A 138655-nucleotide genomic window follows, 5' to 3' on the forward strand; every position below is an offset into this window, starting at 1 on the left:
AGGGCAACGATAACGATGAAGAGTAAAGAGACGACGGTGATGAGTCCGATCTCCAACGATGTCCAGCGAGGCTTCTTCTCTTTAGTTTGAGTCATGGTCAGGTTTCCTCCTTCAGCTGTCGTCAGGATCGACTCACCTGAACCACAACAACCACAACAACCACAACAACCAACACAATATTAGCTGGCAGCAGATTTCACAATAAAAGCGTCATACTTCAGACCATACATGATGGTCTGAAACCATGTAAAAGAACAGTCTGGTTACATTAGTGCAGTGACAAGGTATTTGAATACGTCGTGTGATAAACTTGTAATAAACAAACACAATGTCAAATTTCTTATTTAGAAAACAGTTTTTCAGTAAACAATGAGCTTCTTACCCTGAAGTGAACGACAAAAACAAACTGAGTCTCTGCTCTTCACTCTTGTTTTCTTTCTCCTCCGACATCAAGTGACAACTTTACAAAGTTCATGTTACAAACACTTCAGTCTATCTCTGAAGGCAATTAATCCCTAATCCCTCACTGACGCTGCACACACACACACACACACACACACACACTCACACACACACACACTTGTATGATCATGAGTGTGTGTGTTGGGTGGGGGTGGTGTTGGGGGGGGGGGTCTCATGAGGCACAACCAGGTACAAAGTATCTTCACCTTTTAAACCAAAACACACACATTATTGTACACACTTGTTGAAGACATAATGCATTCTTGAGCCCCTAATCTAATCTAATCTAATCTAATCTAATCTAATCTAATCTAATCTAATCTAATCTAACCTAATCTAATCTAATCTAACCCTAACATGAATCTAATCTAAACATTAACCTAATCTAACCCTAACTTTAACCTAACCCTCAAATCAAGTCTGAACCCACAAAACCCTTTGACTGTGAGGACAAAACACACAATGTCCACGTCCTCACAGATTACTACACCCATGTACAGCAGCCCAGGGACAAGTAGAGTTTAAAGTCCCTCTGACTTTAAACGTAAACTCAGTTTCCAGGACTCAGAGGTTCATACTCATCATAATCACATCACTGAAACACACATGACTTCATGTTGGATCAGAACCAGATCAGAACCAGATCAAAACCAGATCAGAATCAGATCAGAATCAGATCAGAATCAGATCAGGGTTATGAATGTGACAAAGACAAATGAGTGACATCATAAAATAGTTCATATCAAAACAAACATGTAATATGAAGTTTTCTATTTTTTCACTTGACTGCGACAGTAAAACCATGTGTGCATAACTCATAACTCATAACTCAGTTGGAGAAACCACATCATAAATCCATCCTCTCAATCCTGACATGGTACATTCCAAAGAGTTAAACTGCTGGCAAACGTATTCAAAAGTAAACAAGACATGAAGACAGATGAAGGTTTACGTTAGTTTGAGTGATCGACTAAAGAAAGACATGAAAACGTTGTGTTTCTACCAACATTTAACTGTGATTCTGCTCTTTATGGATAATGTTTAGAACATGAATAATGTGAGAACATGAATAATGTTTAGAACATGAATAATGTTAGAACATGAATAATGTTAGAACATGAATAATGTGAGAACATGAATAATGTGAGAACATGAATAATGTTAGAACATGAATAATGTGAGAACATGAATAATGTTTAGAACATGAATAATGTTTAGAGCATGAATAATGTGAGAACATGAATAATGTTTAGAACATGAATAATGTTTAGAACATGAATAATGTGAGAACATGAATATTGTGAGAACATGAATAATGTTTAGAACATGAATATTGTGAGAACATGAATAATGTGAGAACATGAATATTGTTTAGAACATGAATAATGTTTAGCACATGAATAATGTGAGAACATGAATAATGTTAAGAACATGAATAATGTTTAGAACATGAATAATGTTAGAACATGAATAATGTGAGAACATGAATAATGTGAGAACATGAATAATGTTAGAACATGAATAATGTGAGAACATGAATAATGTTTAGAACATGAATAATGTTTAGAGCATGAATAATGTGAGAACATGAATAATGTTTAGAACATGAATAATGTGAGAACATGAATAATGTTTAGAACATGAATAATGTTTAGAACATGAATAATGTTTAGAACATGAATATTGTGAGAACATGAATAATGTGAGAACATGAATATTGTTTAGAACATGAATAATGTTTAGAACATGAATATTGTGAGAACATGAATAATGTTTAGAACATGAATAATGTGAGAACATGAATAATGTTTAGAACATGAATAATGTGAGAACATGAATAATGTGAGAACATGAATAATGTTTAGAACATGAATAATGTGAGAACATGAATAATGTTTAGAACATGAATAATGTTTAGAACATGAATAATGTTTAGAACATGAATAATGTGAGAACATGAATAATGTTTAGAACATGAATAATGTGAGAACATGAATAATGTTTAGAACATGAATAATGTTTAGAACATGAATATTGTGAGAACATGAATAATGTTTAGAACATGAATAATGTGAGAACATGAATATTGTGAGAACATGAATAATGTTTAGAACATGAATAATGTGAGAACATGAATATTGTGAGAACATTCATCTTCTGTTGGGGGGGGGGGGGAGACACACACTCGAAAATAAAATACGCACGCACACAAACACGCAATCTATAGAGAGAGAGAGAGAGACACTGACCTGACTCCTCCCCGGAGGAGCGCGAGCTGCTGATCAATAGATCTGATTCAGTCTGATCGATCTGCTCCTCATCATCATCATCCTCATCCTCCTCCTTCTTCTTCTTCTTCTCCTGCTGCTGATCTTCTTCTTCTTCTTTTGCCTCTCTCTTCTCGGAGTGCAACTCCCCCGTCTCTCTCTCTCTCTCGCTCGCTCTCTCTCTCTCTCTCTCTCTCTCTCTCACACACACACGCACGCGCACGGACGCGCACACCTCCAGCTCAGCGTATGTTTCTGTAACATCTTCACAAACAGGAAGTAGCTGAATTATCATCATCATCATCGTCATCGTTATAAACAACAGTAACACAATGATCACACACACACACACACACACACACACACACACACACACACACACACACACACACACACACACACACACACACACACACACACACACACACACACACACACACATAAAGTAAAGTGAATGTTTCTAATGTTAGAACCTGAAACAAATGAATGAATGAATGAAACATTGACTCAGATTGAGTTTGAGTGATGTTTTAACAAAGTCTGCCACCTGCTGGTCACATCTTCCTACTGCACTTTCTCTGATTCTCTCACATTGAAACATTGTCGCTGTGTGACACTGTGTGTGTGCGCGCGCTGTGTGGCTCCGCCCCCTCTGCTTGTTGCACAGGTGACTCCGCCCCTCTGCTTGTTACACAGGTGACTCCGCCCCCTCCGCTTGTTGCAGAGCTGAACATCCTCAGTGTGTGTGTTCTCTGTGTTTACGTCCTTCAAAGTGTTTTTCTTATTCATGTGATCATTTCTCCGATGAACACAGGCTGTTAATCTTTAATCTGGCTCTTGTTAAGCTCATGTCTTCCTTTTTTACTTTTGGAGCAGCTCAGTTTAGCGTTGCTTGTTTATTTATTTTGAATAGATTTTTTTTATACACCACAGATTTTTCCTGCTCCACCATGTAATCAGCACACACTTGTCCAGGTGCTGATTGAAATGACACATTATTACAGTTACATTGTTCTTGTTAAGTTGTTAAAGGTGCCATATGTAAGAATGTGGCCAAAAACAGTTACTACACTCAAAATTCAAAATACTGAGGTCTTTTAGGTTTCGTTTTCTGACATAACTGGTTCAACCCGTGGTTGCTCTGCAGCTGAGACTCTACTGACTGCAATGATTGGTAGACGGCAGTAGGTGGCACCACATGACGCCAAAGCATGATTTCAAAACATAAACATGATTTGAAGTCTGCAAAATATTTTTTTAATGCAAATATTTTGTCTGTTCTGTTGTTGTTGGTGAGTTCAGTTTGTTATATGAACATTATTCCTGAGTCTCTGTGACATATTAGGAGGATTTTATGATTTATTACATAATGCACCTTTAAGGATGCAGCGATAATTCGATGGTCGAAACACAGCTACAACACAGTGGAACAGCAACTATTGAAAAGTGCGCTCTGCTCTTCAGAGTCTGTCACCACGTTTTACTCAGATCTACTCGGATCACCTGCACTTCATCGTGACTGTACTCCATCCTCGTCATAAAGATCATTATTTTAATGTGGGGATAAAACACGTAGAGAAATGATCCAGTCTGCTTTGGATACAAAGAGAGGAGAGGGTGAAGAGAACAGGGGCGGTGAGCAGAAATAAAAGGGCCGTTTGTCTGCACAGATGAGGCAGATGAGGGGCCTCTACCACTTTTAATTATGTTGATTTATTTTACTTTTAAATGTGACCATTGCATGACTTGTTTTAAGATTCATTTGTCAATTACTTAATTATTATTTAACTTAAGTGAACATTTTTATTTATTTATTCATTATTTATTTAATTTCAAGAGTGTCTTTTTGTAAGACTACTAAAAGTATTGTTAATAAATGTCTTACAATAACACATAATAGTCATAATTTAACATTTCTGATTTCTGCCTTTCTTCTTTTAGAATATCCTGAGGTTTTGTTTTTACGTTGTTAATCCCCGAATCCCCTGGACTTTACGGGGACGTAACATTTGTAAATGCGCAGATTACAGATGCAGATTACAGATGCATAGATGAACTGCAGTTTATGATTGCAGAAGACGAAATTAGTTTTTAATCTGCGTTCAAAGATTACGGTGATGACAATTCCTATTTTAACCCTCAATCTTAATCCTCAAGCTCAACCCTTAATCTTAACTGGCCTAAGCAAGGAATTGGAGTTCACCCCAAATCTTTCATTCAGCTGCTTTTAATGCAGGTAACATCTCTTTGGTCACTGTATGTAGAAAACACTATAGCACCTCCTACTGGCCATACACTGCAATAACACAAATGCTCTCCTTGGCATGGGGAATGTTCATGCAATACCGGAAGCTGAGAAAGGTCGTCACTGAGCAGCTCAATGCAAGAGTGGACATCACCACAACTCGGAGTGCTGTGATGGGGTTGCGCTCTGACATCTCCACAACCCGTGACCGCCTGGTGCAGATCGGAGTGGACGCAGCTAAACGAGAAGAGCTGGTGAAGCTAAGCGTCGTGAGAGCTATGCAGGAGAGGGATGAATGAATCTGCAGAACCAGGCTCTCGCATCATCCAAATTTATATTCACACTACTGAAAGGAACTCTGTTGATTGGACCACCTTGGGACGTTGTTACATCCTAGGCAACAAGTCGAGACTGTGATCGCTCGTGACGGTTTGATAAGGTCACATGTACGGACGTGCACGTAGACTGTTGACTGTTTTGAGATGAACTGCAGCCTTATGATACTGCTGCTGTTACGTCAATACTGTCTAAAATTAAGAAAAGAAGAAAAAATAAAATACTCTGAGGTAATGGGGGCGGGACTAGATAAGCTTTGCTTCTTCCGCTTTCCCTTTCGGTCATGTGTATGAATTTAAATGATGATGTGTGCAGATGTTGATAAACTGTCGTGCCCGAAATAAACACATCATTCATTCATTCATTCATATTATATTATAATGATAATAATTATAATAATATATCCATGGACAATTTGAGAAATCACGTTCTTGTTCAGTCACATGACAGAAAACTGTGTTACACTTTTCTTTCATGTGACTGAACACAGATCCACATCAAACGTCCTCCAGGACAAACGCAGAGGACATCAAACGTCCTCCAGGACAAACGCAGAGGACATTTTTTCCCACTTGTTGCGCAGTACTGTTACACCAGCCCAGGTGGCGCTCTGCAGTATTGGCGGGTTAGTGTGGGCCTTTCCCACAGTGTATTATTGTAGTATTATTAGTATAGTATTACAGTAGTGTATTTCATTTAAAAAATGAACAGAAAATAAAAACAAAAACAAAAACATGACACAATCAATTCAGTTTTAACACAAAAGGTTTATTTTTAGTGCAATTTAGAACAAACTTAAAGAATACATTTTTTTGATGACAATTGCTAATAAAAAACATTTAAGATCCCATAAAATTTTGCCTTTGAAGTATGTTTTAGTTTCACTGGCTCATTGAAGATATTCAAACACCTTTTTTTCTCACTGCGATTACGTTTTTGTTTAATTATTAGTATTATTATTATTATTATTGTTATTATTACTGTCATTATTTCACATTCTTAAATACAGTAAGAAACAAAAAGTAAATCTTAATTAAATACTCATTAAATAGTTTGTATACTAATACAAAGACAACAGTGCTCACCACTGCGCCACCGTGTGGCCCAGAAGAATTAAACACAGGTTTAAAAACAGTGGATTGACATGAAGTGAAAAAAAACTTCATGGAACATTTCTGGAGTTCACTTTATAATTCAATAAAGTGTGTGTGTGTGTGTGTGTGTGTGTGTGTGAATGACGTGTTATAACCTTACATATGTTGGATGTTGTTTTGATTTGATTATGAATAACAACAAAAAGTGAGGTGTAACACACTCGGGAAACACTTCACACTTGTTATTGTGTCATGGTCACATCACCTCCTTAAACCTGACAATTAGCTGTTTTCCCAGAAGGCCGAGGGTGGAACAAAGAGCCGAGGCCGGGCAAGAAAAGACAAGTGTTTGTAATAAGACTGATGACATGTTTGTGCCTGAGGCCTCAGCAGCTGTTGTTCAATCAATTAGAGTCAAGTCTTCACTGCAGCACAGTCCATATTCAAACACACAATAATAACACAATATTAATGCACACAATAGGACAGGACAGGACAGGACAGGACAGGACAGGACAGGACAGGACAGGTCAGGTCAGGACAGATCAGTATAGGACAGGACAGGACAGGACAGGACAGGACAGGACAGGACAGGACAGGACAGGACAGGACAGGACACGACAGGACAGGACAGGACAGGTCAGGTCAGGACAGGACAGGACAGGACAGGACAGATCAGTATAGGACAGGACAGGACAGGACAGGACAGGACAGGACAGGACAGGACAAGGACAGGACAGGACAGGACAGGACAGGACAGGACAGGACAGGTCAGGTCAGGACAGGACAGGACAGGACAGGACAGATCAGTATAGGACAGGACAGGACAGGACAGGACAGGACAGGACAGGACAGGACAGGACAGGACAGGACAGGTCAGGTCAGGACAGATCAGTATAGGACAGGACAGGACAGGACAGGACAGGACAGGACAGGACAGGACAGGACAGGACAGATCAGTATAGGACAGGACAGGACAGGACAGGACAGGACAGGACAGGTCAGGTCAGGACAGATCAGTATAGGACAGGACAGGACAGGACAGGACAGGACAGGACAGGACAGGACACGACAGGACAGGACAAGGACAGGACAGGACAGGACAGGACAGGTCAGGACAGGACAGGACAGGACAGGACAGGACAGGACAGGACAGGTCAGGACAGGACAGGACAGGACAGGACAGGACAGGACAGATCAGTATAGGACAGGACAGGACAGGACAGGACACGACAGGACACGACAGGACAGGACAGGACAGGACAGATCAGTATAGGACAGGACAGGACAGGACAGGACACGACAGGACAGGACAAGGACAGGACAAGGACAGGACAGGACAGGACAGGAAAGGACACATTTGAAGTGTTAATTGTGTTTCGTGCTTTCAATCTTTTCATTTCTTAATCATCATCAGTCATGTCTTATCATGATGGAAACCTTTGATATAATCTTTGCCAGGAGATGGCAGTGTTGTCCATGGTACATTTGCACCTAAAGTCACAAAGACATTTCTGTGGTTGTGTATAAATAATAATAATAATAATAATGATAATATTTAATGTGTATGTTTGGATTCACAGGGTCACTTATAAACAGCACAGAGACACATCCCATAAACCACCATCAATCATTACATCTCTCATAATATGATAAGCATTTTTTAACAGCTCTCACTGTCTGGATTTTAGACAGCGACGGCGTTTTTGGGCTTAAAAACGCCAAAAAATGTTACCCACCCTCCAGAGTGGAAATCTTAAAAACATTCCGCTGTCAACCCTTTAGACGGGAACGCGACAGCGCTGCTCACGCTGACACGACGCTGAAGTTGGCACCACCCAGGTTCAGCGTCGTGTCAGCGTGAGCAGCGCTGTCGCGTTCCCGTCTAAAGGGTTGACAGCGGAGCGTTTTTAAGATTTCCACTCTGGAGGGTGAGTGATACCGATCCAGGAGTCATTTCAGTAATTACGCCGAGTCAATGTTTTGGTTTTCGACTGTGGGCGACTGAGCGCTACTAGAAAGAAGTAGAAGGAAGTTTCAGAGCATGCGCGCGCTCCTGATGTTGTTGTATGGCAGTGCTTCACAGCGCCACCTAGCCACCTGGCATGCATACTACATCAAATTTCACACACTTTAGGACCCGAGAGAGAGAGGGAGAGAGAGAGAGACGGGGAAAATAAAAAAGCATGCAAATGGCATTTATCGCGGCCAGAAAAATTATCGAGCTAATTTTAATTATCGTGCGATTAATTGATTTATTGAATATCGCGACAGGCCTACATACTGTGTATATTCTGCAGACCGGTTGTAATGTACATTCTACATTCTATTTTTAAACCTATTTTTATAGTCAGTATATTGTACTTTATATATTCTATTTCTTTTTGGTAATGCATGTTTATTATTTATTATCCTTATCTATATTGTCTTGCTGCTGTAACACTGGAAATTTCCCCACTGCGGGACGAATAAAGGACTATCTTATCTTATCTTATTACAAAAGTAACAGTGTTGAAAGTCAACAACACTGCCCTCTGGTGTCCATGAAGAAAACTGCAACTCCAGCACAGGAGCTCAACATTTATTCAGTGAAATCTATAAAACATTTCATCTATACAACATATATACATTATACCAGTGGTTCTTAACAATAGGGCCGCGGCTTAAACATGGGACGCCAGCGCCCCCCAGAGGGCTGCAAATAACTTTCAGTTTTCCACCTGTGGGCCGTGGGACTGCCTAGATTATCACAAGAACACAGACGCATGAGACGCTCAGTTACAATGCAGCCTCCGACCACGTGGTGGCGGTAATGCATCACTTAGTTGTTTAACAGGCACCAATACACAGAGAAGAAGACTGTTTTGATTCATCGATTTATATATATATAATTTATTTCTGATTAATTTAAAGCAAAATCCTAATATTGTTTTTTTTTAATTATTAGCATCCCCCGCGACCCTCTGGTGGAGGATAGATAATGCGAACCTAGATAGATAAAGCGGTAGATAATGGATGGATGGATAATAATAATAATAATAATAATAATAATAGTAATAATAAAAAACCTGACTTGATCCTTGAAATGTCTTCTTGTCACAGCTTTTGTCACATGTTTTTTCTTTGTGGATACAGTATTAGTGTGTTTTAGTGTGTATTAGTGATTATTGGTGAGTATTAGTGAGTATTAGTGTGTATTAGTGAGTATTAATGTGCAGGTTTACATACACATGTTTAATAAACGTCTTTGTGATGATCCCATTTCATCATGTCATTTTATTCGACAAGGTTTTTGCTTGTTGAACAATGAGTGGATTTGGTTTATTATTGAATTCAAATCAAACCGAGAGTGAGGTCAATTAAACCTAAACACTGTTAATATTGAACTTTGTACGATAAAAACTGGACCTCAAGGTCAAAAAGGTGAAGAATCCCGATCTATACAATATATGATCATCTGGAATTAATTGTGGATCTCAGGAAGTAACTAGAGTTAAGTTCATTATAGTTATTGTTGTTATTATTATTATTATTATTGACTAATGGTGACTTTAAATAAGCAGAAGTAAAGTTAAGTGAAGGTAAAGTGATGAAATCCTGAAGGTTGACTCAGACACAGTGACTTGTTTAGTTCTTCTTGTTATTATGTAGCTGGAAAAGCCTGAGGTGTTAATCATTGTTCTTTCAAATGAAAGCAGGTCCCAGAAGACAAATCCCTCCAGAGACGAGTGAACAAACACACAAACAGCTTTTTAATTAAATATTAATATTCCCTTTGGCTGAATAACATCAAATTAAAGATCACACAGTCCACTGCCTTAGTTGTCAAAAGTTGAACTTGAATCTAAATACAGAGCTCCATAAAAAAAGATGCTATCCTGAGGATTGGTCAAGTTATTTCAAATAAATCATAAACAGGAGAAAATCATTTGACATATTGATATAATGATAATACACACGTGTGTTTATGTGTGTTTGACCTTTTCATTTATCTCACAAATCAATTCTATATTTCATTCTATTGTTGAAAATAAACTTGACAGCATTAATTATAGTCACTTATCTTTGGCTCATAATGATGATACGATGATACGTGTCGTGATAATCCCATAGAACAACAGCATATACATAATCCTTATAAAGATAATCTCAGCTCAGGTTTCTTTTCATTCAAAAGTCTGTTCATGGAACAATCTGAAAACTTCAACAGTTTAAGAGAAGAATGGAACTGTGAGAACCTTCTGGTCCGCTCTCCATCAAAGAAGGAATTATTAGCAATGTTTGGGTGAAAGGTCAAATTAAAACTGATCAAACTAATTCATTTCATCTGATTGGTCAATGAGTGTTCAGCTAAGATTATAACACTTCTGTGGTTGTTAGTGTTTGCAGCAGCAGAGGATGAAGCTGCTTCCTGTTTCATTCTGTAGGCGGCTCACATTCTCCAGGTCATCGTAGGCTTTGTTTAACCAAATGTTTAAAACAACTGTGTCTCAACACTGTGGGGATGTTCATGTGATCATTGGACAGTCTGAATCTTCTTCTATTGTTACGTACACAGGACCATTCAAAACACCAGTGCTCAGTAAGAAGTCAATGGTGTGTATTTATACACTCTTGATGACCACTCAAAGCTGCCCTACTCCACAGATTTACCGTTCACTCATCTTTCACACCCACTCACACACTGCTGCTGGTGAGTGTTTACACAGCAGGACGGCATTTCCTTTGCTGGTCAAACACTTTGGTTGGATGAGGGTCAGGGCAGTCAATAGTGACAGGAAGTACACCGAGACATTAACAGAGCAGAAAGTGGTGGAAGTGATGGGTTAAAGGTTTCCTGAATAACCTTCTGGAGCAGCTGAGAGATGAAATCTCATGGTCTATGAGATAGAATATGACATGAACCCCCCCCCCCTCAATATAAGATCACAGTGCAACAAAAAGTGTATGTCTTTATCAAACTAGAACATTCTGAAGGTGCACGACACAGAATGAAAGAATGAATAGCATCATTATGTCCTTGGTGTTTAATCTCATTAATGTGCTGATGGCATCAACATTCAGGTCATTCAGTTGGGCCTGTTCAAGCTCTGTAACACTGTAATATCTTATCTTTTCATTTCTTCTATTGTATGAACTGTTCATGTACATAATCTTCAATATATCCTGTATACAGAATCATTAATAAATAAACTATGACATGACTCAGATTTACACTGAGGTTCATGTGATGCCTCCATGTGGTTTAATTATCTTTGACACATTGATGTCCATACAGAGGTCCAGAACAGTCGTGGACACTTTTACAGCATTAAGTTTGAATTTCAGGGGGTCCCAGTTTGCCCAGACTCAGAGGTTAATAAGAACACACCATGTATCAGACCTTATGGCACAAACATCCTCTTCTCCTTGTATGGCTGTAGCTGCTGTCATCAGGGTTAGAAAAGAAAAGAAAAGAAACACAATAACAGATATGATAGTGTGACTATTCATCATTTTTAAAGTTTTCATTCATGTTTTCCACCTGTGCTTTTCTCACTGACAAAATCAAGTCCTTCCACAGAACGATACCCAGTACAACAGTGACCACAAGCCGAGCCGAGCAGGTTCTTTTAAGCTCCTTTAAGTTCTTTTAAGCTCTTTCAGGCTCTTTTAGTCAAGCTCTTTGCTTCTTTTTGCCAAAGCAGAACAGGACGGGGAAGACGACATCAAACTCATTCTGAATGTAACTAAACTGTTGTGCTCCTCTAAAATGTCAATCGAAACACGATCAGTACATTTAGGTGACATCTATGAGTGATATGTGAAAGAAGAGTCATATAAGCCTTTCCAAACAATGAAGTAAATGCAGAAACGCTCGATTTCTTATTCTAAAACCTACAATCTCACAGATTTGAGTTTCATGTCCTGAGGCTGGACTCTAGCTCCTCCTTGTTTTTAAATGTGTATAAAGCTCTGCGGTGAGATGTGGAGCTGGTTGACCTGCAGCAGAGCACAGCTATGCGTTTGTTCATTCTGCTGCTCGTGCTTCTGCTCATTGTAGATGGAGAGTGTGTTTGTCGACTCCAGGGCTCAACACAACCACCTGAACTGACTCAGGATGGTGACCTCATTATAGGAGGCATTTTTTCATTTCGCACGGGTCAGGATTATGTGTCCAACACATTTCAGATCATTCCAGGAGAACGAAAGTGTAAAAAGTAGGTGTCGTATTTGTCATATTGTTGTAAAGATGAACATGTTTTTAACATGCTGAGATATGATCTTCACTTTTTTCACCATGTCAGCTTTAATTTGAGAGAATTCAAATTTGCTCAAGCAATGATCTTTGCTATCAACGAGATCAACAACAATCCTGAAATGATGCCTAATGTTCAACTTGGCTACAAGATCTATGATAACTGTGGGACCATGGACATCCTGAGAGCAGCCCTGGCTCTGCTCAGTGGAATAAAGGGAGAGTTCAGTGATGATGGCTGCACTGATGCTAACACAGTGCTAGCTATCCTTGGACATTCAGGATCAGTGCCAACGATTGCATTTGAAAGAGTTGTTGGAAGGTTTCATATTCCTGTGGTAAGTATGACAAATATAGAATAGTAAATATGTGTAATATTGTGTTAACAGATATTTATATATATATATATATATATATATATATATATATATATATATATATATATATATATATATATGATTACATCTATTATGTCATTGCAGATAAGTCATTTTGCCACATGCTCCTGTCTGAGCAACAGGAAAGAGTATCCCACCTTCTTCAGAACAATTCCCAGTGACTACTATCAGAGCAGAGCACTGGCAAAGCTGGTCAAATTCTTCAGTTGGACTTGGATTGGAACAATAGCTGTCGATAATGAATATGGCCGCAGTGGCATCGCTGCATTTATCCAAGCTGCGCAAGAATATGGAATTTGCATCGAGTATTCAGAATCCTTCTCGTCGTCAGATCCACCCGATCGTCTCCAAAGAATAATAGACATCATTAAACGAGCTGACTCCAGAGTCATTGTGGCTTTTATGTCTCACAGAGAAGTCAAGTTGCTGGCAACAGCATTGCACAGAGAGAATATGACAGGACTGCAGTGGGTTGGCAGTGATGCCTGGATCACAGATCATTCTCTGACTGACATCGAGGGACACGACATCCTGCTGGGTTCACTCGGCTTCACCGTCAGCCAAGCTGAGATCCCAGGGCTGGAGAGGCACCTGAGGCAGCTCCACCCCTCACACCATCCTGACAGTCAGTTTGTCAGAGATTTCTGGGAAGATGTGTTTGACTGCTCACTAAATACAAGTGCAAACACACACAGAAGACCATGCAGCGGCTCTGAGAGCTTAGAAAATGTAGAATCAAAATTCACTGATGTGTCTGAGCTGAGATTTACTAACAATGTGTACAAGTCAGTCTACGCAGTGGCTCATGCTCTTGACAACCTGATGAAATGTGAATATGGTAAAGGGCCCTTTGCATCTGGGATGTGTGCAGATATAAGACACATTCAGCCTTGGCAGGTGAGGAACCGACAGTAAAGAATGACAGGGAACTCATTCAAAAACGTGTAGGTCATGTAATTGCTGTATAATGTGTCAAATGCAGGTGGTGCAGTATCTCAGCACTGTGAATTTTACCACTGTGGAAGGGGAACGAGTTTATTTTGACAACAATGGAGACTCACCAGCAAGATATGAACTCATTAATTTACAAGTGAGAAACAAGGGGACCATGGCAGGAGTAACAGTTGGCCTTTATGATGCTTCTCTTCCAGAGAGTCATCAGTTTATCATGAATAACATCCCAGTTGTCTGGGGAAATGGACAGACCGAGGTAAAATGGAGAATGGTTTCCTGAATATTGCTCAGAAAAACTTGAAATGAATGTTGACGTCTTTGTTTCTGATGTGCAGAAGGCGCCCAAGTCTGTCTGCTCAGAGAGTTGTGTTCAAGGAACCTATAAAGTCCTTCAGAAAGGAAGAGCAGTGTGTTGTTATGACTGTGTGCTCTGTCCAGCAGGTCAAATCACTAATACAACAGGTTAGTGTGTGTGTGTGTGTGTGTGTGTGTGTGTGTGTGTGTGTGTCCTCACAGCCTCACACTAATATTACATATAACATACATCACAGAATATGTATTTATGGAGGGATTTAAAGTTAATAAAAAATGTAAATAATATTTAATCCTAAACTCCACATTAAGAATTATGGCCAAAACGGTCACAAATATTTTGATCAAGATTCAGGTTATGAGAAGTTATTATTTGTCATTGGCATCAACCACCAATATTTTCATTTCAATGTTATCTGTTAACTGTGTTTATTGTGTCCAGCTTTGAACCTTGATGATTGATGGTTTTGGAGAATTTTTATTTTTGGGAACCTCTGTTGTTCTCTACTGCAGAAAATATGACAGTATTTATATTTGCTGTATATATGATGATATTTATATACAATGTTGAGCTCTGAAATGACGAGTATTGTTGTTTATTTTGCAGATTCAGTGGACTGTATCAAATGCTCACTGGAGTACTGGTCCAATGAGAAAAGAGATGTCTGCATCCCCAAAACCAAAGAATTCCTGTCGTATCATGAAATCCTTGGAACTCTCTTAGTTATATTTTCTCTGCTGGGTGTTTTTTTAACTTTGATAACGATACTTGTTTTCTACTGTCACAAAGAAACTCCTCTAGTACGAGCCAACAACTCTGAGCTGAGCTTCCTGCTGCTCTTCTCCTTGACTCTGTGTTTCCTGTGTTCTCTGACCTTCATCGGCCGGCCGTCTCACTGGTCCTGCATGCTGCGACACACTGCGTTTGGCATCACTTTTGTCCTCTGCATCTCTTGTGTTCTGGGGAAAACCATTGTTGTTTTAATGGCCTTTAAAGCAACACTTCCAGGCAGTAATGTGATGAAATGGTTTGGACCCGCACAGCAGAGACTCAGTGTTCTGGCGTTCACTCTCATACAGGTTTTCCTTTGTATTCTGTGGCTGACGATCAAACCTCCTTATCCTTTCAAAAACCTGCTGCTGTATGAGGACAGAATCATCTTAGAGTGTGCTCTGGGTTCACCCGTGGGCTTCTGGGCTGTGTTAGCATACATAGGACTCTTAGCTTTGTTATGTTTTGTTCTGGCCTTCTTGGCTCGAAAGTTACCCGATCATTTTAACGAAGCTAAGTTCATCACGTTCAGCATGTTAATATTCTGTGCAGTCTGGATCACATTTATTCCAGCTTATGTCAGCTCACCTGGAAAATTCACTGTGGCTGTGGAGATATTTGCAATTTTAGCCTCGAGTTATGGACTTCTTTTCTGCATATTTGCCCCAAAATGTTTTGTGATATTGTTTCGGCCTGAACACAACACCAAGAAACACGTCATGGGGAAAACATCTCATCATGATATACAATATTAAGCACTGTCCTTATTTAGTCATTTTAGTTTTTCTTTACCTGACTATACTGCATAAACGGTTTAATAATGAACACATATTTAATGTTTCCAGTAATTCTGTAATTATCCCATTAAATGTATTCATACTTTTTCATGCATATAGAGTATCAGAGAAGAGACTTTATTCTCCAAAGATTAAATATTTATTTTCTCTTCAGTTTTTCAGTCACTACCCCTAATAGAAAAAACTAAGACCCATCCCCCAAAAATATTCTGAAAAAGCAAAAGTGAGTTGTTGAGTTACATTCAGTGTGTCCTTATTTCTTTGAGATTTCAGCCGTCACTTTTCTAAAAGAAATATTTCAGGAGTCCGCTGAGGGTTAGCGTTAGGCAGCACCTTGAATCATTGTGACCACAATTACAGTACAAGTATCTCTGGTTCTTGTCTAATATCCATAATATTTCTCCCCAGTTTATGATCAACACCAATGTTTGTTAACCTACAGCCATTTGAGGAGTTAAAATCAACAATGATCAACATAAGGAGGGCGTCATGTTTAAGTGATTAACTGAAGAAGAACAGCTGATTATGAGGTCATATGATGTGTTTAACAATGATCTTGATATGTGGAAAACGTTGTTTTTGTACCACATACGAGGCAAGATGTATCAGGACTGACGAATCATGTCATGTCATCAACGTCATTCTGTGAAGTGACATAAGATGGGATTTATACCTAAAAAGGAGAAAGCAATTCAAAAACAAGGGTAGAATTTCAACTAAACTATGAGGCAACAAACTGTAAATAAGTTCTAGATAAACACAAAAAAACAACACTGAAGGAAAAACAAAATGAAGTAAAGGAGTTCCCATGTGTTTAAAACTCCTGGTGGAAAACGTTCCCACGTTACATTTAGCTTCAGTGAGAACAACAGATTTGTTCAAGCATAAAAAACAGGATCTTTACTAATGAAGTCCTCTTTCATAACATGAACGTGTTAAACTTAAATTGATTAAGGATTTGTTTTGATCCCTCTTGACCTTCCCTGTTATTTTGTTCTCATCAATCACCTCCTGTAAACGGTGCCATGTCATTGCTTCAAACAAAACAACATATTTCTTCTGATTATTATATATATATATATGTATATACATAATTCTATAAGTTAGATAACCTAAAACACCAGTCCGTTTTACTTTAATGTACATTAGTATATAGTTCAATCAGGAGAGACGAGTGGATCATGGAGTCATGGATCAGATCTCAGACCAGGTCTCATCTGTGTTGCTGAGTCAGATCAGGATCATTAGATAATTCTGCATTTATCCAAACCTGATTAGACATATATGCTGAGTGGGTGACATACGTATGTTCACATGTTGATGCTACTCATGATGAATGAGTGAATGAATGAATGAGGAAGTAGATTTTCAGATTGCTTTGCTCTCACATTTCTGGATTGCCGGTCATAATGTCTTACTCCATATTTGATAATCCAATGGAGTATTGTTGTTGAAGTGAACACAACTGCACCAGGTGCAGTGACTTTGCTGTTATGACTGTATACCATGTCCAGATGGAGAAATTAGCAGGTTATAACTGGTTTGCTTGAATAAGCTTAGCTTATAATCTAACCAACCTCATTATCTCCTTGAAAAACAGACTGTGTGAAATGCATCAAATGTCCCATTGAATATGAGGAGTTTCTGTCCTATTCATGGGAATTATTTTAACAATGTTTTGTTTGGTGGGAGAAGTTCTGACTATTTTAGGAAGCTGTATAAATAAAGATTGATCGATTGATTGTTTCTGGAAAACAAACAGAAAAGTTATATATCTGCTCAATGCTGCTCATACATCAGAAAACTTTCTCTCTCACATGGACTAGGATTTTGTAAATATGAATATGATTTTATTTTGAATACTTCCTGTCAGTCATTATTTGAACTGTGTCACAAACACTAACCCTAACCCAGACGCCCAGTGAGTTCCCTGCTACACTTGATAATAAGCAGAGATGAAGCCTTATGTCACGAAGTGGTTAGTTTAGTTGGTGTTTTTAGTTTTTGTTATGTCACTTCCTGTTTTACTTTGGTGATGGATTTCCACACTCTCTGTCTTCACTGCGCCCCGTTGATGAGTGACCACTTACACCTGGTGATGATTACCACTGTTTCCTTTAAAAGCCTCACTCTTGTCAGTGCGTCACACATATTCAGAGAAGATCAAGTCATCGATTCAAGTGTTTGTATCTCGTCGTTCATAGTGATATTGCAGCAAGGCTGTAGTGTTATTTTCTGTATTTTGTGGAGATTTTGAGTCTGTTTGCGCCCTCCCTGAGTTTTTTTAATTGCTTATTCAAACAAGCTTCAGTTCTCATGCAATTGAGTTCACGATCCTGACTCCAATCCTGACTCTATGTAACTGGTCCTTCCAACAAATGAGCCAGTGCCAAAGGTGAGGCTGTGAGATCAGTCACAGCCTGAACCAGTCAGTCTGTCCAGCCATGATGACGAGACAAAGCGCTTCATATAAAAACACATTACAGCTGACAGGCGAGTTACCCACGGATTTACCAGGAATTAACTTGTAACTGAATGATTCCTCAGTGAGGAGGCTTTGTCATTGGCTTTGTTACCAACGCTAAACCGGCAGATCTGCATTTGGGACACGGCTATAGATTATCCTGTATCTGTGCTCGATTGTTCGTCCTTCATCCTTGAACTACCCGGATGAATTTGAATTGTTGAACTGAATGCGAAGATATCTGGCATGTTGAATTTGAAAAATTCAATTTCAAATTATACTATTCAGTTTTTCAATGCAATAATTCAAATTAAACTATACAATTTCAAATTGTGTGATTCACATTAATTTTTTCCAATACAATAATTCAAGTTTAGTAATTTATTTGGTTTCCTTTCTGTCCAGTGATTCCTGATTCACCTGGTTTTTTTTTGTTGTCTTTGGACTTTGATTGCAAAAATCATGGTCTGAATCCAGCACAAGAGACAAAACGGTTCCAGACCATCGTGACAGCGCGGCGTTACATTGGCTCAGCCCGATCATGCCCCATCCAGTGGGTCAGGGACATGTCCCTGGTTGTGCTGGACAGTGAGTGGCTGTAAATTATTTCTTCCAGGGTCAACCTGGAGCCAAGCCAAAACAGCACCTTATGGGCAAAGAAATTAGATGATGAAACACAAATAAAGGCCAGAGTGACCCTTCTCCCAGTAATGGTGATATTTACCAGACTGTTTAATGGTTTGTGTAACATAGTTTGTTTTTCTTTTAATATGTTTCCATGCCTTGTCACTCATTCTCCTGTCATTTCAGACCCCGCCTTTTTCTCCATGCCCTGAAATCAGCTCATGACCCGCACCTGGTTTTCCCCGCCCATCTCCTCACCTGCAGTCCATTTACTTATTAGTTCCTCTGTTTATGTAGCAGCCCATTTTCATTCAACTCCTGCCAGATTGTCTTGTGTAGTTTTGTTTACCAAGCGTTGCCAGCATGATCTTGTTAGCCTTGTTCTGACCCTGTTTTGCCTGTCTTGAACTTCTGATGCCTGCCTGTCCCTTGTCACATTTGTTGACTGTCTCATTGTCATGCTTTTGGGTTCTTTCTCTTGTCAGTGATGGCGAGCATGACAGTTTGGACATGAACATGGTGAACTTAAAGCATTTGGACAGCATGCATGTGTCTAAACACAAATGCTTGGTGCAGATTCGACCATGTGCATCCACGTTGCAGCAAATTCCAGTGTCATGGTGAAATGTCATTCCCTGCACCATGGCCTTCACCATTCCACAAACATTTAATTTTTCATAACTTCAACTTTTCTTCAAATTACTAATCTAAAATGACCAACTACCTCTTGAGTGTATGTAATGACAACCAGAGTTTTTTTTTGTAGATCTTAACACAATATCACTTGTTTTACTCAGGAAATTCAAGTTTTGTGTTTCATAGTGATCATGCAAATTCAATGCTGCGCCACAGCCACACCCTGTAAGGAAGCTGGGAACTTTTATTAACTTCATGTTTAAAGATCACACATATGTTCTGTACAGGTCAACTCAGTAGGTCACTTGATCTTTGTCTAGTTCTTGGTCCGATCACCCTGCCAAGTTTCGTGCATGTACTGTAAATGAAAACTTGCACCATTCAGTTTGTGCAGAGCACCGTGGAATCATATTAGCACGTAATGACTGACAAATATTAAGTACTTGAAAGTATGTCAGAAATACTGAACAGAGACCCAAACACTTTAATATGAAATGTTGAATGTCATTTAAGATCAGGAGAAAAGTTCCTGGGGTCATGACAACAGTACAGGATTTTTTACTTTCATCTTCATGACGGTAACCAAACAGAAACCATGAGACACAAATGTCTGTTGCCTCTTTACGTACAAAAACAAATATGTACATTATCACATGAGACAGTATTTGTTTGTGCATTTGTCTTTGTATTTTCTTTATTTAGGGCCTTATCTTTTTCCCCACAGTTTGCATTAACCCACTTGAGCCACCTGATTGTGGACGTCTGTCCAATCCAAAGCCACTCTGTGACTGAGAAGGTGTGATAGACTTTATAAAGTGCCTTATCTTTGGCTCTGTCCCTCTCATTCTATCCTCAGCCCAGTGAAACATTATGACTTCACTTGCTTTATTTTCTCTGCTTTATTCTGTCAGTGTCCTCACTTTAACTGATCGCTCACTTTCCTCAAAGTGCACTCTTCTTAACAGCTTCCAGCCAGGCTTTGTGGTCCAGGGTGACTATGTCATCGGTGGGATTTTCCCCCTGCATTTTAATCTGAAAATGCCAGACCTTAACAGTTCCTACAGACCACCACCAATAAACTGCAATGGGTGAGTTTCAAAGATGATAGTGGGAGGATTTGATACTTGATACTTTATCCTGTGAATTATGTCTAATATTGAACCCTTAATTTAAAATGGAGAAGACTGAATGTGTTTATAATCATTAGAGTTTTTAATTAAACAGACAACATTCATCTGTATCAGCCACAGATTTGATCCCAGGGCTTTCCGGTGGGCTCAGACTATGAGACTGGCAGTGGAGGAGATAAACCAGAATCCAGGGCTGTTGCCGAATCACACTCTGGGCTACAATATATTTGATTCATGTGGATATCCACTGACTGTACAGAGAGCTGTTTTATCGATGCTGAATGGGGTGAGTGAGGAAAACTCTTCTATGTGCACAAATGCCTCGTCACTCCTCGCTGTGATTGGGGCTTCTGGATCTGCTCAGTCTATTGTTGTGTCAAGAATCCTGCAGCCATTCAGGATCCCCATGGTAACAGTGACTTTATTTATGTCAATCTTCACAAAATTATTCTTCTTGTCTCAGTAACACTGCACTCTGTTTTTACACAGATCAGCTACTTTTCTTCATGTGCATGTTTGTCAGACAGACAAACATATCCAACCTTCTTCAGAGTCATTCCTAGTGATGACTACCAGGTAAAATGTAGAACATGTGGTCAGTTGTTGTTTTCAGTCAAAGCTCAACACATTTTCTACTCTGTCATCAGATATAATTATTACAACTACCCTTAAAGCTTTAAACTGTACAATTAAAACTTGAATAAAAAAGAGGCAAATCTTCAAACACCAATTAATGGATTTAAACATATACGTTTTTTTCTTTCTTATATTATGTTAAAGTTCTCTTCAGGTTTGGTCGTTATAATAATCACAGTTGATAATCCTTTATTGTTCTAATCCTTATTATTGATGTTTGTTGATGTTTTTCTGCTGGTCGATTGTCTTGTTCTGTTGAGCCCAGGTCAAAGCCATTGCACAGCTGCTGGTGCACTTTAAGTGGACTTGGGTGGGGCTGCTGCGAGGAGACCATGAATATGGTCGCTCTGCTGCAAAAGGTTTACTGAGAGAATTGCAGGACACCAAAGTATGTGTAGCGTACCAAGAAATTATTCCTCTGCTCTACGCTCACGAGGCAGGACTAAGGATCATGAAGGTATGAAAACACTGAGGGCGATGTTGACTTCGACACAGACCTTTCATACACACTAAGAAATCAAAGAGACTGTACCTAAAAAGGTACAAATGCTTTGTTGCTCCAGTGGTACTCCAAGCAGTGTACCTTTAAAATTAGTACATTTTTGTACCTCTAAAGAAACATTTCTGCACCCCTAGTGACAAGAATGTACCTTTATGTCCTGGTACAAAAAAAGTACTGATTGGTACACACTGAGAAAGGTACAGTGCTTGTACCCTGATAGGGTACCACCGGAGCAACAAAGCATTTGTTGCCTTGTTAGGTACAGTCTCGTACTTTGATTTCTTAGTGTTGACCCATTCACACACTGCTGGCACAGCCATCAAGTCCACAATAGGTCAGTACACATGCTTTTCAATCAAGGATCAGAATCACAAAACACGAGACAATGTCCATAAAATGAAGAGCTCATAACACGAGGAAAATGAATTATGTCACAGGTGAAACTATTGGGGCAGAGCAGACAATGTTCGTACCAAAATACAACAGGAAGAGATGAATCATGTAAACAAAAACATGACCTGGTAAAAGCACCAGCTTTGCATCAGCTCAAAGTGTTTTTCATTTTCTGAAAAATTATCACCTGAAATATTGATCTACACTAAGGTCTATAGAAATACTAGTTGTTTTTCACTCTGTACATCTGAGTTTTTCTTATTGTCACAGTTTTGTTTTTGCCTCCTTCTGTCATCTACATTATCTGACCCTCTGTAAAGGTGATGCGCAGCTCTAATGCAAAAGTGGTGGTGGTATTTGCAGCTGAAGGGGAGATGACACCTTTCTTGAGAGACTACATGACTCTGAACATTACTGGAATCCAGTGGGTGGCGAGTGAAGCCTTGGTCACAGCATCAGTCTTTTCAGGGAGAGAGTATTACCCTTACTTGGGAGGAACCATTGGGTTTGGCATCAGAAAAGGTCATATCTCCAGACTGGGTGACTTTCTGCAGACAGTAAACCCTCAGAGATATCCTGACAATGTGCTGGTGCATGAGCTGTGGGAGTCTCTGTATGGTTGCAGTCCTTTTCCATCCTCTGTCACCAAGATGCCGCCCTGCTCTGGGCAGGAGTCTCTGCTGGAACAGCACTCAGCCTACATGAATACATCCAGCCCTAGAGTCGCCTATAATGTCTATAAGGCTGTTTATGCCATTGCTCATTCCCTGCACAACCTCCTCCTCTGTCAGCCAGGGAGAGGGCCTTTCCTGAACAACTCATGTGCTCAGAGCAACAACATAAACCCTTGGCAGGTACTGTATCATCCACTGTTTCTTTACCATTACAAACTGTGGGTCAAAGGTGGTCGGCCCAATGGTGGGCCTTGAAAGTATTGTAGGTGGGATTCAGACCGATTATTTTCCATTTAACAAATGTATTTAACATACTATACAGGTCTGGAATAAATTAAGAGACCACTGCAAAATTAGTTTGTGTTTTTTTGTATTTTCCCAAAATTCTAATTTAAAATATTGTCATTTAGAGCATGTATTTGCAGAAAATTATTAAATTAAATTGAATTGAATTTCACAACCATAAGTCGAGCCAACATGGGCCTCATTACTGCAGACCACGTGTAACCACACTAACCCAGGATTCCACATCAGGTGTCCTGAGAGATCATCTGAAATCGTCAGGAGTGCTCACTAATACAGATTTTAACACATTTGAGTAATAATAATACAACATAAGCCTTTGTGTTGCATGTAGAAATCATTTTGCCTTTCTAATTTTCAAGCTGCAACACTACCTCCAGGAAGTGAACTTTCAGATTGGTGGTGAGGAGGTGGACTTTGATGCCAAGGGCGACTCTGTACCCTATTATGATATCATCAACTGGCAGAGAGGCACAGACGGAAACATTGAATTTGTCAATGTGGGTTTGTTTGATGGAACCAAGGCTGTTGGAGAGGAGCTGCTGATTCAGGAGGACGGGATAATGTGGGCAGGACATCAGAGTGAGGCAAGCTGCTCACACTGTGTTTTCACCTTCATCAGATGCCAACTGTTGAAGTTCTGTAGGTTGAGATGGAGGTAAGTCAGGTGGTCAGAACAGACTGGATCTGATACAGGCCGGGGGCCCGTTTCACAAAAGTAAGATAAGGGATTAAGCCGGGCTATGTTGCTTATCCCGGCTTAATTTATCCGTGATCCGGTTTCTCAAAAGCAGGATAGGGGAAGGCAGGATATGTTATGACATAAGTTACCATGGAGATTTATCCTGTGGCGTTAGCTTCAACTATACCCATGGTCATGATCTTAACATTTGTAATCATTGATTACAATAATTGATTTATTTATTGAAAATTATTAATAATAATTGTATATTCATACACACAATAGAAATACAAAAACACATCAAAAAGTAACACAATGCTGCTTTATTGAATTAGGATAAATCAAAGCAAGTAAATCAGCTACTTTCAAAATTGAAGAAAGCACTTATTCAAAGATCATATTATAGAACATAAGAATAAATGCACATTCAAAGGTCTGAATATATATAATACAGAGCCCACATGTCTGCACATTGAAATGAATGCAGGACAAATCCATACACAAATGAAAAGACAAATGAATGGATGCCTCCCAGCAGCTTGTATGCATACACTATACAACACAAACATCATTAGAGGACAAATATTAATGCATATTGCATATTAACTGAACTAGATGGCAGGATTGTCCCAGTCCATGTGTGATGGCACTCTGAAGCCCTCTCCTTCCTCAGGCAGGACACACTGAAGGACAGCACAGATAATGTGTTTGTAGACATCCTGTAGGTAAAATAATGTATGCTTGTGCATTGTTGAGTATTAGTCAGGGCACTTGAAATGTGCTACAACACTCAAATGCATCTGCACTATGATGTGTTTGGTGACCTACTATCCACTGCTGTTTTCCTCATGGATCTTTCTTTGTGGAACTTCAGAATGAGTTTGTCTCTGTATGCTGGTCTGGTGACCCCTCCTGGGTCTGACCTCGCCTTTTGTCTCACGTCAGCTGGGATTGGTTCCAGCTCCACGTGACTCTCATGTGCAGGATAAAGCGGTAGACAATGAATGAATCATTCTTGATTACATTAATTGCTTCTGAAAGAGCTCTCAGAGATCTACAGCTAAATATATTTAACAGAACCCAGTCCTCAGTGTACAGCTTGTAAACATGTGACCATCTAAAGGTGGTTTGAAGACTACCAGCATACCTGTAGTGTAGACTGACATCTGCAGACCAAACATATCTAGCCAATATAAAACTCAACACACTTGAGAACCTAGAAGTAACAAATATTTTATTGACAAGTGGTTTTGAGGAATTTTCCACCTGTCAATAGATTAACCAATAAAATTAACCAATATCACCACTCTAGGTGCCAGTGTCTGTGTGCAGTGCCAGTTGTCTTCCAGGCTCCCGGAAGGCTGTCCGTCGTGGGGAGCCTATCTGCTGCTTTGACTGTGTACCATGTGACAGCGGCAAAATTAGCAATCAGACAAGTGAGTTTGAGCTGAACAATAACAAGTCAAAGCAAATCCCTTCTTACAATTGTAGTACAGAAGTATTGCAATAGTGACAATTGTTCATACTTACTTCCCTTTAGATTCAGTAGACTGTACAATTTGTCCTGAGGATTTCTGGTCAAACAACGACAGAACAGCCTGCATCTCCAAGAAAGTGGAGTACTTGAGCCTGGATTTATTGGGAATAGCCCTGACAGTGATGTCTGTGGTGGGCGCCTGCTTCACTCTGGCTGTCTGTGGAGTTTTCTTCTGTCACAGACACACAGCCATCGTCCGTGTGAATAACTCTGAGCTCAGTTTCTTCATACTGTTTGCACTGACTCTGTGTTTCCTGTGTTCTCTGCTTTTCATTGGAAAGCCAACACATTGGTCCTGCATGCTGCGCCACACTGCCTTTAGCATCACATTTTCACTGTGTATTTCCTGCATCCTGGGGAAGACCCTGGTGGTACTGGCTGCGTTCACTGCCACCAGGCCAGGGCACAACATCATGAAGTGGCTGGGGCCGAAGCAGCAGAGGACCATTATCTCCAGCTGCACTCTGGTTCAGATGGTTATCTGTGCTGCTTGGCTCATTGATGCTCCCCCATTTCCATCCAGAAATACACAATATGAACATTCAAAGATCATACTGGAGTGTAGTGTGGGCTCTAGCCTGGCATTCTGGTGTGTTCTTGGATATATTGGTCTACAGGCCTGTCTGTGCTTTGTATTGGCTTTTCTGGCTCGAAAGTTGCCGGGAAACTTCAATGAGGCCAAGTTCATCACATTCAGCATGCTGATCTTCTGTGCTGTGTGGCTAGCATTCATCCCTGCTTATATCAGCTCCCCTGGAAATTATGCAGATGCAGTTGAGTCGTTTGCCATCTTGGCCTCCAGCTTTGGCTTATTGTTCTGCCTGTTTGCTCCAAAGAGTTACATTATTTTACTGAAGCCTGAAAAGAATACAAAACAGCACCTGATGGGCAAAGAACAGAAATGATGAAACACCAATTACATGCGAAATAGCATTTTTATTGTTAAATGTTGTTTTAGCCTGCAGTCACAGGTGTACAAAAATTAATGTATTGTCTAAGAAATGTAAGATTACATTGATCTGAGTTTCCATCCGTCAGTGCCTGTTTCCTCCGGTTTCCTCCCACAGTCCTGCAGATCAGGTGAAATGGACAATCGCCTGATTTGAGCCATGTCCAGGCTGTGAACCTGCCTCCTCGTTACTCTCATGTGGTGGATAAAGTGGTATTGAAGGGTTAGATTAGGTTTGTCTGAAACCTTCTGAGCAGATCATCATGCCCTGGAAATTCTATCAGGCTAGAAATGTTTAATAAAAGGATCATGGTGGTCATTTAGAATACTTTTTTCTTTATGTGTAATGTATCACACTGGTAATTTGGTGTTTGGTAGAAAAATGATGCTAGCTTACATCAAAGGCAGTACACTTGTCTTTGTGTTTCCCATCGCTGACTGAATCTTACGTCTGTGTTGCATTCAAATATGCAGATATATGTTCAGGTGTGTTTGATGTCAGTGTGACGTGCTGAGAGAAAGAGTTCTGAGGAGCTGTGTGAATCAAAGCACTACTCACACTGGTGTAACCTGATTTGTTTTAATATTGTGTGATAATCGGTGTTAATATTGTGGCAGAGACTATGAACGAAACTTCAGTGGGTCAGAGAATATTCTTTATTCCATTATGAAGACAATTAGCGCTCATGCCTGTTCAGTAATGTGGCCACATATGTCCCCAAACCACCTCTGGATGTGGTATGTGTCACTAGTCCAGGGTTCAGACCTGTACTTAGTGCAGAACAGATGGATCCCTCTGGAAGGATGTTTACACCAGGTCTAAGCAGGTTTTTCTGTGAATGCATCAAACATCAGTCAAATGAGCATCTGTGACTGAAACTCCTAGTGCAGAATCATGGTAGATGAGCTTTCCCCAGCAGCTTACACACAATCTCTGTGAGCCCAGACCTTTGTTTCAGAACCAACCTGAAAACCACTGAGGATAAGAGGTGAGTTCAGTTCAAACAAACCCAGAGCTAATCTCAGGCCAATAAAGAGAGCTGAGATCACCCAAGTGTCTGCATGTATAAGGGTGTTATCACTGCTTTATATCACGTTTCCTTTTTTATAGAACTCTTTAGTTGTTTGGGCTGCACATATGTATAAGCACAAACCTCAACAATTTAAGTTAATCCAAACTGCCAAAAGGAAAATGTATAATTTGAATTATGACAAATTAATTCCACTATATAAACTTTTTTATTTTTTTACTGTTTTCAACTCATCCTGAAATTAAAGACCCCACCAAAAGGATTGGTTCACTGCTACCATCTAGTGGTCATCTCGTAGCCACTTCACATTCTGTCCATTTGAGGTGTTTCACTGCTGTGAACCATATGCCAATAATAATCTGTGTTAAAAATGTTAATGCCTTCCTAAACTTACATGTACTTGATTTGACCTTTGTTAATTTTTGTCCTTTGGCGTGAACTTTATGATGAAACACTCTGGCACACTCCCTAAAGACCTGTGTGTGTGTGTGTGTGACAGATGATGTCACTTCATGTAGTGTGTCATCAACACTCTTTTACATGCCAACTGGCAATGCCCTCAAACCCTTACATCACCAACCAGATCACATGGGAGTTGGCCTCATGATCAGATACCATCAGGGCCAATGTTCCCTAAAAACTGGATACACCCTACAATGTAACAATGTAACAATTAGAATTAATGACAAACTTTTTTTCAAAATTGTGATTTGTTGTCACTCAAACTTTATAAGTGAACATGTTTTGTTATGTGTTTATTTCCACACCAAGCAAAACAGGTCAAAATGTTTAGCAATTTGGGGAAAAAACATTGAAACATTCACACAATTATCATATGAAGAAGTTATATAAATATAAATATGCCGATAGTCTATTTAAGGGACTTTTTCTTTCACTATTCCCTAACCTTACATGCACTAGGATTGATTTTTGTTCATTCATTGTTTCTTGGTGTTCATCACTGGCCGAAACAATATGATGAAACACTTTGGAGCAAAAATACACATAAATAGTCCAACACTGGAGGCCAGGAAACACAGTACATTTAGCAGGTGAGCTAAAAGTAAGCTGGGATAAATGTGATCCAGGGTGCACAGAATTTCAGCATGCTGAAGGTGATGAGCTTGGCTTAGGCCCCTTTAGCCAAGAACTGCCCAGAAGCCCAGAACCAGACCTGGGCTCTGTGGGCCCAGACCTTATGTTTCAGACCAACCTAAAAACCATTAGAGACACCATTGTTCAAACAAACCCAGAGCTAATCTCAGGCCAATAAGGAGTGCTGAGATCTTTCTTTTCACAAATTGAGCTTGCAGCCAATGTGAGCTGTCTCAATAATCTGTGTGACGAAATGAAAAGACAGACCCACAAGAGGCGTTTTCAGTGTGAAACCAAACTGGATGCACGTGCATGCATTCTCACACAGCTCTAACCCTAACCCGTTTAGAACATCTGGTTTAAAGAATTAAAAAGGTTGATAATGTCATCAGCACTGAAGCGAGAAGAGTTGACCAGACTAAGCACAGATGGTCAGAACAAGGGCCTTTCCTCATGGAGTTCACATAATCTCCCCATGTTCTCCTCCGGGTTCTCCGGTTTCCTCGCACAGCTTTGGGGATTAGATTGACTGTGAGTGTAAACGGTTGTTTGTCTCTATGTGGACTGTGATGGACTGGCGACCTGTCCAGGGTATACCGTGACTTTAGCCCCGTCAGCTGAGATCAGCACCAGCAACCTTCAAGTGGAGGATAAAGTGGTAGAAGATGAGTGAGTGAGTGAGTGAGTGAGTGAGGATGACACAAGATCTAAAGTGTGACTCTTTTCATGTGTGGGGAAAACATAGATTGTGTGAGATGAAACACACAGGTTTGGACCCTGCACTGACGGCCTAAACAAAACCTCCTGAAACATCTGACCATAACCAGTTAAAGCTTAACCTTAACCTTAACCTAATATTGAAATCTTACTCCTAAAGTCAAACAGTTGGCAGAAATTAGATTCTGCCTTATTAGGAACAGATGTTGGTCTGCATGAAGTCTACTGTTCCTGACAAGGTCAGTGCTTATGGCACACACACACACACACACACACACACACACACACACACACACACACACACACACACACACACACACACACACACACACACACACACACACACACACACACACACACACACACACAAAAACAAAGACCTGCCCCAACAGCTTCTCATTCTGCCTTAATAAGTAGTGAGCAAGATTAACAATTGCAAGTCAATAAAATGCACTATGTAGAGATGAGCAAAGTCATGAGGGTATTTTTAAACAGTAAATGCCTCTGGTTAATGTTGTACTGCTGCTTCTCCTCTGCTGTGTTCTCCTCTCTTTCCTCCTCTTGTCACTCACAGGGACAGTTTAATCTAAACGGGATGAACAAACCTGGAGATGTGATTCTTGGAGGGATTTTCCAAATCCATTTCTTCTCTGTTGATCCTGATGTGTCTTTTACCTCAGAGCTAGAGCTGCCGACCTGTTATGGGTGAGTCTGTAAAATATTAGTGTTATTTTTCTAGTTATCATCTTAATACAGTGAAATAATTACACTATATGTGACCTGTGTGAAAGGTTTAGTGCTGGTGTTGATACTGATGATCATTAACTGGAGAAACTGTATTTGTGGAACATCCGTAACTTTGCACAGTTACTTTATAATGTATATCAGATAGTAAACACTTGTGTTTATGGTGTTAGTTTTGATGTTCTAGGATTCAGACAGGCTCAGACCATGGCCTTTGCTATTGATGAGATCAACAGAAAGTCAAACCTGCTGCCTAATGTGACTCTGGGATACAGTCTGTATGATAACTGCCTTCAACTAGGAATTGGATTTCGTGCAGCACTGACCTTAGTCAGTGGTCAAGAAGAGCAAGTTACATTAGAGGAGAACTGTGTAGGAACTCCTCCAGTCCTAGGGATTGTGGGAGATTCTTCCTCGACTCGTACAATCGCCATATCCACAGTCATAGGTTTGTACAGAGTGTCTATGGTAAGTTTGCTTAATAATTCCCAATAAATTTAAATGCAAATTTAAAAAAAACCCAAAACAAGTAGTATTCAACATAAAAATGTATAAGTAAGCATACTTTGCCTGTTTTTATGATACAAGATCTGTCTTTTTTCCCGCAGGTGAGTTATTTTGCCACATGTTCCTGTCTGAGTGACCGACAACAGTTTCCATCTTTCTTTAGGACGATCCCGAGTGATGCTTTTCAGGTGAAAATCTATCTACAAAAAGAAAAGAGTGTGTCACCAGTCATGTTATATGTCTCAGTGACAGAGTTGTGTGGTGTCAGATATACAACACTTAAAGACAGTGATTATGAGTCTTTGATGAAGCTGTTGATCAGGATTTCTAGTAAAGATGATTCCAGCCTGTGCACTAATCCCTCTGCTCTGTGTCCACATAGGTGAATGCTATGATTCAGATTCTAAAACACTTTGGTTGGACTTGGGCAGGTCTGCTCATCAGTGATGATGATTATGGAGTCCACGCTGCCCGATCCTTTCACTCTGATCTGGGTCCAGCTGGTGGAGGTTGTCTGGCTTACACAGAGATTTTGCCCTGGGGTGATGACCCTGTTGAACTAAGGAGAATAGTGGATGTGATGAGGAAATCTACAGCTCGAGTGGTGATTGTGTTTGCACATGAGAGTCACATGATTAACCTCATGAAAGAGGTGAGTTCTAAAATCATGATGATGCAAAAAACATTTGTTCTGTGAATAATGTATTTCATTAATTAGGTTACGCTTGTAATTTGTTAAAGCTGCAGCAAAGAGGATTTTGCTTACTATGGTCAGGGTTGGGGTGGGGGGGGTCTATGGTAAAAAATAGGTTTGCAGCTAGGATAGCTCAGTGGTATTGTCCACAGACCTTGGTGTTGAAGGCTGGGGTTCCTTGGGCCTCTAAGCAAGGCCCTTAATGCTACTTGCCTTTCCGAGCCTGGATGTTTAGGTGTAAAAATCTCTGCCAAACAAAATGTGCCTGTGATCCGCTGTGAGGACTCACACACACACACACACACACACACACACACACACACACACACACACACACACACACACACACACACACACACACACACACACACACACACACACAGGTTTGTGAATGACATCAACTATGTCCAGTCCAGTCATTTTTATTTATATAGCCCATCATCATGAACACAGATTGCCTTGAAGGGTTTACAGTCTGTACAGCAGTGACAGCCTCGATCATTACAGCCTCTCATCAGATAAAGAAAAACACAAGAAAAACATTTCACAGGGGAAAAAATGGGAGAAACCTCAGGAAGTGCCACAGAGGAGGGATGCCCCTTCCAGAATTAAAATGAGAATCAGTCATTTTTGCACACACAGAAATTCTTATTACACAACACATTTTCAAAGAATACAAACATTCAAATTGTGAAATGAAAATGGTGATGATGATCATGATCACAAGACTGTATGGACTCTTTTCAGCCTGATGACCTCAGAGAGAGAGTGAGAGAAGGATTGTGGCCACAGGGGTTAGAGAAAAGTCACAAGATAAAATTGGAGGGTAATTTACAGTCAGCAGAGTAAGACAGAATCCTAATGAATGTAATTAAGACTGAGACCAGCCACCATATTGGTCAAATAAGAAAACTGTTCAGACTGTGGAAAGTAGATTTTACTTTACTGGTATTAATTTGTATATTCAATGTACAGGTGGTGAGGCAGAATGTCACAGGCCTGCAGTGGATTGCCAGTGAAGCCTGGTCATCAGCTGATGTTCTGCAGACTCCTCACCTCATGTCGTACCTGGGTGGAACACTGGGCATCGCCATCCGTCGAGGAGAAATACCAGGACTCAAAAACTTCCTGTTACAAATACGTCCTGAACTACATCACAACAACACAGATGGCAACAACCTGGTGAGAGTTAAATGTTTTTATCTGATATGGTACAAACAAAAATTAATTAGTGTCATGATTTCGAGAAGTGTAATGTTTTTCAGGTGAATCAGTTCTGGGAACACACATTTCAGTGTAGGTTTGCACCACCTCCAGCAGGTTGGGTGGAAGCTGGAGGAGAATTATGCACTGGACAGGAAAATATAGAGAATTTGGAGAATGATTTCCTGGATGTTTCAGACCTCAGGTCAGAATATAATGTGTATAAGGCTGTGTACGCTCTGGTGTATGCTCTTGATGACATGCTGCAGTGTGAGTCAGGGAGAGGACCTTTCAGCAACAACACCTGTGCTCATTTACAAAGACTGGAGCCATGGCAGGTGAGATATCACTCTACACTCTACTCTTGATTTCATCCTTTGTATTTCTTGCTTAAACTGAATTAAGTGCATATGCATTAGTAAATTAAAGCATGCCTCTTTACAACTGTGTGCAAATTAGGTTTAGATTAGATTTAGATTAGATTTACTTTACAATTCTAATGAGATGATACTAATATAATATATCATTATAAAGTTATACCGTGTTCGTGTGTCCACAGAGGTCCACGAGGGTCAGTGTAATGTAAGTTTCATCAGCTGCCCCTGTCAATCAAAAACAGGTTGCACCTTTCAGACAGTTCCTCCAATCATCATGCAGAAGCCCAGTGTCCGTGCCCGCCCACTGCTCAGTTGACTCCCAGAGAAGCCCAGCTTCTGTGGAAGTGACATTTTTGCCGCATTTGTCCAATAACTGTTGAACTCACTGTAATGGAAAAAACCTCTGACTGAAGCACACTCCCCATGAGTATGAGTGGAATCATAGGCATTTATGCAAATGTGGAAAAGTGACGCACCTTTACATGGATTTGTGCGTTGCTGCAGTGTTTTCATTTTGGTGCCCATATTGACAGATAAGGGTGTTCAATTGACATTGAACCAGAACTTTTAGTGGGTCAATAACAATTGAACCACTGCATGAGACAGTTGTTGTTAATCACCTTGTTAGAGAATGTTATTCAATAAGTACTAAAACATTAGAAAGTTTAGAGAAGGTTCACTTAAGTTCACCTGTAAAGGATATAGTGCATTTTAGGTGCATTCTGAAATTGAATCAAAAGCCAAATATCCCCGACCATTTGTGAGTAGTTTATATATGTTATCAAAAAAGTGTGACTTAACACCTCAACAAAACAAACAATTCAAGTAGTATTTTTGTTTTTCCTTCCATGTCTAATTCTAATTTCCAAAGCTTCTGTATTACATGGAAAAAGTCAACTTCACCACAACATTTGGTGATCAAGTGTCATTTGATGAAAATGGTGATGCCTTACCTGTTTATGACATCATGAACTGGGTGTGGCTGCCTGATGGAAGAACTAAAGTTCAGAGAGTGGGTGATGTTAAGAGGTCAGCCTTCAAAGGTGAAGAACTCACACTGGATGAAGACAAAATCTTCTGGAACTTTGAATCCAAACAGGTAACTTCTTACTTTTTCAGACGACCATCTCTTTCCCTTAATCATTATAGATGAGTCTAACAGACAGTGATGTTTGTCCACACAGCCTCCTCGGTCAGTGTGCAGTGACAGTTGTCCTCCAGGTTCCCGCATGGCCAGAAAGAAGGGGGAACCTGAGTGTTGTTTTGACTGTGTCCCTTGTTCTGAGGGAAAGATCAGCAATACAACTGGTGAGTGTAAACTTTTAAACAGCACAGTTCAGAGATGTTGTATAAACATGTATCTCATCACCCTCTTTTCTCAGACTCCATGGAGTGCACCAGTTGTCCAGAAGATTTCTGGTCCAGCCCCCAGCGTGACCACTGTGTTCTTAAGAAAACAGAGTTCCTCTCCTACCATGAGCCTCTGGGTATCTGCTTGACAACCATCTCACTGTTGGGCACATGTATCTGTGCTGTTGTTCTGGGCATCTTCATCCATCATCACAGCACACCTATAGTTCGTGCCAACAATTCAGAACTCAGTTTTCTTCTCTTGGTGTCACTAAAGTTCTGTTTCCTCTGCTCGTTGCTCTTCATTGGACGACCCAGATTATGGACTTGTCAACTAAGACATGCAGCATTTGGCATCAGCTTTGTGCTTTGTGTCTCATGTATCCTGGTGAAAACCATGGTGGTTCTGGCTGTGTTCAGGGCCTCCAAACCAGGAGGTGAGTCCAGTCTGAAGTGGTTTGGTGCTGTGCAGCAGAGAGGGACAGTTCTGGTTCTGACTTGTGTTCAAGCAGCAATCTGCACTGTCTGGCTTGTCTCTGCTTCACCAGTGCCTCATAAAAACACCCAGTATCACAGTGACAAGATAGTTTATGAGTGTGCAGTTGGGTCCACAGTTGGTTTTGCACTTTTACTTGGTTATATTGGTTTACTGGCTGTCCTCAGTTGTTTGTTAGCTTTTCTAGCAAGGAATCTTCCAGACAGTTTCAATGAGGCCAAACTCATCACTTTCAGCATGTTGATCTTCTGTGCAGTGTGGGTGGCCTTTGTCCCTGCTTACATCAGCTCACCAGGCAAATATGCAGATGCAGTGGAGGTTTTTGCCATCCTGGCCTCCAGTTTTGGCCTCTTGGTGGCGCTGTTTGGACCTAAATGTTATATAATCCTGTTGAGACCAGAGAGAAACACAAAGAAAGCCATCATGGGTCGTGAAACCACAAAGTTTCAAAGTTAAAACTCTGTTTCTCTGGCTGCTCCACTCTGTATTTTAGAATTGACTCATATTTACCAGATCAAAATGCAGGGAATAAAGTGTCACGATCGACACTCCATACACATTCCACTGCATTCTGTTGTTTTCCCTGCTGCTCCGTGTTTCTCCTCTGTCTCTGCAGGAGGCGTGGTTGACCTACTTCCAGAAGACGCTGGTGATTGAGTCCACCTGGCGATTCCGCCCGCACCTGCTTGTCATCAGCGATCAGGAGGACTCTTAAGGCGGAGTCATCCCTCTCATCAGCGTCAGTCTGTTGTTTCAGCTCAGCCGGTAAAGACCGCACTTACCTTGCTACTCGAAACGCTTGACTCCAACTCGATACTTACCCTGCGCTTCCTGCAGGTCACCACATCTCCTGCCGCTCGAGCTCCAGTGGATTCCACCATCTTGAAGGATCACTTCCGCCTTCCATCCTCTTGTTCTGGTTCTCCTCGTCTCCAGTGGAGCTGCCGCTTCACTTCCTGGTTCGTCTCGTCTTCTCCTGTCGAGACGCTTTCTCCGCCTGTGCTTCAACCTCATCGCCTGAACCTGTGTTTCCAGCTCCACGTCTCGTGGTCTCCACACGAGACGCCGTCTCCATCTACGCCGTCATCAAGCCGAGTGAGTCCGTTCTTCTGGGAACACAAAGACACAAACTTTTGCCAATGAGGAGCGGCGGCTCCTCCAACGCCCAGCTGCAGTCCGTGTTCCCTGCTTTTCAATTGTCTTCGCATTAGTCTCTGTACCAGCTAGGCTAATAAATATTGGTTTTCTTATACTCTCGTCTCCTGCTCTGCATTCGGGTCCTCTTTTCTTCATAAGAGAAAAGAATAATATGAATAAATAACGTTTATTTTTCTCTCTAACCACTAATTTTACATATCTAGAGCATCAGCACAATCCTATGTTCACTTGGAATATATCAAGTGTCGACCACAGCCTGACACAAAAGTATTTTATATAGATGTAAGAGGAGGGAAATTGGATTTGGGAAAGGGTACTTTCTGTGTACACCAGTCTACAGCTGAATTACTGTAATCTGGCATTTTATTGCAACACCCTTTGAAAAAGCTAACTTCTTTGGATTACACAGACAAAAGTTTAAGTTCATGAGATCGAGCCTAAAGGAGGAGTACAAATGGGAAGAGAACCAACATCTGATGGGGGTCATGTCTTTAAGAAGCTTTTTTCTGCATCCTGATATAAATCTCATTCATAAATTTTCTACCTTTTTATCCTCCATCTGAGGGTTCCAGGGTTGAAAGTTGGGTAAACACCCCTGGACAGGACCCCAGTCAACCAGGGCCCCAATATATAAATGAACAGCCATACGCTCGCATCTATTGGCTAATTAGCATAATCTGCATGTTTTTGGACTGTGAGTGGAAGCTGGGGGAGCCCCAAAGAGCCCAGGAGAACATGCAAACGCCACTCAGAAAACTTGGTTGATTTGTTCAACAGCTATGCTAAAGCCACACCCACGATATGTTGACATAAAGATGTGTTGAAGCTGTGACTCTTGGCAAACCTGGAATATTGATCAATTACAGTCAGGTTACAGCAACATCCTGTGTCATGGCAAATGACTAAGATTTACTTCATTTCCAGGAGAGCAATATTTTAGAAAACTCACAATCTTCATCATGAAATCAGGTCAATGAGCAAAGTGTCAAGACATGACGTTTCTTAAAAATGCTCAGTGGTAGTATAGAGCAAGTCGTCTTTCAACTTGAAGATTATGTGTTTGATTCCCAGCTTCACTCGTCTACCTGCTGATGTGTCCTTGGGCAAGACACTTCACCCCACATGGCTCCTGACAGCTGTGCTGGCACCGTGTGAATGGGTATAAAAGATGAGTCATAGAAAATGCACTGCACATAAATGCACTGTATGAATGTGAGTGAATGGCAACAACTGTAGTGTAAAGCAGCTTTATAAGACTAGATAAGTGCTATATAAATACAAACATTGACCATTTACTGGGTATTTTTAAGGTAACTGTCACTTTAAGGTTTTCCATTGGTCATTCAAGATCACATGTCAGTTTATAGCTCAAGTTGGCCATCTTGTTTGCTGCTATTCTGACTGGTCGTGTGTTGCAGAGCATTGTTTGTTTAATCCATTTCCATCTGCTGATGTTGAGCCTTGGAGAACCTTTGTAAGTTTATATTTTATGTTACATCTCTACAGATAAATGCTGATGAATATGTTTTATTATCATATCTGTGAAGATGTATAGATTAATATTAAGATCTCTGTTTCCCAGTTTGTCACAATGTCACTTCACAATATCCTCTAACCTTAGCCCTAGTAGGTTGAGAAGTAGAACCACTGACTGTCTTTAGTTTGATGCACATATGCATCAAACTAAAGACTGTACGTGCATATTAATTAGCCATGTGTATTCTCCGTGATCGTCAGCTGATCGTCAGCTGGCTGAAAAAGCAACAAAAGCTCTGGAATGTGAGATCGCCACACTCAAACTAGGAAAGATTCACAGCGAAAAAACAACCTTAATTCAAATACAAAGTTTATGGTTTTAAGACCCACAATACTGTGATTTGGAGCATGTAGTGGCTTCTTCAAAACTTCAACTTGTGTAATTTTGTAAAAAACGTAAATCCCTAATTTTGAAAAAAAAAAACTTTACTGTTTTTTCTCGCTTTGCGCTGGGCCAACTTGTTCCCCCTTGATCCGTGGCGGGTCACATATTGACAAATTGGTAACTGAACTCAGGGCAAAGCTCGGCTTCTACTACAGAAATAAATCCTGCTTCGCTCTCAAAGACAGAAAACTTTGAGTATCTGCAACTTTTCTTCCTTTACTACATAGATTATGGTGATATGGTGTGTATGTGTGCGTCATACTAACGTTTACAGTCTTTAAACGCAGTTTATCACAGTGCCCTGAGATTTGTCACTTGTTGTCGACTCACTCATCATTGCAAACTTTACATTAAATCTGTCCACAGATATACCCACTGGCTGATATTATGGCAGTTATTGGCTTAGTTGCTTCATATTTGCATACTCTACATACTTTGCATCTGTTCCTCTTATGAGAACAGAAATCAGGAAAAGAGTCTTCAGTAGGGCTGCACGGTATACGCGGTATTTGCGGTACACGGTAGAAAATTTGGCCCACGGTAGAGATTTGCGCAATAGCGTCCTACCGTCGATGACGTCATCGTACCTGCCTCAGAGTGAAGATGGCTGCAAGCAGAGAGACAGCGGAGAAGGAGGAGCTGGTAAAAAAAAATGTGGTGCCACGTCCGTGATTTGGATGTGGTTTGGCTTTAAAAAGTTGGACGTGGAGCAGAAATAATTTATTTGCATGATGTGTGGAGCAAGTGTGACCGCCAACCAAGCTAGCATGAGCAATTTGTTTTCCCATCTGAAGTAAAAGCATGCGCTCGAGTATGCAGAAAGCCAGAGGCTGCGCTCGGCTCAAACACCGGCCAACACGGGGGGGGGAAACAAAAACGTTTCGCCTGCTACCCAACAGCAGCCCTCCATTGCGGAAGCTTTTTCCAAGAGTGTTCTGTACGACAGAAAGAGCAAGCTGCAACTTGAGAAATCAATGTTCAGTGACACTTTTGCACACCAGAATAAAAGCATGTTCTGTGTACTTGAAGTAGTGTTATTTAGAATCTTTTTTATTTTTGTATTCTTTAAAATTTGGAAAATTTAATGTTTGGTAACTTTTGCACTATTTTGGATTACTGAACCTTTACACTGTTTTTGCCATTTGCCTTATAAAAAACCTCTCTTACTTGAAGTACTGTTTACAATATCCACTTTACTTTTGTATTATTGAAGAATTTTGTACCTCTGAAGTCCTATCCTTATATGCACAATAAATGCTCTAAAAATTACATTATATCTTTGCTTTTTTTGTTGTTGTTCTTTAAAATCAACTTAGCTTTGCTAAGGAACTTCAAAACCCATTCAAAAGCACTTGTTATAATTTTTACACTTAAATATATACCGCAATATATACCGTTACCGTGAAGGGATTAAATTTATACCGTGATATGAATTTAAGGTCATACCGCCCAGCCCTGTTCTTCAGCTTTGCAGGTCTTGGAACACTCCATACCTTTTGTATAATCAACGGATGATTACATTCATATAATCACCCTTTGATTATACAACAATACTTGGTCTAGAAATGTTCTCATTTTGTTATGCAGTAATCTATGTGTGAAAATAATAATCGTGTAATGAGTGAACTTTGAGTGCGTTGGCATAATCTTCATTAGGGATGTGTCCAGCCATGGAAAACACAGGAACAAGTCTCCCGAGGCCATTTTGACCTATAAATTCTGAAAGTGTGATTTCTAAGCTTTCAATCGATGTCTAACGCATGGAAATATTATTCATATTTAATATATATTTATGTGGCCATTTGAATGTAGGCACTCCTCAAACGGGTTAAGGGATCATTTATAGCCTCAAAGATTTACATCTTCTAGAGCCAAGAGAACCAAGTATCATTTACATAGTCCAACCCAGGACATGCCGTGGCCACACCCTTTTGAATCGGCAAAAGCTTATGAGAGGTGATGCTGCGCCTGTAAAATAATACTGTGTCATTACAGACTCTTTCTTTTAAGAAAATAATGATCCACTTACACAGTGGTGTTGTGATTTTGTCATCTGTATTAAACTTGTTGTGGATCTTCAAAACCTTTGTCCAAAACCACTTCCATGAACTTTATAAATCTACAATTTGCTGCTCTTCCCTGCCGAGACACTCACTAAATTGGTCTGCTTGGAGAGTCTTCATTTCAGTTCACCACTGGGAGACTGGAACTCAAGGTTAGGCAATGTCCTGTATGGAGGACATAGCTGAGGATAAACTTTGATAGTTTCCTTAATCTTTTTTCTGTGTACATTTGTATAGTATTGACTGTTGAGTATGCAGTATGTTATGCAGATCACATACATAAGGAGAGTAAGATATGTCATGCGCCTTGACAGACACCTACTTAGTATTGCAGGTATTGTGATTTGATCCTGTTCACCCTGTTACTGTTTCCTGTTTGATAATTATGATTTCATCAATGATTTCATGGCTTGTGCTGAGAAGTTAAAATGGTTAGAAGTTAAGTATAAGCACAGACAGGGAAAACATGCAAACTCCATGCAGAAAGGCCCTTGTTTCAAATGGGATGGGAACCCAGTTAACCACTACACCAACTGTGTGACCAAAAACTTAATAATGTTTGATTTGATTTGATTCAATTAAATACCATGAGCCCTCTTCACCCGGGCCCTTTCTTTAAATGCCTGAGGTTACTGAAGTTATTTCAAAACCGATCAAAGTTTCCAAAATAAGATCAGGGTCTCTTAATAGGAACCAATGATATATTTGAATGTTTTATACTACGTAAGTGCAAGAAAGTGAAGCAGAAAGTGTGGTGTGAACAAGGCTCACCATGGCCTTCAGATCTGTGAGCCACAGAATGATAATAAAAGATCACTCATACACCTAACCCCAACCCATCCACACATAAAGATTTAGGCCCTGCCCATACAGCTTCATTTTCTGCCCTGATAGGTGGTGTGCAAGAATAACTCATATTGTCAGTCAATAAAAGATGATGTAGTGAAGGAACCAAACTCAAAAAAGATGATGAACCAGAGCAAAGTCGTGAGGGCATTTTTAGATAACAAGTTGCTCTTGCTTATGTTGTACTGCTGCTTATTATCTGCTGCGTCCTCCTCTCTTTCTTCCTCCTCTTGTCAGTTACAGGGACAGTTTGATCTAAATGGGATGAACAAACCTGGAGATGTGATTCTAGGTGGAATTTTTGAAAATAACTTCTTCTCTGCTGATCCTGACCTGACTTTTACCTCAAAGCCATATCAGTCTACCTGCTATGGGTGAGTCTGTCAGAGAAATAGAAGACATTAAAAAGCTGTTTTAAATTATGCCAGTAGATACAACACTTTTATGATTACATTATCATTTCTGCGAAATAACATTAAACCTGTTATTAATTGCAGTAGTAGTGAAATGTGAAGCTTTGCACAGTTGCTCTTTAATGTATTTTATTTAGTAAACACCAGCATTTTGTGTCAGTTTTGATATTATAGGATCCAGACTGGCTCAGACCATGGCCTTTGCTATTGATGAGATCAACAGAAAGTCAAACCTGCTGCCTAATGTGACTCTGGGATACAGTCTGTATGATAACTGCAACCAACTAGGAATTGGATTTCGTGCAGCACTGACCTTAGTCAGTGGTCAAGAAGAGCAAGTTACATTAGAGGAGAACTGTGTAGGAACTCCTCCAGTCCTAGGGATTGTGGGAGATTCTTCCTCGACTCGTTCTATTGCCATATCCACAGTCTTGGGTTTGTACAGAGTGCCTACGGTAAATTAATCTGCCTCTAAAGTCAATCATTGCTTAAAATCAATTCCATTTTATATCATAACAAATTGAAATTTAATTAACATTAAATATTTAATAACATAATAAACATAATAAAGTTTTGTGGATGCATGATCTGATTGTTCTACAGGTGAGTTATTTCTCCACATGTTCCTGCCTCAGTGACCGACAAAAGTTTCCATCTTTCTTTAGGACGATCCCGAGTGATGCTTTTCAGGTGAAAATCTATCTGCAAAATCAAAATGCAAAAAAAAAAATCATGTGCAAGAACATAACATGACGTGGTAAAGTCATGATTGTATGTCTCATTTAAAGAGCTGAGTGGTGTCAGCCTGTGCACTAATCCCTCTGCTCTGTGTCCACATAGGTGAATGCTATGATTCAGATTCTAAAACACTTTGGTTGGACTTGGGCAGGTCTGCTCATCAGTGATGATGATTATGGAGTCCACGCTGCCCGATCCTTTCACTCTGATCTGGGTCCAGCTGGTGGAGGTTGTCTGGCTTACACAGAGATTTTGCCCTGGGGTGATGATCCTGTTGAACTAAGGAGAATAGTGGATGTGATGAGGAAATCTACAGCTCGAGTGGTGATTGTGTTTGCACATGAGAGTCACATGATTAACCTCATGAAAGAGGTCAGTCCCTTATGTAAATAACCTTTTAGTTTATTGACATAAAATGTCTGTATTTTTGTTTTTGAAACGATGCTGCTCTATATATGCTGCAAAGGTTTTGCTCATGAGAACAAATAGAATTTTGCTTGTTATACTGTGTGAAACATGACATTTGTTTTTGACAAACTACATTATGATTTACTGGTATGAATTAATTTATTTACAATTCAATGTACAGGTGGTGAGGCAGAATGTGACAGGCCTGCAGTGGATTGCCAGTGAAGGCTGGTCGTCAGCTGCTGTGCTTCAGACTCCTCACCTCATGTCATACCTGGGTGGAACACTGGGAATCTCCATCCGTCGAGGAGAAATACCAGGACTCAGAGACTTCCTGTTACAAATACGTCCTGATCTACATCACAACAACACAGATGGAAACAACATGGTGAGCGTTTCGCCTCTGACTCGATAATTATAAGAATAATATTCTGGCATTAATTTAAAGTTGAACTACATTACAGGTGAATCAGTTTTGGCAACACACATTTCAGTGTAGGTTTGCACCACCTCCAGCAGGTTGGGTGGAAGCTGGAGGAGAATTATGCACTGGACAGGAAGTTCTAGAGAATGTGGAGAATGAGTTCCTGGATGTTTCAGACCTCAGACCAGAGTATAATGTGTATAAGGCTGTGTACGCTCTGGCGTATGCTCTTGATGACATGCTGCAGTGTGAGCCAGGGAGAGGACCTTTCAGCAACAACACCTGTGCTCATTTACAAAGACTGGAGCCATGGCAGGTGAGATATCACTTTACACTCTAATCTTGATTTCACTTCATCCTTTGTATTTATTTTGGAGTCAAACTTAGTGTATAATATTATTGCATAGAGACTTAAAGTAGAGCTAAACCCCTGTTCTGAGGCAATACATACACCCATATTTAACACAAAATACATAATACACAAAACTGCCAAGAGGACCTGGATCACTGCATAATATTACTAGATAAACCTATACACTAGTTTTAACGGGGAAAAAAAGGGATTTAGGGGTTTACTTACTCTTTCAGTCCATACACATAGGAGGCTTAACCAGTTTGCCATAACGGTTACGCCACCCCACATCCGAAACTGCAGGGGGGCGACAGGCAGGAGAGAGACCGACCCACGGCAGGCCCTAAATCAGGACACACGGGCCTAGGGGGACGACCCCGACGGGGAACCTGGAACAGTAACGCCTCTTCCCCAAGCATCGAATCAGCCGGCTTGAGTCTATCCAACGACACACGCTCCTTATGCCTGCCCATATCTAGCACAAAACTTTTTGTAGCCAGCATGCAGCACCCTAAACTGGCCATTGTAAGGGGACTAAAGGGTGGTGAACGCCATGGCGCACAAAAACAAAATGAGCCGTCACAAGCTCCACAGACACGAATGACCGAGGAGAAAAGTGGTGAACAGGCACTGGAGCAAAAGTGGCCTCGAACAAAAGACGGCGACAGGAAGGGAAATGGGGACTGAACTCTCAGGAAAAACTCCCTTGGGTCACAGAGCGGCTGTCCGAGAATCAACTCTGAGGCATCCAAGTCCTCCTTAGGAGCCGAGTGCAACCCGAGCATCATCCAAGGCAAACGAGCCACCCAGTTAGCATTCGAGAGTGCAGCACACGACAACGCCTTAAGCGACCGGTGAAAACGTTCACACAAGCTGTTAGCCTGAGGATGGTACGCAGTCGTAGGGTGAACCTGCGTGCCCAGAGACAGCCAATGCTGACCAGTGTTCTGAAATGAACTGAGAGCCTCTGTCAGAGGGGATGTCCGATGGGGAACCCAAACGCGTAACCCAAGCAGCAAGATACGTGCCACGACTGTGGATGTTGTGGAGGACAGAGAAACCGCCTCAGGCCACCTGGTGGTCCGATCCACCATTGTGAACAAGTGTGTAACACCCTGGGAGTGTAGGCAAAGGTCCCACCAGGTCCACATGCAAATGTTCAAATTGCCTGGCTGGAATCGAAAAAAGGCTCGTTAGGCACCCTAGTGTGTTGGTGAACTTTTGCGCGGTGACACGCCACACACGTGGCCCCCCACTCCTTGACACCTTTGTGCAGGCCAGGCCATACAAACTTAAATGCCACCAGCCTCACGACGCCCGGACTCCCAGATGAGTGAGTGAGTAAACCAAATCGAAAACCCGATTGACCCCAAGATGCACAGGACACACCAGCACCCGCGACAGGAAATCCGCAACCGGGTTTGCTTTAACCGCCACATGCTGGTGGCGCTGCTGGTGAGCACACCATGGTGCCTTCGTCATAGTAAACGTTAACGGTTTGTGGTCGACATAGGCTGTCAAAGAGCGGCCCTCGAGAAGGACAACATGGCATCCATCAGGTCCAATGGCGAACCATCGCCCACACCGGGAAGCGAAAGCAGCTTATCTGCTCTATCCATGGCGGACAGGCTGTAGCGCCGAAGAGGAAACTGCTGAGGCACACAAGAGCTGCATCAAATACCCTGGAGTCGTCGGCCGTTATTCCTCGCAGGTGGAAAAGCGCCTCAATGTGCTCCAGAACCATGGAGCAGGGTCGCTCTGACAAAACTCTGGAAGCTTCACCGTCCCTATGAAGCCGGCCGGGTGCGGGAGTTGGGTCATGGCCAACAAGGAGGCAGGTCCACTGGCTGTCAAAGAGACACTTTCCTCCGCTTCCTCCAACATGTTCAAATCGGGGTCACCAATGTGGCAGGACGTGGAAAGGAGAGTTTAACTAGGTTTATTCCACAGACTCCACAAGGACATGTGCTCAGAAAGAGATAAAACAGTAACACTTGACACGCCCTACCCATAACCCAACTGGGTGAGATAACACACCGCTCAGTGCCCGCCACACCCTGTCCTTTTGAAAATAAACCAAAGCCCTCCGTGCTCCCCCACCAGATCTGGTATATCACTCTCACACACACAACTAGGGTATTGGGGGAGATACAGGAAGACCATTGGGGGGGTTGGGGGGCGGGCCCACCAAGTAGTGGGCCTCGTATGTGGGTGTGTATGTAGAGCACACATACATACACACCACACCACATCCTGGTGGGGGGGACCTCCCGGGTACCTGTGTCCCGCCCGCCTCCCGGCTGGGCTGGGGTCGGTGGTTTGGGCTGGGGGGCGGTTGTGGAGCTCCGGGGCGCTGGCGGCTGCGGCGGGTAGTTGGGTCGGCTGTCGGTCTGTCGGGGGGAGCCCCGGGGGACCTGGCCGTGGCTCTCCATGACTCCTGGGAAGGGTGATGGTGGGCGGCGGGCTGGTCGCTCGGCGGGGGCTGTCTTTGGGGGCCCTGCCCTGGGTGGACGGTGGGTCCCTGTGCCGGGTGGGCGTGGGGTCCGCTGTGACAGGTCTTACGGCCTCTGACCCATACCTGCGTGAGGGGGCTTGCCCGGGGCGGATCCGGGACCCTGCTGCCTCCTGTTCCTTGGGGGCCCCCGGCTGGGATCCCTACATGAGCCTCTGCCGGCTCCCCTCTGGGGGGGAAGTCGTGTGGTTGGCTCCGGGGTAGGCGTCGGGGATAGCTGTGGCGGGCTCCGGCCTGCCTCCGGGGGGGTGTTCTGGGGGAGGCTCTACTGTCCCTGGTGATGGGTTGGGCTGCCCTGGGGGCCTGGGTGGGTCCCGGGTGTGGGGACCTGGGGCCTCAGGACCTGCCTCGGCGTGTGGTGGGCTTATGCTACTAATGTCTATCTAGTGTCTCTCTTTCCCTCCCTCTGGGTTAGGGGTTAGGGGTTAACCCTTGTCTGTCTACCCACCCTCACCCCCACCCCCCCTGTCTGGCCCGGTCCTCCCACAAAACCTAATAAATACAATCAATAAAAATAAATACATAAATAGCAGGACGGGCATTACAGCGCTGTAATCACTCGCCCTGCAAACAGCAAAATCTGTTCAACACCAACAGACATGCAGTCAACCATAGTGCATGCCCAAGGTACTGGACAGGACAGGTTAAAAAAAAAATAAATAAATAAAAATATGTCAATCAATTATCAGTTTCTACTGGACAATCACTGTAGTTAAACTGTCTTGTGGGTGTGTTCTCTAACTTAACGACCCCCCCACACAGACAAAGTAGGACTAAAGAAGATTCCCCCCACCCACGGGAAGAGGGGGAATCAGGTAGACCCCCCACAGGGAAAGGGGAAGACAGGGATGTTTTATGACCCAACCACTGTCGCCATATGTGGTAAAAAAATAGCAAATGTTCCTTTGATCTTAGATCACGACAGGTCATACTTTTACATTTTATAAAATATTAATACAACATTTCCGTAACAATCACTAATTTGTCTTGTTATACATATATCCATGCTTGTAAGATATATTTGGGGAATCCTTTTAACTTTAGAAAACATCCTCACTTTTAATCAAAATGTTATTTCTTTTCAGTCAACGTTCACATAATATTGGAGAAAATTGTGAAGGTGTTGTTCAGCTGAGGCCATCAACCACTGGGCAGTAATCCTAGTTTTCTTTCCTGTTTTCCTTCCATGTCTAATTCTAATTTCCAAAGCTTGTTCATTACTTGGAAAAAGTCAACTTCACCACAACATTTGGTGATGAAGTGTCATTTGATGAAAATGGTGATACCTTACCTGTTTATGACATCATGAACTGGGTGTGGCTCCCTGATGGAAGAACTAAAGTTCAGAGAGTGGGTGATGTTAAGAGGTCAGCCTTCAAAGGTGAAGAACTCACACTGGATGAAGACAAAATCTTCTGGAACTTTGAATCCAAACAGGTAACTTCTTACTTTTTCAGACGACCATCTCTTTCCCTTAATCATTATAGATGAGTCTAACAGACAGTGATGTTTGTCCACACAGCCTCCTCGGTCAGTGTGCAGTGACAGTTGTCCTCCAGGTTCCCGCATGGCCAGAAAGAAGGGGGAACCTGAGTGTTGTTTTGACTGTGTCCCTTGTTCTGAGGGAAAGATCAGCAATACAACTGGTGAGTGTAAACTTTTAAACAGCACAGTTCACAGATGTTGTATAAACATGTATCTCATCACCCTCTTTTCTCAGACTCCATGGAGTGCACCAGTTGTCCAGAAGATTTCTGGTCCAGCCCCCAGCGTGACCACTGTGTTCTTAAGAAAACAGAGTTCCTCTCCTACCATGAGCCTCTGGGTATCTGCTTGACAACCATCTCACTGTTGGGCACATGTATCTGTGCTGTTGTTCTGGGCATCTTCATCCATCATCACAGCACACCTATAGTTCGTGCCAACAATTCAGAACTCAGTTTTCTTCTCTTGGTGTCACTAAAGTTCTGTTTCCTCTGCTCGTTGCTCTTCATTGGACGACCCAGATTATGGACTTGTCAACTAAGACATGCAGCATTTGGCATCAGCTTTGTGCTTTGTGTCTCATGTATCCTGGTGAAAACCATGGTGGTTCTGGCTGTGTTCAGGGCCTCCAAACCAGGAGGTGAGTCCAGTCTGAAGTGGTTTGGTGCTGTGCAGCAGAGAGGGACAGTTCTGGTTCTGACTTGTGTTCAAGCAGCAATCTGCACTGTCTGGCTTGTCTCTGCTTCACCAGTGCCTCATAAAAACACCCAGTATCACAGTGACAAGATAGTTTATGAGTGTGCAGTTGGGTCCACAGTTGGTTTTGCACTTTTACTTGGTTATATTGGTTTACTGGCTGTCCTCAGTTGTTTGTTAGCTTTTCTAGCAAGGAATCTTCCAGACAGTTTCAATGAGGCCAAACTCATCACTTTCAGCATGTTGATCTTCTGTGCAGTGTGGGTGGCCTTTGTCCCTGCTTACATCAGCTCACCAGGCAAATATGCAGATGCTGTGGAGGTTTTTGCCATCCTGGCCTCCAGTTTTGGCCTCTTGGTGGCGCTGTTTGGACCCAAATGTTACATCATACTCATGAGACCTGAGAAAAACACAAAGAGGGCCATTATGGGTCGTAACACCACTAAATAACACTGCTGTCTCTGTATTTCCGTCTGTATTTTAGATCTGATTTTTGTTTCCCTTGTGAGAGGCAATAAAGTTTTGTTGCTAAGTAAAACTTGAATTAGTCATGATTATTAATCTCCAATTCATTAATTAATTTCCTTTGAGGACTCCCGCAGGTCCAACCTGATAGGAAACGTCACAGGAGGAAGGACCGGGACACTGCAGTAGCTGTAACAGACCAGACTTTTGACTGCACCCGCTACGGCAGGATCTGCTTGTCCAGCATCGGACTACTCAGCCACCAGCGAGCCTGCAGCCCCCTTTATAAATCTTTAGCTATTTTACATCATACAACATTAGATTCATGTCAATCATTTTTGTTTATGAGGATACTTCCCCCCCAGAATTTTCATTATTTCATCATATCTCATTATGAGATTAATATAGAGACCTGACAACAAGGACCAGTTATTAAACACCATCAGTGAAATGAAGGCAGTGCAGATTGAAGTGGTTTGGTGCTGTGCAGCAGAGACTTTTAGTCACTAAATTGGACAAATGCAGACAGCACCTGATTCTACTGGGTCACAACATGGTGTATTAGTGAATGCACATTTTCCCACACAATGGTCATGTTGATTCCTTTTCTCTGAACAAGGACAAAATGTAACTTGAGGCCTGTGGCAATTCTGGACAGCTGATTTGTCTTCTTCTTCCTTCATGGGCCCTGACGGCGTCTTATCCACCGATACTTACGCCACTGGGTCTGACCCTTTCATGAGAGTGCTCCTTTGACTCCAATGCAAAACTGTAGTTTTCTGTATGTTGCTAATTTTGTGGACTATTTCAGTCATTATGTTTAAACATTACATTTGGGGAACATTGACACAAATGACCTGTAACTGTTAATAACCTCCCTGTCCTTGCTCTGCAGGTACACGTAACTCCTGGGCTGCAGGATCCAGATAACATTGCAAGGCTATTAATATTAGTAGTATTAGTGTCATTATTGTTATGATTGTATCAGTACACAAAATATAACAACCATATTTAGAAGTACCCAGCCAGAACTCAATACAATTTTTATATCTTTGCTCCTGGTCTCTATCTTTTGGTTTTGTGCCTCTTGTCCGAATGTGTTACCAGATTGCCACCCCTTTCTCTCTGTAAAGGAGGCCGGAATCATCCTGCTGTCTGCAGCCATTCTCTATTGAGGAATCAGGTGTCAATGTCCAAGGAAGATGCCGTGCCTCCACAGACATATATGTTTTAAGAGCTAAAGTCAGGTTTACACGACATGACTTTCAGGGTCATTGAAAAGGAGTCACACACTATATCAGTGGTCAGCAACATGGTGCCCATGGGCAAGTGGTCACCTGCAGGCAGCCAATAAAGTGCAGTTTAATAGTAAGTGTACACAAACACACATTTACAAATATCATTTTAGGACCTTCCCCTATAGCCTCTTCTGATAGGTGATGAGCAAGAATAAACAATATTGCAAGACAATAAAATGAGTGATGATAAGACTGAGCTCAGAAAAATGATGAACCAGAGCAGAGTCATGATGGTATTTTTAGACAACCACCTGCTCTGGCTATTGTTGTTCTCCTGCTTCTCCTCTGCTGTGTCCTCCTCTCTTTCTTCCTCCTCTTGTCGCTCACAGGGACAGTTTAATCTCAATGGGATGAACAAACATGGAGATGTGATTCTTGGAGGGATTTTTGCAATACACTTCTTTTCTGATGATCCTGACCTGACTTTTACCTCAGAGCCACAGCTGCCTACCTGTTATGGGTGAGTCTGACAGGGAAACAGAACAATTAAGAAGCTGTTCATGAAAAAGTGAATTGTAGTTGTTGATGCTGAGGTCAATATTTGCAGTATCTGACTTGGCTCCATTGCTGTATAATGAATTTCAAATACTAACCTTTTTTTCTGTTAGTTTTAATGTTGTAAGATTCAGACTGGCTCAGACCATGGCCTTTGCTATTGATGAGATCAACAGAAAGTCAAACCTGCTGCCTAATGTGACTCTGGGATACAGTCTGTATGATAGCTGCGTCCATCTAAGAATTGGATTTCATGCAGCACTGACCTTAGTCAGTGGTCAAGAAGAGCAGGTTACATTAGAGGAGAACTGTGTAGGAACTCCTCCAGTCGTAGGGATTGTGGGAGATTCTTCCTCTAGACGTTCAATTGCCATATCCACAGTCTTAGGTTTGTACAGAGTGTCTATGGTGAGTTTTTCCGTTTGTCAAGTCAATCATAGTTTTAAATGTTGGAATTGAATTGCTTGATAATTAAATAAAATAAAATAAAAAAAATAATTGCCAATTAAAATGAAGTTGTGAATATGAAGCATTCAACACAAGTTGGAACAGTTGGACTAAGACTTGTTTGGATACATGCTCTGTTGTTTTATAGGTGAGTTATTTTGCCACATGTTCCTGTCTGAGTGACCGACAACAGTTTCCATCTTTCTTTAGGACGATCCCGAGTGATGCTTTTCAGGTGAAAATCTATCTACAAAAAGAAAAGAGTGTGTCACCAGTCATGTTATATGTCTCAGTGACAGAGTTGTGTGGTGTCAGATATACAACACTTAAAGACAGTGATTATGAGTTTTTGATGAAGCTGTTGATCAGGATTTCTAGTAAAGATGATTCCAGCCTGTGCACTAATCCCTCTGCTCTGTGTCCACATAGGTGAATGCTATGATTCAGATTCTAAAACACTTTGGTTGGACTTGGGCAGGTCTGCTCATCAGTGATGGTGATTATGGAGTCCACGCTGCCCGATCCTTTCACTCTGATCTGGGTCCAGCTGGTGGAGGTTGTCTGGCTTACACAGAGATTTTGCCCCGGGGTGATGACCCTACTGAACTAAGGAGAATAGTGGATGTGATGAGGAAATCTACAGCTCGAGTGGTGATTGTGTTTGCACATGAGAGTCACATGATTAATCTAATGAAAGAGGTGAGTCATGAAAGACATATGACTAAAACTGGATTATACTGTACTGATATAAAAGTATGGATTCATATACATGTGATACTCCAATGTACAGGTGGTGAGGCAGAATGTCACAGGCCTGCAATGGATTGCCAGTGAAGCCTGGACAACAGCTGATGTTCTGCAGACTCCTCACCTCATGTCATACCTGGGTGGAACACTGGGCATCTCCATCCGTCGAGGAGAAATACCAGGACTCAGAGACTTCCTGTTACAAATACGTCCTGATCTACATCACAACATCACAAGTGGAAATGATATGGTAAGAATTTAAATGATCAATCTGATAACAATGAAATATTGTAAAAAAAATAAAATAATAATAAATATCTTCCAGGTGAATCAGTTCTGGGAACACACATTTCAGTGCAGGTTTGCACCACCTCCAGCAGGTTGGGTGGAAGCTGGAGGAGAATTATGCACTGGACAGGAAGTTCTAAAGAATGTGGAGACTGAATTGGTGGATGTTTCAGACCTCAGACCAGAGTATAATGTGTATAAGGCTGTGTACGCTCTGGCGTATGCTCTTAATGACATGCTGCAGTGTGAGCCAGGGAGAGGACCTTTCAGCAACAACACCTGTGCTCATTTACAAAGACTGGAGCCATGGCAGGTGAGATATCACTCTACTCTAAATTGCAGTTAAATTAATTCAATAAAGTATGAATAATTACTAAATCAATGAGACCATGTCCAAGACAGCAAGGGCCAGTGGATAGTAATATCAGGCCAAAGTTTCTAATGTATTGTGACTTCAATGGAAATTTTTAATGGAAGTCATGCCAACAAAAAACATTTTAGGCTATTGTGTTTGTAAATATACATTTATAAACAAGAGTTATATTAATTATTTGATATAACTTAAGTATTTCAAGTTATTTCCTTCAGTTTTTCCATTTGTGTTTCATGTCACCTCTCACTCTAGCTTTTGCCAGAGGCATTTATTTTTTCGTCCACTTCTATCTTTCCAAACATATCTTTGTGGAATTCTGACAAATATGGCATGGCTGACTAACTGACTTTGACTCTAAAGTCATCTTATTTTTATTCAACATGCTCATGTTATCAGAGAAAATTGTGAATCCTTTCAAACAACCGCTGGCCAGTAACTGTAGTTTTTGTTCTTGTTTTCCTTTCATATCAAAGCTTGTGTATTACTTGGAAAAAGTCAACTTCACAACATTTGGTGATCAAGTGTCATTTGATGAAAATGGTGATGCCTTACCTGTTTATGACATCATGAACTGGGTGTGGCTCCCTGATGGAAGAACTAAAGTTCAGAGAGTGGGTGATGTTAAGAGGTCAGCCTTCAAAGGTGAAGAACTCACACTGGATGAAGACAAAATCTTCTGGAACTTTGAATCCAAACAGGTAACTTAATTTTTAACTTCTTTTCCCCACTCATGGGGCTAGATCATAGATCAATCAATCAATCAATCTTTATTTGTATCGCCCACAGTTTACAAAACATAGTTTGTCTCACGGGACTTCACAGGGTTGGTAACATCCTCTGTCCTTAGACCTTCAACCAGAGTAAGGAAAAACTACCAGGGAAAAAACCCTTATAACAGGGAAAAGAGTAGAAACCTTAGGGAGAACCACAGGTGAGGGATCCACTCCCTGGACATACAGGCATGCAGTAGATGTTACCCAAAACATACAATACATAATGACAAGAATAAAAAGTGAAAAAGTATTTAAATGCCAGGATCATCTGGATCACTGGGTTTGTCACAGCCTGTAGTGAAGGCTGTTGTGGTCAGAGACTTGAAGATAACGGAGTCCTCCTTCCTGTCCTGACCTCATGTCGTTCACTGGTGTCAGCAGAACTGTAAGAGATTAAAATCAGTTAGAGATGTGCTACATGTGGATATATGGGCTACATGTGGATTTATGGTCTACATGTGGATTTATGGTCTACATGTGGATTTATGTGCTACATCTCATGGGGGGACATCGGGTAAGTGGTGAGGGATGAGAAATCGAGGAGGGGGTAGAGAAAGTGCGGCTCGTGCAAAGTCTGTGTGCTCATTCTAAGTGCATGATGGGAAATTCCCCCAGCAGTCTAAGCCTATGGCAGCATAAGATAGACTATTCTAATCAGGACATACCTGATCTAGCTTCGACTTTAGGCTATGTTAAAAAGGTAGGTTATTAGTCTCACCTTAAAGGCAGAGACCGAGTCAGACTGACTGACTGAAAGTGGAAGTTGGTTCTACAGGAGAGGAGCCTGGTAGATAAATGTTCTACCATTGATTCTTCTTCTATTTATTTTCGGAATAACCAGTAGACCTGGGTTCAGGGTCTATTTGGTTGATATAAAGGTATTAAGTCACAAATGTAAGAAGGTGCCTGATTATTCAGGGCCTTGTATGTAAGTAGAAGTATTTTAAAATCTATTCTACTTTTCACTGGGAGCAGTGAAGAGAAGCCAAGACAGGAGTTGTATAATCACGTCGTCTGGTTCCAGTCAGTATCCGTGCTGCTGCGTTCTGGACAAGTTGAAGGCTTCTCAAGGACTTACTAGGACATCCAGACAGTAAGGAGTTACAGTAATCCAGCCTAGAGGTTATAAAGGCGTGGATTAGTTTCCCAGAGTCATGTCGTGATATAATATTTCTAATTGTCTTAATGTTCCAAAGGTGGTAGAAGGCTGTTCTACATATATGCTTAATATGTTCATCCAGTGATAAATCCTGGTCAAACAGGACTCCTAGGTTCCTTACTGTAGTGCAAGGGACTGGAGTTTTACTGCCTAGGTCTAGAGCTCCACTTAAAAGTGGTGCTCTTATATCTTTTGGCCTGAGGACCATGACCTCAGTTTTTTCTGTGTTAAGCATCAGAAAGTTCCGAGTCATCCACGTCTGTATGTCTATGAGACAATCCTGGAGTTTAATAGATGGGTCTGGGTCGTCCGGCCGTACAGATACATATAGCTGGGTGTTGTCTGCATAACAATGAAAATCTATGTTGTGTTTCCTGATAATGTTGCCTAATGGCAGCATGTACAGGGTAAAAAGAATAGGTCCGAGCACGGAACCCTGAGGAACACCGTAGTTAACCTTAGTGAAAATGGAGTTCTCATTCACACTAACAAACTGAAATCTGTCCGATAAATAGGACTTGAACCAGACAAGTGCAGATCCTTTAATCCCAACATCTTGTTCTAGTCTATGTAGCAGGATCTCATGATCTGTCGTATCAAATGTTGCACTGAGATCCAGCAGGACCAGTATAGAAGCCAGTCCTTTTTCAGAGGCCATAAGAATATCATCTTTTACTCTAAGTAGTGCAGTCTCTGTACTATGGTGGGTTCTAAACCCAGACTGGAACTTTATAAATAAATTAATGCTACACAGGTGATCGCACAACTGGGTGGCTACAGCTTTTTCTAAAATCTTTGAAATAAAAGGGAGGTTGGAGATCGGTCTATAGTTCCTCAGAATGCTACTGTCGAGAGAAGGCTTTTTAAGTAATGGCTTAATTACTGCCATCTTAAAGGCCTTTGGGACACAGACCAGCTGACATGTAGTAAGTTTAGAGGAGGAGACCAGTGAGGTCAGCTCCGGGAGGCTTAAAGGAGTAAAATTATTTAGTACGTGTAAAGCTGGAGCCGCGATTAAGTCTAGGCTCGCTGTACTAAACTGGTTGTTAATTCTATCTCTGATTGTTTCTATCTTATCGTTAAAAAATGTTATAAAGTCATTACTACTCAGCGATCGAGGGATTGATGGATTCGTTGCATCGTGGCTCTCCGTCAGCCTGGCTACAGTGCTGAAGAGGAAACTGGGGTTGCTCTTATTTTTCTCTATTAACTCTGAGTAATAAGAAGTTCTTGCATGTCTAAGAGCTTTTTTATATATATCAAAACTGTTCTTCCACAAGACATAGTGACTGTCATTATGTGTGGAACGCCACGTTCTTTCTAACTTCCGTGTACTGAGCTTTAACGCTGGAGTTTGGGCTGTGTGCCACGTGGCAGACTTGTCCCGGGTGATAACCTTTCTCTTAAGAGGAGCAACAGTGTTTAGAACTGTTTGCAAGGTTAAATTTGTGTTATCCACTATTCCATTAAGTTCCGTGGGAGAGATGTTTCTATAGTCTTCCTCTGTGATAAAATATGGCTGGAGGGCAGACGAGAGCTGTTCAGTGAATTTTTCAACTGAACTGTCGGATAAACAGCGACTGTAATAATGCTGCTGTATAGAATCAGTAGCATTAGTAAGTACAACTTCAAATAAGATCAGACAATGGTCCGATATCAAAGGATTCTCATCAAATACTACCAAGTTATGTATGTCAATACCATATGTTAAGATAAGGTCAAGTGTGTGTCTATGACGATGTGTTGGTTTGTTAACCTGCTGCTTGAAGCCAATTGAGTCAAGCAAAACTTTAAAAGATGAGCCAAGACTATCATTGGCTACATCTACATGAATATTAAAATCACCTACTATGATGATTTGATCTGAACAGAGAACTAAATCAGATAAAAAATCTGCAAATTCACTTAAAAATTCAGAGTAGGAGTTGGGTGTTCGGTATACAATAATAAACTGGAGTCTGTTTAATACTAACGGACTTAGAGTAAGGTGCTCAAATGATTCATAAGTACCCGTGGGTCGAGCGGTAAGCGAAAGTGTACAGTCAAATATGGCTGCGACCCCTCCACCTCTGCCATTCCCTCTAGAGGTATGGACATTGGTGTGGGAAGGGGGCATTGCTTCGTGTATAGATACGTAATCATTAACTTGAAGCCATGTTTCTGTTAAACAGAGCAAGTCAAAATCCTGTTCGTTTATCAATTCATTCACAAGCAACGCTTTTGAGCGGAGAGAACGAATATTTAACAAACCACACTTAAAACTGTTCGTTCTCGGCTCGGAGAATGTCCTCGTGTTTATTTTAACGAGGTTACTATGAATGACTCCTCTCCTGTTTCTCCGTGACTGTCTAATGTATGGAGCCCTAGAGGCAGACACTGTGTTAATCCTAAATCTATGTACCTATATAGCTTTATCTTTATCTATAGGGGGCGACTGAACTAGTGGAAGCACAGAGAAGCGTTTTAAACTGCAATTCTCTTTCCTGGTCCCGACTGCTTGTTGTCACGTTTTGGTTCTAATAAACTTTGTCATATTTCTGGAAAGGAGGGAAGCTCCATCCAGAGTGGGATGAACACCATCCCTTCTAATAAGACCAGGTTTTCCCCAAAAACTTTGCCAATTCTGTGTGAAGCCCACGTTATTGTGAGGGCACCACCTTGACAACCAGCTGTTGAATGATAACATGCGACTATACATGTCATCACTCGTTCTGTTACGTAGAGGTCCAGAGAAACATACGGTGTCCGACATCGTCCTGGCATATGTACACACCGACTCCACATTAATTTTAGTGACCTCGACTGGCGAAGCCGAATGTCGTTGCTGCCGACGTGAAAAACGATTTTATCGAACCTACGATTAGCTTTAGCCTGCAGCTTCAAATGAGATTTGATATCGCCCGCTCTGGCCCCAGGAATGCAACGGACTGTGGTCGCTGGAGTCGATCACGTTCCGTAAAATAGAGTCACCGATAACTAAAGTCGTTTCCTGTGTGTGTTCAAAACGTGAGTCGGCCGGTGGCTAGCTGGGGGCTAGCCGGGGGCTTCGGCTTAGAGCTACGCTTCCCACCGTGGACAGTCACCCACTCTCCCTGATTTCCCGGCTGCTCGGGAACTACTGAGGGGGTTGTAGCTAACTGTGAGGTAGCGGTGGCTGCTGCAGTTGCTGCTGCGGTTGCTACCGGGCTCGCACTCCTAAGCGAAGGATAGCTAATGCTAGAGACTAGAGGACTAGCTTCTACAGTGCGGAGCCGCGCTTCTAGCTGGCTAATCCTGGCCTCCATGTCCAGAAACACACTACATTTCATACACATACCATTACTGCTAAATGAGGCTGAGGAGAAACTAAACATCGAGCACTGAGTACACGACAGAGCAGGGGACCAAGAGGGAGTGGGAGAGGGAGAGAGAAGCCATTGCTAGTGTATGTGCTAAGCTAAGCTGTTAGCACCCAGCTCAGAAAGAGAGTACTGCAATGGTCTACAGACTACTATGGATAAGCTAGAAAGAGCACTTAGCTTCGGTTATGGTGACGTGTGGGTAGTATCCCTCGTGGCGAGTGTCAGCTGCTCGAAGTGCTGCTGCTGCTCGAAGTAGCTGCTGCTCTAGATACATAGGTTCGCTATGGCCCATCTGACCTGTATGTCGTCAACCATCCATGCCCCTGGTAGTACAGACAAAACCTGATGTGAATGTTGGTGTGCACTCCTACATTATAAAATGTGTGTACCAAATGCTTATGCTTCATGTAATAAGTATTTTTCTAATGTGTTCATAGGCATCCTGTCGGTCAAATGATGCTTGTGCATTGTTAAATATTAGACAGGGCACTTGTGAATTAGCTCATGTGCTACAACACTCAAACCATGTATCTGGTTTGTCCATTGTCGTTATGATGTCCACATCAAGTAAAATAAAAATAGCAGGATGTTCTTGTATTTAATGTTGACTTGCTGCCTTGTCCGCTTTGACCCAGGCATGTTTAATCTACATGACTGTAGACTATATGTTTGAACACATGACTGACATAGACCCTTATTTTCTTGCGGTTTTCTCTGCCATGGACACACAACTCGAAATCCATAGCAACTCTCTGCAGTCATGAGAGAGTATGGAGAGGTCACAAAGGATATAATAACAGACAGTGATGTTTGTTCACACAGCCTCCTCAGTCAGTGTGCAGTGACAGTTGTCCTCCAGGTTCCCGCATGGCCAGAAAGAAGGGGGAACCTGAGTGTTGTTTTGACTGTGTCCCTTGTTCTGAGGGAAAGATCAGCAATACAACTGGTGAGTGTAAACTTTTAAACAGCACAGTTCACAGATGTTGTATAAACATGTATCTCATCACCCTCTTTTCTCAGACTCCATGGAGTGCACCAGTTGTCCAGAAGATTTCTGGTCCAGCCCCCAGCGTGACCACTGTGTTCTTAAGAAAACAGAGTTCCTCTCCTACCATGAGCCTCTGGGTATCTGCTTGACAACCACCTCACTGTTGGGCACATTTTTCTGTGGTGTTGTTCTGGGCATCTTCATCCATCATCACAGCACACCTATAGTTCGTGCCAACAATTCAGAACTCAGTTTTCTTCTCTTGGTGTCACTAAAGTTCTGTTTCCTCTGCTCGTTGCTCTTCATTGGACGACCCAGATTATGGACTTGTCAACTAAGACATGCAGCATTTGGCATCAGCTTTGTGCTTTGTGTCTCATGTATCCTGGTGAAAACCATGGTGGTTCTGGCTGTGTTCAGGGCCTCCAAACCAGGAGGTGAGTCCAGTCTGAAGTGGTTTGGTGCTGTGCAGCAGAGAGGGACAGTTCTGGTTCTGACTTGTGTTCAAGCAGCAATCTGCACTGTCTGGCTTGTCTCTGCTTCACCAGTGCCTCATAAAAACACCCAGTATCACAGTGACAAGATAGTTTATGAGTGTGCAGTTGGGTCCACAGTTGGTTTTGCAGTTTTACTTGGTTATATTGGTTTACTGGCTGTCCTCAGTTGTTTGTTAGCTTTTCTAGCAAGGAATCTTCCAGACAGTTTCAATGAGGCCAAACTCATCACTTTCAGCATGTTGATCTTCTGTGCAGTGTGGGTGGCCTTTGTCCCTGCTTACATCAGCTCACCAGGCAAATATGCAGATGCTGTGGAGGTTTTTGCCATCCTGGCCTCCAGTTTTGGCCTCTTGATGGCACTGTTTGGACCTAAATGTCACATCATACTCATGAGACCTGAGAAAAACACAAAGAGGGCCATTATGGGTCGTGACACCACTAAATAATTCAGTTTACTCTGCTGTCTTGATCTGTGTATTTCAGAGGTGAGTTGAAATTACCAGACCTCAGCAGAGGAAATAAAGACTTACATTGGTATGTTACTTGTTTCTCACTGATTATTCTGTTGTTGGGAGTTATTTTAATTGTATATTAGTGATGGGAACGGAAGTTCTTCAGGGTGAACTGAACCCCGAGATTTTCATTCTCAGTAAACATTTGTTTACTGAATCGTTCAGTGCTTAGCAGGAGTCCAGTGACCTGAATCACGTCCTCCACGACAGTTCTGTCTGCAGGCGAGTGTAATGTTCCATAACAGATACCCTTATTTTGAAATGCCCATATGGCCACACAGGAAGTAACAGCACTATGTCTGTCGTGAGTCACTCCCCGCCCTTCCACTCCCGGCCAGCACACTCGCTGTTGAGCTCAATTGAACTAAGAAATGAACAAATCAGTTCATGAAGTGATTCCATTCAGTTTGTTCACTCAAAAGATCCACTCCTTTAAACGACTCGTTTGTGAACAACACAACACTATTGTAAATGACCACACTTGGTAGTAACGACAGGAGCAGTTTGGGTGCAGCCTACCAACGAGGTAAAAGATAATTTTTTTTCCTTACCAATTCCAAAGATCCTTAGTACTAATATTCCTTTCAGCCGTCAAGATAAATGTTAGTATCAGTGAAAATAAAGTGACAAAAAAATCCCTCTTGATGTCTTAGTTTTTATAAAATTTGTTAAAAAAAACATCATAGGTCGCCATTGTTATTAACGTCGCAATGCACTCTGGGTAGTGTCGTCATAAGGTTGCACTAGCGAGCTACGGCACACTGTTGTGACTGTTCAGCGGCATAAATATGTCATCTGTTCAGCCTTTTAATTTTGAACCTTAATGAAACATTAATGAGGACGAGTGTCCTCCTCTTCTTTATCCAACTCGCGTTTATCTGTGTAAGCGTGGTCCATGGTAACAACTCGGTGCACATCAGCTGGCTACTGTACTGCTGCATCTGACGTGTCTAGATAAGTCTGTCTGGCTTAGTGTGGCAGCATCGGTCACATGTGGCCCACTACATATTATATATATTACATCGATTCATAGTAATAGTGTGGTGAAATCACATTTCAGAGCTTTTGTTGTTTTTTCGGCCAATCAGCTGATCGTCACGGAGAAAACACATACAAAACATGCTACTTATGCTCCCAGACGAGGCTACAGCCGCTGCTGCTGCATGTGTGTTCACCGTCGGATGATAGACAAGGACAACCCGCAGAAGAACTAAACTGTGGCTGTACTTTTTAACAAAGACAGAGACAGACACAGACTTCACTTCTGCTATGTGAGTGGACTCGTTAGCATTTTAAGCTAGCGATCTTTATGCTAACATGTTAGCATAAACGTTAGCAGAATTCAGCGTTGCAAAAACAACAAACAGATGGATTATTTAGCGGCCGAAAGGACATGACAATAACTGGACACATTGAGGAACAGACACAGAAGTTGTCTGAGATGATGACGTCGTGACGCCAGCACCCAAACCTCTTATTTACCTTCTGTCTTCTTATGGGGTGAGTTTTCATTAACGTTGTTAAACTACATAACGTTAGTGTTCATTCACATACAGGTTACACGTTTTGTCTTTTAATAATCCACTGTGCGTTTCAGAATGTTATGTGGCTGCATTGTTATTCACTAGCTTCAGGGCTTGAATCATGTGTGAATGACACAGCTTTGTGTATGAAGTATTGACTGTGATGCTAATGAGAACACAGTAACACTTATTGATTGCTTAACTGACTGAAGCGGTGAATTATCAGCTTCCTCTGTGAGCAGTGGGGTGTCCGATGGTTCGCCTAACGTTACAGGAGCAGGTTGTGTGCTCAGGAGAGCATCCAGCGTCTCTTGTCTGTGGCACTTTTTAATGCGCCTTGCACTAGCTCCCGAGGGCGTTGATGCTCCTTATGTGGGAAAATTGTCGGAAAAGCATTTCGTTTTTGTCTTCATTTATACCCAGCCGCTCAGGTGAGCTATTTCAGCAGTCGTGGTCAGCTAAAAGCCTCAAATGCATCAGGCGAAAAATGTCGAGAAGACAACCACGGATCTTTGGGAAGTTGTGTCCGTCCACAGGCATCTTCCCACTCCTTTCTCCTCATCTTGTCAGTAGGGAAACAGTTTAAACTCACATCAATCCCCTTGTTGCCTTATGACTGGAAATTGCATCTAAAACCAGCACAATGTGGCATTTTACTTTATAATGACTTTACTGTGCGTACGTAAACAAACACTGGGTCAATCGCTATTCAACCATTATACATCATCGCCCCTAGAGTGCATTGCTCGCAGAAAGCATGTATGTCAAAATATGCACTTAATATTATGAATTTTTTAAATCAATGGCAATATTTTATGTGTTTCTAACAACATATTTTAGTAAGAGAGAACAATTGTGGCTTATTAAGGCCTACAAGTCTTCATAGTCAGGGTTCCTTTTAAACTTCACGCAAATCAGACAAAAGCAACTGTTTTGTGTAAGAAAGTATTGTTCTAAGATGCATTTAGCAACACATGTAAGGACCAATTCTGCACTTTCCTTTACACTAAATTAATTATTTGACGAGACTATTGTGTCATATGTTTGTTGTATGTATCTGGTAAAGGTTGTGAAAGCTCTTGATCCTTGGTCAGTTAATAAATACTTAATCTGCTGCCCCTGTCTTTATGTGGTTGCTTTTTAGCTATTTTACATCATACAACATTAGATTCATGTAAATCATTTTTGTTTATGAGGTTGCCATCTAGTGGAGTAGTGAAGGACTATTAATCATGTAACAACACATTGAAAACGGTCTTACCCTTGCACCTATTGAATGGGTCACCTTAATCATTATCTGAAAAAATTGCCCCCCCCCCTGAAATTTTCTTCAGGAGCTGCCACTGAGTAACGAGGATACTTTTTCCCCCCCAGAATTTCATTATTTCATCACATCTCATTGAGATTAATATAGAGACCTGACAACAAGGACCAGTTATTAAACACCATCAGTGAAATGAAGGCAGTGCAGATTTAACACTTTTAGTCACTAAAATGGACAAATGCAGACAGCACCTGATTCTACTGAGTCACAACATGGTGTATTAGTGAATGCACATTTTCCCACACAATGGTCATGTTGATTCCTTTTCTCTGAACAAGGACAAAATGTTGTTGTAACTTGAAGAGGCCTGTGGCAATTCTGGACAGCTGAAATTTGTTCGCCCTGACGGCGTCTTATCCACCGATACTTACACCACTGGGTCTGACCCTTTCATGAGAGTGCTCCTTTGACTCCAATGCAAAACTGTAGTTTTCTATATGTTGCTAATTGTGTGGACTATTTCAGTCATTATGTTTAAACATTACATTTGGGGAACTTGCAAGGCTATTAATATTAGTATTGTCATTTTTGTTATGATTCAAATTTTATCAGTACACAAAATATAACGACCATATTTGGAAGTATCCAGCCAGAACTCAATACAATTTTTATATCTTTGCTCCTGGTCTCTATCTTTTGGTTTTGTGCCTCTTGTCCGAATGTGTTACCAGATTGCCACCCCTTTCTCTCTGTAAAGGAGGCCGGAATCATCCTGCTGTCTGCAGCCATTCTCTATTGAGGAATCAGGTGTCAATGTCCAAGGAAGATGCCGTGCCTCCACAGACATATATGTTTTAAGAGCTAAAGTCAGGTTTACACGACATGACTTTCAGGGTCATTGAAAAGGAGTCACACACTATATCAGTGGTCAGCAACATGGTGCCCATGGGCAAGTGGTCACCTGCAGGCAGCCAATAAAGTGCAGTTTAATAGTAAGTGTACACAAACACACATTTACAAATATCATTTTAGGACCTTCCCCTATAGCCTCTTCTGATAGGTGATGAGCAAGAATAAACAATATTGCAAGACAATAAAATGAGTGATAATAAGACTGAGCTCAGAAAAATGATGAACCAGAGCAGAGTCATGATGGTATTTTTAGACAACCACCTGCTCTGGCTATTGTTGTTCTCCTGCTTCTCCTCTGCTGTGTTCTCCTCTCTTTCTTCCTCCTCTTGTCGCTCACAGGGACAGTTTAATCTCAATGGGATGAACAAACATGGAGATGTGATTCTTGGAGGGATTTTTGCAATACACTTCTTTTCTGATGATCCTGACCTGACTTTTACCTCAGAGCCACAGCTGCCTACCTGTTATGGGTGAGTCTGACAGGGAAACAGAACAATTAAGAAGCTGTTCATGAAAAAGTGAATTGTAGTTGTTGATGCTGAGGTCAATATTTGCAGTATCTGACTTGGCCCCATTGCTGTATAATGAATTTCAAATACTAACCTTTTTTTCTGTTAGTTTTAATGTTGTAAGATTCAGACTGGCTCAGACCATGGCCTTTGCTATTGATGAGATCAACAGAAAGTCAAACCTGCTGCCAAATGTGACTCTGGGATACAGTCTGTATGATAACTGCCTTCACATCGGTATTGGTGCAGCACTGTCCTTAGTCAGTGGTCAAGAAGAGCAAGTTACATTAGAGGAGAACTGTGTAGGAACTACTCCAGTCCTAGGGATTGTGGGAGATGCTTCCTCTACAAGTTCTATTGCCATATCCAAGGTCTTGGGTTTGTACAGAGTGCCTATGGTAAGTGAATTTGCCTCTGAATTTAATTATAGTTTACAATAAATTCAAATTTAAATATAAAGGTTGTTCTTGTAAACATTAGAAATTAAGAATCAGTAGACTGTGGCTATTTTTAGTATACATGCTCTGTTCTCACCCCACTGTGGGATAAATAAAGCTATCTTATCTTATCTTATCTTTTTTTTTACAGGTGAGTTATTATGCCACATGTTCCTGTCTGAGTGACCGACAACAGTTTCCATCTTTCTTTAGGACGATCCCGAGTGATGCTTTTCAGGTGAAAATCTATCTACAAAAAGAAAAGAGTGTGTCACCAGTCATGTTATATGTCTCAGTGACAGAGTTGTGTGGTGTCAGATATACAACACTTAAAGACAGTGATTATGAGTCTTTGATGAAGCTGTTGATCAGGATTTCTAGTAAAGATGATTCCAGCCTGTGCACTAATCCCTCTGCTCTGTGTCCACATAGGTGAATGCTATGATTCAGATTCTAAAACACTTTGGTTGGACTTGGGCAGGTCTGCTCATCAGTGATGATGATTATGGAGTCCACGCTGCCCGATCCTTTCACTCTGATCTGGGTCCAGCTGGTGGAGGTTGTCTGGCTTACACAGAGATTTTGCCCTGGGGTGATGACCCTGTTGAACTAAGGAGAATAGTGGATGTGATGAGGAAATCTACTGCTCGAGTGGTGATTGTGTTTGCACATGAGGGTCAAGTGAATTACCTCATTCAAGAGGTCAGTCACGAAAGTGTTAAGCAACCAAAACCTTTATACTGTTAACAAAAAAAGAACGCTTCAATGGTGATTGAATTTAAAAGTTTTATTTTGAAGTGATTGAATTATGCAAATAACAGTAATACCAAGAAATCAAAACAAAAGATATCAACCATGGAAACTAGATTTAACTGTATCGGTATGAAAATCTCAATTCATAAACATGTTATTATCCAATACACAGGTGGTGAGGCAGAATGTGACAGGCCTGCAGTGGATTGCCAGTGAAGCCTGGACAACAGGAACTTCACTCCAGACTCCTCACCTTATACCGTACCTGGGTGGAACACTGGGCATCTCCATCCGTCGAGGAGAAATACCAGGACTCAGAGACTTCCTGTTACAAATACGTCCTGATCTACATCACAACAACACAGATGGAAAAACTGTGGTGAATTAAAAAATTTTTTTATCACATCTGACTTTTGCAATAACAAGATTAATCATGATTAACAAAACAAATTTCTTTTTTACTAATATCTTCCAGGTGAATCAGTTTTGGGAACACACATTTCAGTGCAGGTTTGCACCACCTCCAGCAGGTTGGGTGGAAGCTGGAGGAGAATTATGCACTGGACAGGAAGTTCTAGAGAATGTGGAGAATGAATTGGTGGATGTTTCAGACCTCAGACCAGAGTATAATGTGTATAAGGCTGTGTACGCTCTGGCGTATGCTCTTGATGACATGCTGCAGTGTGAGCCAGGGAGAGGACCTTTCAGCAACAACACCTGTGCTCATTTACAAAGACTGGAGCCATGGCAGGTGAGATATCACTCTACTCTAAATTAAACTTAAATTAATTCAATAAAGTATGGATAATTAATAAATCAATGAGACCATGTCCAAGACAGCAAGGGCCAGTGGATTGTAATATCAGGCCAAAGTTTCTAATGTATTGTGACTTCAATGGAAAGTTTTAATGGAAGTCATGCCAACAAAAAACATTTTAGGCTATTGTGTTTGTAAATATACATTTATAAAAAAGAGTTATATTAATTATTTGATATAACTTAAGTATTTCAAGTTATTTCCTTCAGTTTTTCCATTTGTGTTTCATGTCACCTCTCACTCTAGCTTTTGCCAGAGGCATTTATTTTTTTGTCCACATCTATCTTTCCAAACATATCTTTGTGGAATTCTGACAAATATGGCATGGCTGACTAACTGACTTTGACTCTAAAGTAATCTTATTTTTATTCAACATGCTCATGTTATCAGAGAAAATTGTGAATCCTTTCAAACAACCGCTGGCCAGTAACTGTAGTTTTTGTTCTTGTTTTCCTTTCATATCAAAGCTTGTGTATTACTTGGAAAAAGTCAACTTCACAACATTTGGTGATCAAGTGTCATTTGATGAAAATGGTGATGCCTTACCTGTTTATGACATCATGAACTGGGTGTGGCTCCCTGATGGAAGAACTAAAGTTCAGAGAGTGGGTGATGTTAAGAGGTCAGCCTTCAAAGGTGAAGAACTCACACTGGATGAAGACAAAATCTTCTGGAACTTTGAATCCAAACAGGTTATTGCTTACTTTTTTTAAGACAACAATCTCTTGGGTAATGATGTCATCTACCCATGTATTCTTACTGTTTATAGACTACTATCTCTTTGTCTTACTCACTGGCTTTTATTTGTACTTCCAAAGGGAATTTGCAGATGTTTGCAATAGTATGTTTGATGTGAATGTTGACATCTGTTCATGTCTGTGGTGGTACAGGCAAACCCTGCATCAACAGGGTTAGGGTTAGTGTGTGCTACCCCACATTTTGTGAATGTGGACTGGTCACCCTGACTGTGCATGCTCCTGTAGTTTAGTCAGGCTTCCTTCTTCTTGAGAACAACAGGTGATGAGATGATGTTGCAGAATGAGACTCCGTGACACAACTTTCCACCAAACAAAGACATTCTGTCAATTCCGAGCGCTGAAGTTTGCTTGGGAGAGCTTCAACCAAATTCCCCAGAAGCTCTAACCCCCCGTAAGCAAGACCCCTCTTCTTAAAGGTTATATGTGCATCACATCCTGCCCATATTAGGTCTTCTACCCTCTTCAGTGGGTTACCCTCCCATAGGCCCCTTAACTGCAAAAACAAGTTCAGCTATTTGACCTATGTATCCATTTTCTGGTCAACTGAAGCCCACATCTGGCAATGTTCAGACACGGCCCGCAGACCTCCATTGTAAACATGGTGCATGGACGCAGACTCCTCTCCAACCTCGGAAACCTTGTGCTCCTTAATGCAATGCAATGAACATCTTCAACATATAGAAATTAGAACTTCCCTGTGTTAATGTGTTCATCGAAGACACTTAACTCCGCTTCACTCCACACGGTGGGTCAGTGGGAGAGCAAGTCGTCTTTCAACTCGGGTTCGATTCTTGGCTCCGCTAGTCTAAAAGCTGATGTGTCCTTGGGCAAGACACTTGACACAACCACGTTACTCCTGACGGCTGAGCAGCCAGTGTGTGAGTGGGTGTGAAAGATGGGTGAATGAAAACTGTTGTGTACAGCTTTGAGTGGTCATCGAGACTGGAATAGTGCTATATAAACACAAAACCATTTACCATTACATTACAAAACCATTTACATACCATTACATAGCACACTAGTTGGTTGTATACACTTGTTTCGACTGAAGAAGAGATGACAAAGGAGACAATTACCATGAATTGTTTACGTGAGGTGGTGTGAGGTTTGTCAGTTCTCAATATCAACTATCTGTTGACATGAAACACAAAGTATGGAGGAAAACAGAATAACATAGATGTTTGTCCACAGCCTCCTCGGTCAGTGTGCAGTGACAGTTGTCCTCCAGGTTCCCGCATGGCCAGAAAGAAGGGGGAACCTGAGTGTTGTTTTGACTGTGTCCCTTGTTCTGAGGGAAAGATCAGCAATACAACTGGTGAGTGTAAACTTTTAAACAGCACAGTTCACAGATGTTGTATAAACATGTATCTCATCACCCTCTTTTCTCAGACTCCATGGAGTGCACCAGTTGTCCAGAAGATTTCTGGTCCAGCCCCCAGCGTGACCACTGTGTTCTTAAGAAAACAGAGTTCCTCTCCTACCATGAGCCTCTGGGTATCTGCTTGACAACCACCTCACTGTTGGGCACATTTTTCTGTGGTGTTGTTCTGGGCATCTTCATCCATCATCACAGCACACCTATAGTTCGTGCCAACAATTCAGAACTCAGTTTTCTTCTCTTGGTGTCACTAAAGTTCTGTTTCCTCTGCTCGTTGCTCTTCATTGGACGACCCAGATTATGGACTTGTCAACTAAGACATGCAGCATTTGGCATCAGCTTTGTGCTTTGTGTCTCATGTATCCTGGTGAAAACCATGGTGGTTCTGGCTGTGTTCAGGGCCTCCAAACCAGGAGGTGAGTCCAGTCTGAAGTGGTTTGGTGCTGTGCAGCAGAGAGGGACAGTTCTGGTTCTGACTTGTGTTCAAGCAGCAATCTGCACTGTCTGGCTTGTCTCTGCTTCACCAGTGCCTCATAAAAACACCCAGTATCACAGTGACAAGATAGTTTATGAGTGTGCAGTTGGGTCCACAGTTGGTTTTGCAGTTTTACTTGGTTATATTGGTTTACTGGCTGTCCTCAGTTGTTTGTTAGCATTCCTAGCAAGGAATCTTCCAGACAGTTTCAATGAGGCCAAACTCATCACTTTCAGCATGTTGATCTTCTGTGCAGTGTGGGTGGCCTTTGTCCCTGCTTACATCAGCTCACCAGGCAAATATGCAGATGCTGTGGAGGTTTTTGCTATCCTGGCCTCCAGTTTTGGCCTCTTGATGGCGCTGTTTGGACCTAAATGTTATATAATCCTATTGAGACCAGAAAGAAACACAAAGAAGGCCATCATGGGTCGTGGCACCACAAAGTTTCAAAATTAAAATTCTGTTTCTCTGGCTGCTCCACTCTGTTTTTTAGAATTGACTCATATTTACCAGATCAAAATGCAGGGAATAAAGAATAATATAAATAAATAATAAATAAATTACAAACTTTTTTTTGTTATTTCTCTAAACTAATTTCACATATCTAGGGCATCAGCACTTGTCAGGCCCTTTCACCCTCATCCATAGCATGGAACAACTCTAATCTAAGGAGTATATCAAGTGTCGACCACAGCCTGACACAGAAGTTTTACTTCCTGTTACTATAATTGAGTATTTTATATAGATGTAAGAGGAGGGAAATTGAATGAAGTTTGGGAAAGAGTACTTTCTGTGTACACCAGTCTACAGCTGAATTACTGTAATCTGGTATTTTATTGCAACACCCTTTGAAAAAGCTAACTTCTTTGGATTACACAGACAAAAGTTGAAGTTCATGAGATCGAGCTTAAAGGAGGAGTACAAATGGGCAGAAAACCAACATCTGATGGGGGTCATGTCTTTAAGAAGCTTTTTTCTGCATCCTGATATGAATCTCATTCATTCATTTTCTACCACTTTATTCCGTGTGAACCACTGGCACCGTGTGAATGGGTATAAAAGATGAGTGATAGAAAATGCACTGCACATAAATGCACTGTATGAATGTGAAATTATCCAATTTCACCTAATTGGTCTAAAAACATTTTTTGAAAACAAATAATTAATTATCTGCAAATAATATGGACATAAATATTCAAGACACTTTGATAAGAATGACAAAATTGTTTATATAGGCTACAGAGTATCATTTTTTAAAACATTTTTGTTTGGTGGTGTGCAGCGTGATTTTTTCAGGTCCGAGTCCATAACTACACCAAGATTTCTTGCTTAGTCTGTGGCTTTTAGTGTCATTGAGTCAAGGTGGCCTGACCTCATGCCTGGGATCAAAAACAATGACTTCTGTCTTTTCTGCATTGAGCTGAAGGAAATTCTGGCCCATCCACTGGTCAATGGAGACCTCGTCGTTTCAATATAACACCATGGTCTGCAGTTAACTGTGTGAAAATGTTTCACCCACCGTGAGGACAGCCTCTTCACCCCACCTTCCACTACACACAGCGCAGCTGCTGCTGATGAGCCGCTGACTGCCTGGTGTAGCTTGATAAATCAGTGAAAATTAAAATTTCTCCAAAAACTTTGAAAGTCAAGGATGCACACAATTGGGCCATGCTCAACCCATATCCAAAGTCTTAGTGCGATCTGACTAAAGCCCAATTTATACTCCTGCGTAAAGTGCAGAGTCCTCTGCGTTGACGCAGAACCTGTCGTAGAGCCTCTGCGTCGTCTCCGGGTGCACGGAATATTTTTTAAGTGTCCGTCACTCCGTCAAGGGACAACGGAGACAGCAAGAGCTGCGATTGGTCCTCAGGACAGGCCGAGCGAAGCTGCTCTGTGCCGGCTCACAGTGAGCACCGAGCGCTACAGAGGGCGGAGCTGATCCCCGCCGACTTCGTCGCTGCCGAACTATAAATACGTCATATCTTAACACACACAGCACATGTTTAGACTCTAAATGGCCAATTTCTCGCCTCAAATAATCTTAAAACTGCGTTCCAGGACACAGAAAAGGCCACTGTTTCAACAACAACAGTCTTTCTCCCTCGGACGCCATTGCTCACTGTAGCCAAAAGCACAACAACATTGCGCAGCGACCCCTAATGATCGGGCGGGAAATTGCAGCGCCTATCCGTCACCACGACACAGAAGTATAAATGCTCGAGTGGTCTACGTGGTGACGCAGACGGATAACGCATTACGCAGTCAGAGAAGTATAATGTGGCCTTAACGGTCAACGAGATATGCCTGTCACAGACAGACAGACGGAACTTGCTTTATAGACAGATGTCAGCTGAGATTGGCACCAGTGCCACCCCACAACCCTCATTTAGAGGATAAAACTTTGAAGAAGAAGGATGGATGGATGGCTCGTTCCCCACCCCACATAAACACTGTTTCACCAGATAGATTTTATTTCTTTTTCACCTTGTTACTGTTGGACCAATGTTAGTCCATGTGTCACGATCTCACCCACACCTTCCTCAATATTTTATTATTGTTATTGTTTTGCCTGCTGTGCTGCTGCGGCTCTGTGCTCTCCGTTCCTCTGCAGGGGGCGTGGCTGACCCACTTTCTCTAGACGCCGGTGATTGACTACACCTGCGCGGCTCCGCCTCACCTGCGCCAGTTCTGTAATCAGGAAGGACTTTTAAGCGGAGCCGTTTCCCGTCGCCGGCGTCAGATCGTTGTTTCACATTCATGGGTAAAGTCGCACGTTCGCTTGTTACCACTTTAACGCTGCCGTTTCGCTGGAACTTACCCGCCTCTCCTCGCTCCAGGTCGTCACGTCTCCTGCACTTCCGAGAGCCATTGATCATTGCCTGTATTCCCCAATCCTCCTGGGAATCTCTCCTGCCGACCCTCAAACCAGTGAGTTTGTTCCGTGGCGGAACATTGCCTGTTCGCCACACAGAAGCAAGACTGTCGCTGCTGCTGCGCACCCTCTCTCACTCACACACTCTCTCTCTCTCTATCTCACTTCCGCATTTTGCGAAGTCGCTTTTTGTTCTCCTTTTTATAAATAAATGTTATTATTTTTACTATCACAATTACCGTCTCCTGTCTGCTTCCGGGTCCACCCTAAGTAATTCATAACACCATGAACTCATTCTGTCATCAAAGCAAAAGGTGACTTCTTCTAAATGAAGACAGTGTATCATTTTGGTCGCTTCATGCATTTCCACTTTCCTAAAGAACTAGGAATCTTTCAAGGTTCAAGACATCTAAATTGTTCTTGAGGGGAACTTTGTTGTACAACAACAGTAACCAGCACAGGCTTTTTGTTTTGTCTTTTCCTGCATTGTATCTGTGGTCCGATGGAAGTGACAAACTCTCCCTGTGCAAGGCTTTGTTAACAATATACACAGAACTGTTATTTTAGTGCCCTTCATGAGATTTGGATTTGGTGCTCCACCCGCCTCAGCACAAAAACCATCACCAAAGTGTTTTCCAAAGACATAATGTGATTTTTTTATGGATTATTTGAAAACATACTGCAGACAGCAACAGTTTCCTTGACTTTAATGGTTCAGAGTGATTAGATATCTCTTCTTCTGATGCTGGAGCTTCATTAAATAGTTTTGATGCTTACTTAAATCGTTGAAAGACAAAGCAAATATCAGGTTTATTGCAAAGAAAAACATAGTTGCTCAATAATATAAATGACTAATTACAGAAATGATGAAGTTTAGATTCACAAAATTAATGAGTTGGATGCTTTTGGGTTCATTTCATTCATTCATTGACAAACCATCTTTGTGTGACTAAAATACTGGACAACAACAAACACACTGATGTAAAACTCAACAAGTGAAAGACGAAACAAACGATAGGTAAATAGCACATGACGTTGCTGAGGACCTGCCCTGATCGGTGATGAGCAAGAATCAATCATGTTGCAAGACAATAAAATGAGTGATGTTAAGACTGAGCTCAGAAAAAAAGATGAACCAGAGCAGAGTCATGATGGTATTTTTAGATAACTGGCTCCCACTTGTGTTGTATTTCAGCTTCTCCTCTGCTGTGTCCTCCTCTCTTTCTTCCTCCTCTTGTCAGTTACAGAAACAGTTTCATTTAAATGGGATGAACAAACCTGGAGATGTGATTCTAGGAGGAATTTTTGCAATCAACTTCTTTTCTGATTATCTTGACCTGACTTTTACCTCAGAGCCACAACTGCCTACCTGTTATGGGTGAGTCTGACAGTATCTGTAGTTGTCTAACTTTACTGACTGTATGAAGTATTTTGAATAATAAACAATTTATATTCTTAGTTTTGATGTTATAGGATTCAGACAAACTCAGACCATGGCTTTTACTATTGATGAGATCAACAGAAAGTCAAACCTGCTGCCTAATGTGACTCTGGGATACAGTCTGTATGATAACTGCCTTCAACTAGGAATTGGATTTCGTGCAGCACTGACCTTAGTCAGTGGTAAAGAAGAGCAAGTTACATTAGAGGAGAACTGTGTAGGAACTCCTCCAGTCCTAGGGATTGTGGGAGATACTACCTCTTCAAATTCTATAGCCATTTCAGCAATCTTAGGTTTGTACAGGGTGCCTCTGGTAAGTTTTAAAGTCCTTCACCTGAATGATTATTGTGATCATTTTTTTTGCAAAATGAATATAATTGCATTCATTATATGACATGCATAAAATTAAGAGTTGATATATTTACCTGCAATGTATAAATAAAAAAAGAGAAAACTTTTTTTTAGAATATGTGGTTTGCTCTATTTACAGGTGAGTTATTATGCCACATGTTCCTGTCTGAGTGACCGACAACAGTTTCCATCTTTCTTTAGGACGATCCCGAGTGATGCTTTTCAGGTGAAAATCTATCTACAAAAAGAAAAGAGTGTGTCACCAGTCATGTTATATGTCTCAGTGACAGAGTTGTGTGGTGTCAGATATACAACACTTAAAGACAGTGATTATGAGTCTTTGATGAACCTGTTGATCAGGATTTCTAGTAAAGATGATTCCAGCCTGTGCACTAATCCCTCTACTCTGTGTCCACATAGGTGAATGCTATGATTCAGATTCTAAAACACTTTGGTTGGACTTGGGTAGGTCTGATCATCACTGATAATGATTATGGAGTCCACGCTGCCCGATCCTTTCACTCTGATCTGGGTCCAGCTGGTGGAGGTTGTCTGGCTTACACAGAGATTTTGCCCTGGGGTGATGACCCTGTTGAACTAAGGAGAATAGTGGATGTGATGAGGAAATCTACAGCTCGAGTTGTGATTGTGTTTGCAAATAATTTTCTCATGATTAACCTCATGGAAGAGGTCAGTCCTGTATATATATGTAGCAAATACCATTTAGCCTTTTAAAAAAACAGATTTCATGAATTCTATTTCACGTGTCATTTGTTAAAGCTGCTAATGTTTAAGAGTAAGATTGTTTACTAAGACAAATTCAAATTTGACTATATTTCTGGTAGAACTCTAGGTTTGTGTGTGACATCAACTCTTGAATCTAGATTATACTTAACTGATATTAAAGGATGAATTCATATACATGTGATGTACAGGTGGTGAGGCAGAATGTCACAGGCCTGCAGTGGATTGTCGGTGAAGGATGGTCATCAGTTGATGTGCTCCAGACTCCTCACTTCATGTCATACCTGGGTGGAACACTGGGCATCTCCATCCGTCGAGGAGAAATACCAGGACTCAGAGACTTCCTGTTACAAATACGTCCTGATCTACATCACAACAACACAGATGGAAACGATATGGTTAGAGTTAAATGTTTTTATCTGATATGGTACAAACAAAAATGAATTAGTGTCATGATTTCGAGAAGTGTAATGTTTTTCAGGTGAATCAGTTCTGGGAACACACATTTCAGTGTAGGTTTGCACCACCTCCAGCAGGTTGGGTGGAAGCTGGAGGAGAATTATGCACTGGACAGGAAGTTCTAAAGAATGTGGAGAAGGATGTCCTGGATGTTTCAGACCTCAGACCAGAGTATAATGTGTATAAGGCTGTGTACGCTCTGGCGTATGCTCTTGATGACATGCTGCAGTGTGAGCCAGGGAGAGGACCTTTCAGCAACAACACCTGTGCTCATTTACAAAGACTGGAGCCATGGCAGGTGAGATATCACTTTACACTCTACTCTAAATATCACTTCATCCACTGTGTTTCTCTTAGAGTTGAACAAAGTGTGTATTATTAATTGATATGAGCTTATGATCATTTTAATAATTATTCTCTACATGGATGGAGAATACACAATTTAGTGTATTGTATTAGAATTAAATATAATCATAGTTAATAGAAAATATTTCTAGATGAGAGGATATTTCATTTACAGATGGCTAATAGAGCAATGCAATATTAAGTCCAAGGAAACAGTATTATTTGGGTAATGTGACAATACTTACAGTAGCGCAGTAAATGTTTTACCTAAAAAAATAAAAAAATAGAAGCTTATATTTAAATGTTGACCGTAATTGATTTAGTTGTTTTAAAAGCTTTTAATTCTATTTATTCCATACAGTTGAATGGAATAAAGAATATATAAGATAAGGGCAAGTTTTATTTTATTTATTTTTTGTCAGTACTGTTTGCTCATCTCAACTCCCCCCCCCTGCCTACCTGCAAAGTCCAAACCCAACGTAAACAGTCCAACCAGGCAGGAGAGGTAGTCGAGAAGGGAGGCCAGCAGTCAATTAATTTTTTTTGTATAACCCCAAATCACACATCATCTCAAGGCAGGGTACATAGACAACATCATGCAGAGCAGAGAAACCCACCAATTCACACAATGAGTAAACAGCAGGCATCAATGGAGAGAAAAAAAACTCACTTTTAACAGAAGAAGAAATCTCTGACAGAACCAGACTCAAAGATGTGCAGCATCTGCCTCACCAACCGGTTGGGTTGGGGTGAAAGGAAAAATGGGGGAGAGAAAACCTAAGAGGTCACACAGGATAACAAATGATTGCAAAAGGACAGATAGGTTTAGCGGGACATGGACAGAGAAAGCAGAATCAGAAACAGTCACAGTCGGCAACAGAGGCTCAATCCAGACAAACACTGGAAATCTGGTGAGTGCGAGAGTACTGGAAGGTGAGGAGCACAACTGTGACACATACTGTATATCACAGCCGTATGAATGGTTTGACCAGGGAAAAAAGTCAGTACTGCAACAGCCCAAATGACAACGGCTAATATGGTACAAAAACCACCTTGTATCTCAAAGATCGATCAATTAGCTCTATTTGTTAAACTGGTGATGCTGATTTATACCACCCACCTTTAGGGGAACCCTGAAAACAATTATTCAATAATATTGCTTTAGAAGGAAATGTATTGTTTGAAATGTTAATCATTTTTGAAAAGTAGTTTTCCTTCTTCTTAATTTTGATTTCCCAAGCTTGTGTATTACTTGGAAAAAGTCAACTTCACCACAACATTTGGTGATCAAGTGTCATTTGATGAAAATGGTGATGCCTTACCTGTTTATGACATCATGAACTGGGTGTGGCTGCCTGATGGAAGAACTAAAGTTCAGACAGTGGGTGATGTTAAGAGGTCAGCCTTCAAAGGTGAAGAACTCACACTGGATGAAGACAAAATCTTCTGGAACTTTGAATCCAAACAGGTAACTTCTTACTTTTTCAGACGACCATCTCTTTCCCTTAATCATTATAGATGAGTCTAACAGACAGTGATGTTTGTCCACACAGCCTCCTCGGTCAGTGTGCAGTGACAGTTGTCCTCCAGGTTCCCGCATGGCCAGAAAGAAGGGGGAACCTGAGTGTTGTTTTGACTGTGTCCCTTGTTCTGAGGGAAAGATCAGCAATACAACTGGTGAGTGTAAACTTTTAAACAGCACAGTTCACAGATGTTGTATAAAAATGTATCTCATCACCCTCTTTTCTCAGACTCCATGGAGTGCACCAGTTGTCCAGAAGATTTCTGGTCCAGCCCCCAGCGTGACCACTGTGTTCTTAAGAAAACAGAGTTCCTCTCCTACCATGAGCCTCTGGGTATCTGCTTGACAACCATCTCACTGTTGGGCACATGTATCTGTGGTGTTGTTCTGGGCATCTTCATCCATCATCACAGCACACCTATAGTTCGTGCCAACAATTCAGAACTCAGTTTTCTTCTCTTGGTGTCACTAAAGTTCTGTTTCCTCTGCTCGTTGCTCTTCATTGGACGACCCAGATTATGGACTTGTCAACTAAGACATGCAGCATTTGGCATCAGCTTTGTGCTTTGTGTCTCATGTATCCTGGTGAAAACCATGGTGGTTCTGGCTGTGTTCAGGGCCTCCAAACCAGGAGGTGAGTCCAGTCTGAAGTGGTTTGGTGCTGTGCAGCAGAGAGGGACAGTTCTGGTTCTGACTTGTGTTCAAGCAGCAATCTGCACTGTCTGGCTTGTCTCTGCTTCACCAGTGCCTCATAAAAACACCCAGTATCACAGTGACAAGATAGTTTATGAGTGTGCAGTTGGGTCCACAGTTGGTTTTGCACTTTTACTTGGTTATATTGGTTTACTGGCTGTCCTCAGTTGTTTGTTAGCTTTTCTAGCAAGGAATCTTCCAGACAGTTTCAATGAGGCCAAACTCATCACTTTCAGCATGTTGATCTTCTGTGCAGTGTGGGTGGCCTTTGTCCCTGCTTACATCAGCTCACCAGGCAAATATGCAGATGCAGTGGAGGTTTTTGCCATCCTGGCCTCCAGCTTTGGCCTCTTGGTGGCGCTATTTGGACCCAAATGCTATATAATCCTGTTGAGACCAGAGAGAAACACAAAGAAAGCCATCATGGGTCGTGACACCACAAAGTTTCAAAGTTAAAACTGCCTCAAACCTGGAATATTGATCAATTACAGTCAGGTTACAGCAACATCCTGTGTCATGGCAAATGACTAAGATTTACTTCACTTCCAGGAGAGCAACATTTTAGAAAACTCACAATCTTCATCATGAAATCAGGTCAATGAGCAAAGTGTCAAGACATGACGTTTCTTAAAAATGCTCAGTGGTAGTATAGAGCAAGTCGTCTTTCAACTTGAAGATTATGGGTTTGATTCCCAGCTTCACTCGTCTACCTGCTGATGTGTCCTTGGGCAAGACACTTCACCCCACATGGCTCCTGACAGCTGTGCTGGCACCGTGTGAATGGGTATAACAGATGAGTCATAGAAAATGCACTGCACATAAATGCACTGTATGAATGTGAGTAAATGGCAACAACTGTAGTGTAAAGCAGCTTTATAAGACTAGATAAGCGCTATATAAATACAAACATTGACCATTTCATGGGTATTTTTTAAGGAAACTGTCACTTTAAGGTCCTTGTTTTCCATTGGTCATTCAAGATCACATGTTAGTTTATAGTTCAAGTTGGCCATCTTGTTTTCTGCTGGTCTGACTGGTCGTGTGTTGCAGAGCATTGTTTGTTTAATCCATTTCCATCTGCTGATGTTGAGCCTTGGAGAACCTTTGTTTGTAAGTTTATATGTTATGTTATATCTCTACAGATAAATGCTGATGAATATGATGTTGTTTTATTTCATATCTGTGAAGATGTATCAACTCCTGCTTTAAGCTCAATCTCATGAATTTAAACTTTTGTCTGTGTAATCCAAAGACCAATGACTTGAAAAGTTAGTTTTTCAATGGATGTTGCCATAAAACGCCAGATTACAGTAATTCAGCTGTAGACTGGTGTACACAGAAAGTACTCTTTCCCAAACTTCATACAATTTCCCCCCTCTTACATCTATATAAAATACTCAATCATAGTAACAACAGCAAGTAAGACTTTTGTGTCAGGCTGTGGTCTACACTTGATATACTCCAAGTGAACATAGGATTGGTAGCCTCTCATTCGCAACAACCAGAGCTCTACATTGTTCACAACTGTGTCTGAAGGTAGTTGTCGGTCCTTAGATTAGAGTTGTTCCATGCTGTGGATGAGGGTGAAAGAGCCTGACAAGTGCTGATGCCCAACATATGTGTTTTAGGTTTTTTGGAAGTGTTTCATAATTGGTCCTTGTTCTCATGTCTATACATTGATTTTAACATGTCATGACTTAATAAAGATGATATAAATATAAAAACATTGCCCGTGTTACTACCGGAAGTGGCCCATTAACACATTTGGGTTTTGAGCAAAATAACAAAATGAAAAAAAAAAGTAATTGATTACTTATTGACTTTATTCCTTGCATTTTGATCTGGTAAATAATTAAATATGAGTTACTTCTAAAATACAGAGTGGAGCAGCCAGAGAGACGGCAGTATTAACTTTGAAACTATGTGGTGTCACGACCAATGATGGCCTTCTTTGTGTTTTCCTCTGGTTTTAACAGGATCGTGGAACATTTAGTTGGTTTGTGTTTCATGTCTACAGATAAATGCTGATGTATATTATGATGTTTTATTTCATATCTGTGATTTATAGATTCATGTTAACATCTCTGTTTCCCAGTTTGTCACAATGTCACTTCCTCTATCATATCCTCTAACCGTAGCCCTAGTGGGTTGAGATGTAGAACCACTGTCTTTAGTTTGATGCACATATTGACAAATTGGTCCCCCTTTTCCTAAATAACAGGTTTCATATGGGTTCTTGGTGGAACCCTCCCAAAGGGTTCCAGGTGTTTTTTTAAGGTTTACTTCCTTATTTTGTGTTGGAGTCGACGCATGTACTGGACTGAACTGCGGTATTCGGAAATACTGGAATGGACTTTTCCCGAGACGACTGAACTTGGATTAACAAATAGGCTGAGGTGCACAACTTCTTCTTTTTCTTCTTCTTTTTGCACTGTGGATGATAATTGTGAAAAAGTAATATCAAGATGGCATTATCACCAGAATCCAACGTGAGGAGCAGATTATTAATTACTTTAAGAAGGGCCGTTTCTGTGCTGTGAAGGGATCTAAATCTTGATTGAAAAGGTTCTAGTATGTTGTGGGTGGTCAGAAAAGGAGTCAACTGTGATAAAACAGCTTTGTCTAGAACTTTAGAGAAAAAAGGAAGCATAGAGATGGGGCGGTAATTTTCCAGGCATTTAGCATCAAGATTATGTTTTTTAAGCAATGGTTGGACAACCACATGCTTAAAACATGTAGACAGTGCTAAATCCCGCAGTTCAGTGAGAGAAATGGGCTGAAATTTATTAAAAATAGCTGGTGCACCAGAGTAGTCAGAGTAGAGTGGGTGATGAGGAGGGGGTAAACAATGATCTGATGTTCTCTATTTTATCAGTGAAAAATTTAGGATTTTCTCGCAGGTATCAGTAGATACATTAGCAACTGGGGAGTTAGGAGGGTTGATAAAATAGTTAATCTATATAACCTTAGTGTTCATTCAAAGTCACATACAAGGATTAAAACACATTTTGTCTTTTAATGTGTGAATGACACAGCTTCGTGTATGAAGAATGGCCTGTGATGCTAATGATTTAGCAACTAGCTGAGAGTTAGCACATCATCAGCTCATTCAGTAACAGACTGATCCATCCACACTACACCACAGAGACACTTCAATGCATTACATTTCATTTGATTTTTAGAAATATGTGTCTATTTTCGATCCTGATCCTGATGGAAATATGACTACAGGAGTGTAAGGACAATAAATGATAACAAAACCCCCCCCCCCCCCTCCCTTCTATATATATTTTTTAAGTTATTTCATTTCAAATCTTAAGAGGATATTATGTCCAGTTTTTTAATGTATTGTATGAATTGTTCTGTGTAGCAGTGTAGCTCACAACAATAGTATCTGTGCTCATACAGAGCAGGGTGTGGTTTCACTGACAGATTAGACCAGGAGGGGGTTGTTCTATGTAAATGTGATGATTCTGTCTCTTGGCTCCAGAAGGTGTAAATCTTTGAGGCTGACATTCTCCCTAAAGCAGTTTGAGGAGTGCCTACATTCAAATGGCCACATCTTCTTCAAATATTATCTGATTTACACATGTTAGACATTGTTGGAAAGCTTAGAAATCACACTTTCAGAATCTGTGAATAACTCAAAATGTCTGTTGCCCGACTTGTTCACAGTTTTGCCATGGTTGCCACAAATGTTACATAATAATTGCGAGGCCAGACAGAAACACAAAGAAAGCCATCATGGGTCGTGGCACCACAAAGTAACACTGTCAACACGGATGTCTCTCTATGATCCTATGTATTTTTGATTTGAGTCATAAAAGATTTTGTTAAAAAACACTTAAATAATTTGATTTGTTTTCTATTATGCCATTGTTATAAACCAATGCAATTTTACAGGACTACTTCAGGCCTGCTGCAGTGAAACTGCCTCCATTAGAGTAATTATCCATGGTCTCCCTAAGTTGGTGGTGCTAACTTCCACATTAGCTCCAAGGCTAAAAACACTCCATACACTCTAAGAAATAAAGGTTCCAAAATGGGTCCTTCTACAAGGGCTAAGGTTCTACCTGGAACCGTTTGCTTCTTAAAAATCCTTTTTAGGCTTTTTCAAGGGTTCTTGGTAACACTAATGGTTCCAGTAAGAACCATTTTGATCCAGAGAACCATTTAAAACCCCTTTCCTGAATAAGGGGTGTGAAGGGGTTCTTGGTGGAACCCTCTAAAAGCGTTCCAGGTGGAACCTTTTTAATAAAGGTTCTACCTGGAACCAAAAAGGGTTCTCCTATAAAGACAAGCTGAAGAACCTTATATGGTTCTACTTAGCACTTTTATTTCTAAGAGTGTAGTATCTTAGCAGTAAAGCTGTTTGTGGTGTGCTGGACTGGGAGCTTTGAAACATTTGATCAGACGAACCGATAAAAGCAACCAGTGTTTATGAGTGTTCTCCACCTCACACACACAGTTAGTTAGCAACCACCAGAATGATTCTCTTTTCTTCACCTTCTTAAAGTCAGTTTTTATATTTATAGAATGATAAATTGTCTGGCCTTGTTGTTCAAACAGCCACAGTTTAATAACAGATAACCGTTTGTATTCAATCATTCATTTACAAAGCATATCAATGTGACTAAAATACTGGACACACACACTGATGTAAAAGTGAAAGACAGAACAAATGTAAATAATGCATGACGTTGGTGAGGACCTGCCCCGACAGCTTGTTATTCTGCCCTGATAGGTGATGTCCAAGAATAAACATTATCATAAGTCAATAAAAGATGATGGAGTAACAGGACTGAACTCAGTAAAGAGATGAACCAGAGCAAAGTCATGAGGGTATTTTTAGATAACAAGTTGCTCTTGCTAATGTTGTACTGCTGCTTATTCTCTGCTGTGTCCTCCTCTCTTTCTTCCTCCTCTTGTCAGTTACAGGGACAGTTTGATCTAAATGGGATGAACAAACCTGGAGATGTGATTCTTGGTGGAATTTTTGCAATTAACTTTTTTTCTGCTGATCCTGACCTGACTTTTACCTCAGAGCCACAGCTGCCTACCTGCTATAAGTGCGTTTGACAGGGAAACGGTGAAATCAGACGTATTATTCTCATCTTCTTAGTAATATGAACTGATTACATTATGTCTGACGTTTTAAGCAAAGTTTGACTGAGGTTGTTAGAGATATTGTTTTCAGTATCTACTGTCGTGAAATATGTAGCTTTGCACTTTATAAGATTTTTCAAAAAATAACACTTATTTTTCTGTTAGTTTTGATATTATAGGATTCCGAGCGTCTCAGACCATGGCCTTTGCTATTGATGAGATCAACAAAAAGTCAAACCTGCTGCCTAATGTGACTCTGGGATACAGTCTTTATGATAACTGTGTCCGACTAGGAATTGGATTTCGTGCAGCACTGACCTTAGTCAGTGGTCAAGAAGAGCAAGTTACATTAGAGGAGAACTGTGTAGGAACTCCTCCAGTCCTAGGGATTGTGGGAGATTCTTCCTCCACACGTTCTATTGCTTTATCATCATTGTTCGGTTTGTACAGAGTGCCTATGGTAAGTCTATCTGCCTCTCTAGTCAATCATTGTTTCAAATGACTGGCATGTAATGTCAAAACAGACATAAATAAAGTTTTGACAACATTAAATATTGAACATTAGAAAACCAGATGACTGTTTTTAGTATATGAGTTATTTTTTTACAGGTGAGTTATTTTGCCACATGTTCCTGTCTGAGTGACCGACAACAGTTTCCATCTTTCTTTAGGACGATCCCGAGTGATGCTTTTCAGGTGAAAATCTATCTACAAAAAGAAAAGAGTGTGTCACCAGTCATGTTATATGTCTCAGTGACAGAGTTGTGTGGTGTCAGATATACAACACTTAAAGACAGTGATTATGAGTCTTTGATGAACCTGTTGATCAGGATTTCTAGTAAAGATGATTCCAGCCTGTGCACTAATCCCTCTGCTCTGTGTCCACATAGGTGAATGCTATGATTCAGATTCTAAAACACTTTGGTTGGACTTGGGCAGGTCTGCTCATCAGTGATGATGATTATGGAGTCCACGCTGCCCGATCCTTTCACTCTGATCTGGGTCCAGCTGGTGGAGGTTGTCTGGCTTACACAGAGATTTTGCCTCAGGGTGATGACCCTACTGAACTAAGGAGAATAGTGGATGTGATGAGGAAATCTACAGCTCGAGTGGTGATTGTGTTTGCAACTCGCATGATTAATCTCATGAAAGAGGTCAGTCATTAAAGAGATATTCTCAAACAGATTTAATCACTAACATTTCAATTGTAAGTTATTAAAGCTGTTGTTAGGAGGGTTTTGGGGTACGTTTGTTTACCAGGACCATTATTTATTATAATTCAATGCACAGGTGGTGAGGCAGAATGTCACAGGCCTGCAGTGGATTGTCAGTGAAGCCTGGTCATCAGCTGCTGTGCTCCAGACTCCTCAATTCATGCCGTACCTGAGTGGAACACTGGGAATCTCCATCCGTCGAGGAGAAATACCAGGACTCAGAGACTTCCTGTTACAAATACATCCTGATCTACATCACAACAACATGGTGAGAATTTTTCACTGACTGGTTATTTGTATTATATACTGGCTTTAATAGACAATATAATTATCTTCCAGGTGAATCAGTTCTGGGAACACACATTTCAGTGTAGGTTTGCACCACCTCCAGCAGGTTGGGTGGAAGCTGGAGGAGAATTATGCACTGGACAGGAAGTTCTAGAGAATGTGGAGACTGAATTGGTGGATGTTTCAGACCTCAGACCAGAGTATAATGTCTATAAGGCTGTGTACGCTCTGGCGTATGCTCTTGATGACATGCTGCAGTGTGAGCCAGGGAGAGGACCTTTCAGCAACAACACCTGTGCTCATTTACAAAGACTGGAGCCATGGCAGGTGAGATATCACTCTACACTCTACTCTTCATTTTACTTAATTCTTAGTATTTCTTTTGGAGTTGTATGAAGTGTAAGTGTAAAAATATTTTATTTTGTTAAAGTTTAATAACAGACAAAATAGAAGTCATTTCACTCCTGTTTTACTTTCATTCCTCTACACTGACAACAGCTGAGGGCAGAGGTTTTAAGTCAACATGCACATGTTATGTGAGGAAAGTGTGAATCTGTTGGTCAGCCGAGGCAAAAGACTGCAGTAACTGTTATTGTCTTTCTTGTTTTTTTGTGTGTCTGATTTTCGTTTCCAAAGCTTATTCATTACTTGGAAAAAGTCAACTTCACCACAACATTTGGTGATCAAGTGTCATTTGATGAAAATGGTGATACCGTGCCGATATATGATATCATAAATTGGGTGTGGCTCCCTGATGGAAGAACTAAAGTTCAGATCGTGGGTGATGTTAAGAGGTCAGCCTTCAAAGGTGAAGAAGTCACACTGGATGAAGACAAAATCTTCTGGAACTTTGAATCCAAACAGGTTATTTCTTACATCTTTTTCTTTTTGTAAGAGCAGCAAACATAAAGATTATAAATCATAAACATGCTTTACCAAACAAAATTACAATATATAAAGATATTTACACTAAGACTATAAACAGTTTGTTAAAAATAGAATGTATAAGGGACATTATAGAGAGTTTGCAGAATATACACGGTATGGTCCTAATATTTACAGTATGAACAAAGGCTGAATATGGGAAATTATATAAGTATAAGTATGTTGCGCTAATGTAAATTGACAGAATATTGCATGTGGTAGGGAGGAATGAGGAGCCTGGTTGTGTGTGGTCAACTGAGAGCAGTGTTGTACAGTTTAACTGCTGCAGAGAGAAACCACCTGCGATAACATGATGTGATGGTGTCCTGTGGGGGGGTGGGAGAGATTGTCCATCAGCGATGATAGCTTGGTAGCCATTCTGAAGGTGAAGTCTGAGTCAAAAATGATACCTAGGTTTCTGGCACTGGGCTTAATGTTACCGGATAATGGACCAAGACTGATGAGACTGTGTTTAGTTGGAGAAGGTTATGGGTCATCCAATGTCTTTTAAACAGTCTAAAACAGCAGCCAGGCTTCTTGGATCGTTGGGTATCATCGTTGGAGGTATATCTGTGTGTGTTCAGCATAGCAATGAAAATAGACATTTTGCTGCTGGATAATTTGGCCGAAATGAAGGTCAAGATGTTGCTCTTGTCTTGAAAAAAAAAACATGGGCAGACAACCACTGCAGAGTACAAACATTTTCATCACATTGACACTCATTGGTTTGCGAGCTGTTTCCAGGCAGGCTTCACCCACAATGATCCACAAATGGTCCAGCTACTTCATGTAGTTATGTACAAGTATCACCATCCACAGGGCTGAGCAGACATGCAACAGAAAAAACATAGTAACCTTCTCTGTGGACACGGGACATGGAAACGTATGGAGGGGCCTTCATAAGATGCAATAACAGACAGTGATGTTTGTCCACACAGCCGCCTCGGTCAGTGTGCAGTGACAGTTGTTCTCCAGGTTCCCGCATGGCCAGAAAGAAGGGGGAACCTGAGTGTTGTTTTGACTGTGTCCCTTGTTCTGAGGGAAAGATCAGCAATACAACTGGTGAGTGTAAACTTTTAAACAGCACAGTTCACAGATGTTGTATAAACATGTATCTCATCACCCTCTTTTCTCAGACTCCATGGAGTGCACCAGTTGTCCAGAAGATTTCTGGTCCAGCCCCCAGCGTGACCACTGTGTTCTTAAGAAAACAGAGTTCCTCTCCTACCATGAGCCTCTGGGTATCTGCTTGACAACCATCTCACTGTTGGGCACATGTATCTGTGCTGTTGTTCTGGGCATCTTCATCCATCATCACAGCACACCTATAGTTCGTGCCAACAATTCAGAACTCAGTTTTCTTCTCTTGGTGTCACTAAAGTTCTGTTTCCTCTGCTCGTTGCTCTTCATTGGACGACCCAGATTATGGACTTGTCAACTAAGACATGCAGCATTTGGCATCAGCTTTGTGCTTTGTGTCTCATGTATCCTGGTGAAAACCATGGTGGTTCTGGCTGTGTTCAGGGCCTCCAAACCAGGTGGTGAGTCCAGTCTGAAGTGGTTTGGTGCTGTGCAGCAGAGAGGGACAGTTCTGGTTCTGACTTGTGTTCAAGCAGCAATCTGCACTGTCTGGCTTGTCTCTGCTTCACCAGTGCCTCATAAAAACACCCAGTATCACAGTGACAAGATAGTTTATGAGTGTGCAGTTGGGTCCACTGTTGGTTTTGCACTTTTACTTGGTTATATTGGTTTACTGGCTGTCCTCAGTTGTTTGTTAGCTTTTCTAGCAAGGAATCTTCCAGACAGTTTCAATGAGGCCAAACTCATCACTTTCAGCATGTTGATCTTCTGTGCAGTGTGGGTGGCCTTTGTCCCTGCTTACATCAGCTCACCAGGCAAATATGCAGATGCTGTGGAGGTTTTTGCCATCCTGGCCTCCAGTTTTGGCCTCTTGATGGCACTGTTTGGACCCAAATGTTATATAATCCTTGTAAGACCACAGAGAAACACAAAGAAAGCCATCATGGGTCGTGGCACGACAAAGTAAAATGGTTAACACCCCTGTCATGCTCTCTGATGCTCTGTATTTTAGAATTGTTTAAATTACAAGATCTCAGTACAGATAATAAAGATCTTGATAAAAATACTTAAAATGATGTACTTTTTTTTTTTTACTAACCACTGATTTTTCCAGTGTTGGGCCTAGCTATTGTACACTGTTGAGGCCTACTGGAAGGCCATAAAGCCTGAACTCAGGCCTGGTGAAAAGTTTGGGTTCGTAAAAGCCTGAAACCCACATGTTGAAGACTAAGGAAAATCCAGACCCACCAGGGGTCCAGTCTGTGATGGACTCATTCCCCACAAGCCACTGCGGCGGATGACATCAACAACAGACAACTATTCACCCTTCACCCATTGGTGGATATCACGGGATGCTCTGCCCCCGAAGTAAAGACGATAAAAACGTGGATCACACGCCAACTCATCCCTTCCAACCTTACTTGTCTCTGAGAACAGACGTCTGTTTTTTTAGGAGGAGACCACACCCCTGAAGATCTACATTCTTGATGGCCGAGTTTTTGAAGATTTTTCCTTTGTCTATTTCTGTCCTATTTTTGTTTTTTTCCCTTTTTGTTTTTGATTCAAGGATCCTGGGAATAACTCCCTGCGAGTTATTCCCCGTTATACCTGCAGTAGAGGAAGTGGCAATTTGCACACGTTCCTACCACAGTCGACCAGCTGTCCCTGTCGTGAGTCGTTGGACTACGTATCATACAGCTACACGAGCCGCGCAACAAAGTAACTGCTCGTTCTCCCCGTTATCGGCACCGGCTTACGGATCACCCAGAAGACTCATGGTAAGTGGCAATTGTGTCTGGGCAAATAGTTTATTCTAGAGATTATTACAGATACGAGTAGTGCACAACCGATAGTTTCACTGTGTTTATTATTGTTTGTGTGTTTTTCTTTTCTTTCCACATCACCGTGTGCATGTATCACACACGGCTGTAATTTGCCTGAAATAAGATCAGTGAGATAAGACCAGCAAACTATTAGTATATATAGTAGTATACTAGTATATATATAGTTATATTGTTGATGTTAAACCGCGGTTCCGTCCGCACAGCTGTTGATTGTTTTTATTTGTTCTCCGTGCCTTTCGTTCGCACTGCGGAGTGCAACTACGCGACCACACGGGCACATAAAAGATTCCACTCGATCTTTAAAACTACAGATTAACTGGACAAACTCCAGTTAAGCTGTGTGATGGAGATAAATCTTTATTTCCTGCGTGCCTTCTCTCTATCTCTGTGGATTTTCCCTGTGTTATTTGATCAACTGTGTCCTCAACACAGCTCGTGATCACGTAGTGAGAGGAAAACTTCTGTTGATCTGTTAAAACGGCAGTTTAAGTCGGTCATCGCTGGATAAACTGTGTGATTTACAGAAGTTTTCTGATTAGCCACGTCCCCTTTCTATCTCACTTCCCTTTAAATTGTCTGCATCACTGCTGACACCACTTCCTACCTCAACTCTCCTCTTTTACTCAGCGCCCCCCCGCTGGTGAAAGACGGGAGAGCTGAGTGACGAAATCTGAGCACAAACGCCATCTCGCGTTGCCTCGTGGTAACAGCGAGTGACGCCACTTTATGTGACGTAGCGGTCATTTTAGTAACCCGGAAGTGGGGGGAGCGTCGCCGTGACAACCGTCACATCAGAGACCCCTCCACTACTTCCTCTCTCTCCCCCTCCTTCTTGTTTACCTTTTGGCTTTGTTTTGTTTACTTCCTGGTTCCCACGCTGTCACCAGCTGCCAAAGAGTGACACGCCCCTTTTTCTTTATACACACACATTCCTGCACCCATATCTATGTCCCTATGTATATATACAAACAGTTTATCAGTAGCTATTTTAGATTAGAGGCTTGATGTTTGTTCTTGTTATTATTTAATGCTTAATAAATTTTAACCTTTATGTTAAAGTACTGTTTGTTTTGTGCTTGCTTGTTTGTGACAAGGGTAATTGAAAGAAGCCAGTGTACGACCTCACACCCTCCCTTCTTAAATTTAATCCTAATTAATATTAATATGCTTATTATTGGTTAGTGATAACTGATAGTCGAGAGACACTTTAAGGTCGTTAAGTGACAGTCCTTCTGTCATTCTCCTCGCTTTGAGAGGAGTGGTGCCCCATTTTGATAGGGTTAGGGTTAGTTTGTCATTAAGATAAGATAAGGTTATAGAGTCCTTTATTTGTCCCGCAGTGGGGAAATTTACAGTGTTACAGCAGCAAGGCAGTAAAGATAAGGATAATAAATAATAAACATGCATTAACAAGAGAAGTACAATATAAAAATATATTAACACTAAGACTATATAAAAAATTTAAATACAGTAGAATGCATATTGTACATAATAGACAATTTCCAGAATATATACAGTATGGACTAGATATTTACATTATAGACAGTCTGTGTCGAAGGAGGAGGACGGAAGCAGCAGCAACAGCAGCACTTTGAGATAACGGCTACTAGCTGTAAGATAAAGTGGAAAAAGGAGAAAAAAGGCAAGTGAGAGGAAATGTCGAAAAAAGCCAGGTCGCCTAATAGCGCCGAAGCTGACCCAATGTGGGAAGTTGTGACCGAAAGCCTGGTGGTGATAAAAGAGGACCTTAAGGGGCTTAAAGAAACTGTGACTGGGAGCATCGAGAAGGACCAGATGGGGCTTAAGGTAGCCGTGAGCGGAATCATGAAGAAGATGGGACCTCTCCAACAGAATAGAGACGGATTTCAAAAATGTGGAAGTATGTCACCTCTTACGCCAGAGGAAAAGGCATGGAACGCAAGTAGTCGTGCTGAGATTCAACAACCGAAAATACAATATAGCACTGCTGAAGCAGGGAAAGAAGCTCAAAGGCTCGGGCGTCTACATCATGCCAATACTACACTGAGGATCAATACAATGAGAGCATTGAGATGAATGGGAAGCTGTCAATAATTCACTTTAATAGCAGGAGCTTATACGCCAACTTTGACCACATTAAGGAATACCTACACTCGCTTCAAAAACCCTTTCAACATCATTGCGGTGTCAGAAACATGGATTAATGAAGACAAAGGCATATATTTTTGCCTGGATGGATATAAACTTGTCTGTGTTAACAGAAGAAACATTGGTGGAGGAGGAGTGGCCCTGTTCATTGACAATAACATAATGTATGCGATTGTGCAAAATTTATCTGAAGCTGTTGAGAAATTAATGGAATGTGTGACGATTGAAAAATGGAAGATTTCAATGAATGTGTGGGAAGAATGTTCTCAGGAACTAGCCAAAACAGGGTTTTTATCTGTGGTGATGTAAATATTGATTTACTCAACCGAAAACAAAATAAGATAATTGATGACTTCACTAATACGATGTATACGATGGGCTTACAGCCTCTCATTACATGACTTAGCAGGATCGCAACACACAGTGCTACCTTAATCGATAATATTTTCACTAATATTACAGAGAATGACATAACAAGGGGACTACTCATAAATGACGTAAGTGACCATCTGCCAATCTTTGCCATCTATGACTGGAAACAAACAGTGGGACAGACACAAAACAAAAACACATATAGAAGGGTCAGGACAGAAGAAAGAATGATTACACTGAACAATGAACTACTGAGGCAAAACTGGAACAACGAATAAGAATAAAAATGCGAAACCTAGCTACCCTTCTTCTTTCAAGGATAATGACTAGAAAGAAGACAATATTGCAAACATCGTTGAAAGATTTAACAACTTCTTTGTAAATGTGGGGCCTGAGTTAGCCAAGGACATCCCTGACTCATCCTTACACTGGGATCACTTTGATAAGGACAGAGGCAGAAACCTCAGCTCGATGTTTCTCACACCAGTGAAGGACATAGAGATTAGACACCTGGTCAACAAATGCGTAGCAAAAACATCCACTGATGTAAATGACCTCGATATGAAAATATTTAAGAGAGTATTGGATGGAATTATTTCACCTTTAGCATATATCTGCAACCTGTTGTTTCAAACTGGGATATTTCCCACCAAAATGAAAGTTGCGAAAGTTGTGCAATTGTTCAAAAAAGGTGACGTACATGAATTTACTACAGACAAGTCTCTATACTACCACAACTGTCAACAATTCTAGAGAACCTATTTAATAATAGGCTAGACAACTTCATCGACAAACATAATCTGTTATATGATAGCCAATATGTATTCAGAACAAAACACTCGACTGCTCTGGCTTTAACTGAGTCTGTGAAAATTGTCACTGATGCAATTGACCGAAAACTACATTCCATAGGAATCTTTATAGATCTGAAAAAAGCATTTGACACCAATAACCATGATATCTTGATAGCTAAACTGGAGAGATATGGTATTAGAGGGATAGCACTGGAATGGGTCAAGAGCTACTTACACAACAGATCCCAATACGTTAAAATAGGTGATAACACATTAACGTGCTTGGACATAGTTTGTGGGGTCCCACAGGGGTCAGTTTTGGGTCCAAAACTGTTTATATTATATATAAATGATAATATGCAAAGTATCCAATATTCTGAAATTAATATTATTCTCAGATGACACAAATGTTTTCTGTTCTGGGGATGATTTGAATCAATTAGTGGAAACAGGCAATAATGAAATGGCCAAGCTTCATGTGTGGTTCAACATAAATAAACGATCACTAAATCTAGAGAAAACTAAATACATGCTATATGGGAAAAAAGGCTACAAGAAGAGTATCAATATTTAAGTTAATGGAGTGGACAGTGAAAGGGTTAATGAACACAAAGTGTTGGGCGTGATTATTGATGAAATATAATATAAAACACTTAAAAAGTAAGCTGGCCAGAAGTGTGTCCATACTTTGGAAGGCACAAAAACTACTAAACCAAAAAGCACTTTATCTGTTATACTGCACACTAATCTCTCATCATCTTCAATATTGTGCAGAAGTCTGGGGACACACTTATAAAGGGAACACACTCCCACTGCTAATACTCCAGAAAAGAGCTGTGAGAATTATACATTATGCCAATTACAGAGAACAAACAAATCAACTATTTATCAAATCAAAAATACTCAAATTACATGATTTAATAAATTACTGCACAGCACACATGATGTACAAGGCAGCCAACAGAAGCCTCCCTCACAACCTACAAATACTATTCCCTACTAGAGAGCAGGGAACATGGTTTTCAGGCAGAGAAAGGCACGAACAACACTAAAATCCTTTACCATGACGGTTACGGGTGTCAGACAGTGAAATAATGTAGATGAGTAGATCAGAAAATCAGCAAAACAGAGTGTATTCAAAAAGAAGTATGTATACATGATTATTAATCGTTACAGAATGACCCAGTAGGAATGTGGATAAAGGTCACAGTCAGAAATCAGTAGACACTGTATTGCGATAGAATGGAGAAGGAAAAAAGGAAAACAATTGTACCCAAACAATAGCTGACATTGAAAAGTGTCCTGTAGCCGAGACACTACGAAGAAACTATCACTTCAAGATGGAACTGCTGAGCTGGTCACTGAATGCAATTGACAGAGTGTTCTCAACAAGGAGTGCAGGCTCTGATGAACCCCAATGCCCGGGCGGGACCTTCCCAGCCGGCTCCACCATGGATGGATGGGGAAAGTGGAAAGTCTTGTGCCTTGCTGCACTGGATATAGAGGATGTCGAGGACGGGTACATATTCACGTTCATGACAATTGGAATGCTCTCCTTGGCATGTGGAATGTTCATGCAACATTAGAAGCTGAGAAAGGTCGCCTCTGAGCAGCTCAGTGTGAGGGTGGACATCGCCACAACTCGGAGTGCTGTGGTGGGGATACGCTCTGACATCTCCATGTCCTTCAGAAATGCTGACTGTATGGTGTTGAAAGCACTGGCGAAATCAAAAAACATGATCCTCACAGTGCTCCCAGACCTCTTCAGGTGAGAAAGAGCTCTGTCCTGCAGGTAGATGATAGCTTCATCCACCCCTATGCACACGAGATATTTTTAATCTTGGTGCCAAACGAGGTGGTATTTTTTCAACCTCCCTGAGACTAATTCTCCAATGATTTGGCCCTCACTATGCTTGATCCTGATGCCAAATGAAGAGGTATTTTTTTCAACCAATCCAAAATTAAATTTCCAATGATTTGGCTCCTCACAAGACATATGACACGACTTGTCTTACCTTTTTGATTGTTTGAATCCCTGGCTGGTCCGTCTCCCCTCTGGTTGACCCCCTTAACTGTCCCACTCTTCAGGGGACCTAGCCTCTCTGTCCAAACGCAGCTTTAAGAGCCCTGAGGTGGATTTCCTGGACAAATGTTCCTTTTCTCCACCTTGCAAGGTCTTAAGATCCACCATTGTGAAGAGAGGGACAGATATTGGGGTCCCACGTTGGGGTCCAAAATTGTCAAAAATAATTTAGTAAAAGGATGGAAGTTGGAGCCAGCTCAGGAATTAAACAAGAGTTTATTCTTGTACAAGAAGAGAAATCACAAAGCAACATGCAGGTTGTGTTACCCTGAGAAGACTGCCAGAACAATGGGCAATAACTGTAGTTAAACTGTCATGTGGGTGTGTTCTCAACTTAACGACCCCCCCACACAGACAAAGTAGGACAAAAGAAGATTCCCCCACCCACGGGAAGAGGGGGAATCAGGTAGACCCCCCACAGGGAAAGGGGAAGTCAAGGATGTTTTATGACCCAACCACTGTCGCCATCTGTGGTAAAACAATAGCAAATGGTCGCATGATCTTAGGTCACTACAGGTCATACTACGCTCGCTGGTCTCGGTGGGACAGAGGAGGACATTATCCAGACTGTCCTCCATCATGGATAACACACTCCACCCACTGCACCTGACTGTGGGGGGGCTCAGCAGCTCCTTCAGGGGCAGGCTCCGGCAGCCTCAGTGTAAGACAGAGCGCTACCAAAAGTCCTTCATCCCCACTGCTGTTCGGATATTTAACTCCTCGTTTTAAATGTCCATGTCCAATGTCTCATTTACCTACTTACCTCTGCTTATGGTGTAAAATTAAATTTCTTTATTCAGGATTTTTCATCTGTATTGAGTGCACATCTCAGTCCTTTTCTACAATGTGTGTACATTTTTGGATATTGTGCTACATTTTTTTCTTATCTCTACTTTATTATTTACTCTACATCAGAGTGTAATTATTTTTTTTTTACCATATTGTATTTTTATTTTATTCTATTTTTACTCTTATCTTTACGTTTTATTTATTCTTTAATTATATGTGACCCGCCACGGACCAAGCGGGAACAAGTCGGCCGAGCGCAAAACGAGAAAAACAGGAAAACACTTTTTTTTTCAAAATTAGGGATTTCCGTTTTTTTCAAAATTACACAAGTTGAAGTTTTGAAGAAGCCACTACCTGCTTCAAATCACAGTATTGTGGGTCTTAAAACCATAAACTTTGTGTTTGAATTAAGGTTGTTTTATCACTGTGAATCACTCCTAGTTTGGGTGTGGCGATCTCACATTCCAGAGCCTTTGTTGCTTTTTCAGCCAATCAGCTGACGATCACGGAGAATACACATGGCTAATTAATATGCAGCTCTCACTCAGAGAGAGCGAGGAGGCGAGAGAGAGTGTCTGGAACATTCCAGCGTATGTGTGCAGTGTGTGTGTGTGTGTGTGTGTGCAGTGCTAAATTAAAGCGTGATTATCATCAAAGCAGACATCATCAAAGCTTTGTTTGACAAAGGTAGGCAAAGAGAACAGGACAATAAGTCAGCTGTGGCTGAGCAGCTTCTTCACGGACTGGGACAGCAAAAGCACAGAGACTGCTGGTGTGTGGACTGTTAGCATTTTAAGCTAGCGATCTTTATGCTTACGTGTTAGCAGACTTCATCGTCACAAAAACAACAAACAGATGATTATTCCGCGGCTGAAAGAGAGCAGGACTCACACGGTAGTTGTCTGAGATGATGACATGACGCCAGCACCGCTCTATCTCCTATCGAATTGGACTTTTGGAGGGGAACAGACGTAAAACTGCAACGAAAAGGAAGCACGCCCGAACCTCTTATCTGATCGGAGGCACTGAAGTCTGCCGGGAATACCTTTCAGTTACTTATGGGGTGAGTTTTCATTAACGTTGTTAATCTATGTTATGTTAGTGTTCATTCAAAGTCACATACAGACGCACATAGGGACGCTGTCTTTTAATAATCCACTGTGCGTTTTATAACGCCGTTTGGCTACATTGTTATTAGCTCGCTAGCTCGGTACTGTATTATTACAATGAGAATTATGCGCACATCGAAACTAAGAGGAGCATGTCACGGCCCTCTTTGAGATTTTGTACACCCGCAGGTTCCGTTTGATAATTCAAATGCTTTGAGACGAAACTCCCGTGTTCGAAACCTAACATTGCATTGAATGATGTGTGAATGCCACACCTTTGCATGCATGAATCACACGATTGACACAATGTGTGATGAACGTGTTAATTACACGTGCAATTCATGCACATAAAGGTGTGGCATTCACACATAATTCAAGCAATACTACTGATCAATCTATACTGATTCAGTGATAAAGTGCCTGTTAACATGAACCATGATCTGAAACAAGTATTTTATTTTATTTTTTCAGAATCCTGTGCATAAGGATTGGCATGTGAAGTTGCTGCCAACCCATATGTCCAAGGCCTCAGTGTGGCGTCAATACATGAGGTCGGCTAAGGCTCTTGGTATGTGTATAAATTGATTTCTATACAATAGCCAAATGCTTATATCGACTGCTATATGTAATGTGTAAAATGTGATTTTTTTGGAAAAGTTAAATAATTATTTTCATTGTGGTTCTTGCTGTCAACAGGTAGTGGAACACAGCTCTCCTGAAAGTCGCCTCAATATTCCGCAGCTTGTTGGAACGGCAGATGGCAGAGTGATAGTAAAGGCCATCGACTGGCAGACACATCTGAGTCCCTACTTTGAAAGCTCCCACAGATCAAGAGTTATCAGCACTTTAGGTATTTATATTCAAAATTCTGCATTTTATGAATAAAAAAATCACGAATGAACATAATAGTGTTCCATGTGAACAGTGAGCCATGTTTTAAATATCCTGTTGTGTGCTTCTATTCTGTCACAGCTTTGATGCCAACAGACCAGGTGTGGTGCTTGCTCAAACTCACAGTGATGCAGAGCCTATCGAGTTTCAGCTACTGCGCAACCCAGGAGTTCTGCCCCCTGTTGACAGTCTTCCCGTCCTGGCCCCACCTGGACTGACCATGGACAGGCAGACGTATCTTTTTGAAAAAATCAGGCCTTTCTGTTCTGATGAGGCAAAATACTTCACATGCCCAGCACCAAAGGTTACAGCACAGAAGAGGAAGCAGAAGAGGGTGCGCTTGTGATGTCATCATTTAGCCGCATATCAACTGTGATGGACAGAGTGGGTACAGCCACATTGTGGGGGAGGAACTGGTATTGAAGATGATAATATAGTCCATGGTCTGGAAAATATTGAATTCTCCTTCACACACTTAGATTTATTTTATTTGATATTTGAAGTATGTATCTATCTTTCACCTTTCTTGTTTCTCATTTTTATTCAAGTGCTTTTTGTAACAGAAGAATTTCCCTCTGGGGATCAATAAAGTAAATTCTGATTCTTATCAGTCCACTGAAGTACTTACAGCAAATAACACTACATTGACATGAACTACATTCATTCCTTTGTTTTCAAACTGCTACACTGTTACTGTCCTGTGGGCTAACAGATATCAGATGTCACTGACAGCTAGACTGGGTGGGGGGTTGTGACCATGTTAATGTGATGCAAATGAGCAGTTATTGGCCTGGCTCCTCAAGAAGGTCAAAATCTTTCAGGCTGAATTTCTCCCTAAAGCAGTTTGAGGAGTGCCTACATTCAAATGGCCACATCTTCAAAAATGAAGAAATCACACTTTCAGAATCTGTAAATAACTCCAAATGTCCCAAAGTAGACTTGTGAACCCTTTTGCCATGGCTGGACACATACTTAGAGGGTAATTTCTACCATATTGTGTATTTTATTTTACTTTATTTTATTCTAGTTTTACTTATATTTGGAGTGTACATTTTACCATATTGTATTTCATTTTATTGTATTCTAGTTTTACTTATATTTAGAGTGTAATTTTTTTACCATATTGTATTTTTTTTATCCTATTTTTACTCTTATATTTATGTTTTATCATTCCATTCAATTCAATTCAATTCAATGTGGTACTCTCCCCAGTTTCAGGCTCGTGTTGAAGATGATTCCCATAATCCCACACATCTGAGCCACACAGGATTTGAGGAGCTTGGAGCTGATGCCATCAGGACCTGCAGCCTTCTTCACCTTGATCTACTTGAGCTCTTTTCTCACCTGGTTAGGTTTGAAGGACAGAGTGGAGCAGGGGGGTGTGTGATGACGGGAGTTGAGCATGTGGGACGTGAGCTGAGAACTGAAGGGAGGATGTTGGAGTTTGGGCCGTTTACTGGAGATGAAAGGGGCTGGCTGGGTCAGGGGAGGGGTGGGAGGCTGATCAAACCTATTGAAGAATAAGTTTATGGCTGGACATGACAAATGTTATGAGAGTGGCTGAGTTAAGAGTGTATTCCTCTAAGAGAGCAGAAGGTGCGTGATGACATCAGTGTGAGTGACGGAGTGCAAGTGTCAGGGAGCCGTGTAGGAACGTTTAACACAAGCATGGTTTAGTTTAGTCCTCAAAGGAGTTTGTCACTTGTCTAACATTTCCATTAGGGTAGCTGCAAACGCATCACTGGTGTGTGACCCCCGGAAGTTTGTTGCGTTTAACATTGCACTGTGTGGCAAGTAACTCTCATCCAGCCAGTGTGTTTATTCAATTTGGGACCAATAACTGATACAAATATCGGATCGGTGCATCCCTAGTGGAGACCAGAGAGAAACACAAAGTAAATCTGTGATGGGTCGTGGCACCACAAAGTAAATCTGTCAACACTGCTGTTTCTCTGTCTATCCTTTATTTTATAATTGAGTGGTAATTATCAGATAGTGGAGGAAGACGACACCTTCACGAGGTCCTCCCTGTCAGTACCAATGCAGTTGGGAAACGAAGTCGTTAAGGTTTGCGAGTTGACAACCGCATAAAGAGAGCAACCTCTTCAAATGTCTACATTTCTTCAACGGAGAAGCTGTGTCCGGCACCTTCAGACACCACCATCTTCTCAAGAGTTGTCCTTTGCAACATGGACTGTACGAGGGTTGACCTCAGCCATGAAGAGACAAACACTTGGAACAGACTGTGACCATTACAATATTGACATCGCATTTATCCAAGAGAGCAAAGTAACCAGTCATTCAGAGCAAACTCTCTAAACTGGTCACAAATTGATTCTCATGGATGATCGCTATGCCCAAACCCAAAAAAACACCTGGTCCACCTGCAAATCTTCGCCCTATTGTCCTCCTGAACAGCATAAGGAAAATCATGTCCACTGTTGCACTGTATTGCATTAGGGATAAAATTGACAACTTCCCAGGACCTTATCAGAGTGGGTTCAAGAGGGGACGCAGCTGCACAGATATTGTGTGGGCCCAGCAAATGCTACTTTCTTTGGTTATGATCAAACACTGGGACTTCTTCAAGATGGGTATAGATTCGACACCATCAAAAGATCCCAAATCCTGGAAGTGCTAGCTCAAGCAGGGTGCAACGAAGACGAACTCCGACTGGTAAGACTTCTACTTGCATGTACCAAGCTGAAGGTAAGAGTCAAACCCACTTCTGATTTTGAAACAACTATTGGGTCCCCACAAGGAGACAATCTGTCCCCGGTGCTGTTCACCTACCACCCTGCCTCTGTCATCTATACAAAGGAGTTCTACAAGACCAGACCCTCCAATTTCAGATCTGAGTATGCCACTAGAAATGAAATATGAGGATGACGTGGACTTTGTTGATGAGGAGAAAGACACACTGCAAAGACTTCCAATCCGCCAAGCATCTTTCAGAACCTTGGTGGCTGTTGGAAGGATTCAGGATACACAATAATTCAGACATGACAAACCTGAAGCAGTTTTTTGTTTTTTTTGTTGCAGTTTTATAGCCCATTAATACTAGAAGACCTACATTTATAATCAGATGTAAAAACATTAACATGTTTCATAAACATCATCATGCCATACATGTAGCAGAGATCATCAACAATGTGGTTTACTGTCTCCGTTCAGAGACATTAGATTGTTCTTCTCCAGATGCTAGAGCTTCGATTATTATTTCAGAGCTTATTTACATTTTTGAAGAGAAGAGCTAACAAATTAGTTTATTGCAAACAGAAACATAGCAACTTAATAACATAACTGACTGTAGTCACAGAGTTAAAACAGAAACAGATTAGATTTATAGAATGATACATTGTCTAGCCTTGTTGTTCACACAGCCGCAGTTTAATAACAGATCAAGTTTTTATTCATTCATTTATTTACAAAGCATATCAATGTGACTAAAATACTGGACAAACACACACACACTAATGTGAAAGTGAAAGATAGAAAAAATGTAAATAACACATGACGTTGGTGAGGACCTGCCCCGACAGCTTGTTATTCTGCCCTGATAGGTGATGTCCAAGAATAAACATTATCATAAGTCAATAAAAGATGATGTAATAACAGGACTGAACTCAGTAAAGAGATGAAGAGCAAAGTCATGAGGGTATTTTTAGATAACAAGTTGCTCTTGCTAATGTTGTACTGCTGCTTATTCTCTGCTGTGTCCTCCTCTCTTTCTTCCTCCTCTTGTCAGTTACAGGGACAGTTTGATCTAAATGGGATGAACAAACCTGGAGATGTGATTCTAGGTGGAATTTTTGCAATTAACTTTTTTTCTGCTGATCCTGACCTGACTTTTACCTCAGAGCCACAGCTGCCTACCTGCTACAGGTGAGTCTGACAGTATCTATCCTTGTGAAACACGTGTAACTTTGCAAAGTTATTATATTAAGTATTTATGAAAAGTAAAAACAATATGTTTATGTTAGTGTTAATATTATAGGATTCAGACAGGCTCAGACCATGGCCTTTGCTATTGATGAGATCAACAGAAAGTCAAACCTGCTGCCTAATGTGACTCTGGGATACAGTCTGTATGATAACTGCCTTCAACTAGGAATTGCATTTCGTGCAGCACTGACCTTAGTCAGTGGTCAAGAAGAGCAAGTTACATTAGAGGAGAACTGTGTAGGAACTCCTCCAGTCCTAGGGATTGTGGGAGATACTACCTCTTCAAATTCTATAGCCATTTCTACAGTCGTTGGTTTGTACAGAGTGCCTCTGGTAAGTTTTCAAGTTCTTTACTTCAAACATTTTGAATTATATTTAAATAGAAATGTATTATTTGGTACATTTAATTAATATCTGACAGTTGAGTAATCAACCTTGAATATTTGAAAATATTTGAAAAAACATAGAAGTGGTTTGCTCTATTTACAGGTGAGTTATTATGCCACATGTTCCTGTCTGAGTGACCGACAACAGTTTCCATCTTTCTTTAGGACGATCCCGAGTGATGCTTTTCAGGTGAAAATCTATCTACAAAAAGAAAAGAGTGTGTCACCAGTCATGTTATATGTCTCAGTGACAGAGTTGTGTGGTGTCAGATATACAACACTTAAAGACAGTGATTATGAGTCTTTGATGAAGCTGTTGATCAGGATTTCTAGTAAAGATGATTCCAGCCTGTGCACTAATCCCTCTGCTCTGTGTCCACATAGGTGAATGCTATGATTCAGATTCTAAAACACTTTGGTTGGACTTGGGCAGGTCTGCTCATTAATGATGATGATTATGGAGTCCACGCTGCCCGATCCTTTCACTCTGATCTGGGTCCAGCTGGTGGAGGTTGTCTGGCTTACACAGAGATTTTGCCCTGGGGTGATGACCCTGTTGAACTAAGGAGAATAGTGGATGTGATGAGGAAATCTACAGCTCGAGTGGTGATTGTGTTTGCATATGAGAGTCAAGTCATTAACCTCATGAAAGAGGTCAGTCCTGAAAGAGATGTGTTGCAAAAAACATTTAGCTTTTTGCAAACTGATTTAATCACTAATATTTCACTTTTAAATAGTTAAAGCTGCTTCTTAGGTTTGACAGTAAGTTTTTTTGAGGAAGGAAAAATTTAATTTGCATGTAATAGTGTGTAAAGGTCTGGTATGACATCAACTGTGGAAACTATTTTACTTTACTTGTATGAATTCATATACTAATGATAACACGATGCACAGGTGGTGAGGCAAAATGTGACAGGCCTGCAGTGGATTGCCAGTGAAGCCTGGACAACAGCTTCTGTGATCCAGACTCCTGACTTCATACCGTATCTGGGTGGAACACTGGGCATCGCCATCCGTCGAGGAGAAATACCAGGACTCAGAGACTTCCTGTTACAAATGCGTCCTGATCTACATCACAACAACACAGATGGAAAAACTGCGGTGAATTAAAAAAAAATCTATCACATCTGACTTTTGCAATAACAAGATTAATCATGATTAACAAAATAAATTTCTTTTTTACTAATATCTTCCAGGTGAATCAGTTCTGGGAACACACATTTCAGTGTAGGTTTGCACCACCTCCAGCAGGTTGGGTGGAAGCTGGAGGAGAATTATGCACTGGACAGGAAGTTCTAGAGAATGTGGAGAATGAATTGGTGGATGTTTCAGACCTCAGACCAGAGTATAATGTGTATAAGGCTGTGTACGCTCTGGCGTATGCTCTTGATGACATGCTGCAGTGTGAGCCAGGGAGAGGACCTTTCAGCAACAACACCTGTGCTCATTTACAAAGACTGGAGCCATGGCAGGTGAGATATCACTTTACACTCTACTCTAAATGTCACTTCATCACTTTGAGTGGATGGTTGTTTGTCTCTATGTGGCCCTGTGATGGACTGGTGATCTATCCAGGGTGTGACCCGCCTTTAGTTCTATTTCATCTGGGACTAAAACCAGAGCCCCCAGTGACCTTCATGTGGGGGATAGAGATGTAGAATCTGGATTGATGAATCCTACTTTGAGTATTCTTTATAGAATCAAATTTAGTGTAAAGAAAGAACTGAACTTTAAATGCTTTCTTCCCTTTCTAACTAATCTGGATTTTCATAGATTATGTTTTACATGGAAAAAGTCAACTTCACCACAACATTTGGTGATCAAGTGTCATTTGATGAAAATGGTGATGCCTTACCTGTTTATGACATCATGAACTGGGTGTGGCTCCCTGATGGAAGAACTAAAGTTCAGAGAGTGGGTGATGTTAAGAGGTCAGCCTTCAAAGGTGAAGAACTCACACTGGATGAAGACAAAATCTTCTGGAACTTTGAATCCAAACAGGTAACTTCTTACTTTTTCAGACGACCATCTCTTTCCCTTAATCATTATAGATGAGTCTAACAGACAGTGATGTTTGTCCACACAGCCTCCTCGGTCAGTGTGCAGTGACAGTTGTCCTCCAGGTTCCCGCATGGCCAGAAAGAAGGGGGAACCTGAGTGTTGTTTTGACTGTGTCCCTTGTTCTGAGGGAAAGATCAGCAATACAACTGGTGAGTGTAAACTTTTAAACAGCACAGTTCAGAGATGTTGTATTAACATGTATCTCATCACCCTCTTTTCTCAGACTCCATGGAGTGCACCAGTTGTCCAGAAGATTTCTGGTCCAGCCCCCAGCGTGACCACTGTGTTCTTAAGAAAACAGAGTTCCTCTCCTACCATGAGTCTCTGGGTATCTGCTTGACAACCATCTCACTGTTGGGCACATGTATCTGTGCTGTTGTTCTGGGCATCTTCATCCATCATCACAGCACACCTATAGTTCGTGCCAACAATTCAGAACTCAGTTTTCTTCTCTTGGTGTCACTAAAGTTCTGTTTCCTCTGCTCGTTGCTCTTCATTGGACGACCCAGATTATGGACTTGTCAACTAAGACATGCAGCATTTGGCATCAGCTTTGTGCTTTGTGTCTCATGTATCCTGGTGAAAACCATGGTGGTTCTGGCTGTGTTCAGGGCCTCCAAACCAGGAGGTGAGTCCAGTCTGAAGTGGTTTGGTGCTGTGCAGCAGAGAGGGACAGTTCTGGTTCTGACTTGTGTTCAAGCAGCAATCTGCACTGTCTGGCTTGTCTCTGCTTCACCAGTGCCTCATAAAAACACCCAGTATCACAGTGACAAGATAGTTTATGAGTGTGCAGTTGGGTCCACTGTTGGTTTTGCACTTTTACTTGGTTATATTGGTTTACTGGCTGTCCTCAGTTGTTTGTTAGCTTTTCTAGCAAGGAATCTTCCAGACAGTTTCAATGAGGCCAAACTCATCACTTTCAGCATGTTGATCTTCTGTGCAGTGTGGGTGGCCTTTGTCCCTGCTTACATCAGCTCACCAGGCAAATATGCAGATGCAGTGGAGGTTTTTGCCATCCTGGCCTCCAGCTTTGGCCTCTTGGTGGCGCTGTTTGGACCCAAATGCTATATAATCCTGTTGAGACCAGAGAGAAACACAAAGAAAGCCATCATGGGTCGTGACACCACAAAGTTTCAAAGTTAAAACTGCCTCAAACCTGGAATATTGATCAATTACAGTCAGGTTACAGCAACATCCTGTGTCATGGCAAATGACTAAGATTTACTTCACTTCCAGGAGAGCAATATTTTAGAAAACTCACAATCTTCATCATGAAATCAGGTCAATGAGCAAAGTGTCAAGACATGACGTTTCTTAAAAATGCTCAGTGGTAGTATAGAGCAAGTCGTCTTTCAACTTGAAGATTATGGGTTTGATTCCCAGCTTCACTCGTCTACCTGCTGATGTGTCCTTGGGCAAGACACTTCACCCCACATGGCTCCTGACAGCTGTGCTGGCACCGTGTGAATGGGTATAACAGATGAGTCATAGAAAATGCACTGCACATAAATGCACTGTATGAATGTGAGTAAATGGCAACAACTGTAGTGTAAAGCAGCTTTATAAGACTAGATAAGCGCTATATAAATACAAACATTGACCATTTCATGGGTATTTTTTAAGGAAACTGTCACTTTAAGGTCCTTGTTTTCCATTGGTCATTCAAGATCACATGTTAGTTTATAGTTCAAGTTGGCCATCTTGTTTTCTGCTGGTCTGACTGGTCGTGTGTTGCAGAGCATTGTTTGTTTAATCCATTTCCATCTGCTGATGTTGAGCCTTGGAGAACCTTTGTTTGTAAGTTTATATGTTATGTTATATCTCTACAGATAAATGCTGATGAATATGATGTTGTTTTATTTCATATCTGTGAAGATGTATCAACTCCTGCTTTAAGCTCAATCTCATGAATTTAAACTTTTGTCTGTGTAATCCAAAGACCAATGACTTGAAAAGTTAGTTTTTCAATGGATGTTGCCATAAAACGCCAGATTACAGTAATTCAGCTGTAGACTGGTGTACACAGAAAGTACTCTTTCCCAAACTTCATACAATTTCCCCCCTCTTACATCTATATAAAATACTCAATCATAGTAACAACAGCAAGTAAGACTTTTGTGTCAGGCTGTGGTCTACACTTGATATACTCCAAGTGAACATAGGATTGGTAGCCTCTCATTCGCAACAACCAGAGCTCTACATTGTTCACAACTGTGTCTGAAGGTAGTTGTCGGTCCTTAGATTAGAGTTGTTCCATGCTGTGGATGAGGGTGAAAGAGCCTGACAAGTGCTGATGCCCAACATATGTGTTTTAGGTTTTTTGGAAGTGTTTCATAATTGGTCCTTGTTCTCATGTCTATACATTGATTTTAACATGTCATGACTTAATAAAGATGATATAAATATAAAAACATTGCCCGTGTTACTACCAGAAGTGGCCCATTAACACATTTGGGTTTTGAGCAAAATAACAAAATGAAAAAAAAAAGTAATTGATTACTTATTGACTTTATTCCTTGCATTTTGATCTGGTAAATAATTAAATATGAGTTACTTCTAAAATACAGAGTGGAGCAGCCAGAGAGACGGCAGTATTAACTTTGAAACTATGTGGTGTCACGACCAATGATGGCCTTCTTTGTGTTTTCCTCTGGTTTTAACAGGATCGTGGAACATTTAGTTGGTTTGTGTTTCATGTCTACAGATAAATGCTGATGTATATTATGATGTTTTATTTCATATCTGTGATTTATAGATTCATGTTAACATCTCTGTTTCCCAGTTTGTCACAATATCACTTCCTCTATCATATCCTCTAACCGTAGCCCTAGTGGGTTGAGATGTAGAACCACTGTCTTTAGTTTGATGCACATATTGACAAATTGGTCCCCCTTTTCCTAAATAACAGGTTTCATATGGGTTCTTGGTGGAACCCTCCCAAAGGGTTCCAGGTGTTTTTTTAAGGTTTACTTCCTTATTTTGTGTTGGAGTCGACGCATGTACTGGACTGAACTGCGGTATTCGGAAATACTGGAATGGACTTTTCCCGAGACGACTGAACTTGGATTAACAAATAGGCTGAGGTGCACAACTTCTTCTTCTTCTTCTTCTTTTTGCACTGTGGATGATAATTGTGAAAAAGTAATATCAAGATGGCATTATCACCAGAATCCAACGTGAGGAGCAGATTATTAATTACTTTAAGAAGGGCCGTTTCTGTGCTGTGAAGGGATCTAAATCTTGATTGAAAAGGTTCTAGTATGTTGTGGGTGGTCAGAAAAGGAGTCAACTGTGATAAAACAGCTTTGTCTAGAACTTTAGAGAAAAAAGGAAGCATAGAGATGGGGCGGTAATTTTCCAGGCATTTAGCATCAAGATTATGTTTTTTAAGCAAGGGTTGGACAACCACATGCTTAAAACATGTAGACAGTGCTAAATCCCGCAGTTCAGTGAGAGAAATGGGCTGAAATTTATTAAAAATAGCTGGTGCACCAGAGTAGTCAGAGTAGAGTGGGTGATGAGGAGGGGGTAAACAATGATCTGATGTTCTCTATTTTATCAGTGAAAAATTTAGGATTTTCTCGCAGGTATCAGTAGATACATTAGCAACTGGGGAGTTAGGAGGGTTGATAAAATAGTTAATCTACATAACCTTAGTGTTCATTCAAAGTCACATACGAGGATTAAAACACATTTTGTCTTTTAATGTGTGAATGACACAGCTTCGTGTATGAAGAATGGCCTGTGATGCTAATGATTTAGCAACTAGCTGAGAGTTAGCACATCATCAGCTCATTCAGTAACAGACTGATCCATCCACACTACACCTAAGAGACACTTCAATGCATTACATTTCATTTGATTTTTAGAAATATGTGTCTATTTTCGATCCTGATCCTGATGGAAATATGACTACAGGAGTGTAAGGACAATAAATGATAACAAAATACCCCCCCCCCCTCCCTTCTATATATATTTTTTAAGTTATTTCATTTCAAATCTTAAGAGGATATTATGTCCAGTTTTTTAATGTATTGTATGAATTGTTCTGTGTAGCAGTGTAGCTCACAACAATAGTATCTGTGCTCATACAGAGCAGGGTGTGGTTTCACTGACAGCTTAGACCAGGAGGGGGTTGTTCTATGTAAATGTGATGATTCTGTCTCTTGGCTCCAGAAGGTGTAAATCTTTGAGGCTGACATTCTCCCTAAAGCAGTTTGAGGAGTGCCTACATTCAAATGGCCACATCTTCTTCAAATATTATCTGATTTACACGTTAGACATTGTTGGAAAGCTTAGAAATCACACTTTCAGAATCTGTGAATAACTCAAAATGTCTGTTGCCCGACTTGTTCACAGTTTTGCCATGGTTGCCACAAATGTTACATAATAATTGCGAGGCCAGACAGAAACACAAAGAAAGCCATCATGGGTCGTGGCACCACAAAGTAACACTGTCAACACGGATGTCTCTCTATGATCCTATGTATTTTTGATTTGAGTCATAAAAGATTTTGTTAAAAAACACTTAAATAATTTGATTTGTTTTCTATTATGCCATTGTTATAAACCAATGCAATTTTACACGACTACTTCAGGCCTGCTGCAGTGAAACTGCCTCCATTAGAGTAATTATCCATGGTCTCTGTCAGGATAATTTGGTAAAAGATGGATGTTGGAGCCAGCTCAGTGTTACGATCTCACCTGCACCTTCTCCTCAAATTTTATTATTAGTGTTGTTTTTGTTTGCTGCTGTTTTTTCTCTTCCCTGCTCTGATTCTGCAGGGGGCGTGGCTGACCCGGAAGGTGAGGGTGAAGAGCAGGGCCTGTCTCTACTGTGGCGAACTGGGTCATCAACGTGCCAACTGCCCAGTTCGCCCAAAAGACTAAGCCCACCAACACACGCAGGAGTGTTGGCGTCGGTGCCGTTTCCTGTGCTGCCCAGAAGCGTGTGATCCTCCCAGGTCAACTCCGGTGGGACCAGAATTCGATCCCACTCTCCTGCCTGGTCGACTCTGGTGCGGACGATTGCTTCCTCGACCTGGACACTGCACACCAGGCCGGGATTCCCACGATCCCGCTCGAGACACCCAAAGAGATCCATGACCTCGACGGCAGAATCCTGGCCACCATCACTCATCGTACCAAACCCATCACCCTGGTGCTGTCCGGGAATCACCACGAGCTGCTTCAACTTTTCCTGATCCCGTCGTCTTCCTCTCCGGTCGTGCTGGGCCTGCCCTGGTTGGCGCTCCACAACCCCCGGTTCGACTGGTCGTCCGGGCAGCTTTCCAGCTGGAGCGTTCCTTGCCACTCACGCTGTCTCCGCTCAGCTCTGCCCGCCCTCTCAGTCGTTCCTGTTCCGGTTCCCAAACCGCCAGACCTCTCCACGATTCCGGCCGCGTACCACGACCTCGGGGAGGTTTTTTCCAAAGACTTGGCTCTCTCTCTTCCTCCCCATCGCCCATACGACTGCGGCATCGACCTGCTTCCAGGGGCCACGTTACCGTCCCGACGGCTGTATAATCTTTCCCAAACTGAACGTTCATGTATGGAAGAATACATCAACCAGTCTTTGGCCGCTGGACTCATTCACCCCTCGTCATCCCCTGTCGGCGCGGGTTTTTTCTTCGTACAAAAGAAGGATGGTACCCTACGGCCCTGCATTGACTATCGTGGTCTCAACGATCCATAACGGTCTCACGGTCCATAATAAGTACGCCCTACCGCTCATGGACGCTGCCTTCAGCCCGCTGTGCAAGGCTAGAATTTTTTCCAAACTCGACCTACGCAATGCGTATCATCTGGTTCGTATAAGGGAGGGGGACGAATGGAAGACTGCCTTCAACATGCCGGTGGGACACTTTGAATATCTGGTCATGCCTTTCGGACTAACGAACGCTCCAGCAGTCTTTCAGCACCTAGTCAACGACGTTCTACGTGACATGCTGGACAAATTCCTGTTCGTGTATTTGGACGACATCCTCATCTTCTCGGAGTCCGAGGAGGAACACGTCCAGCATGTCCGTATGGTGCTGCAAAGGCTGCTGGAGAACAAGCTCTACGCCAAGGCAGATAAGTGCACCTTCCACGCGTCATCAGTTCCCTTCCTGGGATTCGTCATCGACCAGGGGAAGCTGTCACCTGACCCAGCCAAGATCAGCGCGGTGAAGGACTGGCCCACACCCTCCAACCGGAAGCAGTTGCAGCGATTCCTGGGGTTCGCGAACTTCTACAGGCGATTCATTAGGGACTACAGTAAGGTGGCTGGGCCCCTCACTCGACTCACCTCTCCTCTGCAACCCTTCAGCTGATCCGACGACGCCGAGACGGCCTTCCAAAGACTCAATGTACTTTTTACTACTGCTCCAATCCGCTCCCACCCTGATCCCTCCCTACAGTTCATCGTCGAAGTCGACGCCTCCGACACTGGAGTTGGGGCTGTTCTCTCGCAACGCTCCACAATCGATCAGAAACTACACCCATGAGTCTTCTTCAGCCGACGCCTTTCTCCTGGCGAACTACGACGTGGGGAACAGGGAGCTGTTGGCAGTCGTTCTAGCCCTACAGGAATGGAGACATTGGTTGGAAGGTGCGTCTTTTCCTTTTATCATTTGGACTGATCACAAGAACTTATCATATTTACGAGACGCTAAACGTCTCAACTCCAGACAGGCACGTTGGGCCCTGTTTCTGGGGCGCTTCGCCTTTACACTCACCTTCCGACCAGGGTCTCGGAACGTTAAACCGGATGCATTATCTCGACAATTCTCACCTGATCCACCTTCTCTGTCTCCTGAGCCAATCATTTCCCCGACCTGCGTCGTGGGGGCTGCTTCCTGGCCTGTGGAGGAGAGGGTCCGACTGGCCCAACGAGAGGAACCGGACCCAAGGAACGGTCCTCCCAATCGTCTCTTCGTCCCCGGCACGGCTCGATCAGAGGTGCTACAATGGGCGCATGGCTCTAAACTCACCTGTCATCCCGGCAACAATCGCCCTCTCCGGTTCCTTCGCCAGCGGTTTTGGTGGCCTTCCATGCCTCAGGATACAGCGGAGTTTATTCGAGCCTGCCCCTTCTGTGCCCGGGGGAAGACCTCGAACCGTCCTCCAGCTGGTCTCCTGCAGCCACTCTCCATCCCGCGTCGTCCCTGGTCCCACATAGCGGTGGACTTTGTTACTGGTCTACCACCGTCTCGCCTCAACACCACGGTCCTGACGGTGGTGGACCGGTTTTCGAAGTCCGTTCACTATATACCGCTAACCAAGCTCCCAACTGCCATCGAGACGGGGAACCTCCTAGTCGAACACGTCTTCCGGCTCCACGGGTTCCCGCAGGATATCGTCTCCGACAGAGGGCCACAGTTCGCGTCGCAGGTCTGGAAGGTGTTCTGCTCGGCGTTGGGGGCATCCACCAGCCTCACATCCGGCTATCACCCGCAGTCCAACGGCCAAACAGAACGGGCCAATCAAAGTATGGAGAGTGCCCTCCGTTGTGTCGCCGCCCGCCACCCCGCTTCCTGGAGCTCCATGCTTCCCTGGGTGGAATACGCGCACAACTCCCTGGTCTCCGCATCTACTCTCCATTCATGGCGACTCTGGGCTATCAACCACCCCTCTTCGACTTCCAGGAGGAAGAGGTCGCCGTCCCTTCCGTCCAGACTTGCCTTCGCTGGTGCCACGCGGTGTGGAGACAGGTCCGTTCGTCCCTACAACGATCTTCCCTCCAGAGCCAGAGACAGGCCAATCGCCACCGCATCCCGGCTCCCGACTATTGACCTGGCCAAAAGGTATGGCTCTCATCCAAAGACCTCCCCTTACAGGTCGAGTCCCGGAAGTTGGCGCCTCGGTTCATCGGGCCTTTCATCATCGAGAGGATGGTCAACAACTCCGCCGCCCGCCTGAGGCTTCCCAAGGCGTTAAAGATCCACCCGACCTTCCATGCCTCCCTCCTAAAACCGGTGGAGGAATCGGACCTGTGGCTGACTCAGTTCCCAGACACCGGTGATCGTTAACACCTGCGCGGCTCCACCTCACCTGCGCCGGATGAACAATCAGCGGGGCTTAAAGGCGGAGCCATTCCTCCTCACCGGTGTCAGATCGTTTTCAATCCTACTGGGTAAAGACATGCTGCTAGCTCTCTCGCTGTACTTACCTAGAAAGATACTTACCCGTTCGTCTCCGCTCCAGGTCGTCACGTCTCCTGCTGGTCTTCAACTCTTTGGCTGTTCCGGTCTCCCTACACTCCTGGGATCTCCTGTGCCACGTTCGTGAGTTGTTTTCCACTCTGGATCACCGCCGACCTGCCGAGTCACCCCCGCAGTAGCTGCAAGGACATTTTTTCCACCTATCTCTCTATCTATCCCCTATCACTTCCCACTTTTGGGAAGTCGTTTTTTGTTATACGTTTTTGTAAATAAATGTATATTTTTTTTGAAATAGCCACTTCCGTCTCCGTCTGCTTTCGGGTCCACGCCACTAAACCCTAACACTCAGGAATCAAACAAGAGTTTATTTCTGTTCAGAAAGAGCAATCACGAAGCAACTTGCAGATTCAGTCACCCCGCGAAGACTGCCAGTAAGATGGAATATCTCTCCAGTTAACCTGTCTGGTGGGTGTGTCAACGACCCCCCCCCCCCACACACACACAGACAGAGTAGAACAAAAGGTTTCCTCCCTCCCACGGGAAGAGAGGGAATCGGGAAGAGAGGGAATCAGGAAGACCCCACATAGGGAAAGAGGAAGATAGGGTGTTATGACTCAAACCCCTGTGTCTCCAACTGTTGTAAAACAAAATAGCAAATGGTCCCTTGATCTTAGGTCACTACAGGTCATACTTTAACATTTATACAATATCAATACAAAATTTCCGTAACAGTCTCCATAAGTTGGTGGTGCTAACTTCCACATTAGCTCCAAGGCTAAAAACACTCCATACACTCTAAGAAATAAAGGTTCCAAAATGGGTCCTTCTACAAGGGCTAAGGTTCTACCTGTTTGCTTCTTAAAATCCTTTCCTGAAGGAAGGCTTTTTCAAGGGTTCTTGGTAACACTAACGGTTTCAGTATGAACCATTTTGATCCAGAGAACCATTTAAAACCCCTTTCCTGAATAAGGGGTGTGAAGGGGTTCTTGGTGGAACCCTCTAAAAGGGTTCCAGGTGGAACCTTTTCAAAAAGGTTCTACCTGGAACCAAAAAGGGTTCTCCTATAAAGACAAGCCTAAGAACCTTATATGGTTCTACTTAGCACTTTTATTTCTAAGAGTGTAGTATCTTAGCAGTAAAGCTGTTTGTGGTGTGCTGGACTGGGAGCTTTGAAACATTGATCAGACGAACCGATAAAAGCAACCAGTGTTTATGAGTGTTCTCCACCTCACACACAGTTAGTTAGCAACCACCAGAATGATTCTCTTTTCTTCACCTTCTTAAAGTCAGTTTTTTATATTTATAGAATGATAAATGGTCTGGCCTTGTTGTTCAAACAGCCACAGTTTAATAACAGATAACCGTTTGTATTCAATCATTCATTTACAAAGCATATACATGTGACTAAAATACTGGACAAACACACACACTGATGTAAAAGTAAAAGATAGAACAAATGTAAATAACACATGACGTTGGTGAGGACCTGCCCCGACAGCTTGTTATTCTGCCCTGATAGGTGATGTCCAAGAATAAACATTATCATAAGTCAATAAAAGATGATGGAGTAACAGGACTGAACTCAGTAAATGATGAACCAGAGCAAAGTCATGAGGGTATTTTTAGATAACAAGTTGCTCTTGCTAATGTTGTACTGCTGCTTATCCTCTGCTGTGTCCTCCTCTCTTTCTTCCTCCTCTTGTCAGTTACAGGGACAGTTTGATCCAAATGGATTGAACAAACCTGGAGATGTGATTCTAGGTGGAATTTTTGGAATTAACTTTTTTTCTGCTGATCCTGACCTGACTTTTACCTCAGAGCCACAGCTGCCTACCTGCTACAGGTGAGTCTGACAGTATCTATCCTTGTGAAACACGTGTAACTTTGCAAAGTCAAAATAAGTATTTATGAAAAGTAAAAACAATATGTTTGTTAGTTTTAATATTTTAGCAATGAGAGCGTCTCAGACCATGGCCTTTGCTATTGATGAGATCAACAGAAAGTCAAACCTGCTGCCTAATGTGACTCTGGGATACAGTCTGTATGATACCTGCCTTCAACTAGGAATTGCATTTCGTGCAGCACTGACCTTAGTCAGTGGTCAAGAAGAGCAAATTACATTAGAGGAGAACTGTGTAGGAACTCCTCCAGTCCTAGGGATTGTGGGAGATGGTTCCTCTTCAAATTCTATAGCCATTTCTACAGTAGTAGGTTTGTACAGAGTGCCTCTGGTAAGTTTTTAAGTTTTTTACTTCAAACATTATGATTACATTTTGAATTTAATGTAAATAGAAATGTATTATTCAGAAGAACATTTAATCAATATCTGATATTTTTTATATAATATTTGAAAATATTTGATATAGCATTATTTTTTCTCACAAGAAGTGGTTTGCTCTATTTACAGGTGAGTTATTATGCCACATGTTCCTGTCTGAGTGACCGACAACAGTTTCCATCTTTCTTTAGGACGATCCCGAGTGATGCTTTTCAGGTGAAAATCTATCTACAAAAAGAAAAGAGTGTGTCACCAGTCATGTTATATGTCTCAGTGACAGAGTTGTGTGGTGTCAGATATACAACACTTAAAGACAGTGATTATGAGTCTTTGATGAAGCTGTTGATCAGGATTTCTAGTAAAGATGATTCCAGCCTGTGCACTAATCCCTCTGCTCTGTGTCCACATAGGTGAATGCTATGATTCAGATTCTAAAACACTTTGGTTGGACTTGGGCAGGTCTGCTCATTAATGATGATGATTATGGAGTCCACGCTGCCCGATCCTTTCACTCTGATCTGGGTCCAGCTGGTGGAGGTTGTCTGGCTTACACAGAGATTTTGCCCTGGGGTGATGACCCTGTTGAACTAAGGAGAATAGTGGATGTGATGAGGAAATCTACAGCTCGAGTGGTGATTGTGTTTGCATATGAGAGTCAAGTCATTAACCTCATGAAAGAGGTCAGTCCTGAAAGAGATGTAGCTAGCTTTTTTGATAGCTTTTTGCAAACTGATTTAATCACTAATATTTCACTTTTAAATAGTTAAAGCTGCTTCTAAGGTTTGACAGTAAGTTTTTTTTTTTTGACCAGGAAAACTTTAATTTGCATGTAATAGTGTGTAAAGGTTTGTGTATGACATCAACTGTGGAAACTATTTTACTTTACTTGTATGAATTCATATACTAATGATAACACAATACACAGGTGGTGAGGCAGAATGTGACAGGCCTGCAGTGGATTGCCAGTGAAGCCTGGTCATCAGGAACTTCACTTCAGACTCCTCACCTCATGTCATACCTGAGTGGAACACTGGGAATCTCCATCCGTCGAGGAGAAATACCAGGACTCAGAGACTTCCTGTTACAAATACGTCCTGATCTACATCACAACAACACAGATGGAAACAGCCTGGTGAGAGTTTCTGCTCTGATTTGATATTTGTAAGAATAATATTCTGGCATTGACTTAAAAATGAACTACATTTCAGGTGAATCAGTTCTGGGAACACACATTTCAGTGTAGGTTTGCACCACCTCCAGCAGGTTGGGTGGAAGCTGGAGGAGAATTATGCACTGGACAGGAAGTTCTAGAGAATGTGGAGAATGAATTGGTGGATGTTTCAGACCTCAGACCAGAGTATAATGTGTATAAGGCTGTGTACGCTCTGGCGTATGCTCTTGATGACATGCTGCAGTGTGAGCCAGGGAGAGGACCTTTCAGCAACAACACCTGTGCTCATTTACAAAGACTGGAGCCATGGCAGGTGAGATATCACTTTACACTCTACTCTAAATGTCACTTCATCACTTTGAGTGGATGGTTGTTTGTCTCTATGTGGCCCTGTGATGGACTGGTGATCTGTCCAGGGTGTGACCCGCCTTTAGTTCTATTTCATCTGGGACTAAAACCAGAGCCCCCAGTGACCTTCATGTGGGGGATAGAGATGTAGAATCTGGATTGATGAATCCTACTTTGAGTATTCTTTATAGAATCAAATTTAGTGTTTCCCTTTCTAACTAATCTGGATTTTCATAGATTATGTTTTACATGGAAAAAGTCAACTTCACCACAACATTTGGTGATCAAGTGTCATTTGATGAAAATGGTGATGCCTTACCGGTTTATGACATCATGAACTGGGTGTGGCTCCCTGATGGAAGAACTAAAGTCCAGAGAGTGGGTGATGTTAAGAGGTCAGCCTTCAAAGGTGAAGAACTCACACTGGATGAAGACAAAATCTTCTGGAACTTTGAATCCAAACAGGTAACTTCTTACTTTTTCAGACGACCATCTCTTTCCCTTAATCATTATAGATGAGTCTAACAGACAGTGATGTTTGTCCACACAGCCTCCTCGGTCAGTGTGCAGTGACAGTTGTCCTCCAGGTTCCCGCATGGCCAGAAAGAAGGGGGAACCTGAGTGTTGTTTTGACTGTGTCCCTTGTTCTGAGGGAAAGATCAGCAATACAACTGGTGAGTGTAAACTTTTAAACAGCACAGTTCAGAGATGTTGTATTAACATGTATCTCATCACCCTCTTTTCTCAGACTCCATGGAGTGCACCAGTTGTCCAGAAGATTTCTGGTCCAGCCCCCAGCGTGACCACTGTGTTCTTAAGAAAACAGAGTTCCTCTCCTACCATGAGCCTCTGGGTATCTGCTTGACAACCATCTCACTGTTGGGCACATGTATCTGTGCTGTTGTTCTGGGCATCTTCATCCATCATCACAGCACACCTATAGTTCGTGCCAACAATTCAGAACTCAGTTTTCTTCTCTTGGTGTCACTAAAGTTCTGTTTCCTCTGCTCGTTGCTCTTCATTGGACGACCCAGATTATGGACTTGTCAACTAAGACATGCAGCATTTGGCATCAGCTTTGTGCTTTGTGTCTCATGTATCCTGGTGAAAACCATGGTGGTTCTGGCTGTGTTCAGGGCCTCCAAACCAGGAGGTGAGTCCAGTCTGAAGTGGTTTGGTGCTGTGCAGCAGAGAGGGACAGTTCTGGTTCTGACTTGTGTTCAAGCAGCAATCTGCACTGTCTGGCTTGTCTCTGCTTCACCAGTGCCTCATAAAAACACCCAGTATCACAGTGACAAGATAGTTTATGAGTGTGCAGTTGGGTCCACTGTTGGTTTTGCACTTTTACTTGGTTATATTGGTTTACTGGCTGTCCTCAGTTGTTTGTTAGCTTTTCTAGCAAGGAATCTTCCAGACAGTTTCAATGAGGCCAAACTCATCACTTTCAGCATGTTGATCTTCTGTGCAGTGTGGGTGGCCTTTGTCCCTGCTTACATCAGCTCACCAGGCAAATATGCAGATGCAGTGGAGGTTTTTGCCATCCTGGCCTCCAGCTTTGGCCTCTTGGTGGCGCTATTTGGACCCAAATGCTATATAATCCTGTTGAGACCAGAGAGAAACACAAAGAAAGCCATCATGGGTCGTGACACCACAAAGTTTCAAAGTTAAAACTGCCTCAAACCTGGAATATTGATCAATTACAGTCAGGTTACAGCAACATCCTGTGTCATGGCAAATGACACAGGATGAAGATTTACTTCACTTCCAGGAGAGCAATATTTTAGAAAACTCACAATCTTCATCATGAAATCAGGTCAATGAGCAAAGTGTCAAGACATGACGTTTCTTAAAAATGCTCAGTGGTAGTATAGAGCAAGTCGTCTTTCAACTTGAAGATTATGGGTTTGATTCCCAGCTTCACTCGTCTACCTGCTGATGTGTCCTTGGGCAAGACACTTCACCCCACATGGCTCCTGACAGCTGTGCTGGCACCGTGTGAATGGGTATAACAGATGAGTCATAGAAAATGCACTGCACATAAATGCACTGTATGAATGTGAGTAAATGGCAACAACTGTAGTGTAAAGCAGCTTTATAAGACTAGATAAGCGCTATATAAATACAAACATTGACCATTTCATGGGTATTTTTTAAGGAAACTGTCACTTTAAGGTCCTTGTTTTCCATTGGTCATTCAAGATCACATGTTAGTTTATAGTTCAAGTTGGCCATCTTGTTTTCTGCTGGTCTGACTGGTCGTGTGTTGCAGAGCATTGTTTGTTTAATCCATTTCCATCTGCTGATGTTGAGCCTTGGAGAACCTTTGTTTGTAAGTTTATATGTTATGTTATATCTCTACAGATAAATGCTGATGAATATGATGTTGTTTTATTTCATATCTGTGAAGATGTATCAACTCCTGCTTTAAGCTCAATCTCATGAATTTAAACTTTTGTCTGTGTAATCCAAAGACCAATGACTTGAAAAGTTAGTTTTTCAATGGATGTTGCCATAAAACGCCAGATTACAGTAATTCAGCTGTAGACTGGTGTACACAGAAAGTACTCTTTCCCAAACTTCATACAATTTCCCCCCTCTTACATCTATATAAAATACTCAATCATAGTAACAACAGCAAGTAAGACTTTTGTGTCAGGCTGTGGTCTACACTTGATATACTCCAAGTGAACATAGGATTGGTAGCCTCTCATTCGCAACAACCAGAGCTCTACATTGTTCACAACTGTGTCTGAAGGTAGTTGTCGGTCCTTAGATTAGAGTTGTTCCATGCTGTGGATGAGGGTGAAAGAGCCTGACAAGTGCTGATGCCCAACATATGTGTTTTAGGTTTTTTGGAAGTGTTTCATAATTGGTCCTTGTTCTCATGTCTATACATTGATTTTAACATGTCATGACTTAATAAAGATGATATAAATATAAAAACATTGCCCGTGTTACTACCAGAAGTGGCCCATTAACACATTTGGGTTTTGAGCAAAATAACAAAATGAAAAAAAAAAGTAATTGATTACTTATTGACTTTATTCCTTGCATTTTGATCTGGTAAATAATTAAATATGAGTTACTTCTAAAATACAGAGTGGAGCAGCCAGAGAGACGGCAGTATTAACTTTGAAACTATGTGGTGTCACGACCCATGATGGCCTTCTTTGTGTTTTCCTCTGGTTTTAACAGGATCGTGGAACATTTAGTTGGTTTGTGTTTCATGTCTACAGATAAATGCTGATGTATATTATGATGTTTTATTTCATATCTGTGATTTATAGATTCATGTTAACATCTCTGTTTCCCAGTTTGTCACAATATCACTTCCTCTATCATATCCTCTAACCGTAGCCCTAGTGGGTTGAGATGTAGAACCACTGTCTTTAGTTTGATGCACATATTGACAAATTGGTCCCCCTTTTCCTAAATAACAGGTTTCATATGGGTTCTTGGTGGAACCCTCCCAAAGGGTTCCAGGTGTTTTTTTAAGGTTTACTTCCTTATTTTGTGTTGGAGTCGACGCATGTACTGGACTGAACTGCGGTATTCGGAAATACTGGAATGGACTTTTCCCGAGACGACTGAACTTGGATTAACAAATAGGCTGAGGTGCACAACTTCTTCTTCTTCTTCTTCTTTTTGCACTGTGGATGATAATTGTGAAAAAGTAATATCAAGATGGCATTATCACCAGAATCCAACGTGAGGAGCAGATTATTAATTACTTTAAGAAGGGCCGTTTCTGTGCTGTGAAGGGATCTAAATCTTGATTGAAAAGGTTCTAGTATGTTGTGGGTGGTCAGAAAAGGAGTCAACTGTGATAAAACAGCTTTGTCTAGAACTTTAGAGAAAAAAGGAAGCATAGAGATGGGGCGGTAATTTTCCAGGCATTTAGCATCAAGATTATGTTTTTTAAGCAAGGGTTGGACAACCACATGCTTAAAACATGTAGACAGTGCTAAATCCCGCAGTTCAGTGAGAGAAATGGGCTGAAATTTATTAAAAATAGCTGGTGCACCAGAGTAGTCAGAGTAGAGTGGGTGATGAGGAGGGGGTAAACAATGATCTGATGTTCTCTATTTTATCAGTGAAAAATTTAGGATTTTCTCGCAGGTATCAGTAGATACATTAGCAACTGGGGAGTTAGGAGGGTTGATAAAATAGTTAATCTACATAACCTTAGTGTTCATTCAAAGTCACATACGAGGATTAAAACACATTTTGTCTTTTAATGTGTGAATGACACAGCTTCGTGTATGAAGAATGGCCTGTGATGCTAATGATTTAGCAACTAGCTGAGAGTTAGCACATCATCAGCTCATTCAGTAACAGACTGATCCATCCACACTACACCACAGAGACACTTCAATACATTACATTTCATTTGATTTTTAGAAATATGTGTCTATTTTCGATCCTGATCCTGATGGAAATATGACTACAGGAGTGTAAGGACAATAAATGATAACAAAATACCCCCCCCCCCTCCCTTCTATATATATTTTTTAAGTTATTTCATTTCAAATCTTAAGAGGATATTATGTCCAGTTTTTTAATGTATTGTATGAATTGTTCTGTGTAGCAGTGTAGCTCACAACAATAGTATCTGTGCTCATACAGAGCAGGGTGTGGTTTCACTGACAGCTTAGACCAGGAGGGGGTTGTTCTATGTAAATGTGATGATTCTGTCTCTTGGCTCCAGAAGGTGTAAATCTTTGAGGCTGACATTCTCCCTAAAGCAGTTTGAGGAGTGCCTACATTCAAATGGCCACATCTTCTTCAAATATTATCTGATTTACACATGTTAGACATTGTTGGAAAGCTTAGAAATCACACTTTCAGAATCTGTGAATAACTCAAAATGTCTGTTGCCCGACTTGTTCACAGTTTTGCCATGGTTGCCACAAATGTTACATAATAATTGCGAGGCCAGACAGAAACACAAAGAAAGCCATCATGGGTCGTGGCACCACAAAGTAACACTGTCAACACGGATGTCTCTCTATGATCCTATGTATTTTTGATTTGAGTCATAAAAGATTTTGTTAAAAAACACTTAAATAATTTGATTTGTTTTCTATTATGCCATTGTTATAAACCAATGCAATTTTACACTACTTCAGGCCTGCTGCAGTGAAACTGCCTCCATTAGAGTAATTATCCATGGTCTCTGTCAGGATAATTTGGTAAAAGATGGATGTTGGAGCCAGCTCAGTGTTACGATCTCACCTGCACCTTCTCCTCAAATTTTATTATTAGTGTTGTTTTTGTTTGCTGCTGTTTTTTCTCTTCCCTGCTCTGACTCTGCAGGGGGCGTGGCTGACCCAGTTCCCAGACACCGGTGATCGTTTACACCTGCGCGGCTCCACCTCACCTGCGCCGGATGAACAATCAGCGGGGCTTAAAGGCGGAGCCATTCCTCCTCACCGGTGTCAGATCGTTTTCAATCCTACTGGGTAAAGACATGCTGCTAGCTCTCTCGCTGTACTTACCTAGAAAGATACTTACCCGTTCGTCTCCGCTCCAGGTCGTCACGTCTCCTGCTGGTCTTCAACTCTTTGGCTGTTCCGGTCTCCCTACACTCCTGGGATCTCCTGTGCCACGTTCGTGAGTTGTTTTCCACTCTGGATCACCGCCGACCTGCCGAGTCACCCCCGCAGTAGCTGGTCATGCCTTTCGGACTAACGAACGCTCCAGCAGTCTTTCAGCACCTAGTCAACGACGTTCTACGTGACATGCTGGACAAATTCCTGTTCGTGTATTTGGACGACATCCTCATCTTCTCGGAGTCCGAGGAGGAACACGTCCAGCATGTCCGTATGGTGCTGCAAAGGCTGCTGGAGAACAAGCTCTACGCCAAGGCAGATAAGTGCACCTTCCACGCGTCATCAGTTCCCTTCCTGGGATTCGTCATCGACCAGGGGAAGCTGTCACCTGACCCAGCCAAGATCAGCGCGGTGAAGGACTGGCCCACACCCTCCAACCGGAAGCAGTTGCAGCGATTCCTGGGGTTCGCGAACTTCTACAGGCGATTCATTAGGGACTACAGTAAGGTGGCTGGGCCCCTCACTCGACTCACCTCTCCTCTGCAACCCTTCAGCTGATCCGACGACGCCGAGACGGCCTTCCAAAGACTCAATGTACTTTTTACTACTGCTCCAATCCGCTCCCACCCTGATCCCTCCCTACAGTTCATCGTCGAAGTCGACGCCTCCGACACTGGAGTTGGGGCTGTTCTCTCGCAACGCTCCACAATCGATCAGAAACTACACCCATGAGTCTTCTTCAGCCGACGCCTTTCTCCTGGCGAACTACGACGTGGGGAACAGGGAGCTGTTGGCAGTCGTTCTAGCCCTACAGGAATGGAGACATTGGTTGGAAGGTGCGTCTTTTCCTTTTATCATTTGGACTGATCACAAGAACTTATCATATTTACGAGACGCTAAACGTCTCAACTCCAGACAGGCACGTTGGGCCCTGTTTCTGGGGCGCTTCGCCTTTACACTCACCTTCCGACCAGGGTCTCGGAACGTTAAACCGGATGCATTATCTCGACAATTCTCACCTGATCCACCTTCTCTGTCTCCTGAGCCAATCATTTCCCCGACCTGCGTCGTGGGGGCTGCTTCCTGGCCTGTGGAGGAGAGGGTCCGACTGGCCCAACGAGAGGAACCGGACCCAAGGAACGGTCCTCCCAATCGTCTCTTCGTCCCCGGCACGGCTCGATCAGAGGTGCTACAATGGGCGCATGGCTCTAAACTCACCTGTCATCCCGGCAACAATCGCCCTCTCCGGTTCCTTCGCCAGCGGTTTTGGTGGCCTTCCATGCCTCAGGACACAGCGGAGTTTATTCGAGCCTGCCCCGTCTGTGCCCGGGGGAAGACCTCGAACCGTCCTCCAGCTGGTCTCCTGCAGCCACTCTCCATCCCGCGTCGTCCCTGGTCCCACATAGCGGTGGACTTTGTTACTGGTCTACCACCGTCTCGCCTCAACACCACGGTCCTGACGGTGGTGGACCGGTTTTCGAAGTCCGTTCACTATATACCGCTAACCAAGCTCCCAACTGCCATCGAGACGGGGAACCTCCTAGTCGAACACGTCTTCCGGCTCCACGGGTTCCCGCAGGATATCGTCTCCGACAGAGGGCCACAGTTCGCGTCGCAGGTCTGGAAGGTGTTCTGCTCGGCGTTGGGGGCATCCACCAGCCTCACATCCGGCTATCACCCGCAGTCCAACGGCCAAACAGAACGGGCCAATCAAAGTATGGAGAGTGCCCTCCGTTGTGTCGCCGCCCGCCACCCCGCTTCCTGGAGCTCCATGCTTCCCTGGGTGGAATACGCGCACAACTCCCTGGTCTCCGCATCTACTCTCCATTCATGGCGACTCTGGGCTATCAACCACCCCTCTTCGACTTCCAGGAGGAAGAGGTCGCCGTCCCTTCCGTCCAGACTTACCTTCGCTGGTGCCACGCGGTGTGGAGACAGGTCCGTTCGTCCCTACAACGATCTTCCCTCCAGAGCCAGAGACAGGCCAATCGCCACCGCATCCCGGCTCCCGACTATCGACCTGGCCAAAAGGTATGGCTCTCATCCAAAGACCTCCCCTTACAGGTCGAGTCCCGGAAGTTGGCGCCTCGGTTCATCGGGCCTTTCATCATCGAGAGGATGGTCAACAACTCCGCCGCCCGCCTGAGGCTTCCCAAGGCGTTAAAGATCCACCCGACCTTCCATGCCTCCCTCCTAAAACCGGTGGAGGAATCGGACCTGTGGCTGACTCAGTTCCCAGACACCGGTGATCGTTAACACCTGCGCGGCTCCACCTCACCTGCGCCGGATGAACAATCAGCGGGGCTTAAAGGCGGAGCCATTCCTCCTCACCGGTGTCAGATCGTTTTCAATCCTACTGGGTAAAGACATGCTGCTAGCTCTCTCGCTGTACTTACCTAGAAAGATACTTACCCGTTCGTCTCCGCTCCAGGTCGTCACGTCTCCTGCTGGTCTTCAACTCTTTGGCTGTTCCGGTCTCCCTACACTCCTGGGATCTCCTGTGCCACGTTCGTGAGTTGTTTTCCACTCTGGATCACCGCCGACCTGCCGAGTCACCCCCGCAGTAGCTGCAAGGACATTTTTTCCACCTATCTCTCTATCTATCCCCTATCACTTCCCACTTTTGGGAAGTCGTTTTTTGTTATACGTTTTTGTAAATAAATGTATATTTTTTTTGAAATAGCCACTTCCGTCTCCGTCTGCTTTCGGGTCCACGCCACTAAACCCTAACACTCAGGAATCAAACAAGAGTTTATTTCTGTTCAGAAAGAGCAATCACGAAGCAACTTGCAGATTCAGTCACCCCGCGAAGACTGCCAGTAAGATGGAATATCTCTCCAGTTAACCTGTCTGGTGGGTGTGTCAACGACCCCCCCCCCCCACACACACACAGACAGAGTAGAACAAAAGGTTTCCTCCCTCCCACGGGAAGAGAGGGAATCGGGAAGAGAGGGAATCAGGAAGACCCCACATAGGGAAAGAGGAAGATAGGGTGTTATGACTCAAACCCCTGTGTCTCCAACTGTTGTAAAACAAAATAGCAAATGGTCCCTTGATCTTAGGTCACTACAGGTCATACTTTTACATTTATACAATATCAATACAAAATTTCCGTAACAGTCTCCATAAGTTGGTGGTGCTAACTTCCACATTAGCTCCAAGGCTAAAAACACTCCATACACTCTAAGAAATAAAGGTTCCAAAATGGGTCCTTCTACAAGGGCTAAGGTTCTACCTGTTTGCTTCTTAAAATCCTTTCCTGAAGGAAGGCTTTTTCAAGGGTTCTTGGTAACACTAACGGTTTCAGTATGAACCATTTTGATCCAGAGAACCATTTAAAACCCCTTTCCTGAATAAGGGGTGTGAAGGGGTTCTTGGTGGAACCCTCTAAAAGGGTTCCAGGTGGAACCTTTTCAAAAAGGTTCTACCTGGAACCAAAAAGGGTTCTCCTATAAAGACAAGCCTAAGAACCTTATATGGTTCTACTTAGCACTTTTATTTCTAAGAGTGTAGTATCTTAGCAGTAAAGCTGTTTGTGGTGTGCTGGACTGGGAGCTTTGAAACATTGATCAGACGAACCGATAAAAGCAACCAGTGTTTATGAGTGTTCTCCACCTCACACACAGTTAGTTAGCAACCACCAGAATGATTCTCTTTTCTTCACCTTCTTAAAGTCAGTTTTTTATATTTATAGAATGATAAATGGTCTGGCCTTGTTGTTCAAACAGCCACAGTTTAATAACAGATAACCGTTTGTATTCAATCATTCATTTACAAAGCATATACATGTGACTAAAATACTGGACAAACACACACACTGATGTAAAAGTAAAAGATAGAACAAATGTAAATAACACATGACGTTGGTGAGGACCTGCCCCGACAGCTTGTTATTCTGCCCTGATAGGTGATGTCCAAGAATAAACATTATCATAAGTCAATAAAAGATGATGTAGTAACAGGACTGAACTCAGTAAAGAGATGAACCAGAGCAAAGTCATGAGGGTATTTTTAGATAACAAGTTGCTCTTGCTAATGTTGTACTGCTGCTTATTCTCTGCTGTGTCCTCCTCTCTTTCTTCCTCCTCTTGTCAGTTACAGGGACAGTTTGATCCAAATGGATTGAACAAACCTGGAGATGTGATTCTAGGTGGAATTTTTGGAATTAACTTTTTTTCTGCTGATCCTGACCTGACTTTTACCTCAGAGCCACAGCTGCCTACCTGCTACAGGTGAGTCTGACAGTATCTATCCTTGTGAAACACGTATAACTTTGCAAAGTCAAAATAAGTATTTATGAAAAGTAAAAACAATATGTTTGTTAGTTTTAATATTTTAGCAATGAGAGGGTCTCAGACCATGGCCTTTGCTATTGATGAGATCAACAGAAAGTCAAACCTGCTGCCTAATGTGACTCTGGGATACAGTCTGTATGATACCTGCCTTCAACTAGGAATTGGATTTCGTGCAGCACTGACCTTAGTCAGTGGTCAAGAAGAGCAAGTTACATTAGAGGAGAACTGTGTAGGAACTCCTCCAGTCCTAGGGATTGTGGGAGATGGTTCCTCTTCAAATTCTATAGCCATTTCTACAGTAGTAGGTTTGTACAGAGTGCCTCTGGTAAGTTTTTAAGTTTTTTACTTCAAACATTATGATTACATTTTGAATTTAATGTAAATAGAAATGTATTATTCAGAAGAACATTTAATCAATATCTGATATTTTTTATATAATATTTGAAAATATTTGATATAGCATTATTTTTTCTCACAAGAAGTGGTTTGCTCTATTTACAGGTGAGTTATTATGCCACATGTTCCTGTCTGAGTGACCGACAACAGTTTCCATCTTTCTTTAGGACGATCCCGAGTGATGCTTTTCAGGTGAAAATCTATCTACAAAAAGAAAAGAGTGTGTCACCAGTCATGTTATATGTCTCAGTGACAGAGTTGTGTGGTGTCAGATATACAACACTTAAAAACAGTGATTATGAGTCTTTGATGAAGCTGTTGATCAGGATTTCTAGTAAAGATGATTCCAGCCTGTGCACTAATCCCTCTGCTCTGTGTCCACATAGGTGAATGCTATGATTCAGATTCTAAAACACTTTGGTTGGACTTGGGCAGGTCTGCTCATCACTGATAATGATTATGGAGTCCACGCTGCCCGATCCTTTCACTCTGATCTGGGTCCAGCTGGTGGAGGTTGTCTGGCTTACACAGAGATTTTGCCCTGGGGTGATGACCCTGTTGAACTAAGGAGAATAGTGGATGTGATGAGGAAATCTACAGCTCGAGTGGTGATTGTGTTTGCATATGAGAGTCAAGTCATTAACCTCATGAAAGAGGTCAGTCCTGAAAGAGATGTGTTGCAAAAAACATTTAGCTTTTTGCAAACTGATTTAATCACTAATATTTCACTTTTAAATAGTTAAAGCTGCTTCTAAGGTTTGACAGTAAGTTTTTTTTTTTTGACCAGGAAAACTTTAATTTGCATGTAATAGTGTGTAAAGGTTTGTGTATGACATCAACTGTGGAAACTATTGTACTTGTATTAATTCATATACTAATGATAACACAATACACAGGTGGTGAGGCAGAATGTGACAGGCCTGCAGTGGATTGCCAGTGAAGCCTGGTCATCAGGAACTTCACTTCAGACTCCTCACCTCATGTCATACCTGAGTGGAACACTGGGAATCTCCATCCGTCGAGGAGAAATACCAGGACTCAGAGACTTCCTGTTACAAATACGTCCTGATCTACATCACAACAACACAGATGGAAACAGCCTGGTGAGAGTTTCTGCTCTGATTTGATATTTGTAAGAATAATATTCTGGCATTGACTTAAAAATGAACTACATTTCAGGTGAATCAGTTCTGGGAACACACATTTCAGTGTAGGTTTGCACCACCTCCAGCAGGTTGGGTGGAAGCTGGAGGAGAATTATGCACTGGACAGGAAGTTCTAGAGAATGTGGAGAATGAATTGGTGGATGTTTCAGACCTCAGGTCAGAATATAATGTGTATAAGGCTGTGTACGCTCTGGCGTATGCTCTTGATGACATGCTGCAGTGTGAGCCAGGGAGAGGACCTTTCAGCAACAACACCTGTGCTCATTTACAAAGACTGGAGCCATGGCAGGTGAGATATCACTTTACACTCTACTCTAAATGTCACTTCATCACTTTGAGTGGATGGTTGTGGCCCTGTGATGGACTGGTGATCTGTCCAGGGTGTGACCCGCCTTTAGTTCTATGTCATCTGCGACTGGCACCAGAGCCCCTAGTGACCTTCATGTGGAGGATAAAGCAGTAGAATATGGATTGATGAATCCTACTTTGAGTATTCTTCATAGAGTCAAATTTAGTGTAAAGAAAGTACTGAACTTTAAATGCTTTCTTCCCTTTCTAACTAATCTGGATTTTCATAGATGATTCATTACTTGGAAAAAGTCAACTTCACCACAACATTTGGTGATCAAGTGTCATTTGATGAAAATGGTGATGCCTTACCTGTTTATGACATCATAAACTGGGTGTGGCTCCCTGATGGAAGAACTAAAGTTCAGAGAGTGGGTGATGTTAAGAGGTCAGCCTTCAAAGGTGAAGAACTCACACTGGATGAAGACAAAATCTTCTGGAACTTTGAATCCAAACAGGTAACTTCTTACTTTTTCAGACGACCATCTCTTTCCCTTAATCATTATAGATGAGTCTAACAGACAGTGATGTTTGTCCACACAGCCTCCTCGGTCAGTGTGCAGTGACAGTTGTCCTCCAGGTTCCCGCATGGCCAGAAAGAAGGGGGAACCTGAGTGTTGTTTTGACTGTGTCCCTTGTTCTGAGGGAAAGATCAGCAATACAACTGGTGAGTGTAAACTTTTAAACAGCACAGTTCAGAGATGTTGTATTAACATGTATCTCATCACCCTCTTTTCTCAGACTCCATGGAGTGCACCAGTTGTCCAGAAGATTTCTGGTCCAGCCCCCAGCGTGACCACTGTGTTCTTAAGAAAACAGAGTTCCTCTCCTACCATGAGCCTCTGGGTATCTGCTTGACAACCATCTCACTGTTGGGCACATGTATCTGTGCTGTTGTTCTGGGCATCTTCATCCATCATCACAGCACACCTATAGTTCGTGCCAACAATTCAGAACTCAGTTTTCTTCTCTTGGTGTCACTAAAGTTCTGTTTCCTCTGCTCGTTGCTCTTCATTGGACGACCCAGATTATGGACTTGTCAACTAAGACATGCAGCATTTGGCATCAGCTTTGTGCTTTGTGTCTCATGTATCCTGGTGAAAACCATGGTGGTTCTGGCTGTGTTCAGGGCCTCCAAACCAGGAGGTGAGTCCAGTCTGAAGTGGTTTGGTGCTGTGCAGCAGAGAGGGACAGTTCTGGTTCTGACTTGTGTTCAAGCAGCAATCTGCACTGTCTGGCTTGTCTCTGCTTCACCAGTGCCTCATAAAAACACCCAGTATCACAGTGACAAGATAGTTTATGAGTGTGCAGTTGGGTCCACAGTTGGTTTTGCACTTTTACTTGGTTATATTGGTTTACTGGCTGTCCTCAGTTGTTTGTTAGCTTTTCTAGCAAGGAATCTTCCAGACAGTTTCAATGAGGCCAAACTCATCACTTTCAGCATGTTGATCTTCTGTGCAGTGTGGGTGGCCTTTGTCCCTGCTTACATCAGCTCACCAGGCAAATATGCAGATGCAGTGGAGGTTTTTGCCATCCTGGCCTCCAGTTTTGGCCTCTTGATGGCGCTGTTTGGACCTAAATGTTATATAATCCTTGTGAGACCAGAGAGAAACACAAAGAAGGCCATCATGGGTCGTGACACCACAAAGTAAAATGGTTAACATCCCTGTCGGCTCTTAGGTGCTCTGTATTTTAGAATTGTGTTGAAATTACTTCACAATACAGACAATAAAAATTTCGAAGAAATACTTAAAATAATGTACTTTATGTTTTTCTAACCGGGCCCACGGTTGGTGTAGTGGTTATCGCTCTCTCCTTTGCAGCAAGAAGATCCAGGTTCCTGGGTTCGAGCCCCAGTTAGAACAAGGGCCTTTCTGCATGGAGTTAGCTTCTTCTCCCCGTGTGTGCATAGGTTTTCTCCGGTTCTCCGGCTTCCTCCCACAGTCCAAAGACATCCAGATATGGGGATTAGGTGAATTGATCACTCTAAATTGACCGTTGGTGTGAGTGGTTGTTTGTCTCTGTATGTGGCCCTGTGATGGACTGGTGAACTGTGCAGGGTGTACCCCGCCTATCGCCCTATGTCAGCTGGGCGGATAAAGTGGTAGATGATGGCTGGATGTATTTCTAACCACTGATTATTACAGTGTTGGAAATTAAGGTAATTTTACATCATTACTTCTTTGAGCAGCAAGGGCAACATTATCATAACTCACCTTGTTCTGCTCCTGTTGAACCAACTCTGCCATGTCTCTTTCTCTAAAACAGGGCCCGAAATCACAGCCACCTCCACAGCCAACAACTGCTTTGGCTAAAATGCTAACACTAAACACAATACACAGTCTCTTACTTGTTATATTTAGTCAGATATTTCAAGTTACCCTATCAAGGTCAGGGTGGCAATTACACAGGGATAGCAGCTGGCTCCTCAGCAGAATCCTCCAGGACAGCTCATCAGTCTTGGCATTGTGGGACTCCAGATGGTAGGAAAAGGTGAAGCATAACCAGGTGAACAATAGGGACCAGTGGACCTGGTGAGAGTTCAATCTCTTGGTGGTGCAGATGTTTTCAAGGTTTTTGTGGGCAGTCCAAACCAAGAAAGGTTCATTGGTGCCCTCAAACCAATGTCCCAATTCCTCTAGGGCAGAGGTTCCTAGATTCATGAAAAAGGATGTGATGGTAAACTGTCCGTTGTGCCAATAGATGGTAGTGACATGAGGTTTGCCTTGATGTTGAGTGGCATAGAGCTGTATCTCAGCCATGGGAAGGACGTAAATTTGGGACACATCATCAGTAGGGTAACTTCGGGGGTGTTTTGATGATACATTGTCTGGCCTTGTTGTTCAAATAGCCGCAGTTTAATAACCGATAAAAGTTTTTATTCATTCATTCATTCATTTACAAAGCATATCAATGTGACTAAAATACTGGACAAACACACACACAGTGATGTAAAAGTGAAAGATAGAAAAAATGTAAATAACACATGACGTTGGTGAGGACCTGCCCCGACAGCTTGTTATTCTGCCCTGATAGGTGATGTCCAAGAATAAACATTATCATAAGTCAATAAAAGATGATGTAATAACAGGACTGAACTCAGTAACGAGATGAACCAGAGCAAAGTCATGAGGGTATTTTTAGATAACAAGTTGCTCTTGCTAATGTTGTACTGCTGCTTATTCTCTGCTGTGTCCTCCTCCCTTTCTTCCTCCTCTTGTCAGTTACAGGGACAGTTTGATCCAAATGGGATGAACAAACCTGAGGATGTGATTCTTGGTGGAATTTTTGCAATTAACTTTTTTTCTGCTGATCCTGACCTGACTTTTACCTCAGAGCCACAGCTGCCTACCTGCTACAGGTGAGTCTGACAGTATCTATCCTTGTGAAACACGTGTAACTTTGCAAAGTTATTATATTAAGTATTTATGAAAAGTAAAAACAATATGTTTATGTTAGTATTAATATTATAGGATTCAGACAGGCTCAGACCATGGCCTTTGCTATTGATGAGATCAACAGAAAGTCAAACCTGCTGCCTAATGTGACTCTGGGATACAGTCTGTATGATAACTGCCTTCAACTAGGAATTGCATTTCGTGCAGCACTGACCTTAGTCAGTGGTCAAGAAGAGCAAGTTACATTAGAGGAGAACTGTGTAGGAACTCCTCCAGTCCTAGGGATTGTGGGAGATACTACCTCTTCAAATTCTATAGCCATTTCTACAGTAGTAGGTTTGTACAGAGTGCCTCTGGTAAGTTTTTAAGTTTTTTACTTCAAACATTATGCTTACATTTTGAATTTAATGTAAATAGAAATGTATTATTTGGAAGTACATTTAATAAATATATGACAGTTGAGTAATCAACCTTGAATATTTGAAAATATTTGAAAAAACATAGAAGTGGTTTGCTCTATTTACAGGTGAGTTATTATGCCACATGTTCCTGTCTGAGTGACCGACAACAGTTTCCATCTTTCTTTAGGACGATCCCGAGTGATGCTTTTCAGGTGAAAATCTATCTACAAAAAGAAAAGAGTGTGTCACCAGTCATGTTATATGTCTCAGTGACAGAGTTGTGTGGTGTCAGATATACAACACTTAAAGACAGTGATTATGAGTCTTTGATGAAGCTGTTGATCAGGATTTCTAGTAAAGATGATTCCAGCCTGTGCACTAATCCCTCTGCTCTGTGTCCACATAGGTGAATGCTATGATTCAGATTCTAAAACACTTTGGTTGGACTTGGGCAGGTCTGCTCATTAATGATGATGATTATGGAGTCCACGCTGCCCGATCCTTTCACTCTGATCTGGGTCCAGCTGGTGGAGGTTGTCTGGCTTACACAGAGATTTTGCCCTGGGGTGATGACCCTGTTGAACTAAGGAGAATAGTGGATGTGATGAGGAAATCTACAGCTCGAGTGGTGATTGTGTTTACATATGAGAGTCAAGTCATTAACCTCATGAAAGAGGTCAGTCCTGAAAGAGATGTGTTGCAAAAAACATTTAGCTTTTTGCAAACTGATTTAATCACTAATATTTCACTTTTAAATAGTTAAAGCTGCTTCTAAGGTTTGACAGTAAGTTTTTTTTTGACCAGGAAAACTTTAATTTGCATGTAATAGTGTGTAAAGCATGGGTGTCAAACTCTGGCCCGCGGGCCAAATTTGGCCCGCCGTGTAATTTCATTTGGCCCTTGAGGCAATATCAAATTAACATTAGAGCTGGCCCGCCGGTATTATTGTACACTTATCTATGTGAGCAACTTTTCTCCTCAATGAAGATGACGAAAACGTCTCACAGGATACGTCTGACTGATGAACACCTTCGTTCAATAATGAAGGTTGCCTCAGCTCAAAGCCTGAACCCCGACATTAATGAACTAGCATCCAAGAAAAGATGCCAGGTATCTGGCTTGGTCACATCAGATTAGATCAGTGTGTCACAAACTGAGCAGGAAAAAGGCCTGAATGGTTGATTTATTCATTGTTATTTTATTTTCAAATTTATTAGCTTGTGGAAAAAGTTAATGTTGATATTTACCTCAGAAGGCTGCAAATAGAAAAGAGGCATTACATTTTTTATTTAAATTTTATTTAATATGCCATTGATGTTTTTTCGTTTGTTTTTTGAAAGTTGATTTTGCACTTTTAAGTTATATAAGCGTTGCTTGTTCCATATTCAGTGTTAAAGCAAATCAGTGTAGCAAACTGAGCAATAATGAACATTTTATTCATGCACTTTCTCTTGCTACTTCAAGGCTTGAATGTTTGATTCATTCATTATTGTTATTTTATTTTCAAATGTATTATTAGCTTGTGGAAAAAGTTTATTTTGATATTTACCTCAGAAGGCTGCAAATAGAAAAGAGGCATTACATTTTTATCCATCCATTCTCTACCGCTTATCCTGTATTTAGGGTGCATTCAATTTTTATTTAAATTTTATTTGATATGCCATTGATATTTTTTAATTATTATTATTATTATTTGAAACTCGATTTGCATGTCACTATAAAGTTATATAAGCCTTGCTTGTTCAATATTCAATGCAAAACTTGTTTGGGTCCCTATTAAAAGGTTAATTTGTTCAACCTTGGCCCGCGGCTTTGTTCAGTTTTAAATTTTGGCCCACTCTGTATTTGAGTTTGACACCCCTGGTGTAAAGGTTTGTGTATGACATCAACTGTGGAAACTATTTTACTTTACTTGTATGAATTCATATACTAATGATAACACAATACACAGGTGGTGAGGCAGAATGTGACAGGCCTGCAGTGGATTGCCAGTGAAGCCTGGTCATCAGGAACTTCACTTCAGACTCCTCACCTCATGTCATACCTGAGTGGAACACTGGGAATCTCCATCCGTCGAGGAGAAATACCAGGACTCAGAGACTTCCTGTTACAAATACGTCCTGATCTACATCACAACAACACAGATGGAAACAGCCTGGTGAGAGTTTCTGCTCTGATTTGATATTTGTAAGAATAATATTCTGGCATTGACTTAAAAATGAACTACATTTCAGGTGAATCAGTTCTGGGAACACACATTTCAGTGTAGGTTTGCACCACCTCCAGCAGGTTGGGTGGAAGCTGGAGGAGAATTATGCACTGGACAGGAAGTTCTAGAGAATGTGGAGAATGAATTGGTGGATGTTTCAGACCTCAGACCAGAGTATAATGTGTATAAGGCTGTGTACGCTCTGGCGTATGCTCTTGATGACATGCTGCAGTGTGAGCCAGGGAGAGGACCTTTCAGCAACAACACCTGTGCTCATTTACAAAGACTGGAGCCATGGCAGGTGAGATATCACTTTACACTCTACTCTAAATGTCACTTCATCACTTTGAGTGGATGGTTGTTTGTCTTTCAACTCGAAGTTTGTGGGTTCGATTCCTGGATCCGCTAGTCTACAAGCGATGTGTCCTTGGGCAAGACACTTAACCCCACATTGCTCCTGATGGCTGTGAGTGTGTATGAAAGATGAGTGATAGAAAAATGTATGAAACTGTGATTGAATGGCAGAATGGAAACTGTGTTGTAAAGCAGCTTTGAGTGGTCATCAAGACTGGAAAAGCTCTATATAAATACAAACCCAAACCATTTACCATAGAGTCAAATTTAGTGTAAAGAAAGTACTGTACACTAAATGCTTTGTTCCCTTTCTAACTAATCTGGATTTTCATAGATTATGTATTACTTGGAAAAAGTCAACTTCACCACAACATTTGGTGATCAAGTGTCATTTGATGAAAATGGTGATGCCTTACCTGTTTATGACATCATGAACTGGGTGTGGCTCCCTGATGGAAGAACTAAAGTTCAGACAGTGGGTGATGTTAAGAGGTCAGCCTTCAAAGGTGAAGAACTCACACTGGATGAAGACAAAATCTTCTGGAACTTTGAATCCAAACAGGTAACTTCTTTATTTTATGTACAACCATTTATTTACCCCACTCAATGTCCTAGAGTCAAACTTTACCTTGGAGTCCACAGAGGTTTGCTATGGTCCATCTAATGTGAGTGATGTCATCCACCCAAGTGCATGATGGTACTTACAAGTCCTTCATGGACAAACATGTACACTGCTACATTTTATAGCTGTGGACCAAAGCTTAAGCTACATGTAACACAACACTTTCCTGTCTAGTTGGTGGGACCTTCTTGTTTTGGTTGAAGAAGGAACATCAAAGAACACATTTACATGGACTCTTGCTTGACGTTATATATATACATATATACATATATAAGAACATACAAATGGAGCTGATCTCCTGGTGAGAAACCACTGCGTTTTTCAGGTGGATCACCTCCACATCAGTTTGAACACAAAATCACAAAGACCCACATTTTTTGTGAATGGAACCTTTGTCACGGATGCTCAAATGAAAATCCATAGCAACACTCTTTGGACACAGAACATGGAACAGTATGTAGAGACATACATAGAATAGAATAAGGGATATTCATGTTTGTCCACACAGCCTCCTCGGTCAGTGTGCAGTGACAGTTGTCCTCCAGGTTCCCGCATGGCCAGAAAGAAGGGGGAACCTGAGTGTTGTTTTGACTGTGTCCCTTGTTCTGAGGGAAAGATCAGCAATACAACTGGTGAGTGTAAACTTTTAAACAGCACAGTTCACAGATGTTGTATAAACATGTATCTCATCACCCTCTTTTCTCAGACTCCATGGAGTGCACCAGTTGTCCAGAAGATTTCTGGTCCAGCCCCCAGCGTGACCACTGTGTTCTTAAGAAAACAGAGTTCCTCTCCTACCATGAGCCTCTGGGTATCTGCTTGACAACCATCTCACTGTTGGGCACATGTATCTGTGCTGTTGTTCTGGGCATCTTCATCCATCATCACAGCACACCTATAGTTCGTGCCAACAATTCAGAACTCAGTTTTCTTCTCTTGGTGTCACTAAAGTTCTGTTTCCTCTGCTCGTTGCTCTTCATTGGACGACCCAGATTATGGACTTGTCAACTAAGACATGCAGCATTTGGCATCAGCTTTGTGCTTTGTGTCTCATGTATCCTGGTGAAAACCATGGTGGTTCTGGCTGTGTTCAGGGCCTCCAAACCAGGAGGTGAGTCCAGTCTGAAGTGGTTTGGTGCTGTGCAGCAGAGAGGGACAGTTCTGGTTCTGACTTCTGTTCAAGCAGCAATCTGCACTGTCTGGCTTGTCTCTGCTTCACCAGTGCCTCATAAAAACACCCAGTATCACAGTGACAAGATAGTTTATGAGTGTGCAGTTGGGTCCACAGTTGGTTTTGCACTTTTACTTGGTTATATTGGTTTACTGGCTGTCCTCAGTTGTTTGTTAGCTTTTCTAGCAAGGAATCTTCCAGACAGTTTCAATGAGGCCAAACTCATCACTTTCAGCATGTTGATCTTCTGTGCAGTGTGGGTGGCCTTTGTCCCTGCTTACATCAGCTCACCAGGCAAATATGCAGATGCAGTGGAGGTTTTTGCCATCCTGGCCTCCAGTTTTGGCCTCTTGATGGCACTGTTTGGACCTAAATGTTATATAATCCTGTTGAGACCAGAGAGAAACACAAAGAAGGCCATCATGGGTCGAGGCACTGACATTTAAAAACAGCACAGGATGATATCATACAATTATCTTTTAATTACCCAATAATCCAGGTGCATAATTGTGTGTTCATGATGATGATAATATTATGTGATTAAGGAAGAACTGTGATGTTAAGACATAATATGTATATAGTAATGTGTGAATGTATGTCCTCATGAACTTGGACAGACAGGTTTTTTGTATCAATCCGTTAATAAAGTAATTTTCATCAATCATTTCCTGTTGGTCTTTTGCTATCGGGATATGGAGGAAGTTTAAGCTCAAGTAGACAACATAGAGTTAGTCATTTTTTTCATAGACAAACATATTTACTTTCTCAATATGTTAATGGTGACATTTGTCATTTCATGTATCTACTGTAAATGGGACGAATATGGAAAATAATACTCAATTCAATACCCATTCAATATCAATCAATCAATCTTTATTCATATAGCCCACAGTTTACAAAACATAGTTTGTCTCACGGGACTTCACAGGGTTGGAAACATCCTCTGTCCTTAGACCTTCGACCAGGGTAAGGAAAAACTACCCGGGAAAAAACCCTTGTAACAAGGAAAAAGGGTAGAAACCTTAGGGAGAACCACAGGTGAGGGATCCACTCCCTGGACGGACAGACGTGCAGTAGATGTTACCCAAAACATACAATACACAATGACAAGAAGAAAAGTCTTTAAATGCCAGGATCATCTGGATCACTGGGTTTGTCACAGCCTGTAGTGAAGACTGTTGTGGTCAGAGACTTGAAGATGACGGAGTCCTCCTTCCTGTCCTGTCCTGACCTATGAGGTCAGGACAGGAATATATTGGTTCCATAATTAGTACATACTTATAAACCACATTAGTTCTCTCACCTGTTGCTGTTTTCCTCTAATCTGCAGAACAAACTATTCATTCAAACACATTTGCGAGGACCACACCACAATAATGACTGGTTACTTTCATGTCTACCATAAAGTAGAAATAAAGTAAAGTAGAATGTAGAAAATGTGCAATCACATTGCACAACACTGAATATACTGTATGCAACAGTTATAATAATCCATCCATTTTCTCCCACTTTATCCTCCACAGGAGGGTCGCGTGGTGCTGTGCCAATCTCAGCTGACATAGGACGATCGGCGGAGTCACACCCTGGACAGTTTCATATTCACAACTATGGTCAATTTAGAGTGAAGCTATAATAAGTATTAATAATAATAGTTATAGCATGAGAATGAGAAAGGAAATTGTGTGTCACTCATGGATCATGGCTGCTGACTCTGGACTGCTTATCATCCTCATCCTCCTTGATATGAGTGCTGCCTTTGACACAAACTCCCACACCATTCTCACTGAAAGACTTTTACATTTGTAGACCAGACACAATGGGTTATCCGCTATATCTCTGGCAGCACTCACTTTATTCAATTAAAAACCTCAAAATCTCATGCAACTTACAGCATTGATATACAGTATATAAAAATGCTCTGAGACACAAGAATCTCTTATTTTTTTTACCTCTTCATTTAGAATTTATTATTCAGAGCTAATGGAGAACACTAAGAGCAACCCCATATTACATAGCAGTAATTTATTTGAAAAGTTCCAGTCTGGGTTTAGAACCCACCATAGCACAGAGACTGCACTACTTAGAGTAAAAGATGATATTCTTATGGCCTCTGAAAAAGGACTGGCTTCTATACCGGTCCTGCTGGATCTCAGTGCAGCATTTGATACGATTGATCATGAGATCCTGCTACATAGACTAGAACAAGATGTTGGGATTAAAGGATCTGCACTTGTCTGGTTCAAGTCCTATTTATCGGACAGATTTCAGTTTGTTAGTGTAAACAAGGAATCCTCCATATTCACTAAGGTTAACTACGGAGTTCCATGCTTGGCCCAATTCTTTTTGTACATGCTGCCACTTGGCAACATTATCAGGAAACATAACATAAATTTCCATTGCTATGCAGAGGACACCCAGCTATATGTATCTGTACAACCTGACGACCCAAACCCCTCAATTAAACTCCAGGATTGTCTTAAAGACATCCAGACATGGATGACCCAGAACTTTAAAACTGAGGTCATGGTCCCTGGGCCAAAATACATAAGAGCACCATTTTCAAACCAAGCTGTAAACCTGGTAAAGTAGTAAAATCCCACTCCCCTGTAGTACAGTAAGGAACCTGGGGGTCCTATTTGACCAGGATTTATCACTAGATGACATTAAAGCTATACTTACCTGTCTTGCATGGCTCTCAGCAAGTAAAAATTTGAACATGAACATTTCCGGCTCCCTCAGTCCCTCCCTCCATGGCAGAACGGCGGCGGTCCTGGAGCCGGAGTGATGAGGTTGTCTCTGTTCTGGCTCTGCAGCCTTGGTCTGTGGAGGTTACTGTGCTTTGGGAGGTGATACACTCTGCTTGTTAAGCTCAGTAACTGCAGAGTGATGAGAGTTTCCAGACACCACAAAAAGTTGGAAGATTTAGCGACAAAGTCACCACGTTGGTAACACTGCTCTGTCAAAGATGCGCGTCACTCACGACTCACAAGCCGTGACAGCGATCGGCGAGGTGCGCGACAGATGACAGAGTCGAGGCGCGGGAGAGACGAGCCCGAGTGAGAGAGAGATGAGGGAGGAAGTAAGGCCTCTTCAAGACCGGCGTCCAGGTGTAGCTCATCTCCTTGATGACGACCCTGCCCCTAGGCCTGAACACAGAAAACAACCCACTCTGCCCCACAAGGGGTCATCACACCAGTAAGTCCCTGAGGAGCCTTCAGCTGGTCCAGAATGCAGCAACACACTTACTGACTGGAACCAGACGACGTGATCATAGAACTCCCGTCTTGGCTTCTCTACACTGGCTCCCAGTGAAAGTAGAATAGATTTCAAAATACTTCTACTCGCATACAAGGCCTTAAATAATCAAGCCCCTTCTTATATTTGCGATCTAATCACTTGATATCAACCCAACGGACCGCTCCGCTCCCTGAACATTGGTCTACTGGTTATTCCGAACTTTAATTTAAAGTAGAACAGGTGGTAGAACATTTAGCTAGCAGGTTCCTCTCCTGTGGAACCAACTCCCACTGTCAGTCAGAGAGTCTGACTCTGTCTCCACCTTTAAGGTGAGACTTCCAACAAATAAAAGGGTAAACATTTTTATATATATATTTTTTAAATGAATGAACTTATTTCCTGACATTTATAAGACTCCACTTACTGGACATCCTTACTATGAATAACACCAGCATTGTGTTCAGTGTTTGAGGTTTAGGTTTTAGGTTAGGGACACGTTTAGGTCCAGATAGTTATCATCACACCATTTCACAAATACGGGCAAAGCAGGAACATGTGAAGAATCAGAGCCACAGAGTAAAGACAGTAGGACATATCATCAGAAAACTCAACTAGAAATATATTTTCATAGGAATACCTGTAGCTGTCAGTCAGTGTACGTAATGAATAACCCACCTGTATCCTCAGGTCTCCTTCTTCCATCTATCTATCTATAAAGCAAGTTGTGTCTGTCTGTGACAGGTGTATCTCGCTGACCGTTAGTCATGTTGCCCTCAGAGATGCCACAAGCCGTGACAGCGATCGTCGAGGCACACGACAGATGACAGAGTGGAGACGCGCAGCAGGTGACGGTGTGGAGGCGACCGGCAGATGACGGAGTGGAGGCAAGCGGCAGATGACGTAGTGGAGGCGCGCAGCAGATGACGGTGTGGAGGCGCGCAGCAGACGGAGTGGAGGCGCGCAGCAGATGACGGAGTGGAGGCGACCGGCAGATGACAGAGTGGAGGCAAGCGGCAGATAACGTAGTGGAGGCGCGCAGCAGATGACAGTGTGGAGGCGCGCAGCAGATTACGGTGTGGAGGCGACCGGCAGATGACGGAGTGGAGGCGTGGCAGATGACGGAGTGGAGGCAAGCGGCAGATAACGTAGTGGAGGCGCACAGCAGATGACAGTGTGGAGGCGCGCAGCAGACGGAGTGGAGACGCGCAGCAGATGACGGAGTGGAGGCGACCGGCAGATGACGGAGTGGAGGCAAGCGGCAGATAACGTAGTGGAGGCGCGCAGCAGATGACAGTGTGGAGGCGCGCAGCAGATGACGGAGTGGAGGCGCACAGCAGATGACGGAGTGGAGGCGCGCAGCAGACAGAGTGGAGGCGCGCAGCAGATGACGGAGTGGAGGCGACCGGCAGATGACAGAGTGGAGGCAAGCGGCAGATAACGTAGTGGAGGCGCGCAGCAGATGACAGTGTGGAGGCGCGCAGCAGATTACGGTGTGGAGGCGACCGGCAGATGACGGAGTGGAGGCGTGGCAGATGACGGAGTGGAGGCAAGCGGCAGATAACGTAGTGGAGGCGCACAGCAGATGACAGTGTGGAGGCGCGCAGCAGACGGAGTGGAGGCGCGCAGCAGATGACGGAGTGGAGGCGACCGGCAGATGACGGAGTGGAGGCAAGCGGCAGATAACGTAGTGGAGGCGCGCAGCAGATGACAGTGTGGAGGCGCGCAGCAGACGGAGTGGAGGCGCGCAGCAGATGACGGAGTGGAGGCGACCAGCAGATGACGGAGTGGAGGCGAGCGGCAGATGACGTAGTGGAGGGTTAGGGTTAGGGATGACGGAGTGGAGGCGTGCGGCAGATGACAGAGTGGAGGCGTGGCAGATGACGGAGTGGAGACGTGCGGCAGATGATGGAGTGGAGGCGCGCAGCAGATGACGGTGTGGAGGCGCGCAGCAGACGGAGTGGAGGCGCGCAGCAGATGACGGAGTGGAGGCGCGCAGCAGACGGATTGGAGGCGCGCAGCAGATGATGGAGTGGAGGCGACCGGCAGAAGATGGAGTGGAGGCAAGGGGCCGATGACGTAGTGGAGGGTTAGGGTTAGGGATGACGGAGTGGAGGCGTGCGGCAGATGACGGAGTGGAGGCGCGCAGCAGATGACGGTTTGGAGGTAAGCAGCAGATGACGGAGTGGAGGCGACCGGCAGATGACGGAGTGGAGGCGAGCGGCAGATGACGGAGAGGAGGCGCACAGCAGATGACGGAGTGGAGGCGACCGGCAGATGACGG

General features: G+C 42.1%; 12 protein-coding genes across 13 annotated transcripts in view; 11 read left to right on the forward strand and 1 right to left on the reverse strand.

Moving 5' to 3' along the window:
• Positions 1-2835, reverse strand: part of LOC310924903 (neprilysin-like) — a 20330-nt gene extending 17495 nt beyond the window's left edge. Inside the window, exons 1-2 of one of the 2 annotated variants that reach the window (XM_083886758.1) lie at positions 2712-2835; positions 1-136 (exon numbers count right to left, since the gene is read on the reverse strand). The exon at positions 1-136 is cut by the window's left edge and continues 26 nt beyond it. In XM_083886758.1, coding sequence (XP_083742884.1) covers positions 1-95 — 95 coding nt within the window. In that variant the 5' untranslated portion in view covers positions 96-136; positions 2712-2835. Of the gene's footprint in view, positions 137-382; positions 519-2711 lie in introns of those variants that run through there. The other variant, XM_083886757.1, reaches the window with a different exon arrangement.
• A 9569-nt stretch (positions 2836-12404) lies between these two features.
• LOC310924573 (extracellular calcium-sensing receptor-like) lies at positions 12405-15833 on the forward strand (the record flags this gene model as incomplete). The annotated part of the gene is made up of 6 exons (XM_083886355.1): positions 12405-12604; positions 12692-12980; positions 13125-13937; positions 14023-14250; positions 14330-14456; positions 14914-15833. 6 exons carry the CDS (start codon positions 12405-12407, stop codon positions 15831-15833), a joined length of 2577 nt encoding a protein of 858 aa, XP_083742481.1.
• Positions 15834-18880: 3047 nt separating this feature from the next.
• LOC310924574 (extracellular calcium-sensing receptor-like) lies at positions 18881-26361 on the forward strand (the record flags this gene model as incomplete). The annotated part of the gene is made up of 9 exons (XM_083886356.1): positions 18881-18927; positions 20565-20687; positions 20850-21138; positions 21219-21305; positions 21631-21822; positions 22581-23114; positions 23600-23824; positions 25232-25355; positions 25460-26361. 9 exons carry the CDS (start codon positions 18881-18883, stop codon positions 26359-26361), a joined length of 2523 nt encoding a protein of 840 aa, XP_083742482.1.
• Positions 26362-29711: 3350 nt separating this feature from the next.
• On the forward strand, positions 29712-35830 carry LOC310924575 (extracellular calcium-sensing receptor-like; the record flags this gene model as incomplete). The annotated part of the gene is made up of 11 exons (XM_083886357.1): positions 29712-29729; positions 29823-29953; positions 30166-30460; positions 30601-30687; positions 30882-31151; positions 32169-32375; positions 32459-32734; positions 33645-33872; positions 33958-34081; positions 34156-35070; positions 35457-35830. 11 exons carry the CDS (start codon positions 29712-29714, stop codon positions 35828-35830), a joined length of 2925 nt encoding a protein of 974 aa, XP_083742483.1.
• A 4954-nt stretch (positions 35831-40784) lies between these two features.
• On the forward strand, positions 40785-48085 carry LOC310924576 (extracellular calcium-sensing receptor-like; the record flags this gene model as incomplete). Its single annotated transcript, XM_083886358.1, has 9 exons — positions 40785-40981; positions 41181-41475; positions 41624-41710; positions 41861-42130; positions 42348-42554; positions 42631-42906; positions 46664-46891; positions 46977-47100; positions 47175-48085. 9 exons carry the CDS (start codon positions 40785-40787, stop codon positions 48083-48085), a joined length of 2595 nt encoding a protein of 864 aa, XP_083742484.1.
• Positions 48086-49628: 1543 nt separating this feature from the next.
• Positions 49629-76727, forward strand: LOC310924577 (extracellular calcium-sensing receptor-like; the record flags this gene model as incomplete). The annotated part of the gene is made up of 9 exons (XM_083886359.1): positions 49629-49858; positions 72176-72470; positions 72648-72734; positions 72929-73198; positions 73444-73650; positions 73734-74009; positions 75297-75524; positions 75610-75733; positions 75808-76727. 9 exons carry the CDS (start codon positions 49629-49631, stop codon positions 76725-76727), a joined length of 2637 nt encoding a protein of 878 aa, XP_083742485.1.
• On the forward strand, positions 49899-58952 carry LOC310925433 (extracellular calcium-sensing receptor-like; the record flags this gene model as incomplete). Its single annotated transcript, XM_083887389.1, has 9 exons — positions 49899-49906; positions 50007-50301; positions 50489-50575; positions 50770-51039; positions 51131-51337; positions 51413-51688; positions 52222-52446; positions 57844-57967; positions 58042-58952. The coding sequence occupies 9 exons, from the start codon at positions 49899-49901 to the stop codon at positions 58950-58952; spliced, it is 2403 nt and encodes an 800-aa protein (XP_083743515.1).
• LOC310924546 (extracellular calcium-sensing receptor-like) lies at positions 62934-68300 on the forward strand (the record flags this gene model as incomplete). Its single annotated transcript, XM_083886329.1, has 10 exons — positions 62934-62960; positions 63057-63187; positions 63336-63624; positions 63815-63901; positions 64096-64365; positions 64589-64792; positions 64892-65167; positions 65701-65925; positions 67183-67306; positions 67381-68300. The coding sequence occupies 10 exons, from the start codon at positions 62934-62936 to the stop codon at positions 68298-68300; spliced, it is 2553 nt and encodes an 850-aa protein (XP_083742455.1).
• A 6024-nt stretch (positions 76728-82751) lies between the features above and the next one.
• On the forward strand, positions 82752-85850 carry LOC310924578 (vomeronasal type-2 receptor 26-like; the record flags this gene model as incomplete). Its single annotated transcript, XM_083886360.1, has 3 exons — positions 82752-82859; positions 84742-84865; positions 84940-85850. The coding sequence occupies 3 exons, from the start codon at positions 82752-82754 to the stop codon at positions 85848-85850; spliced, it is 1143 nt and encodes a 380-aa protein (XP_083742486.1).
• Positions 85851-98580: 12730 nt separating this feature from the next.
• On the forward strand, positions 98581-115506 carry LOC310924579 (uncharacterized protein; the record flags this gene model as incomplete). Its single annotated transcript, XM_083886361.1, has 25 exons — positions 98581-98777; positions 98876-99170; positions 99327-99413; positions 99608-99877; positions 100118-100324; positions 100420-100695; positions 100997-101224; positions 101310-101433; positions 101508-102422; positions 106070-106090; positions 106249-106895; positions 107002-107246; positions 107328-107504; positions 107686-107876; positions 108015-108755; positions 108913-108978; positions 109091-109285; positions 111379-111659; positions 111836-111922; positions 112117-112386; positions 112632-112838; positions 112915-113190; positions 113463-113690; positions 113776-113899; positions 113974-115506. 25 exons carry the CDS (start codon positions 98581-98583, stop codon positions 114891-114893), a joined length of 7275 nt encoding a protein of 2424 aa, XP_083742487.1. The 3' UTR covers positions 114894-115506.
• Positions 115507-122889: 7383 nt separating this feature from the next.
• LOC310925324 (extracellular calcium-sensing receptor-like) lies at positions 122890-126634 on the forward strand (the record flags this gene model as incomplete). Its single annotated transcript, XM_083887248.1, has 9 exons — positions 122890-123009; positions 123103-123397; positions 123574-123660; positions 123855-124124; positions 124365-124571; positions 124648-124923; positions 125213-125440; positions 125526-125649; positions 125724-126634. Exons 2-9 carry the CDS (start codon positions 123119-123121, stop codon positions 126632-126634), a joined length of 2382 nt encoding a protein of 793 aa, XP_083743374.1. The 5' UTR covers positions 122890-123009; positions 123103-123118.
• Positions 126635-131681: 5047 nt separating this feature from the next.
• LOC310924581 (extracellular calcium-sensing receptor-like) lies at positions 131682-133583 on the forward strand (the record flags this gene model as incomplete). The annotated part of the gene is made up of 3 exons (XM_083886364.1): positions 131682-131906; positions 132475-132598; positions 132673-133583. 3 exons carry the CDS (start codon positions 131682-131684, stop codon positions 133581-133583), a joined length of 1260 nt encoding a protein of 419 aa, XP_083742490.1.
• Between the last annotated feature and the right edge of the window lie 5072 nt (positions 133584-138655).

Source organism: Microchirus variegatus (assembly GCF_963457635.1).
Source record: "Microchirus variegatus genome assembly, chromosome: 3".
Lineage (NCBI taxonomy): Eukaryota > Metazoa > Chordata > Actinopteri > Pleuronectiformes > Soleidae > Microchirus > Microchirus variegatus.